At 38.2% G+C, this 144,179-nt stretch overlaps 11 protein-coding genes and 2 non-coding genes across 16 annotated transcripts in view; 6 read left to right on the forward strand and 7 right to left on the reverse strand.

The window, feature by feature from the left end:
- Positions 1 to 7,526: 7,526 nt before the first annotated feature.
- LOC126804289 (small nucleolar RNA R71) lies at positions 7,527 to 7,633 on the reverse strand. The gene has a single exon (XR_007673242.1). It is a non-coding gene; the product is annotated as a small nucleolar RNA R71 (small nucleolar RNA).
- A 14,790-nt stretch (positions 7,634 to 22,423) lies between these two features.
- On the forward strand, positions 22,424 to 24,982 carry LOC126802083 (uncharacterized). Its single transcript, XM_050529624.1, has 2 exons — positions 22,424 to 22,783; positions 24,700 to 24,982. Exons 1-2 carry the CDS (start codon positions 22,508 to 22,510, stop codon positions 24,820 to 24,822), a joined length of 399 nt encoding a protein of 132 aa, XP_050385581.1. The 5' UTR covers positions 22,424 to 22,507; the 3' UTR covers positions 24,823 to 24,982.
- A 16,199-nt stretch (positions 24,983 to 41,181) lies between these two features.
- On the reverse strand, positions 41,182 to 41,290 carry LOC126804177 (small nucleolar RNA R71). The gene has a single exon (XR_007673137.1). It is a non-coding gene; the product is annotated as a small nucleolar RNA R71 (small nucleolar RNA).
- Positions 41,291 to 52,670: 11,380 nt separating this feature from the next.
- LOC126802068 (serine/threonine-protein kinase rio2) lies at positions 52,671 to 58,009 on the forward strand. The gene is made up of 14 exons (XM_050529601.1): positions 52,671 to 52,757; positions 53,122 to 53,255; positions 53,350 to 53,396; positions 53,493 to 53,563; positions 53,652 to 53,765; positions 53,847 to 54,022; positions 54,128 to 54,216; positions 54,382 to 54,499; positions 54,744 to 54,817; positions 54,939 to 54,986; positions 56,302 to 56,470; positions 56,752 to 56,877; positions 57,151 to 57,240; positions 57,437 to 58,009. Exons 2-14 carry the CDS (start codon positions 53,172 to 53,174, stop codon positions 57,626 to 57,628), a joined length of 1,398 nt encoding a protein of 465 aa, XP_050385558.1. The 5' UTR covers positions 52,671 to 52,757; positions 53,122 to 53,171; the 3' UTR covers positions 57,629 to 58,009.
- A 7,711-nt stretch (positions 58,010 to 65,720) lies between these two features.
- Positions 65,721 to 81,084, forward strand: LOC126802061 (phosphatidylinositol-3-phosphatase myotubularin-1). Its single transcript, XM_050529592.1, has 19 exons — positions 65,721 to 65,899; positions 65,995 to 66,075; positions 66,223 to 66,297; positions 66,825 to 66,896; positions 67,933 to 67,999; positions 69,599 to 69,648; positions 70,553 to 70,839; positions 70,934 to 71,007; positions 71,087 to 71,150; positions 71,728 to 71,787; positions 74,115 to 74,214; positions 74,322 to 74,435; positions 75,343 to 75,512; positions 75,632 to 75,716; positions 75,821 to 76,045; positions 77,383 to 77,442; positions 77,532 to 77,596; positions 79,825 to 80,104; positions 80,306 to 81,084. Exons 1-19 carry the CDS (start codon positions 65,783 to 65,785, stop codon positions 80,822 to 80,824), a joined length of 2,565 nt encoding a protein of 854 aa, XP_050385549.1. The 5' UTR covers positions 65,721 to 65,782; the 3' UTR covers positions 80,825 to 81,084.
- A 4,188-nt stretch (positions 81,085 to 85,272) lies between these two features.
- LOC126802064 (T-complex protein 1 subunit delta) lies at positions 85,273 to 87,101 on the reverse strand. Its single transcript, XM_050529595.1, has one exon. The coding sequence runs from the start codon at positions 87,027 to 87,029 to the stop codon at positions 85,428 to 85,430; it is 1,602 nt and encodes a 533-aa protein (XP_050385552.1). The 5' UTR covers positions 87,030 to 87,101; the 3' UTR covers positions 85,273 to 85,427.
- Positions 87,102 to 88,639: 1,538 nt separating this feature from the next.
- LOC126802062 (protein PSK SIMULATOR 1) lies at positions 88,640 to 92,482 on the reverse strand. Of its 3 annotated transcripts, none has more exons than XR_007672894.1 (3): positions 92,322 to 92,482; positions 89,468 to 91,497; positions 88,640 to 88,915 (listed from the first exon to the last, which is right to left on the reverse strand). XR_007672894.1 is itself a non-coding variant. In XM_050529593.1 (2 exons), the coding sequence occupies exon 2, from the start codon at positions 91,434 to 91,436 to the stop codon at positions 89,643 to 89,645; it is 1,794 nt and encodes a 597-aa protein (XP_050385550.1). In that variant the 5' UTR covers positions 91,437 to 91,497; positions 92,322 to 92,482; the 3' UTR covers positions 89,169 to 89,642. The 3 variants fall into 3 exon arrangements, 1 of the variants encoding a protein (XP_050385550.1); XR_007672895.1 differs by having other exon boundaries at positions 88,640 to 88,918; XM_050529593.1 differs by lacking the exon at positions 88,640 to 88,915 and having other exon boundaries at positions 89,169 to 91,497.
- A 6,170-nt stretch (positions 92,483 to 98,652) lies between these two features.
- Positions 98,653 to 101,581, reverse strand: LOC126802067 (GABA transporter 1-like). The gene is made up of 7 exons (XM_050529598.1): positions 101,362 to 101,581; positions 100,702 to 100,932; positions 100,516 to 100,613; positions 100,171 to 100,366; positions 99,776 to 99,906; positions 99,267 to 99,500; positions 98,653 to 99,148 (listed from the first exon to the last, which is right to left on the reverse strand). Exons 1-7 carry the CDS (start codon positions 101,492 to 101,494, stop codon positions 98,768 to 98,770), a joined length of 1,404 nt encoding a protein of 467 aa, XP_050385555.1. The 5' UTR covers positions 101,495 to 101,581; the 3' UTR covers positions 98,653 to 98,767.
- Positions 101,582 to 111,485: 9,904 nt separating this feature from the next.
- Positions 111,486 to 112,745, reverse strand: LOC126803479 (rab GTPase-activating protein 22-like). Its single transcript, XM_050531282.1, has one exon. The coding sequence runs from the start codon at positions 112,743 to 112,745 to the stop codon at positions 111,486 to 111,488; it is 1,260 nt and encodes a 419-aa protein (XP_050387239.1).
- Positions 112,746 to 113,106: 361 nt separating this feature from the next.
- On the reverse strand, positions 113,107 to 115,294 carry LOC126802072 (GABA transporter 1-like). Its single transcript, XM_050529610.1, has 7 exons — positions 115,093 to 115,294; positions 114,779 to 115,009; positions 114,588 to 114,685; positions 114,177 to 114,369; positions 113,956 to 114,086; positions 113,624 to 113,857; positions 113,107 to 113,552 (listed from the first exon to the last, which is right to left on the reverse strand). Exons 1-7 carry the CDS (start codon positions 115,181 to 115,183, stop codon positions 113,172 to 113,174), a joined length of 1,359 nt encoding a protein of 452 aa, XP_050385567.1. The 5' UTR covers positions 115,184 to 115,294; the 3' UTR covers positions 113,107 to 113,171.
- A 20,476-nt stretch (positions 115,295 to 135,770) lies between these two features.
- On the forward strand, positions 135,771 to 138,761 carry LOC126802073 (uncharacterized). The gene is made up of 5 exons (XM_050529611.1): positions 135,771 to 136,001; positions 136,302 to 136,922; positions 137,191 to 137,279; positions 137,906 to 138,005; positions 138,371 to 138,761. Exons 1-5 carry the CDS (start codon positions 135,843 to 135,845, stop codon positions 138,599 to 138,601), a joined length of 1,200 nt encoding a protein of 399 aa, XP_050385568.1. The 5' UTR covers positions 135,771 to 135,842; the 3' UTR covers positions 138,602 to 138,761.
- A 2,572-nt stretch (positions 138,762 to 141,333) lies between these two features.
- LOC126802084 (cytochrome c oxidase copper chaperone 1-like) lies at positions 141,334 to 142,725 on the forward strand. Of its 2 annotated transcripts, none has more exons than XM_050529627.1 (2): positions 141,334 to 141,465; positions 142,378 to 142,725. In XM_050529627.1, the coding sequence occupies exon 2, from the start codon at positions 142,404 to 142,406 to the stop codon at positions 142,644 to 142,646; it is 243 nt and encodes an 80-aa protein (XP_050385584.1). In that variant the 5' UTR covers positions 141,334 to 141,465; positions 142,378 to 142,403; the 3' UTR covers positions 142,647 to 142,725. The 2 variants fall into 2 exon arrangements, with proteins under 2 accessions (XP_050385584.1, XP_050385583.1); XM_050529626.1 differs by having other exon boundaries at positions 141,346 to 141,493.
- A 773-nt stretch (positions 142,726 to 143,498) lies between these two features.
- The window catches only part of LOC126802076 (pyrroline-5-carboxylate reductase), a 3,305-nt gene continuing 2,624 nt past the window's right edge, over positions 143,499 to 144,179 (forward strand). The window contains exons 1-3 of the mRNA XM_050529618.1: positions 143,499 to 143,789; positions 143,896 to 143,944; positions 144,046 to 144,137. Of these exons, the coding sequence (XP_050385575.1) occupies positions 143,592 to 143,789; positions 143,896 to 143,944; positions 144,046 to 144,137 (339 nt within the window). The 5' untranslated portion in view covers positions 143,499 to 143,591. The remainder of the gene's footprint in view (positions 143,790 to 143,895; positions 143,945 to 144,045; positions 144,138 to 144,179) is intronic.

Consider the following 144,179-nt stretch of genomic DNA (forward strand, 5'->3'; position numbering starts at 1 on the left):
GCTCAACACAAGTGGTCACTGACCTCATGCGAGTATTCCAGCAGTGAGGCCGGTGGCATTGGATTCCTAACACCCATGTTTACTTGATCCGACAATTTCGTAGCGTTCGGGATTTGGAAAGTTAGTGAACTATTCACGGAAGTGTAAAATAAAGGTTCGGTATTGGTTGTTGATGTGCCTAGGCTTCTAACGAACCAACAATTCGAACCATAAGCTACGGCTTGTAGCGTATCTTATTTGAAGGTATCTATCTATACCACCATCATTGAAGTTTCAGTTGTAACGATTCACATGTTAGTGTTTCATGTCTAATAATATGCATGTTTGTTAATGGATTATGTTAACGGTTTATCGTCCACATATTTATGTGCCAAAATGTGCCTCCACAAGTGCATAATAATGGGTTATTTGATGTTGAATTTTGTCTTTGAATAAGACATGAACTTCCAATCTATGTCCGCTTATATAAAGACCTTAATATGCGATCTCGTTTAGTCACTTTTGATAAGCCAATCTCCCGGTCGTTAGGGGGAGAGAAGAACAAGTTTGTTCAAGTTCAACGACTTGGTTTTGTCGTGGTTTGTCCATTGTGCCTCATCATGTCCCTATTAGTCCTACACATGGAAGTGATGAGATTAGACATACATGGTGCAACTATGCCTGTAAGGATTGATGTCCGACAGATGGACATGTAGTCACTCTTTGTTGGTGACGTGGTGACTTCACAAATGTGGTAGTTGGTGTCATTAGGTCGTGGCTCTTACGAAAGGTTAGAGAGACCACTTGGTTTGATAATACTTGCTAAATGCGAGTTATGGCACAACTTGATATATGATCAATGATATTCACTTGTATGTTTTCTTAGATGATGGTTATTATTGGGGGACGCCTCAATATCAATACTAATTAAATGAGAGATCTCGAAGAATGACGATGATGAATGAGTTTGATGTCGAACTATATATAGCATGTTGAAGCAAAATTCTAACATTGAAGATTGGCGTACATGGAAAGTGTTATCCGGTAGAATTAATGGTGATGAACAACCCATATCACCGCCACAGCCTCCAGGAAAGCCGTATGATCCAGTTTTAACAAAGAGATACGTCAATTGTCAAGTAATGCCAACACTGCACATGTAAATCCTATCGGTTATACCTTTGTTAAGCATAGTGAAAAAGAGGCGTAAACTCTCTAGCAAAATGCCCTGGAATCAAATATGAAACGGCTTTTCCTCATAATACCTTGTGATTTAGGTGGTTTCCAAAACAACTGAATTTACAGTTTGTGGTCATATATAATCTCTGTTGGGACTAAGTTAAGAGATGTAGATAACAATCTTGAATGGATTGGTTTTAACCTAATTCAATTGCCTCCAGACTACGGAGTGCGATAACTTGATTAAGGTAGGGATATTAAAATAAAGTGGGATGGACTCTTGATGAACTAAGGGCCAAATGCTGCTTTCCAAAGCTCCTTGCTCAAAACTCATGGCTCATCACCCTGATAATGCAGGATAATTCAATTCGAAAACTTTTTATTACATAGCCGGGATTGGACATCCTCGTAACCCCATGTTCATTCTACATAAATGGATGAGCAAGAGTGACAATTAAGCAGTTAAAGCTTATAGCTAGGGCCCTCGTTGCACATAAGTAATTTACCCATAACTGTCTGGGGATATGCAATATTGCATGCAGCTGTACTAAGAATGAAAGGATCTTGAGAATACTAGGTCTCGAAAGTGATGACCGTTATTGATGATGTTATTCATCGGTTAGTTAAAGGCAATAAGGACATTAAACCAAAGCCTATAAGTATTCCATGAATCAGTCGAAGTCAGAAGAAGACGTGTTTCTGCCATTTGAGCCATGATAAGTCTTAGGAGATGAAACTCTCTATTTAAGTACGATATGTGTATGCATGTACTTGTTGTAATATACATGACTCGACATCTCATTCGGTTTAAACTCATAAGGCCAAGATGATGGTTGAGTGTACCCACACATATGTGAATGCTTGATCACAACACGTTATGACATCAAATCATAAATCCCAACACAAAAGACACTTTAATGAAGCGATTTCAGAATCTGCCCAGATTCATAAGTTAACTTCCACGGGACCTAAATCGCAGTTCACTTATTGAAAAATGGTGAATTTAGTACCATTAGAAATCTCTAAGTGTCTACTTTCTGGGAACACCAACCATTTGACAATATCTATTATATTGAGTAAGTTATAGCTGGTTTAGTAAAATAGGACAGATCTATCCGGAAACTGCAGCTGAGTCAACTTCGACTGAGCTTTGTGATCAGGTCAGAACGAATTAGATTGTAAACCATATATCACTGGAAAGTTACGGGTATCTACATTTCATAATTGTTTACGGTTCATCTATACCTATTGTATCAGTAAATTTATGATTGTTTAAGTATGTGAAAGTCATACCACGTGTGAATCTATTTTTCATTGCAAACTCTTGTTTTGAGTTGTTATGCAATTCTCTTTCTTTTGTTTCATGAACGGATAACTGTACATGTCGGATTTAAGAATGTTTGGCAAGATTTGATATTCAAATCATTGACCCATTGCTACTTTTGAAGAATGTGAAGAGCGTTCGTATACGCTATGTATCTAAACTCTGAGTTTGAGTTACCGATCAGGGAGAGTTGTTTTGTAGACTTCAGGAGGAGTCGATACCACATGTTATCTTCAATTGTAGTTGGTGTGTTGTGTTTACTTTCCCTTCGACCAAGCTTTTTATTTTACCGAAGAAGTTTTTGTTTTGCTTGGCAAGGTTTTTACCGAGGCAACAATATTGCACCATAATACATTAGGATGGCGATACAAGGGGAAGTGTTGTAGGAGAATGACTCTCCATAATCTTCTGGTGTATCTTGTCCTAATTAATATAGGTTAGTCTAGATAAGAAATGATATATAATCCCTTATTCAACGGGATACTCAATATAATACATATATATAAGGTCTCCTTATCAATGAATAAAGATGATGTTTCTCCATATTTTATGCATATGACATTCTTCTTAACAAAATATAATTTTTCTTTCTTTCTCTTCCAAAATTTCTTTCTAATGATTGATTATATACTACTTTTTAATTGAAATAATAGAATGAATTCAAGAGAACAACAGTAATTTTATTGATAAGATATGGAGCCTTATATATGTGCATTACATCCAAGATCCCAATGAATCTGCGATAATATACCATTTATGAAATAGCTAGGCTATACTAATTAGGACAAGATACACCAAGAATATATAGGAGATGTGTGAGCCCCTGAAAAATTCATTTATCTTTCCGGCATTGTTGTAATGCAAACGGACATTTTTCTGAGATGTCAAAAATGTACTTTAATATTTTTATATTAAACTACGCATCATCACGAGTTTTCAAACGTTTGTTTATATTTCTACGAATTTTTAAAGTTCTGCTTTGTTTGAAATAGTGTTTCGGAAAATACATCTGGGTTTTCTTTTGGTTTTGGGTCTAGAAGAGGCACAAACCCAAATCCGGGCCCGAGCCCATCCTTTTTTTCTTATCTTCTACTTCTCCTTTTTCTTCCTCTCTCTCCTTCCTTTACCTTTCTTTCCCTTTTTTCTTTCTTCTCTCTTCCCTCTCTGTTTCTCTCTCTTCTCTGCCGAAACAGAGACTCACCACCGCCGTCACCTTCTCCGGTGTGTAGCGCCGCCGTTCGACCACCTATGGCCGGCACACCAGCACCATTTTCTTCCTCTCGACGAGCTCTTCAAGACCTAGTCCTTACATGTCGAATTCGAGCGAGTTCTGGTGAATCCGAATCTTGGTGTCGTGATGACCGCCGTCGATTACCGCCAGCTCCGGCGACGTCGTGGATCTTTCCTCGATAAAACTCTCTTATTTCTTCATTTCCTAGTCGATTTGGTGGTTTGAAACGAGATTGGTGTTCAAAGATTTAACTTTTATTTTTTTTCATGTCACCGGTCCGTTTAAGAACTTTGGCGGCCTCATCCTTCGATTACGGCGATGGGTTCGAAATCCTGGGTAGTTAGAAAAGCTTGCAGAGGCATCAGAGGTATTTGGGAGTCAACGGCGACGCCGCAACAGCTCGGACGAAGGCACAACAGTGTTGGAGCCGACGAGATCTTTCCAGTGCATCGTTGAGGTATCAATTGAACTCCGATTCCTTTGGTTTTGGTGTCGTTGTGATCGTATTGTTGTTTGGTATAATTGCATGTTGATTTTGGTTGGTTTTTCATCAGAGTTTTGGCCGGATTTGTGAATAGGAGTCGATCGGAGGTCAAAGGGTTAACATTTTCCTATTTTATTTCTCATGTGAAATGACCAAAATAGCCCTGTTGAGTTTCAATAATTATGATATTACCCCTTGCAGTAAATAAGTTGGAAAGTTACTATTTTACCCAAACAGTAATTAATTTACTTTTTACTTAAATCTCATTTCAACCTTTTTACATTTAAGTTTCTCAATTTTAAATCGGATTAAGGAAAATTAGTAACATTTCACTAAAACGTAATTTTAACTTTACGGTTAAATCTTACACTCGATTTCTGCCCGGATCGGAAATTGAGGAACTCTTAAGCGTGAGAGATTTAAATGACGGAAGGATAAATTTAAGATTTGGATTTGTCGATCATTCACGTCTTAAATCTACGATACGAATATCTTTAAAACAAATTCACACTCACCTTTCGAAAAATCAACCAATCATCCTGAGACCTCGACTCGAGTAGTCAAACTAGTCAAACTGACGTTTAATTACTAAACCGACTAAAAACGTCATGGACCTTACTTATCCCGTTTCATTATTTGTTTAGCTATGAGACTTGCTTGCGGGACGCAATTCTACGCGGAGCACGAGAAGCGTGACTTGGGGCGCGGAATTTGACATTGCTATATTAGGTAGGGTGAGCCACCCGCTAGGGTGAGTCGGTATCTTCCGGGTTAGTGGTTTTCTATATAAAAAATATATATGCTATACATTTTTATCCCATGTTGCATTCATTGGCACTTTACTCTGGTCATATTGTCTCGAGACTGACCCTTTTATTTTATGCATGATTATAAATCGGTAATTCCGTGTAGAGATGTCTGGCACCGCATGTTTTATTATTATATGGTGAATCCCGCATCCTGATGTGCGGGAACCATCATGGTGATTCTGTTGTCCTGATATCCGGCACCGTGTGACTTATACTACTGTGATAACCGTATCCTGATGTCTCCTACCGTAGAACATTATTGGCTCTCGATTCCCCCAAAAGTGTACCATAGAGCCGGTCAGGTTAGATATACCCCATCGACGCATTTGATATTTCGAGGCAAGTCTCATATTTTACATCTGCATGATTTTACTTGACTTGCCCTAAACTTTACAGGACTTGTTACAGTCTCAGTTTGACTTTCGTTACATGTTTTTACCCTAACAGTCTATATATATATATTGTTACATACATATATATATATATAAATGGTTTTCAAACCTACTTTTCAGGTATATGGAAGTCGGTTCACGAGGACTTGGACTAGGTGCTAGTGGCGTCGCATCGCTCATGGTTCACTTTCGATACTGAGGAGTCAGCTTCCGGTGTGACTTCTTATTTATCCGATCTTCGTTTCTACTTTAACAATTGCACGATGCGTACTCTGATACTTTTCATTTCAGTTGTGCAGTTGGCATGATTCTTAAAGGAGAACTGGAATCTGATTTTCGTTGCTTTATATGATTTGTTTTGGTGATGTTTTGTGTAAGTGTTGATCGATCACATGTATATAGTAGTTTATGTTTTATTTTATGTTTTTATACAATCTAATCTTATATCTCTTTGTGAATTCATTGTTGAATGTTTGTGATTCTTTGCCCTGGTTGGATCCCCGGTTTGTGAACAATACTCTCTTGCTTTATACTACTAACGATGCTTACAGGGTTAATATTGATGGCGAGTAATCAAACCGATCAAATGGCGCCATTGTCGGGGATCCATAAAGATTGATGCCTAACTTTTAATTTCGAATTCACTATTCATAGTGTACATTTGTATATTCTTATCTTGTTTTGTTGTACATATAGTAACTTTATCTTAGGTTTTTGTTTTGATGATTGAGTGAATGATTTTTGTAGGTTGTAAATCGAACCGATCAAATGGCACCGTTGTCGGGGATCTATAAAGATTGATCCCTAACTTTTAATTTCGAATTCACTGTTTATAGTGTACATTTGTATATTCTTTTCTTATTTGTTGTACATATAGTAACTTTATCTTAGGTTGTTGTTTTAATGATTGAGTGAATTATTGTTGTAGGTTGTAAATCAAACGGAATAGGTAAAGTCCATTTTGTTAATATTAGCCTAAACTCTTCATGCTAGCTCTCGGGTTTGCATGAGGTTGAGGGAGGCTTTTATTAACACTTGGAGATTTGTTTAACACCTAAGGTTACGTCCAGCTGAGTAAGGGGCACGCTTTTTTATTACCCTGGTACATGTGACCAAAATTGGATCTCAAAGAACTACAGATTGACATACATCTCGGTGATAAAGTCGATAGGGAGTTCGCTCTCCGTAGTTCAACAAATGAGTCATACCATGTTCACTTTCTCTAATTGATATATACGGCCTTTTGAAACAAAGACTTGATATTGTGTCTAGACATTCATACTTAGGTCGCATGTCCACCTTGGTTTATAACTTAGAATCAATCGATGATTCAATCATTGAAACGGCAAAACGAACTTGTGAATTGTATGAACTTTGTAAACGTAAAGAACTAATTCTTTGTAACATGACAACATAGTTGCCGTGCCTCTTCCATAAGTGTGTCGTGTATATTACTAAGGAAGAGCACGTTTCTTGTCTTCATTTTGTATTCTTCAAAGCTAACTTTCTAACTTTCGTGTTTCAAGAACTATGCATGTCTGCTATATCTAAGAAAACACAAGAGCTCAAAAATCGAAGTCAAGCACTTAAAGCAATTCAATCTTAAACTTCTGGCTCGAGTGGACTCTTAGATTTCGAAACTTCTCCAAGCAATTCAATCTTAAACTCTTCACCTAGATCACAAGAAGAGGAAGATCTTTTCTTCCCCTTCATCTTTGATTCGGAGACATACACAATTGCATATCGTACTTTAGTTCCTGCTTGTGCTCCAATGGCACTCAAGAATGCTTTCAACCCCACCACCCCTGAATCACCTTCATGCATTACTTTCACTCCACCTGATGAAGCCAACTTCTCCATTCTGGTTCAATTTCTTGGGCAGCTGCCTAAGTACTCTTGTTCCTTAATGGAAGACCCTAATGTTCACCTTAGGGAGTTCTTTGACATTTGCAAGCTCCAATTGATTCATCATCTGTCTCAAGAAGGATTGAGGTTGCTTTTGTTTCCATTTACCCTTAAAGACGATGCTAAGCGTTGGTTGTACTCTTTGCCTGTTGGAATTATCACCACATGGGATGAAATGACTAGGAGGTTCTTGAAGCAATTCTTCCCTGCTCAACTCATGAAAAGACTAAGGAGGGAGATTCAAAACTTCACTCAAAAGGATGGTGATTCACTCTATGAGGCATGTGAGGAATTTCACGAACTACAAAGGAAGTGCCCTCACCATGGTATTTCGTTGGATGACTTGGTGGAATTCTTCTATGAAGGACTTGACACCACTAACAAGACCATAGTGGATTCAGCATGTGGCTGCACATTCATGAACAAGACCGGTCAAGAAGCCTACACCTTGATTGATGACTTGGCCGACAACAATCGCTAATTTAGTTCCAAAGAGAAAAGAGGAAACAAGAGCCATGGGGTGTATGATGTTGATGCAAGGAATCAAATGGCTACTTTAAATAGAAAGCTTGACGTTCTAGTCAAGGCATTCAATGGTTCGAGCATCAACACTCAAGCATGTGCCATTTTTTCTTTCAAAGACCACACCACTGAGAATTGACAAATGGTGCAATGACTCAAGAGGAGTTGAACTTCATGGGGCAACAAAGGCCTAGGTATGATCCTTATTCAAACACATACAATCTTGGACTTAGAGATCATCCCAACTTTTGTTGGAGGAACAATGCTCAACCACCCAATGCTCAAGGTAAAGGACCTCGCCCTTCAGGTTTGTTTGTGAGGCCTCAGGTACCTCAAGGTTCTGTTCCCTTTAACATCAATGTTCATTCGAATAATGCATCTACACCTAACTATGATGAACTTTTGAAGTCCCTTGCTCAAGGGCAACAAAATTTAAACCCTGCTACTCAAGCTTTAGTTACAGGTCAACAAGCTCATTCTAAGGACATAACTGAGCTTAAAAAGCATATGGGACAAGTGATCGACTTCATGGGCAAGATCCATGAAGAAGGTAGGTTGCCGAGCCAAACTGAGCCAAATCCCAATGTGAAGGCCATGATGACAAGAAGTGGGAGGATCTTGGATGCTCCATTGCAGCCAATCAAGAAGGCCGTGCCTTCTAAAGATAACGAGGATGAAAGTTTCAATGAAAATGACTTAGAGAAGGACCCTGCCTCCTCTAAGGCTAATGATGTCGTGACTCTACCCCAAGGTGATCATGCCGTGCATGACACAGGTACGAATCCTAACTCTAGTGTTTTGGTTTCAACTAATGTTCTTCCTCGTGTTCCCTTCCCCAATATATTTGCAAAGCAAAAGAAGGATGACTCTGATCAAGCCATGCTCGACATATTTAAGAAGGTGGAAGTGAACATGCCTTTTATTGAATGCATTCAATAGAATCCTAGGTATGCTAAGTTTTTGAAAGAATTGTGTACCAATAAGAGGATGACTCGAGACGAGGAGGTTGTCACAATGAGTGAGACGGTTTCTACCGTGCTCCAAAGAAAGCTACCACCAAAGGTTAAGGATCCGGGGAGTTTTTCTATCTCTTGTACAATTAGAAACATGACATTTGAAAAAATAATGTTAGACTTAGGCACATCGATCAATGTAATGCCTTATTATATTTATGCAGATCTAGGTCTAGGGGATTTGAAAAGAGATAATGTTGTGATTCGATTGGCAGATTGTTCCAACAAAATCCCTTTGGGCTATGTTAAAGACATTCTTGTGCATGTTTGAAGCTTAATTTTCCCTGCGGACTTCATTGACATGGAACCAACTGAAATAGATGACAAGGAGGTTCCTATCTTGTTGGCTTATCCATTCATGAGGACTGCAAGAACGAAAATTGATGTGTTTAGTGGATCACTCACCTTTGAGTTCGACGGTGAAGTGATTAGCTTCAACATCTTTGAGGCCATGAGGTATCCCTTTTCGGAATTGAGTGATTATTTTTCAATTGACATTCTTGATTCCCTTGTAAATAACTAGCTAGATACGTTGGCACATGACGAGTTGGCACTATTACCCGAGGGGCCGGATTTACAAGTGATAGCTCCAACGTTCTGAGTTGGAAGCCAATGATGTCGTGCCATCTTATGTTCTAGAGAACGTGAGGTTGCACGTGAGGTAAGTTATGTCTCTCCTAGTCCCATTCTCTTAACCACTAACAAGAATCTTCCTTCTGTGGTGCAAGCCCCAAGCTTGACCTAAGGTTCTTCCGGACCACTTGAAGTATGCGTTTTTGGGAGATGAGGATACATTGCCAATGATCATTTCATCTACACTCGACAAGGAACAAGATGAGAGGTTGATTGAGGTGTTGAAAAGACATAAGACGACCATAGGATGGACCCTAGCCGACATCAAAGAAATCAGCCCTACCATGTGTGTGCACTAAATTTTGCTTGAAGATGGTGCCAAACCGACCAAGGAAGTCAGAGACGTTTTCACCCACCAATGATGCAAGTTGTTAAGGACGAGATCACGAGTTCCATGATTGTGACTTCAACTACTTTATTTCAGACAGTAGTTGGATCTCTCTCATTCAAATTGTGCCAAAGATGTCCGGAATCACGGTGGTGAAGAACAAAGATAACAAGTTAGTGCCTCAAAGGACAGTGACTGGTCACCGTGTGTGTATTGATTATAAAACCTCAATGGTACGACAAAAAAAGATCACATGCCATTGCCATTCGTTGATCAAATGCTTGAGAGGTTAGCCGGTCAATCTTTCTATTGTTTCCCTGATGGATATAGTGGATACAATCAGATTAGTGTTGGGGAGGAAGATCAAGAAAAGACGACGTTCACATGCCCTTTTGGTACGTTTGCTTATCGTCGCATGTCTTTTGGTTTATGCAACACTCTAGGTACGTTTCAATGTTGTCAGTATCACATTTTCTCTGAGTATATTGGTTCTAAAATTGAAGTTTTCATGGATGACTTTTCTATTAACGGTGAGAATTTTGATGCATGTTTAGAGAATGTGGAACTTGTGCTTAAACGTTCTGAAGAAACTAACTTGGTTTTGAATTGGGGAAAATGTCATTTCATGGTTACGCAAGGCATTGTCTTAGGCCATATTGTTTCATCTAAAGGAATTGAGGATGATAAGTCTAAAATAGATCTTAGGCGTCACTTACCCCTCCAAACAAATGTGAGGGATGTTCAATCGTTTCTTGGACATGCATGTTTCTATCGTAGGTTTATCAAGGGTTTTTCCAAGATTGCGAGACCATTGAGTTCATTGCTTCAAAAGGACGTTCCCTTTCACTTTGATGATGTTTGCAAGCATGCATTTGAGACCTTGAAGAAGCTCTTGACGTCGGCACCGATCATGGCATCGCCAGATTGGTCTTTGCCTTTTGAGTTAATGTGTGATGTCTCCGACTATGCAGTTGGAGGGCAGAGGAAGGACAAGCAGCCCTATGACATTTACTATGCCTCACGAATGCTCAATGATGCTCAACAGAACTACACCACAACCAAGAAAGAACTTCTTGTCATGATCTTTGCTTTAGATAAGTTTCGTTCTTACTTACTTCAATCCAAAGTTATTGTTTACACTGACCATGCAGCTTTGAAGTACTTAATGATGAAGAAGGATGTCAAACCAAGATTGATTCGATGGATTCTCTTACTCCAAGAGTTTGATCTCGAAATCAAGGACAAGAAGGGAAGTGACAACGTTGTGGCAGACCATTTGAGCCATTTGGTGAGAGATGTCGAGCCCTTTGCCATTCAAGAGAGTTTCCGGATGAACAACTCTTTCGAGTTGAGGTACGTGAGCTATGGTATTAGATATTGTGAACTATCTTGTTTCTAAGCAATTTCCAGATACTTTATCGCATGCTCAAAAGATTAGACTCAAGGCTTTAGCTAAGTATTATATTTGGGATGAACTATACTTGTGGAAACATTGTGTTGATCAAATCATTAGGAGGTGTGTCCCTCAATCTGAACAGTATTTTATACTTACTTTTTGCCATTCTGAGTCTTGTGGAGAACATTTTGGTTCGCGTAGAACTGCTCTTAAGGTGTTTGAATGTGGTTTATTTTGGCCTACGATCTTTAAAGATGCATATCATTTTTGCATGATTTGTGATAGATGGTTTCTTGTACATAATCGTTTGTGTTGAAAATGTTTCGAAATGGGTGGAAGCAAAAGCCACCCGGACTAATGATTCTTGAGTTGCAGATTTCCTTTGTTCTAACATTTTCTTTACGTTTGGTATGCCGAGAGTTATCATTAGTGATGGAGGATCTCACTTTGTCAACCGGACCATTGAGGAGTTGTTAAAGAAGTATGGTATCAAGCATAAGGTTGCTACGCCTTATCACACCCAAACAAGTGGACAAGTTGAGTTATCTAATCGTGAGATCAAGAGAATTTCAGAGAAATCAGTTGGACCATCACGCAAGGATTGGTTTCAACGATTAGATGATAGTCTTTGGTCCTATAAGACTTCATACAAGACCCCTCTTGGCATGTCACTCTTTTGGTTAGTCTATGGCAAGGCGTGCCATCTTCCCGTGGAGCTTGAACATCGTGCATGGTGGGCTGTGAAGAATTTTAACATAGACATTGATCAGGCTGAATTGCATAGGAAGTTGCAAAATTGCATGAGCTTGAGGAGATTCGGAATGAAGCCTATGATTCAACTATGATTTACAATGATAAGACTAAAATGTTCCATGACCGTATGATTAGAAAGAAACATTTTGTCGTTGGGTAGAAATTTCTTTTGTTTAATTCTCAACTTAGGTTGTTTCCGAGCAAGCTCCGTTCTCGGTGGCTTGGCCCATTTTTTATTTTCAACATTTTTCCTTCTAGTGTTATCAAGATTGATAAGGAGTTAACGGTCAATAGACATCGCTTGAAGCCGTACTATGAGAACTTTGTAAACCATATAGTGGAGGAGACTTCTCTCCTTGATCCTACGGCAAGCAAGTGACTTTTTTGGAGATAGTCTAGGCTTTAGACTCTAAACTTAAGCCAATGAAGGAGTCATCAACGAGTGTTTGCGTATTCTTATCCCTTATCTCTTTTTATTTTTTGTTGTTTTTTTATTGTACATTGAGGGCAATATAAGTTTTAAGTGTGGGTGGGGTATACATCATTCGTTGTATTCTATTGTTTGATGCCTATGTGTTTCGATTTGTTGCTTTGATTTCCGATTTGTAGTTTGATTTGTCTTTTTCTTAATCGATTTTTATTTTGTTATGTTGTTTTGTTTTTGTTTTGAGTCCTAGGTATGCCTTAAACTGTCTAGGATAGGTTGATCTTTAAATTTATGGTTGATAGATGATCACAAGATTGAAATGAACTTAATTGTTACTTGATGGTTAATCGATGTATAGAAATTGTACGAACATGTAGTAGATTAGGATTTTGAAACTTAGGTACAAAATAAGCATGTTCATTGTTTGAATTTATGTAACCTATGTGAGTTTCGAGCCATATATGTGTTTTTCTTTGGAGAGTTTTATCTATCGTTTCTTGGCTATTTAACCTCATTACATCTATTTTGATAAAATCATATGCCATAGAATTGCAATGAACTAGAGAATGCTAGAACTTACTCTGTGAAACTTTTTGAAGCTTTATGTCATAATATACTCTGATTTTGAAAAGGATTGTTGGATATTTTTAGGATTTCCACCACTTTATGCTAAAAAGCCGTGTATGCCCTATTTGAACCCTGCTTAAGACACCTTAGTATGAACCTCTTTGAGCCTATGTTAAGTATTTTCTTTCATTACCAATATGTTAATATCCTTGCTTAGTATAGTTATATCTCTACCGTATCTTTGAGGCTTGGCATAGCTGATTTCTTGGGTGTTAATATGGAGTGATGATTTGATTCAAGTGTGGGGTTGTGCTATGTATGTATGTATTCTGTGCGAAAGATATGAAATATATAAAGATGCCGTGAGAAAAAAGGAGAAGAAAAAATACATGATACACGGTTTTAAAAAACGAAAAGAATGAATGAAAGAAGTCACGGCATGCATGTTGTTTTTGTGAATTTAGATTTGTGATGTATGTGTTGAAGTCTCAAGAATGTTATACTTTAGACTTTGTTCGTTTTCACAATGTTTAGAGTGAAGTATGGGTCCAACATGATGATATTTGGCCCTTGTTTTATGGAGTATGGCGACATAAGGTGATTTTTTGTGCTTCGCTAAGTCTAGAGAATGACCTTTGTGATTCATTTTTCCTGAAAAATGATATCCTTGCCGAGCTTAAGCCATTCTTATATATTAAGATCTGCATGATTCTTAAAATGAGTAGCTCTTGGTCTGTGGAGTTTGTTTCATGAGTAAACATATGGTTTGGGTTCATTTGTATATATAATTGGTATTTTTCATGAGGTTTTCAAATTCACTATGTGTTCATAACTCTTGTGTGTAAAAAGCTTTTAAGCATATGGCCTTGTTCTTGAGTGAAAACCTTCAGAGTGCATATCCTTTGTGAGTTGAATTTGAACTTATTTGGACATATCGAGCTTAATATCACCTTTGTTTATGCCATGTCTTACTTGTTAAAACAAAATCTCATGTTTATTAACCATTGAATTCATCCTATCTATTTCGATTGAGTGTTATGCTTGATGCTATGAGTTTGAAGATCTCTGAGACAAAATGTTGAAGGCATTAGAGTGTTTCGTGTATGAGAAGTGTCGTTAGTTTAGATGCATTAATTTTTATTTTGTGTTTTGATTTCCCTTTATAGTTTTGCTAAGGGACTAGCAAAGTCTAAGTGTGAGGTTGTTGATAAGAGCACAAAGTGTTACGTTCTTAATGTATATGTGTCATATTCTTATGCTTAGTTATTTCTTATTTAGTTGTTTTAGGTTCATATTTTTAATTTAGTATGTTACGTAGAGCTATACCGATTATGATAGTTTTGATGATGAAATTGTGCTATGTGTTAGAAATCCTTATTGAGCTATGATTCCTTATTCGACTAGGATTCTACTTTCCTATTTTCATTTTTTTTCATATTCCTTATTTGTCGATTTCTTTTCAGGAAAGACAAATCCTAGATGGACAAGGACTAGTGGAGCCGTGATGCATTCCTAGCTGGACAAGGAGATCATATCCGAGTTGGAAAAGGAGAGGAGAGAGGCCAGCCTAGCATTTCCTAGTTCAAGATGGAGAGTTGCCATGCAGCCCTTGGTTGTCTCCCATTTGGATTTGGTTTCTTACATCAAGTTGGATTTGGAGTTCAAGAATCAAAGTCCATATCAAAGAAGATTTCAGCATCCCAAACCGATTCTATCTCTTTATTGTGTTATGAACATGTTTATCTTTTCGATGTGATTTTCGAAATTGCATGATTGTTGGTTAAGTAGGTGACATGCTTAATGAATTAAATATGTGTGGCTTTGGAGTCGCATGGTAGGATAAGTATATTAGATTTTAATGAAGTCGATTGGCAAGACTTGAATGTATTCAGTGTCTATGCGTTTAGGTTACTGATTTGGAGCTTAGATTGCATGATCCAACCTTAGTTGTTCATGATGGTATCTCGGTATGATTCTTAAAGAAGAACTAGAATCTGATCTTCGTTGCTTTATATGATTTGTTTTAGTGATATTTTGTGTAAGTGTTGATCGATCACATGTATATAGTAGTTTAGGTTTTATTTCTGTTTTTATACAATCTGATCCTATATCTCGAAATCCTTTTATATCTCTTTGTGAATTCGTTATTAAATGTTTGTGATTCTTTGCCCTTGCTGGATTCCCAGTTTGTGAACGATACCCTCTTGCTTTATATTACTAACGATGCTTACATGGTTAATATTGATGTTGAGTAATCGAACCGATCAACAATCTCCTTAGGAGCACAACATTGCTTATGAAAGTGCTTATTTGAACCACACTTGTAGCATGGAAAGTTCGGATTCTGAACCTTTGCCGAGTTGTCGGGTTCGAAGGGTCGAGAGGCACCACGGTGCCATCCCTAATTCAAGTCATGTTGTGACGAGACCCTCTGTTTCCTCTGTTTTGGTATGGTGCAGATCGATCCCTTGATTTCTCTTTTCGACTTTTTTCGTTTTTAAGAATGGTCTCATGGTGACGTTCCTTCTTCTTGAGAAGGTTCATCAAATCTGCAAAACTCTTAATTCTTTTGGCCTCATAATCAAGGCGATATTGGTGAGCTATTTCACTTGAAGATTCTGGGAAAGTCTTTAGGGACTTCTCGATCATGTCATCGTCAGTTTTCTCCTTGCCACATATGCTCAAGTCTACCTGGAGGTTTAGCATTGCCTAATGGTAGTCATGAACCTTGGCATAATCCAGTAGAAGTATAGATCTCCATTCTGCCAACAAAGTTGGTTGTCGTACATCATGTACATTGTCAAACTGTTCCTTGAGGGTATCCCAAAGAACTTTTGGATTTGTGAGCTTTAGGCACTGTTTATTGAGCACCTTGTCCATATGGCGCCTAAGAAATATTAGAGCCTGGGCTTTCACCTCATCGGGCGCTTGGTCCTCTTTTGCTTTTGGAGGTTTGATAGCAACAGTAAATTTCTTTCCAACGAACGTGATTTCCACGTTGGACACCCATCGATGATACTCAGTACCATGAGAATCTAAGATGTCAAAATATGTCCGTGTATATTTAGGCATCTATAAGAAAAATATTGAAAATGTTAGTTTCAAGTTAATGAATCAGGTTTGATTAAATAAAACTATTTCAGAACAATTGTACGGGTCAAATCGATGCGAATTTGCAGCTATGACTGCCACGATCAAAATTTTCTTTTATTGTTCTTCCCTTTTTTTTCATATGTAACTACACATAACGGCTACGAATGGTAATAGTAGCAATCCTAGCCGCTCCTAAAACTCGATATTAATTGAGTAGCGAGTTCCCCTGATATCTACCCGAGAAGCAGAAGAATCGGGTTGACAAGAAAATGGAGTTTAAAAGTCCCCAATGCAAGAGAAAAATCTCATCAAAGTAAATTTCATTGAAAGCATGAACTTTAATTTATAAATTTAGCTTGAATTGCAAAAACAAGTCTTGAATCTTCTTCTTCTTCTCTTCTTTTCCTTTGCTCAACAACAACTTGAAGTTTAATCTTCTTCTTCTCTTGGTGTAGCGGCAAAGGGAGTTAAGACCATCGAGGAGCGGCGGCCGAAGGAGGCAGAGGGTGGTGGCCAGCAGCGCTAGGGAAGGTGCGGCCGATGAATCTGGGATAAGATATTATTACCGAACTAATTAGGTTATACTAATTAGGACAACATACACTAAGAATATATAGGAGATGATTCTCCTACAACATTAATGTGAAGGATCCCGGAGTCCTCTTTCAAATGGTGAAGCTAAGTTTTTGGAAGAATCAAACTATATATAAACATACGCGGAAACCCTTGAATTTCCAAGCCTGGTCTCTCTTTCTCTCTCTTGGATTCAGGAAACCAAGTTAACAAGCAAATTCTCCTCTTTGATTCATCAACCTTTCAAATGCATAAGGAACTGTGTGTTTACAGGTTCTAGACCATAATTGGTATGTAAGTTTGTAACTCCCTATCTCGGAACACCTACTACCTCCCGTGCACCCGTAGATTATATAATTACTTCTTCTACATTCAACATAAATAATGGTTTGGTGTAATGGTTGGGTTCCTTTATCTATTCTTCTTGGCTACTGGTGCACTGGTTCGAATCCATATGACAGCAAGATTTTTTTTTTCATCTCATTTCATGTTTCTTTTATTGAAGATCTTACATAATCAAGTTCGTAACTTTTTTATATTGTTTCATCAGAAAAAAAAACACATTTTGTAAATAAATTACTTCAAGTCTTTTCATAAACATCTTCATTATTACTTTTCTGAAACATTTGTGCACCAATAAACTAAAATTTCTGGCTCCGCCCTTGATTCCTTCTACGTATGGCTCCTAGCTCCTTAGTTCAGCTGAATATGAATTCAAACACTGCATCTAAATTCCCAAGCATTGCAGCATTCGTCGATTTTGGAAATAACACTTGATTTCAGAAATGACATCCCGTGGGTCGATCAAGAAATATTTTGAAGTATGAGAATCCCTATTTGGTAACTTTTTTTAAATAGTTTTCAAATATAAATTTTAAAAACGAAAATAGAGAAAATAAAGAAGTGAAAACGTCAAATTGATGTTTTCACTTTTCCTTTGTAAAAGTTGAAAATATTTTCATTTCTCATTTTTTGCATTTTGAGAAATATTTTAACGAACACATTTTCATTTTTAAAAATAAAAATAAGTGTATGAAAACGTTACCGAATGCCACTTTAAATTTTCAAAAAATTATAGAAATCAAAAACAACCACTATACTTGGGGGTAGAGTACGTGTTAATTTGTAAGTTCTAAATAATATTTGCAACGAAATTTCTATAACATGTCGATACTTTGATTTAATGCAGGATATGTGTTGTATATATTCCACAAGTAAAAGGCCAACCTAAAGAGCCTAAAGAGGCGAATACCTAGCAACAAGACGCCCATTAACTTAAGCAGCAAGTGCCTAGTACGTAGCTGTAGAAACTAGAAACTAGACAGTCCTATCACTCCTATATATGTATGACCCTAAGCAGTATGAAATCGGGTGCAAGTACGTAAAAGCGAAACATTTAGTAACGCGGAAGTGATTTTTTTTTTTTTGGAAGCGGGTACGTATTGGAAATGTTATAATAAAATAATATTGATAGGACCAATTTGTGCGACGTTCTTAACATGTTTTTACCTCCATTTGTACTTTTCTTAGTCTTTATTGTTGTAGTATCGAGTCATTGAGTCGAGTTAGGAGTCTTTGGTGGCGTTAGTTGCATTTTGGTGTTAAAATAGGCTGAAAATACAGAAATTGTCAAGAATCCTATTTAAAGTAGGATTCCCCGTTGAACTAAGAAACCTAGTTGACTTAGAGTCTTCATTATTCGACGTTTCTGTAACATTTGTGATATGTAAGAATCCTATTTGCATTGGGAGTCCTTTTTGGGTTAGGAAACGTACCAATTGAGAAAGTCCTACTTGAACCAAAACTCTAATTCCGTAACTTTACTAATTGAACTTTCATATTCTAGTAACTTACTTGTTCGAGCAAGTTCCCTGTTGATAAATGGAAACTTTCCTAATCTAAATGAGCTTATCTATTTCATACGTGTCTTTTTAAGACAACAATTATCTACATTAGAACAAGTTTATCTTGTCTTTATTCTTTCATTTTCTTTTCAGGTCTTAATGAAGAGATAATGATAAGAGGATAATATGGAGGGATTAATGCAGCTGAATTACCATGAGATAAAAGAGAAGATAAAAGAGGAAATTCGTGCAAAACAAATCAGAATTAAAGGAGGAAGAAGATATGCAATTAAAGTTCAATCCTTATCAGAATCAGAAATCTGCCAGTTATGACGAAAACAATGCACAAAGGTCAGTTATGCCAATTTTCAGAGAAAAGAAAGGAAAAGACTTTGTGTGAAAGAAAAGATCCTTGAGATATTCTTGGGGATATACCTTTGAATTTTCCTCTATATATAGCACATCATTCCCATAGAAAAATGATCACTTCTCCTTTGCAAACAAGAGCCGAAACTCTGCCAAATTCTCTCCATACACACGTACAAAATTCAGCAGCCTTTCCACCACCATCACCACCTATCTATCACCATTCTCACGGCCTTAGCACTGAGCCATAGCCGTGTGACACTCAACCATCTATTGCCGAGCAGTCCTCTTTGCAGCCGAGCCCTCCAAATCCACTCCAAAGTGTGATTCCCGCAACCCTTCACTATAGCTCCATCTGATTTTGTAGTTTTACAACCCTTTGTCTATCAAGGGTGTGAATTTGTGTTTATGATTAGACCTTGGTATTGTATGTTGTTAATAAATTTTCAGATCTTATTTAATAATTAAAAGACAATTTGTAGCCTATTCAAGTGACAATTTAATTGTTTGGATTTCAGTTTCTACGTTCTTCATAGTTCTTTATTTATTTATAGTTAATTTTTAGATTCATGCAAACGAATTTGGTGCATGAATGAAATCCCGGCCATGATTGTTATTTGAGTACTGTTTTCATTAGCCATATCAATATAAATCGAATCATGCACTAAGTAGATTCGGTTTCTGTTGGTACTATGTGGTATAAATAATCTAGAAATTTACATGTATCTCATGGTGAGTGACGCCGCCATGTTAACATGTTTCTGATAAAGACTTTTGTGCTTATATGCTTCTTTGTTTAATTTCTACACTAAGTGTCATTAAACGAATTAGTATAAAGTTTAGGATTTGAAACTGAGTTAGTTCTAAACATTTAAGAAGTCTATAACGATTAGATGACTACTGAGGCTCTAATTAGATCGGAACTAAAAATATGTAATTAATTATGCTAAATGTGTTTCTGAGTTCAAACATGTAATTGTTATGTGCTAGGATTGTTTTGTGTGAAAGTTTTGCTAAGGGAAGTCGATCATGTAAATAGTAGTTTAAGTTTTATTTTAGTAGTTAAGTAATTGAATCTTGACCCCCCCCCCCCTTCGATTCATTCACAAGATGAGTGTTGAGTACCCTTTAATTCCCCGGACTGAACGATCCTTGTTTATCTTGTACTAATATGATCTTTTGCAGGGTTTATTATAGATGTCTTCAGACAGTCTGTCAAATATAAATTTATATCTAAAAAATAATATATAAATAGTAAATTAATAACTAACATTGTAGAAGAACAATATCATAGAAAATGAGCTCGATAAACATTTTACTATGGCCTAGAATAAACAACACAAACACTTCAATAACTAACATGATACAAATAGTGTAGTTAACCACAAATCATGCGCATCACATCTCAGGCAATTTATCATACACTTGGCGATCTCTCCAAACACCCTGACCAAATATATGGAATAAAAAAACATATGTATCTACGTTTTACAATGAGAAGCGCACCCCAAAGCAAAATGACTTTGTGCTCTCTCTCTAGGCTTCATCCTAGTTATTGAAATATACAACACTGAGTTTTCATTCATTTAGTTTCAGTCAGTATCTTGCTCCAAATCAAACTCATCTATAATCTTATATGCCCTTGTTGTCTCACACAAAATTAAAAGCTCAAACAAATCCTCAAATCTCATTCATCATGCTTGAATGAAGCTTCAACTGCATGTTTTCTGGGTTTTCATTCAATTCTAGATTTTGATTTCACTTCATGAATTATTGAGTCATTTGAATATAGAGATTATGAGAGGAATTTATATTAGCTAGAACCGAAAAGAGAGAAGAAAACTAAAAAAAACCCAGCCACCCTCGTGCTTATGCGACGTTCCCAAAACCTTCTTTTCGGGAGTGCACTTCCTCCACTCTTCCGAGCGCTTCCGGGCGCTTCTGATTCCGATTCCAATTCCGATTTCGAAACGGGAATCAGACATCCAGTGGAGCTTCCGTGCATCGGAGGTATGCCATATACTTCCATGCATATAACCCTGTAACATGTAGGAAGAGCATCTATTTTACCGGCGCAAATTCTCAATTTTAATTTGAACCAATAAATTGAAAGCAGAAAGCAAAAGTATGTCACAGTTCCTTTTCTTTTACTTTTTTTATGGACGGACCAACTACTATTTGGTAATCCCTCCACTTCTATTTGAATTCATAGTTGTTAATCTCAAAGGTTCATACCGTCCAATCTCGTTGTTAGATTGATTACATGTTAACTCTCCCAACTTAACGCGATGTCATCAAATTTATGCGTCTAGATTTTATATAAGGTGTGGTTATTCCCACAGTCCATTTTATTCACCCCACATTCTCTTTTCACCTCACGTATATTTTTCTATTTTTAAATTACTTTGTTCACCCAATTATAATACATAAATTACTCATTTTTCAATAATACTTTGTTCACCCAATATAATTCTTTCAATTTTAAGCTTGCTTTGTTGACCATACGTTCTCTTCTTACATTACACAATTTTTTTCAATTCTAAAGTTACTTTGTTTAGATTTTATTTCAAATTTATTTTGACAATCTTTATTAAGAAAAAAGATTGCAATTACGACTACATGTAACTAGATTATATTTACGGATCACGTACTATACTTTTTCCCTTTGTACGTATATCAATAGTATAATTTATTAAGTTGAAAATCAACTAAGAAAACAAATACGATCACATAAAAATCTAAATCTCAATTAAATAACAAGAACACACTCTTCAATTTAACAATATTGCAAAAGTATAACTATTTAATATATAACTATCACAGAAAAGTTTCAATCTTTTCAGTAGTTTCAGTTTAATGTGTTTTGTTAAATATATAAAAATGAATTGTAATTTTTAACAACTTATTATCTATTACAATATTTTTATATTAAGGTATTATAATTTTTCAATAAACTAATAGACTATGAGATGAACAAAGTGGACTGTAAAGTGGGAATAGTCGCACCCTTTACACAATTAGTTAAAATTGCAAAAAATGAAGCCATGATTTGAACCATTTTGCATCAACTAGTTGATAAAAAGGGGGAAAATTGAATTCCGTATACTTTAGTCAATTAATTTGTTTCTTCGATGATATGGAGCTGAGTTGGCAACCCTTGCACCACTACGTCGTCAATCTAACAACCGCGTTAAATGGAGTAAACCTTTGCTATTAACTATTATGAGTTTTTTATACGAAAAAAGATACATTAAATAAAAGAGTTTCTGGTGCATCCACATTGTACAATATCAAATAATAAAACATTAGAAGCCTCATTTGGAACCCTATCTAACCAATTAGTCCCATGGCTATAAGAATGACTAAGGTTTGTTATAAACATCAACAACAAAATTTGCTTCCCTATAAACATGTTTGAAAGAAATTAAATCAAAAGTTGCAACTAGACAATTATGTGACGAGCGCTTAAGCGGAGACTAAATAGATTATTTTATTTTATAGTTTTTATTTTTATTATTTATTTCTATTTTTATTTTTAATAAATCGAGGTACCTCTCTAGAAAACTATATATAACTAAGACAGAACACAGAAAGCGGTCTCTCTTCTACTCTTTATTTTCTCCGCCGTTTGAAACCCAAAACCCAAACCTCCACCAATCTCTCTCTCTCGTCTCTTGCTTCCCGCAACAATGGCCGACAACACTGAAATCGTAACCAGACAAGAAGCCCCTCAAAATCCCATCAACTTGTTCGCTCTCTTCTCCAACTTCAAGCCTCAATTTCCATTCTGGAAGAAGCAGCAGCCGAAACAACAACCAAACCCAGTTCAAGATGAACCTAGTTCCTCTGTTTCTCAGAAACTAGTCACCGTGAGGTTCCCAAAAGCGCAACCTGTCGTTCCCACTGTGGCTTCTGAGGTTGAAGAACCCATGAGCAAGACTTCCAATCCCATTTTAGTCTGGCAGGTATATGGAATTTTAATATTTTTCTTAATACACGCATGGTTTTGTATTAGTGGGTTTTGAATTGGGTGTATTTCATATATGGGTTTGCTGTCATGATGTGTGTGGTTGATTTTCTTGCATCTTCTTGTTTGAACATTTAGATTTTGATATGGGAAGTTGTATCCAAGAAGAACATATCTTTTTGTGAGAAAACATATTAGGGAGGATACTATATATGTTGGTGTAGGTGTTTTTGGACGTGTTATGTTATGGTTATGTTGGCTAAAATATAAACCTTGTGTGGTTTGTTTTTGAACTGATCGAAACAAACCAAAGTTGTATAGGAAGTGGGTCTGGTTAGGATTTTCTTTTTCCGGCATGCTGCGATTGTTTGATTGTCCTTTATCAATTGGTTGCATTGCTTCACTGTGAAAATAATAATTATATAATAGGATTTCTAATTTGTTTTTGTGCAAAAGCTAACATTTCATATTGCTCCTTGTTTGTTCAGAAGGTATGTAATGTAGTTATATGTAGTAATCCTTGACTTCTGGATGGTTTGGTGAGATGATGAGGCTGTAACTTGCATTTAGTAGAGATCTGTATATATATAGTTAGGTGGTCACAAAATAGAAATGGTATGGAATTGTGGAGGAGGGTTGCTTTCACAAGGTTTTAAACTGCAGATAAGAACTGGTGGTCTTTTCATAGGGTAGGTCTGAAAAATTAAAATAAAAATAGCCTACATGTTTGGGTGATTTTTCATGTCATGGCCGTCCAAAAGGGTTACTATTTCAGGCTATATAGCACAGTGGTTTCTATTGAATGTCTTGGTCCGTTAGGATTGGTGGAGGGATTATTCTTCCATAGTTTAGGTTGGGTGCATGAACAATGCGTTGAACTACTTTACAAGAGCATAAATTACATGGGCAAACTACTGAATTTGTTGAATGGCCAGTAGAATTGAGTGATTTTATCAATGCTGAGGTTATTGCACTTTTCTGCTTGTGGACATTATTAATTGACTTATGATGTGTTGTACAAGTGTACAACCCTCCCATTTAACTTTTCAGCATGTCATTGAATGTATTCATTTCAAGTGATGGTTGGTCTGCTGGGTCATAAGGTTGGGCTCCAACCTATAGTTCATACTTGCCTTTCACTAACGTCTGTAAATTAAAGATGGAGAAGGAAAAAAGTGAGAAGAAAGTTGTCAGAGTGAATGGGATATGTAACATGGTTTTGTAGATAGAAATTTTTTCAACTCGAATTAGTTTTATGTATTGGTTTTTCTTTTCTATTTCTCTCAGTCTTACTCTGAAGTCAGGAAATTTTAAAGTTCCTCGAGAATATCTCTTTTTGCTCCCTTGCTTGCTTCATATTTTATAACTGCTTCATGAACTTACCAGAGTTGGCCAACTTCATTGCCATGCGGTTTAAATTTTTATCATTATTTTCAATACATCTTTATATGTTTATATAAATATTATCCCTTCTTTTTATTTTATTATTTGTCAATGTGATCAGAAAATCCCTTCTTCCATTTTTTTTCCAACTGTGTTCTTTTCTCTTAATAGTGTATAGTCATCACATATGAAGTCTAATTTTACCGTACACACATTATGAAGTCTAAAATTACGTTCAGGTAAATGAGTATATATTGGAGGTATGAGTGGGTTGTGAAATCCGTAGCCACACATTTAAAAATTTGGTTTTGTGAATATTTCAACATGACAAGGACAAAATCAGAAATTTTTACTTGCTTGCATTTACTAAGTGATTCTTTGGTGAGGTTTGCTAGATGATTCAGTTCTTTTACATTGTGTGTGGTCTGTGAAATTCTTGGGATAGAGTGGTACATTGGGCTGCGTCTCTCTGAATATCATTCTGATTGAAGTGTAAGTTTTTTAAGGAATTATTTATCTACCCACTTTCAGGTCTACGCTCTTGGAGGGTTTCTGGTTTTGAAGTGGATATGGGGAAAATATCAGGAAAGAAAGGGTCAAAAGGATGACGGAAAAGAATCTTCTGATGATGAACAATCTTCTGTTGATGAATAGGCTTTTCGTATGCAACAGTAAACCTTTCTTGTTACAATGGCATATTCATGATGCAAGTTACTTTCTAGATTCATGATATGGTGGTATTAGTACATCTAAACTCCGTTTGTAAAGAAAGTGGTTTAAGTCTTTTCTAATTTTTACCCACTTCTCTTTTTTTTGCCTCAATATTTTTCTTTTCACCTCTTCCAATTCTTTTATTACAAATAATAGATTGCACAGGGGCTGGCTCAACATCAGAATTTGCATGTCACTTGAAAGTATATAAATACTCCTTGCAACAAATCAAAATTGATCTGTTCATAGTTTCTGCACTAACTGACCTCACAAGAACAAAGTTAACTCGATAGCAATGGCATAAACACATGATTTATGCATTTAAATCGTCAAAAGGAACCAGAAGGTCTGTTCTGGCATGAATTTTCCTTGCATCTGAGAAAAATTCTTTGAATTTGCTTTTCCAGCTTCAGAATCAGTCTTACCAGTTACCATCATGGTTTCTTTCTAGTTTCTACTGGAAGATGTCTGAGTTCATATTTTAGACTTTTAGTAGGACGCGAAGCCTCTTGATAGCAGCTTTAGCTTCAAATCTGGCCTCACCGGACACCATTACAAACTTATAACTGATACAGCAGACTCTGAAACTCGATGTAGATTTGTTTGCATTTGTATCCATCACCTTACAGTTGGGAACCTGTATTACTCTCATGTACATCATACTAGTATTAGTTTTTTGTTGTAGGAGAATTACTCTCCGAAATCTTTCGGTGTATCTTGTCCTAATTAGTATAGGTTAGTCTAGTTAAGGAAGGATATATAATCCCTGAATCTACATGATACTCAATGTAATGCCTATATATAAGGCCTCCTTATCAATGAATAAAAATGATACTTCTCCTTATTCGATGCGTATTATATTCTTTTATAACACGTTATCAGCACGTAGTTCTAATCCTGAGTTCATAGGTCTAAAACCCTAATTTCTGAAGAAAAAAAAATCCTTCTGTAATGAAAGTAATTCGACATAAGATGTCAATTACTTCTGTCATGACAAAAAAAAAATTTGACGGAAGACGAAGAAAAACAAATTATTCTGCTGAAAAATAAAATAAAAATAAACCAGAAATCGGTTTTGTCCCGGGCATCCGAAAATCTTATCTTGGCACCCCAGCCTTCCTCCGACCTGTAGAGGTCGACCCGACGCTGCGTTCCCGGCGCCGCCCTTGCTCTGAACCATCACTCGAGCCTTACGCGCCCCTCCGCGTGCCCAAGAAGCCTCTCAACGTTGCCCTTTGCTTTCGAGGCCGCTTCTGAAATCCGGAGCCCCGACGTCTCTCTAGATCTGCGTTCTCCAACCCCAGTGCCGTCGCAACCAACCCGGACATGCTCTGTCCCTCGCCGACAACCCTGCATATCCCGGGTCACCCTCTTTCCCCTACATCGGTTTGCGACGGAAATTGTCGCTTATACCATTGGTTTGTGACGAAAATTCTCACTTATACCATTGTGACAGAATTTGTCACGGTTTATTGAATTGAGTTACCATAATTTGGGACTTGACCTCCAATTGAAGTTGTGTCGTATATTGATACACAATGAATCTTCCCTCTTGTTTACCACAACATGCGCCTAAAATTTGGCATTTTCATGTTGGATGTGTTTATGCACCTAGTCCAGATTAATTTCTTTTGGTGCAACATCGTTTCATTGAAAGACAGAAACATTATAGTCGAAATATACAAGAGTTAGATATGAGAAGTTCTTGAAACAAGACACTCATTATATGGAAGAACATGAGAATACCTTCTTAGAATTATGGATGTTTAAAGTAATTATACATTGCGGTTATTTAATGAAAATAATGAAGCATAAATGCTTCGGTTAATAGTCTAAATGACTAAAAATCCATTTAATCCCAAGTTTAATGTGTCTAATGTTACTTAGTCTTTACAATTTTAAATTGGTTCATGGTCAAGATCTCAATCCAATTGTTGGCTATAAAATTCTCATGTAGTTCAAGTAAACGAACATACTAGAATGTCTCGATGTATTTATGGTTTCATTACCAAAAATAATATGTTAATGCAATGTAACGCATTACATACTACATGGCACTACCTACATAAGTCCACAGTTTTAATTGTGGCATAAGATTGATGTCCTGTTATGACATGTTTCCACCTTGTTTTGGTGATGATTTGTAGTGTTACATGCCATGTAATGCACTCTATATTTCACCGTTCTAAAATATGGGGATGTTTTCACAAGGTTTTAATTGAACTAACACATAAAACTTAGGGGGAGTGGCAAACTATAACAGGTTCGCGAGCTACGGCCTTGGAAATTCACCAAAATGGTCCGTCCACCTCCCGGTTTACCCCGCAAAACGTTTAAAACTTTTTTGGCCGGAAAAAGTCACCGGAGATGTTGCCGGAAAGTCGCAGGCCCTGCAGACCCCCTGCAGCCCCTCCGCACACCCCCACATGACCCCTGCATGGCACCCTTGCATGCCCCCGCGCACCCTGCAGTCCCCCCTACAACAGCCCCACACGGCCCCTGCATAGCCACCCCGCAGCCCTGCACGGCGACACTGCAGCCCCGCCTAGGCACCCCCGCCCAAGCCCTGCAGCTCCGCCATGGCCATGCGACCCTGCAGTGCTACTTTTTGTCTTTTGCCGATCATAGTTACTTGATCTAATGGCAACATGTTTACTCTTTGGCACACATAAGTTTCTCATATGTTAAAGAGAAATTGAGTGCATAGCTAAATGAAAGCTATTAATGGATTTAGTTTTAATATATTGTGACTATGATGACGAGATCATCACACATAGAATTAAGAGCGGTTTAGGTGCTCAAGTTTAAATGCCTTGCAGCATCATGATTCTAGTCACATGCTTTTATGCATCAAGAGAGCAATTAAACCTATGAAATGGTTTTTGCCATAGTAATTGTCTACGTTGATGAATTTACAATGATACCATATATAAAAATTGGTGAGACGATAAGCTACTTGACGACAATCCTTGTGCCAACTTTATTTATCACTTACAAACTCATTGTGAAAGAGTTCTTATGTTTCGCTTCTAATGACTAGCATCTTATGAGTCGAAATAGTATGAATTGTATTCTTTCACGATACTATGATTCGGAATAATGAATCGATGACTCGTTTAGGCTATTCTTTTGAGCAAAGATGTTTTACGAATCAATAATATTCCTCCAATGTAATGGAGATGTAATATATGCATTAACAAGTGCATAAGCCTCCTCTATGATCCTTCATTGACTATGCTCAATATCCAAGCCTATTCTTTAGCAAACTTTAGGAGTGACATACACCCTCCTACGCTAAAGAGAATGAGACATAAGATGGAAGCCGAAATTGGCTTATCATGATTCATTTGAGGATAAAATATATTGTGGTGATACATATATCATGGTTAAACTCAAACCATAACACTTAGATGTTATGGAGCACCCAACACAATGACAAAAGTTGAAAAAGCCTTAAATTTCAGAATTTACAGATTGCGGACTTGTCATTGTGAGGACCGGTTTACCCACTTTTAGGTGGGCTATTAAGGTGCTACTTGGGAACACTGATTCCTAACATCCAAGGATACATACTCACAAAATGTGAGCCAATTTGGAGACCTGGAACATGGTGAACAGCTCGACACAGGTGGTCACTGACCTCCGGCGAGTATTCTGGCTGGTTCAGTACCTTTCCGACTGGTTACGGCAGTGAGGCTGGTGGAATTAGATTTCTAACACCCATGTTTAATTGCTCCAAAAATTTCTTAGAATTCGGGGTTCAGAAAGTCAGTAAACCATTCACGGAAGTGTAAAACAGAGGTCTGGTATTGGTCATTGATGTGTCTAGGCTTCCAACGAACCAACAATTCGAACCATAAGCTATGGCTTGTAGCGTGTCTGGTTTTATGGTATCCATATATACTACCATCATTGACGTTACGGTTATAACGATTCGCATGTTAGTATTTCAAGTCTAACAATATGCATGTTTGTTAACGGTTTATCGTTCACATATTTTATGTGCCAAATTGCACCTCCACAAGCCCATAATGATGGGTTATTTGATGTTGAATTTTGTCTTTGAATAAGTTTCCACCTATGTCCGCATATATAAAGACCTTAACAAGCGATCTCGTTTAGTCACTTTTGATGAGTTAGTCTCCCCGTCGTTAGGGGGAGAGAAGAACAAGTTTGTTCAAGTTCAACGACTTGGTTTTGTCGTGGTTTGTCTCACTGTGCCTCATCATGTTCCTAATAGTCCTACAAACAGAAGTGACGAGATTAGAGATACATGCTTCAACTATGCCTGTAAGGATTGATGTCCAACAAATGGACATGTAGTCACCCTTTGTTGGTGATGTGGTGACTCCATAGATGTGGTAGATGGTGTCACGAGGCCGTGGCTCTTACGAAAGTGTAGAGAGACCACTTGGTTCGATAATACTTTCTGAATGCGAGTTATGGCACAACTTGATATATGATCAATGATACTCACTCGTCTATTTTCTTGGATGATGGTTATCATTGAGGGACGCCTCAATGTCAATACTAATCCAAATGAGAGATCTCGAAGAATGACGATGTTGAATGAGTTTGATGTCGAATTATACATACTCTGTTGAAGTCTCTGTTGAAGTAAATTCCAACATTTTAAGATTGGCCTACATGGAAAGTGTTATCCGGTATGAATTGATGGTGATGATCGGCCCATGATGATCGGTCCATGTCGCCGCCACAGCCTCCTGGAAAGCAGTAAAATCCAGTTTTAACAACGAGATAGGTCATTGGTCAGGTAATGCCAACACCACAAATGTAAATCCTTTCGGTTGTACCTTTGTTAGGCGTAGTGAGAAAGAGACAAGTTTAGACTCACCTTATGACGCAAACTCTCTAGCAAAATGCCCTGGAATCAAATATGAGACGGCTTGTTGTCATACTATCTTGTCAGTTAGGTGGTTTCCAAAATAACTGAATTTGCAGCTTATGGTCACATATCATCTCTGTTGGGACTAAGTTAAAGAGATGTAGATAAAGATCTTGAATGGATTGGTTTTCACCTAATTCAGGTGCCTCCAGACTACGGAGTGCGATAACTTGATTAAGGTAGGGATAGTAAAATGAAGTGTGATTGACTCTTGATGAACTACGAGCCAAAATGCTGCTTTCCAAAACTGCTTGCTCAAAACGCAAGGCTCACCACCCTGACAATGCAGGACAATTCACTTCGAAGAATTTTTATTGCATAGCCGGGATTAGACATCCCCGTAACCTCATGTTCATTCTGCATGAATGGATGAGCAGGAGCTACAATTAAGCAGTTAAAGCTTATAGTTAGGGCCCTCGTTACACGTAAGTAATTTACCCATAATTGTCTGGGGATATGCAATATTGCATGCAGCTGTACTTAGAATGAAAGGATCTTGAGAATACTAGGTCTCGAAAGTGATGACCGTTATTGATGATGTTATGCATTGGTTGGCTAAAGGCAACAAGGACATTAAACCAATGCCTACAAGTATTCCATGAATGAGTCGAAGTCATAAAAGACGTGTTTCCGCCGTATGTGCGATAATTAGTCTTAAGAGATGAAACTCTCCACATTTAAGTACGATATGTGTATGCATGTACTTGTTGTAATATACATGACTCGACATCTCATTCGATTTAAACTCATAAGGCCAAGATGATGGATGAGTACGCTCACACACATGTCAATGCTTGATCACAGCATGTTATGACATCAAATCATATATCCCAACATAAAAGATACTTTTATGAAGCGATTTCAGAATCTGCCCAGATTCGTATATCAACTTTCCACGGGACCTATAGGGCAGCTCACTTGTTGGAAAATGGTGGATTTGGTACCATTGGAAAGATCTATGTGTCTACTATCAAGGAACACCAACCATTTTACCATATCTCTTATATTGAGTGAGTTATAACTGTTTTAGTGAAATATGACGGATCTGTCCGGAAACTGCAGCTGAGTAAACTTCGACAGAGCTTTGTGATCGGCTCAGAACGAACTAGGTTATGAGCCATATATCACTGGAAATCCACGGGTGTCTACTTTCCAGAAATTTTTACGGTTCATCCATACCTATTGCATCGAAGAAGTTATGACTGTTTAAGTGCGTGAAGGTCATACCACGTGCGAATCTGTTTTTCATTGCAAACTCTTGTTTTGAGTTGTTATGCAATTCTCTTTCTTTTGATCCATGTACGGATAAGTGACATGTTTGATTTAAAAATGTTTAGTGAGATTTGATATTCAAATCATTGACCCATTGCTACTTTTGAAGAATGTGAAGAGCGTTCGTGTACGCTATGTATCTAAACTCCAAGATTGGTGTGTTGTGCTCCTTTTCCCTTCGACCAAGTTTTTATTTTATCCAAGAGGTTTTTGTTTTACTTGACAAGGTTTTTACCGAGGCAACGGTTATGCACCATGACACATTACGATCGCGATACAAGGGAGAGTGTTGTAGGAGAATTACTCTCCGTAATCTTTTGGTGTATCTTGTCCTAATTAGTATATGTTAGTCTAGTTAAGGAATGATATATAATTCTTGAATCTACAGGATACTCAATGCAATGCATATATATAAATTCCTCTTATCAATGAATAAAGATGATACTTCTTCCTATTCGATGCGTATTACATTCTTCTATAACATTTTTTACTTTTTTTGTTAGAATACTTGGTATTACTTATGAGAAAGTAAGATGAAAGATTATTTCCAGGCAAGAAGATAAACTCTCAGACTGATAGATCAAGAGCAAAATCAATATATACCAGTCAACATCTGGTGGCTGTAGAAGTCAACAGCATCCAAGGAGCTCAATGTAGTAGAATTACTGCCAATATACAAGCAGTCGTTCCAGACTTAAAATGAAGAACACGAGTAACTATTAGCGTCAACTGCTTTGGAAGATGGGACTATACTATCTTTTCTGAATGTACACATTATAAGCTGATAAGAACAACCGAACTATATCATAATCTTTAATGATAAAGTCCCGGTTATAGTAAACCCTAAATAAAGAACCTGTCAAGCTTAAATTAACCAAACAAATCAGCAGCATATACTGAACCAGAGCTTCAACATCAACATTGTGACTAGCTGGAAACGAACCACGTAAACAGAGATTGATGAAAATATTCTGCACTTAGCAGATATATATACTGTTGACTCTTACCCATGCACTCCTTCGGGCATAAGGATGTATAATCAGATTATCAGTATTACATAAAATATTATAACATTTAGATGATCAGTGTTCTTTGCATTGCCAATCTCATATGTACCTTAGTGCTGGAGGTGGGACTTGGGCCATCAATTGATGTTGCTTATGCAAGGTATCAAATGTGGCCTCTTTAGTCTGAATTAGGGGTGTTAATTGAAAACCGAAAACCGAAAAAAAACCGAACCATAACCGAACCAAAACCGAAAAAAACCGAAGAAAAAAAAACCGCACCAAACCGCAAAAAAACCGCACCAAACCGAAAGATTTGGTGTGGTTTTGGTTTGGGATGTTTGAAAACCGAAACTGAACCGAAAAACCGAATATATATATATATATATTATAAAGAAATTATATTATTTATAGATATATTTAATATACATGATTAAATATGTTATCGATCGAGACCCAAACTTTATCAAAATTTTTTACCATATCTGTATTTATATATGCTAATCACATCCGACGGTCGAAATTTAATAATTTGAATTTTAGATATTAGAACCACAACATGTTTACTAATGTGGTATAAATTATTTAGTGGTCTTTTTGCAAATGTATGCAGTTGTGAAGCAACTATATCTTATAAATAGAATTTTGCAAATCTGTCCGCATGATGCGTTACGTATAGTGAAATATGGTTATGGTAAAAAAATCACATATTTTCGATAACGTTTGTGTCCCGATCGAGGCGGTCAACCATTTTTACGCTTATTATCACCTATGGGTAGCCTTATCCCTGGAACGTAAAATTTTTGAAAATTTTACACTAGCTGCTTCATCACATATATGTGAGAGTGTGTGTATGAAAAAAACCACCAAAACTAGTCAAGAATGAGGGGGTAAGAACAAATTCACTTAATTAGATGAAATTAAGTTAATGTTGACCACATCGATCGAGACCTAAATATTATCAACATTATATGAATTTTTTACCATATCCTTATTTAAATATGCTGATTACATCTGACGGTAAAAAATTAATATTTTGAATTTTAGACATTGGAACCACAACATGTTTACTAATGTGGTATAACTTGTTTAGTGGTCTTTTTACAAATGTATGCATTTGTGAAGCAACTATATATTATAAATAGAATTTTGCAAATATGTCCGCATGATGCGTTACGTATTGTGAAATATGGTTATGTTAAAAAAATCACATATTTTCGATAACGTTTGTGTCCCGATCGAGGCGGTCAACCCTTTTTACGCTTATTATCCCCTATGGGTAACCTTATCCCTGAAACGTAAAATTTTTGAAAATTTTACACGAGCTGCTACATCACATATATGTGAGAGTGTGTGCATGAAAAAATCCACCAAAACTAGTCAAAAAGGAGGAGGTAAGAACAAATTCACTTAATTAGATGAAATTAAGTTAATGTTGACCACATCGATCGAGACCCAAATATTATCAACATTAGATGAATTTTTTACCATATCCTTATTTAAATATGCTGATCACATCTGACGGTCAAAATTTAATATTTTGAATTTTAGACATTGGAACCACAACATGCCTACTAATGTGGTATAACTTGTTTAGTGGCTTTTTGCAAATGTATGCATTTTTGAAGTAACTATATATTATAAATATAATTTTGCAAATATGTCCGCATGATGCGTTACGTATTGTGAAATATGGTTATGGTAAAAAAATCACATATTTTCGATAACGTTTGTGTCCCGATCGAGGCGGTCAACCCTTTTTATGCTTATTATCCCCTATGGGTAGCCTTATCCTTGGAACGTAAAATTTTTGAAAATTTTACACGAGCTGCTACATCACATATATGTGAGAGTGTGTGCATGAAAAAATCCACCAAAACTAGTCAAGAAGGAGGAGGTAAGAACAAATTCACTTAATTAGATGAAATTAAGTTAATGTTGACCACATGGATCGAGACCCAAATATTATCAATATTAGATGAATTTTTTATCATATCCTTATTTAAATATGCTGATCACATCTGACGGTCAAAATTTAATATTTTGAATTTTAGACATTGGAACCACAACATGCCTACTAATGTGGTATAAGTTGTTTAGTGGCTTTTTGCAATTGTATGCATTTGTGAAGCAACTATATCTTGTAAATAGAATTTTCCAAATCTGTCCGCATGTTCTTTTTATTTCGTTAAGAATCAAGTAGATAGACAAGGAAAGAAACTCCGATTTTCTTTACAAAATAACCGAAAGAAAAACCGATATAAACCAGAGAAAAAACAAACCGAACACAATTGGTTTTTGAAAAAAAAAGTGAAAAACCAAACCGAACCAAACCGAATAAATAGAACGGTTTGGTGTTCGGTATCACCTATAAACCGAACCATTCACACCGATTAACACCCCTAGTCTGAATCACTTCAAGGCAGTCATCACTATCCATGTAATTCAACTTTTCCAGAAAATTAAATTTTAGAACATTACACATTGTCTTCCCATATATACAGAAGTCTTGCAGCTATCAAACTTCAAATTCTTGACTGATCCCAATGGGAACATTGAGTTCCCCAATTAAGATAAGTGATTCTTTACAAGATTTTATATACTCCTTATTCTTTTTATTAGAATGGTGACTCAAGATCATATGGAAAATTGCACTCTAAATTAATTCAGGTACTAGTAACAACAAGACTTCAGACAGCATATGAACAATATAGATGAATACAAGAAGCATACAAACATATAAATAAGCCATCAATAAATAGTGATATTTTGACAGGTTCTAGCCAAGAAGATTATTCCTAATGGATTGCAATTCATATACGACATCAGTTATATACTTTTGGTTTGTTAGGGGTTCAGCAGAACATGCCATTACAATTCCAAATATCAGTGTACAACACTCTTTAATTTTCTGTTGTATTGTGATGGGTGTATTCCAAGCTTCATCAACAATTGTGTTGTTTCCTTCAAGTAGTGAATCTCTCCTCAACACTTATGCTAGTTCATTCGCACAAAACACCTCAAATATTTCTTAAGTCTCTGAAGATTGGATCACAAAGCACGATCGTGTCTATTCCAACAGTGAAGATAGATAAAAGCGGTTTGGGATCTCGATCTGAAGATGTATGTCCAAAAGTTCAACAAAGAGGGGAGAAAGAAGACAACTTAGCCCTCTTTGTTGAAGATTTGGACATAGAGATATTTGGCTTTAAAGAATCCAAGCCGCTTTGCTTTCTCTTAAACTGATGGAATAGACACGATCGTGTGCTTTGAGATCTGATCTTCAAAGTTTTGGAAAAATATATTTTAGGTGTTTTTGCGAATGAACTAGCTGAAGTGGACTGACAGAGAAAACTGCTTATTGTTGCTTGTCTATATGAGCAAAAGCACGGATTGTCTCGTTTATACACGACCAAGTAACGTGGTGACCTCAATGATTCCCTTACTTGCAAGGAAACTAATCTTTATAGCTGGATATATACAGTAATTTTCTAGTAGACAAAGGTACTGTAGTATTTTCCTTAAGAAAAAGGTGTTGTAGTATTTTTCATTAATGCCTATTAATTCATTTTTGATCGAGTACAATAAATACGAGAATAATTCGGAGTATGGATATGTAACTTTATTGAATGATATGGGAGCCTATATATAGGCATTACATAGACCTAAATCCCGTAGGATCCGGAAACCTAATCTATTTCAGAGATGTAAATCTATCTCTAATATGAAACCTAAATAGGTTAAGACACATAATGGTAGAATAATAATTCTCTCCAAACATTCCTCCTCATGTCGTATGCCTAGGTTGCATGGCACACAACGTTGTCTCGGTAAAAACCTTATCAAGCAAAACAAAAACCTTGTGTGCAAAACAAAAACTTGATCGAAGGGGAAAAAAGGACAACGCACCAACTATTAATGATCTTAACATATAATGTAGACTCCCCCTGAAGTCTACCAAACTCTAAAGTTCTGATAAACGCCGCATGCCAATGTTCTTCACATGTTTCACAAAAGTAGATTTAGGGAAAGACTTAGTAAAAAAATCCGCAACATTGGATTCTGAATTCACTTGATTAATCTGAACATTCAAGAACTTCAGATATTGAACATTGTAGAAGAACTTGAGCGAGATATGCTTGGTGTTATCTCCCTTGATGAAACCTAACTTAGTCTACTCTATGCAAGCAGCATTACCTTCATAAATGCATGTAGGTTGATCAGTTGTAGAGACTAATCCACAAAAATCACAAATATGACGAACAAGTGACTGAAGTCAAACAAATTATTTAACTGCTTCATGGAGAGCAATGATTTCTACGTGATTCGAAGAAGTAGTAAAATGAGATTGCTTAGTGGATCTCCAAGATATCGCCATATTCGCAACGGTAAACACATAACCGGTTTGAGAATGAACCTTGTGAGGGTCAGAGAGGTACCATGCATCGGTATAACCAACTAGGATGTGGTTTGGAGTCTTTGCACCGGGGGAAAGAACAAGGAGGGATGGCACCCTGCTCTCGGCACCGTGGACTGCCGCCACGTCGTGGCTTTGCTGGGTACAGTAGTGCTGCCGGGGCTACCTTCAGCGTCGGTGTGGGGTGGCACAGCCATAGTATCCTCTCTGTTGTATGGATAGAATAATCCCATGTCAAGGGAACCTTTCAAGTACCGAAACAAATGCTTGATACCCTTCCAATGACGTAGCGTAGGCACAGAGCTATAGCTAATAACTGGAAAACCAGGTGGTGGCGGCCGGAAAACTACCAGTATGGAGGCTGGAGCAGCAGGTCCGGTAGGGAGTGCCGACAAGAGCCGAATCGGTGGTAGATGGCCGAAAATGGCCGGAGCTGCCGGAAATTGACAGCATGCTAGAATATCTGACCAGATACGGTAGAGACCAAAACGACGTCAATTTTTTATGTTCTGAGTTTCGTTTTCCAAATTTGAAGTGTCAAATTCACAATGTAGTGCTATTGGGGTCCCATGTAACCCAAAAATGTCCAATTTAAAAACCACATCAGTTGCAAACGTTAACCATCATGTTAAGTGTAAGGTGTATAAAATTCTCAAGAGATCGACTTGTAAACAAGAAAATGAGAAATTTTATTGAATGTCAATCTTTAAAATATCACAAACGAACTTCTAACTCCAAAATCAAAAGACTAATACAAAGTCAATGAAAATAACAATAGCGGTCCACCAAAAGAATACTTAAAAATTGTAAAGCTAGAATAAGCTAAATGTGACTAATCAAAGTTAAGGGTATCCATTGTAGGGGCGGAGTCTTAGCCTTGGAAGCAAGGTGCTTGGGCTTCATGGAGATGTGGTGAGTCTCAGTCTCGGGTTCTTCATCCACATGGTTCGATTCGGATTTTAGAAACTTCTTGTAGGCGGAGTACGCCTTGATCATCTCCATGCTAAAGGTGGCAAATGGGCCCAAAAGCCGAGCCTAGATCGGGCCCGGCACACCCCGAGCCCGTTATTGTAATGGGCTGGCTGGGCCGAGATATTTTGGCCCATTGACCCGGCCCGAGCCCGTTTTTAGCCTGGCACGGTCCGGGCCCGATAAACACATAATTTTATGTTATTTATATAAATATTTAAATAATTATCATTATTAGACTTGAATATTAGACTTTTTAAGTTAAAATCTCTTGATTATTTCATTATTTTAGCTACAATATTATTAAAGTAGTGAAAAAAACGTCATTTCTTAACATACGTAACGTTTTAGAAATAAGATTATGAAATATGTTATTGTATTTTATTTATTTTACTATTCTAAACAGTTATATAAAATAAATATTCTAAGTACATAATTTTTTTTTAATTGTGTCATACAATACTAATGGGCCGGGCCGGCCCGCTTCTTGGCCCGACCTAACATGGGTTTGGGCCGTGGGCGTGCGTCGAACCGGGTTTAATATTTAAGCAATTAGCCGGCCCGAGCACGACACGATAAATAAATGGGCAGGCCATCTCGGGTCCAAGTGTTGGACTTGGGCCGAGAATGGCCTTGTTGCCTTGTTGCTACTATGAAGCGTTTCTCGCTTGATTCATTTGCTTTTGAGCTTTCAAATAGTTACATTGTGGCATAGCAATATTTTTAGTGCTAACAGGTCTATTATTATTGTTGATGAGCACAATATATATCATATTATTCTCCCTTATTTATATTTTTAGTGACTTATTTTTATTAGTTTGAGTCATTTAGTTTGATATTCTTTCCTTATAAGTATTTGTCTTACATTTGTAAAATGTTAAAGATATTGAAGCAATTTATCTATTTTCATATGGTAAATTGAGTCATTGATTTAACATGAGTGTTATTCCCTTTTAATAAGAAAATAAGTTCACCACATTCTTCTTGTTCCCATAACATGTGTAGCCTACAATTGATGGAATGCATTCTCATTGCATTAAGTGTATTGTATTGAAAATATTACCTTAGCCATCAATTGTTGAATTTACTTTTGCTTGTTTGACTCATAGGTACGTACATAAAAATGGAAGCTAGCTAGAGCATGAAGGATGCATGAGACAATCTCCCATGAAATAAGGTGGCTAGAAGCAAGCTTGCTTGAAAGAAGGAATTAACTTTTCACTCTTTCAAAGATTGTGTTTTTGGCATTCATCTTTTCCACATGGAAAATGAGAGAGAGAGGGAAAATGGAATATGATGAAGAGATAAGTGAAGTATGAAAGCATTTTAGAGTGAAGACATATTGTCATCAAGCTTGAGAATTTTGAAAGAGGGAAAGTCATATTCACATGGAGATGGAGCTAAAGTGAAGATCTTTGTTTCCCTATAAATAGATGTTGTTTCAGGAGAATAAGATAGGGGGATAGTGAGGAGAATTTGAGAGACACATTGTTGCTCTTTGTTCTTCCATTTCCTTAGCTATTTTCTTATGTTATATTTTATAGTTTTGAGCACGTTTTTAGTTTGTATTATGTATTGCTAAATTTCCTTAACTAAGGTTAAGGAGGAAACCACATTATGAAATAAGTTTTATTCAATTATCTATTAATTCTCATAATCACATATTCCATGCCTATGACTCTTGCTTCAATATGCATTAATAAAATCATTGTTCCTTTCACCTCTAATGTCATGCATTTTTGCTAGTTCTGAAGTCACTTTTATTAATTCATGCTTGGTTTTGTATCATATTAATATGAAATCCTTTAATCTCTTGTCATTCAAATGAGCTTGTTTCACATCTGATGCTAAGCAAACACTTTGATCTTTTGTAGTTTCAGTAAGTTTGTATACATGTGATACTTTGGTGTTCATAATTAAGAAGCCAAGAAGAGTCTACATTAGAGTTTATTCATGTGTGTTTCATTGAAAAATCTTGAGAAAACAGGAGATTGATTTCTAGATTGCTACTCCTAATTGGGAATTAGTAGATAATATATCGAAACTTATTTATTAATGTGGTAGAATCTGATACCTTAGTTACTGCGTCATCAAGGTAATCCTTATCTCTTTATTTTGTCTTTATTTTAGCTATTTCATAACCAAATTTTATTCAACTAGGTTGGTGTTAAATTAATTTAGATTTTATTAGCTTTTTCCTAATATCATACATTCCATGTGGGTTCGACCTCGCTCTTGCATCTTTGTGCTATAATAGATTCATGCACTTGCGAGTAACATTTTAAGACACATCAAGTTTTTGGTGCCGTTGCCGGGGAGTGTAAAACGGAAAGCTAATTTCATTTAATTTGATTTAATTCTTCCACTTGTTATAGCTTAGTTTTTATTCATTTAAAAAAATAAAAATTTGCACCCCATTTGTAGTCATCTCTTTTTTACTTTTGTTACATATATATAATAGTTGCATATCCTTTATATCAAATAGTATATCCAGTCTTTCTTTTTCTTAGACCGAAGTTTTAGCCTCTCCACATTTCCCTATTTTCATTTTTTAATTTAAAATTAGTTGTTGTCGAAGTTTAAAAAAATTGGTAGATTAAGGTCACGTTTCATGGAATAGTACTAGTTAGTTCAATTTGCATCATTTATAGGCTACTATTTTCCCTACATCAATTACTATTCTCATAATAGTTTCTTTTATAAGAATTTTCCTGGAGTCAAAGAAAATGAGCTAGTTGAAATTGGAGTTTGAGGAATAAGTACGCAGAACTTCTGTTGCCAGCACAAATTTGTTCTCTTTTCCGAGTGTGTCCTTTCTTATTTACTCATTTATTCATTTCTCTTGTAGCTTACTTTCTTTTGTCCATTATTGTATATAATTCTTTTCTAGCCTTTTTCTTTTTAATTAATTAATTCTATATCAAACTTAAACTCAAGCCAAATTTTAATCATAAAATTCATAAGACATTAGCTTAGGTTTAACAAAGTTCTTAGGTCATTCCAGTAAATATCTTCTAAAAAGTGTGGTATAGCAATGTTCTTTAAGGCAACATCTTCGGTGTTTAAGAGGATTTGGGTTTTAAGTGGGACCACTATGACCCCTCCAATCTTCCCGAAACACACTAGCCACATTTCTGGAAGCACTCACTGGTAATCCTCTAATATCTTTATCAGACAGTAGAGACGTCATTAGGTAGATTTTAGTGTGCAAATTTTTTTTTTAAATTTAAAATTAAAAAAAATAGTGTTAGAGTTTTATGTTTGGTCGTCGTTCACTTAGTTTAGAGTTGTTGCCCTACGACCCTGAGATCAAGAGAACTGTTAGGAAACAAATTGAGCTAGTAGATCCTATCATCACAATGGTAGAAAATTTAGAGCCCAAAACTCTAAGGGAGTATTTCGCTCCCATCACCACAAATTCCCCATCATGCATAGTATTGTCAAACACTACTGCAGCTCATTTCGAGTTGAAGCCTCAAATTCTTCAACAGTTGCCCAAATTTCATGGCTTAGATCGTGAGGACCCGTACATGCATGTCAAAGAATTTCTAGACATTTGTTGGACCTTCAAGTTCCAGAACTTTTTAGATGAGTCTGTCCACTTGCGTATGTTTCCCTTTTCCTTAAAAGATAAGGCGAAAGGTTGGTTGAATTCCCAACCACCAAGTTCCATCGCTTCTTGGGAAGAATTAGTCAGAAAAGTTTGTCTAAATTTTTTCCCATGTCCAGAACCAATTCCATTAGGAGAAACATTTACGACTTTAGGCAAAAAGATGATGAACAGATCTATGAATCTTGGGAAAGATTCAAGGATTTGATTCTGAAGTGTCCCCACCATGGTTTTGAAACATGGAGACTAGTACAATATTTCTATAACGGTTTGACACAGCCGAACCGTCATATGATAGAGTTAATGAAAGGAGGAGCATTTTTTAGCCTTAGAGATGATGAAGCCTATGAATTTCTAGAGAACTTGTCTGAAAATTCTCAACAGTGGGATTTTTCTAATCAATATGATAGGCATGTGAAGGAACCCAAGAGAGGTGGTTTGTATGAGGTCAAAATTGATTCTGATTTAGAACTAAAAATCGAGAGTTTGTCAAGAACGGTTGAGGCGTTAGCTTTAAGTAAAACCATGAGTTCAGTCAACCAAGTCCAGTCTGAGGTCTGTTCTTTTTGTGAAAGCCCAATGCTGTCACGACCCCAAAATTTCGAGTATGAAACTCGAGTTTGAAGCCATGAAAAAAATTCTAAAACAATCTCAATAAATCGAAATCATTTTAACGTCACAGTGGATCATTACTGAGTTCATGGTACAACTCAGTTAAATTGATTATTACCAACCAAATTTATAATTCAAGCATTATATCAAATGAAAATGTAAAAATCCTCTCAATCCTCACCACAAGATAGAATAAAACAACTTCAAGTCTTCAGAGTTGTCCGTCGATTCCGCAAATCCACACCTGCGAAACTATCCCCTACACCATCGAATAGGTGCACCGGGATTGTGAACACAAACCCGGTAAGCTTTGCAGCTCGTATGAGTAAAACAATAATAAAACTCGCATATAAATACATAAGAAAATACATAAAGCATTAATCATAAATGCACTCATAAGTCATTGGACGGCCCATCTGGTTGTCTAATAATATCATAAAATATATGAGCTCATGAGAATTCGGGAAACCCCTCTGTTTACCCAAATACATTTATAATACGGGTACTCATGAGCGCTGGTACACCTCTGTTACCCCCCATGTTAGTACGCCGCCCGACATTGGACAACCACTTGCTACCCAATATCCAATATATGGGTACTCATAAGCCGATAACCCATATGTTACCTCTCATGCAGTACATCGGCAGACAGACTAGAGCTCTAACTGTTTCGTAACTGTCGCCCGGCCAAGGCTAGGTTCCGACATGCCAACACGGCCGAAGACAGGTTCACAAACCACAAAACGTTTTAACATATCTCAAGTTAAAACCACGTACAAACAACCATCACATATTATTGTACAAATCCAAGAGACATGCTCAAATAAATAAATATCAACACTGTAATGAACTAATTCGCAAATGGAAATTATGACAGTATATATTATAGCAAACCATATATATATACCTATTTTACCAATTATACACATACACAATCCACTATATCATATACATATCATAGTTCATTCTTTTTAATTAAGCGTAATTATGAATCTTCGCAAGGGTAGATTCGTCACTGTGAGATTTTTACTCACCTTATATTCCTGAGCATAAATTCCACAATTCCGAAATCGAATCCTTTACTTGTTGTGTCGATCACCTAGAATAGATAAGAAGTGAATTTAGAAGCATTACGTAAAACCTTACATGCCGAAACAGTAATCATGTTTTACTGTTCAACAATTTCTGGTTTTTACGAAATTACAGTTCATGAACTTACTATTCACATATTACTGTACAAATACATATTATTTACGTATTCATGTATGAGTACATACTATTTACGTATTTCTGTATGAGTACATATTATTTACGTCTTCTTGTACATCCATGTACTATTTCATCGTATATACTGTTTCAGTAAATATAAATTACTGATTTTACCCTTCAGAAAATATTTTTACAATTACTGTACGTAAAATAATTTTACATTCACCGTACGTAAAATAATTTTACATTTACTGTACGTAAATTAGTTTTTACATTCACCGTGTGTAAAATAATTTTACAAAAATACTGTTTGAAAATTACTGTTCACACGCCTCCTCCGGTGATAGCGCGTGGCGCTCACACGCCTCCTCACAGTGGCAGTGTGTGGAACTCACACGCCGCTCAAACCGGCGCGCGTGGCTTGCCCACTGCCGCCCAAAACCCTTCCTTTCTTCTTCTCCTCCCCTTCCACGGCCCAAGGCCTCCTCCTGCAGTCCTCACCCTCCCTCACCCGCCACCCTAGGCGGCGGTACAACCCTCACATTCTCCTCCTCTGATACTCCCTCAAATCGATCCAAAACAATCACAAACAACCACAATAATCACGTTAAACTAACCCTCACCTCGATTGAACCTTGAAACCGTCGGATTATCGTCGGAGAAGGTCGAGATGCCGGCGGTGTTAACTTTTCGGAGGGAATCTACTACAGCTCGGATTGGGTTCCAATTCGATCGTAGAAGGCGCCGAAGGATGAGGCGCGGTGGAGTGGAGAGATCGCTGAGTGCTTGCGTCGCTGGAGGAGAAGCTCGGACGGCGGAGGAAATCGCAGGCCTCAGGTTGTCGCGCGAGAGCTCACGGCGACGAGAAGAGACGTGTCGAGCTCGGGGTCTAATGTGGAGGGTCTTGCGAAGATTTGGGCGAGGCGGTGAAGGCCACAGAGGTCTGGTCGGCGAGATCCCCGGTGAAGTTTTCTGAGGGAGGGAGAGATCGGGGAGAGAGAGAGAGAGAGAAGAGAGAGAAAAGAGAGGCGGGTGAGAGGGGTTACCGAAAATAGAAACCCTAATCTCTAAAATTCCCTTTTATAGCCACTTCCAAAATCAGAAACTAACTTCTGTCATTAATAACTTTCACGTGACATGCCCACAAACTCGTATCGACGAGCCCTACAACTTTCGTGGAGGAAGTTTTTGAAAACGAGCGACGGAGTAAAAGTCGACTCCCGCGTCATGGAAACGTAACGTTTTTCTGATTTAGATTTTCGAAGACGGTTTCATTTTCGATTTTACAACGTCGCGAAGCGAAACAAATGCGGTTTAATAATTTTACAAACTTAATAACTTCTAAAAAATCAAATAATTGGTTTCCAAAAAAATCGGGTCATTACAAATGCATTCTGCTCAAACTTGTCCATCCATGTGCGGCTACTCTGACAGCCACGCTGAGCAAGCCAATGCCGTGAACAATTTTAGGAAACCATTAGGTACTAGATTTTCTGAGACCTACAATCCAAATTGGCGGAACCACCCCAATTTTTCTTGGAGAAATAACCAACCTCAAGTGTTTGGTGCGAACCAAAATTCACTGAATAATCAATTTCGCTCTCCTAATCAGCCATATCATTCATCTCCTCAATCCAATCCACAATTTGTGGCACCACATCCACAACAATCATCTTTGAAGGATTCCCTTCAAAAGTTCATGCAAATCACTGGTCAAGCCATTTCAAAGTTAAAACAACAAATAGGCCAGTTAGCAACTATTGTTGGGGAGAGAGAGAAAGGAAAATTTTCAAGTCAACCATTGTCCAACCCAAAAGGGCAATTTTCAGATTAGTGAGCCTTCAAGTTCTTTGAACTCTCATGAGCAAGTCCAATCTATCTCCACTCTTAGGTCAGGCAAACAAGTTGATAAAAGGTTTAGACGCCTTACCCAGATGATGAAGCTACCCAAGAAAAATCCAAAGATGGAGAGACACCAATCTCTCATGACACCCAATCATCGGGTGTCCGCAAAATCCAAACTCATCTTGTAGTTGATCAGCCTGTTTGGAGTTTTGTCCTGAAAGCTCCATTTCCTTAGAGACTAATGAATCCCAAGAAAGGTGCCCAATTTCATGAGATCTTAGAGGTTTTTAAGAGAGTCAATATAAATATCTCATTCTTAGATGCCATTCAACAGGTACCCTCATATGCTAAGTTTATGAAAGACCTTTGCACCCTTAAGCGAAATACCAATGTTCCAAAGAAAGCTTTTCTAACAGAACAAATAAGTTCAATCATTCAGCAAAAATCTCCTGTCAAGTACAAGGACCCTAGTAATCTCACTATTTCATGTACCATAGGAGAGAACCATTTCAAGAGAGCTTTGCTAGATTTAAGGGCGAGTGTGAATCTATTGACATATTATATATATGCGCAAATGGGTTTGGGGGGAATGAAACCGACTCCTGTGATTCTACAATTGGCAGATCGGTCGGTAAAATATCCTAGAGGTATTTTTGAAGATGTCCTCGTTCAAGTTGACAAATTTTACTTCCTTATCGACTTCATAATCTTAGATACCCAGCTAGTCTCAAACCTAAGTGATGAAATTCTTGTCATTCTAGGTTGTTCGTTTCTAGCTACTTGTGATGCCAATATTAGTTATCAGAGTGGTATGATGACAATTTCCTTTGGTAACATGACTCTAGATCTCAACATTTTCAGTATAAGCAAGTAGCCAGTTGCGAATGACGACGTTGGTGAGGTCAATTTGATTGAAAACTTAGTGTCAGATACTTTCCACCAATCTCACATTATGGACCCTTTTGAGACATGCCTAGCTCATTTTGGTACTGACTTTGATTTTGACAAATCTATTAAAAGGTCAATGCTTTGTTAGATTTTGTTCCACTCATAGATACTGCCAATTGGAAATCGAAGGTAGAGCCACTTCCTTTGTCTTTGTCCCCTCCTATCACTTCCATTGTCAAGCCTCTAAAGTTAGACTTGAAACAACTGCATGATACTCTCACGTATGCATTTTAGGACAGCGAATCAATAAACTTCCCCATGTCATATACTACTCTAGTAAGACTCTCACTGATGCACAACTCAATTACTCCACCACTGAAAAAGAGTTATTGGCAGTTGTTTTTGCCCTAGACAAGTTTAGGTCTTATCTCTTAGGATCTAAAGTCATTGTTTTTTCTGATCATGTTGCATTGAAGTATCTTTTGTATTAAAAGGATGCAAAACCTCGTCTAATATGATGGATTATGTTGCTACAAGAGTTTGACATTGAGATCAAAGATAAAAATGGTTCTGAGAATGTTGTAGCTGATCATTTGTCTAGATTGATTATCGAGTCTAGTGAGGATTCTTCCCCAATCACTGAGACTTTTCCTGATGAGCAACTTATGCATTTTTCTCATTTGGCATGGTATGCCAATATTTTCAATTATCTTGTAACTTGTGAGATGTCATCTCATTTAGCATGGTATGTCGATATTGTCAATTATCTTGTAACTGGTGAGATGTCATCTCATTGGAGCAAACAAGATAAATCAAAATTCTTAGCCTTGGTAAAACACTTCTTTTGGGATGACCCTTACTTGTTTAAGTATTGTGTCGATCAGATAATTAGGAGATGTGTCCCTGAAAATGAACAAACCAACATCCTCTCCTTTTGTCATGATCATGCATGTGGTGGCTATTTTAGTTCCAAAAAGACTGTTGCCAAAATCCTACAATGTGGATTCACTGGCCATCCATTTTCCGCGATACACATGAGTATTGCAAAGCATGTGACCGTTGTCAAAAGCTAGGAAGTCTTTCTAGGAGAAACATAATGCCCTTAAACCTAATCCTTATTATTGAACTCTTTGATGTTTGGGGTATTGATTTTATGGGACTATTTCCTAACTCTTTTGGTAACTTGTACATCCTTGTTGCGGTTGGTGTCTAAGTGGGTAGAAGCTTTAGCATGCAAAACAAATGATCACAAGGTTGTGATAGGATTTTTAAAAGAGAATATATTTTCTCGTTTTGGTACCCCTCGTGCCATCATTAGTGATGGAGGAAAACACTTTTGTAATAGGCCATTTGAGAACTTGATGAAACAATATGGTATTACACATAGAGTTGTAACCCCATATCACCCACAGACAAGCAGTCAAGTTGAAGTCTCTAATAGGGAAATTAAGCACATTCTTGAGAAGACGGTTAACCCCACTAAGAAAGATTGGTCTTTGAAACTCACTGATGCATTGTGGGCATACCGTACTGCTTTCAAAACCCCTATAGGAATGTCACATTTTCGACTTGTCTATGGTAAGGCATGTCATCTCCCTATTGAGTTAGAACATAGAGCTTAATGAAGTGGGATCTCACACGAAGCTCCAACTCAATGAATTGGAAGAAATTCAGAATGATGCTTATGACTCTGCAAAATTGTACAAGGATCGAATGAAGGTGTTTCATGACAAGAACATTTTGAGGAAAACGTTTCACCTGGTCAGAAAGTCCTCTTGTATAACTCTCATTTGCATATGTTCCCTGGTAAGTTGAAATCTCGGTGGACCGGTCATTTTCTTGTTCGTATTGTTTATTCTCATGGAGCTGTTGAAATTAAAAATCCAAAAAATGGTGATGTGTTCAAAGTTAATGGTCAAATGTTGAAACCATTTTTGGAGTTGAAAACTCAACATTGAAGAAGTGCTCCTCATTGATCATGTCTATCAGGATTGATACTTCTGGTGATTTGTGTTCTTATAGTTATAATTTTGTTTTATTTTTATCAGTGTCTTTTGTTAGTCATGTGTTATTTTCGTAATTTCTATCGAACTGTGAATTAAAAAATGATCAATTATATTTCACTGTTGGATTCATTTAAAGAGAAATTGAAAAAGCGCCAATAAGGTACTATCTTTCTTAACCTTCCACCATCTTATTTAATGTTGTCATGCTTTACTTATGTAACATTGAGGACAATGTTAGATTTAGGTTTGGGGGTAGGATTTTGAGAGTTTGGTTGTCTTTCTTTGTTGTTTAAAAAAAATAGTGTATGTTCTTCCTTGTGAGTTATAAAATAGTATGTTAACAATTAAAGATTAGAATCAATTTGGTAAGTTCTTGCACTTGGGGTATATTTTCATATGAGCCACATGGTACATCTTGACGTTGATGAGTAAGATTTGAGTTAAAAATCTAGATGAATATCAGTAGAGACTTATAACCATTGTAAGATTTGAGCTTGTCCCATTTTTCTGAGGGTTATACACTATTCTGATCCTTTCTTGTGCATATTTTTGTCAATGATCTCATTATTCATTTCATTTGATCAGTTGCCGAGAAAAACATTTATTGTGGGTCACTACTCCTTAGTGATTTTGAGAGACTTAATGAACACATGAATCCAGAGATACGATCAAGGCCATGTTTGTTACATACGCTTGAGCCGTTCTAGCCATCCCATTCAATATTAATACCGCTAGAAAGCCCATTGAGCCTAAATATAGTATTTTCTTTGTTTACCACATTTACCATTCCCTACTCCAATTGAGGAGTACCATATACTAATAAATAAACATTTATCACCCTGTTTTCTGAGAACTTGTGACACAGTGGAGATAGTTTTGTGGCATTTGTTGTATTCCAATTAGCTGGAAAAAAAACGAGAAAAGAAAAAAAAATCGTATTCTTACAAACCATATGAAAAAAAAACATTAAAAAAAAAGAGAAAAAGAAAAAAAAGTATCTATTTTATTTACATAAAGTTTGGGAAATAAAAGTCAGTGTCATGTTCATGTGTGAAGACCTCTGCATAGTTCTCATAAATTTTTGAAATCCCTTCCCTTTCTTTGTTAGCCATAATCTTAGCCTTATATTACAACCTTAAATAAAGTCCTTGCGATCTTGGGAGACATGTGGTCAAAATGTGGAAAGTGCATTAAGGAACTCTGGTGTATGAGATCCGACACTCTCAATAGTAACTGGTATCATTTCATGAGATCAATTTTACATATTTTTCAGAAAGAGCAATTTCTTTTGATACACATATGTGAGACCTTTGCATTCCTTTACAATTATTCTCCTTACATATGAACTGAGTGAAATACATACCCATATCTCTGAGCGTTTCAATTTTGAGTGAATATCATTTTGTGAGATTTGAAGTCGAAGTAAATTTTCAAAAGGAAATTTGATTTGAGTTTAACTTTGAGATGAAAGGTTGTATTTGTGTTGGCTTCATTGATACAAACCCTAGGTTAAGATACATTCTGAATAAATTCTAACCTATGTCTTAACATACTATGTAGCTTAGTGAATAAGTTGTTAGTTGTGTTCTGTTTCTTTGTTTTGCTCGAGGACTAGCAAAATATAGGTTCGGGGGTATTTGATGAGCACATTATATATCATATTATTATCCCTTATTTATATTTGTTAGTGACTTATTTTTATTAGTTTGAGTCATTTAGTTTGATATTGTGTCCTTATAAGTATTTGTCTTACATTAATAAAATGTTAAAGATATTGAAACAATTTATCTATTTTCATATGGTAAATTGAGTCATTGATTTAACATGAGTGTTTTTCCCTTTTAATAAGCAAATAAGTTCACTATATTCTTCTTGTTCCCATAACATGTGTAGCCTACAATTGATGGAATGCATTCTCATTGCATTAAGTGTGTTGTATTGAAAATATTACTTTAGCCATCAATTGTTGAATTTATTTTTGCTTGTTTCATTCATAGGTACGTACATAAAAATGGAAGCTAGCTAGAGCATGAAGGATGTATGAGACAATCTCTCATGAAATAAGGTGGCTAGAAGCAAGCTTGCTTGAAAGAAGGAATTAACTTTTCACTCTTTCAAAGATTGTGTTCTTGGCATTCATCTTTTCCACATGGAAAATGAGAGAGATGGCAAATGGAATATGATGAAGACATGAGTGAAGTATGAAAGCATTTTAGAGTGAAGACATATTGTCATCAAGCTTGAGAATTTTGAAAGAGAGAAAGTCATATTCACATGGAGATGGAGCTAGAGTGAAGACATATTGTCATCAATCTTGAGAATTTGAAAGAGGGAAAGTCATATTCACATGGAGATGGAGCTAGAGTGAAGACATATTGTCATCAAGCTTGAGAATTTTGAAAGAGGAAAAGTCATATTCACATGGAGATGGAGCTAGAGTGAAGACATATGCCATCAAGCTTGAGAATTTTGAAAGAGGGAAAGTCATATTCACATGGAGATGGAGTGAAGATCTTTGTTTCCCTATAAATAGATGTTGTTTCAAGAGAATAAGAAAGGGGGAGAGTTAGGAGAATTTGAGAGACACATTGTTGCTCTTTGTTCTTCCATTTCCTTAGCTATTTTCTTATGTTGTATTTTATAGTTTTGAGCACATTTTTAGTTTGTATTATGTATTGCTAAATTTCCTTAACTAAGGTTAAGGAGGAAACCACATTATGAAATAAGTTTTAGTCAATTATCTATTGATTCTCATAATCACATATTCCATGCCTATGACTCTTGCTTCAATATGCATTATTAAAATCATTGTTCCTTTCACCTCTAATGTCATGCAGTTTTGGTAGTTCGGAAGTCACTTTTATTAATCCATGCTTGGTTTTGTATTATATTAATATGAAATCATTTGATCTCTTGTCATTCAAATGAGCTTGTTTCACATCTGATGCTTAGCAAACACTTTGATCTTTTGTAGTTTTAATAAATTTGTATACATATGATACTTTGGTGTTCATAATTAAGAAGCGAAGAAGAGTCTACATTAGAGTTTATTCATGTGTGCTTCATTGAAAAATTCTGAGAAAGCAATAGATTGATTTCTAGATTGCTACTCATAATTGGGAATTAGTAGATTAATATGGTGGAATCTGATACCTTAGTTACTTCGTCATCAAGGTAATCTTTATCTCTTTATTTTGTCTTTATTTTAGCTACTTCATAACCAAATTTTATTCAACTAGGTTAGTGTTAAAATTAATTTAAATTTGATTAGCTTTTTCCTAATATCATACATTCCATGTGGGTTCAACCTCGCTCTTGCATCTCGGTGCTACAATAGATTTGTGCACTTGCGAGTAACATTTTAAGACACATAAATTGTTGATGAGTATCTCAAAGTGCCTCTCTTTCTTTGCCAAGAGCGCCATTAAGTCAGTGAAAATCCGGATCTTCCCTTCCTCTACATGAGTGCGGTACGTATGAGCTTAAACCTCATAGTTGATTGGAAATGTGTCCAACGTCTTATAGAGAAGATCTAGGTCGGTCTAGATGACACCAACGGTGCCAAGGTCGGATTGTAGACATAGCATATCCTGATTGAAATCATCCACTCTCTTATAGTCTAATAGACAGATGTTATCCCATCTAACAGACAATTCAGGGAGAAGCTTGTCATGAACGTTGTTGTACCCCAAGCAAAGTTTTCCACATAGTTCTTTAGTTTCTTTTATGTTCAAGTATTTCTTCCTAAGAGTAGCATGGATGTGACGTCTAATAAAGATGAGAGCTTGAGTCTTGGTCATTTGGGGAAAAATAATAGAAGGGTCGGTAAACTTGCCTTGAATCCCTCGACCAGCAAAAGTGAGCTCCATGTTGGAAACACAACCTTGGTATTTCTTTCCTTCAAGATCAAGAAGGTTAAATTCCGGTCGCGATGGCGACATCATCTACAAAACAAACACGGAATCGATTAGATTCAAGTATGATAGGAATTAGAAGGGGTGACGTATATGGTAACAATAATCGATGCAAACAGCGATATTCACGATCGCACCCAAAAAAGCGGTGCACTCAAGCAACCACACGAAAATCGATTAACTTCTATTTCAAAACAATCGTGACTCCCCCAGGACCGTCACACAAAAAACATTGACCAAGAGGGGAATCATATCCCTCGTTGGTCTCATCCGCGGTATAAGAACGGCGGGAAAATAGACATGAAGAAGGCTAATAGCGCCCGATATAATATATCTATATGTTCAAAAGTGGGAACGTTAATTAAAAGTTACCTTTGAAAGATTAGAGAAGGTGAAAGTGGCTTCTCTTGAGCAAAGTTGTTGCTTTTGAAGTTCCCATTGCTTGCGTGAATATGCCAGATGAGCAATTTTGAACGCTTTGATGCGGAGTCTTGTGAGGTAAAAAGTCGATTTTGCGGGGAGGATGCGGAGGGGGCCCATCGGGGCTGTGGGGACAGAGGCTGCATAGTCAGTAGGGATTGCAAGGGTTTGTCGGAGGGGCTACGGTTAGAGGTTAGGAAGCCGTGCAAGGATGTCGCCGACGAGGAGTGTTGATGGAAAAAGTCGCCGGAAACGGGAAAACGCAGGCGGCCAGCGAAGAAAATGAGAAAAATATGGATTTTTCTATTGGTTTTTCCAGGGCTCTAAGAGTTCAGAGTTTTAGGATAAAATGCGTGATAACGTGATCGAGTATGATAAATACGAGAATAATTCAGAGAATAACTGTAATTTTATTAAATGATGTGAGAGCCTATATATAAGCATTATATAGATCTAAATCTCGTAGGATCTAGAAACCTAATTTATTACAAAGGTGCACATAAGGGTAGAATAATAATTCTCTCGGAACAATTGTCAATTTGGAGAACTAAGTAAGTCCAATTAATTATTCTTTGTTGGCTCACAATGGACAATTAATCATATGGGAAAAATCCACGTCGAAACGGTGTCGTTTCGGAGGGGGTTCCCAAGTCAAACGACGTCGTTCTGAGTAAAACCTATTGAAAACCAAAAGATTTAGAACTCAGGAACAACAAACTCAGAACGTCACTGTCGTTGGTTTCGGCTGCTCTGTTTCTGTTTCTGTTTCTGTTTCTGTTTTGCCGCCGCACCCAAGAATCTACAAGGTAAGAGTCTCAATCCCCAGTCGGGTCTCTTCATATTATCTGAAATTGGTTTGTTTGCAGTTTAGCTTAGTTTCCTAGTTTACATAGATGGTGGCTTTGGTTTCTTCTAGTCAATAACACAAAATTTGAGTTGGGAATAATTGCGTGGCACCATTCGTGGGAAAGCCCTTTGATTTTTTTCTTCACATCGCTTTGGGCATCAGTTTGGAAATTACTTTAGTCCAGGCTATTGTTCCTGATTTTTGCAATGCTGTTTTTTTTATCACTTTTGCTTCTATCTTGCGTTGTAAGCTCATGCATTGAGCTTGTAAATTCACTTTAACATTGGAATGCTGCTGAGAGATGTTTTTTTTTGTGTGTGTAGACTGATACCCATATTGGAGGAATCAGCGGCGGTAAAGTAAGTAGGGAGAGATGAAGCTGGATGTGGATGTGCTGAGATACCTCACAAAGGAGGATTTTAGGGTGTTGACCGCTGTCGAAATGGGAATGAGAAATGTAAACTGCCCCTCCTATTTTACTTGTTTGAAGCTTTTTCAAGTGTGTGCTAAACCCCTGTATTGAGTGTCTAAACCCTTCTGTTTTCGTTCAGCATGAAATCGTACCCGCTGAACTGGTGGAGCGTATTGCTGCGCTCAAGTATGTATCTTGATTTCGGGTTTTCTTTCTTTTCACTTGTTGAATTTGAGATTGTCGGCCTTTTATCTAATTTTCGGGTAATTGTTAAATGTGTAGGCATGGTGGCACATATAAAGTTATGAAAAATCTGCTCAAGCATAAGCTCTTGCATCACGACGCCTCCAAATGTAAGTTTAATATTCTTTGTCCACGTATAAATAATTATTGACTTTGATATTTTTCTCATTTTTTTTCTTGGTCATTGTGTGCATCCAGATGATGGGTTTCGGCTGACGTATCTCGGTTATGATTTTCTCGCAATTAAGACTTTGGTCAACCGTGGAGTCTTTGCAGCCGTTGGTCGTCAACTTGGTGTTGGAAAAGAGTCAGGTAGCAATTCTTTCCTGCTTATTGTATGTTATAGATGCTGGTGTGAGGTTCTGGTACTTATAGCATTTTCTCTTCTTGAAGATATTTTTGAGGTGGCCACCGAAGATGGTACAGTGATGGCAATGAAATTGCACAGGCTTGGTAGAACTTCTTTCAGGGCTGTCAAGTCTAAGCGTGATTATTTAAAACATCGCAGCAGTTTCAATTGGCTATACTTGTCCCGACTAGCTGCACTCAGGGAATTTTCTTTTATGAAGGTCATTTATCTCTATCTAATGTCATTTTTAGGTTTGTTTGTTTGGTCTGTCCGATTCTGTGTTTTATGATGATGTTGACTATACACTTTTCTTCCTCTTGGGCAGGCTTTAGAAGAGCACGGTTTTCCTGTTCCAAATGCTATAGATTGTAATAGGCATTGTGTGATTATGTCACTAGTACCAGGCTACCCACTGTAAGCTTCTTCTTTACAAATTAGGAACAGCAATTATTACCATTTGTACTTGGAGATGTAACGTTGCCTTATTATGTTTGCTTTAGAGCTAGCTTGCTTAAGAAAAAAGAAAAATTTATCATGTACATCCTTGGATATTTGGAGCTAATATTCTGTTCGATATAGTGTGCAGGTGAAGCAATTGGCAAATCCTGAGGTAGTTTTCAATACTATCATTGGGCTCGTTGTTCGTCTGGCAGAACATGGTTTGATTCACTGTGACTTCAATGAGTTTAACATTATGGTATGCAGTTTGAAACAATCCAACATTTTAATGTTTGCATCATTAGGTTGCATTGACCTCTATTATCCTTATTTTGAAAAATTTAATTAACTTGAATCTTGTGATTGTTCAAAGCATGGATATGCCTTTTGACTATCATTTGGAAATTATAAAAGTGATCATGAGTGATATACATGGATCAAAACGTCCGTTTGACTTCCTTTTCCAGCGCATTGGAATAATTTTGTAATTTCTCTTCTCTTAGATTGATGATGATGAGAAGATCACCATGATTGATTTTCCACAGATGGTCTCTGTATCACATCGTAATGCTCAAATGTAAGAAGCAATTTCGAAAAACTACCAGTCTTATTCTTGCACATCTTATTGAATTTCTGTATGTTGGCTTTAGTGATATAACTTATGAGCATATCTCATTTAAGAAAGTTTGACATGTCAGGTACTTTGACCGTGATGTGGAATGTGTCTTCAAGTTTTTCAGCAAGAGGTGAGTAATTTATTTTTTCATTGTCATTCTCCATTTTATAAGGCAGATGCAGTTGTGAACTTGTAGATTAGCGAATATAAGTAACAATGTTATAGATGGATACTTGGATAGTAAGAAACCACATTGTTAGTTGAATGCGAGTAATAACTTGTGAATTTGTTTAAGTGATAATTTATGTCAAAGACTCAAATTAATCTTTCTTCTTCTTTTTTTGCTTCTTATTGGCTTTTAAGATCATGGGTGTAGGTGGTAATGGTTTACTTTTACATAGGTCTTTATAATCCTTGAGGTTTATGCTGAAGATTATTGAAACCCAGCAAATATTTTAGTGCACCCAACACTTGGAAAATTATCATATAATTCCAACTTTACCGTGATGTACACCCAGCACCACATTTTTAGTATACAGACCTCAATCTTTCAGTTATGTAATCTCTTTTTCAAGTTGATCATCTCATTATTTTGTGAAAACAATAAATTGCAGTGTCTTTTGATCGTGGGTGCAATTAAATTAGGTGTACCTGTATTCTCTTCATCTTAAAATTATACCTAGTTTACTGTGGACATGCTCATAAAGCATTGGTCTCTCCATATATGTATTCATGGTCTTTTCAAATATCTTCTCTCTCCTGCCCTTGTCCCTCCCTTTCTCTACCCTTCCTTGCAACCACCACAAACCTTTGTATCCTCACCCTTCTTTTGTCCTCAGCCACCAGCATTGCCTACTCTCTTCTATCTCTTTACCTTCTTGAAAGCTTTGTCATTTTGTTCTGGCCTAAGTTTTCAATTTCTTATTATTGTGACTCTGCTCAGTCAAACACTATTAACAGCTTTTTCTTCTTAAAAGCTGAGGCTGACTTGTGTTGTAGATTGGGGTTATGGTATGCCTTTAGACCATCAAAGCACAGGTCTTTGTGGTTTTGGTACAATCTTTTTATCTGCAGTACAAAATGTAATGGTAGTATGTCCAAATAATGTTTTAATCGTGCTCGAGATTAAAAGGCGAAATCACAACTAAAGAATAAAAATGGAAGATGAGCAATGGATAAAAAACGTTGGTCCCATGTGAAAAGAGATCAGATGAAGATCATTTAAGATAGAAAAAGACCAATCCTCTTTTGTTTGATGTCAAATCTCAACTTTGATGCTGAGGGATGACTTTGGTTGCTGGGTTTGTATTTATGAGTATATATTGGGAAAACATGAGATAATTTATCAATGCTGGGTGCAATCAGTTTTCTGCTGGGTTCAAATAGCAACACTCCAAAGTGGATCAGCCTATTTATGATTCTGAATTTATTTATCATTTTTTCAGGTTCAACATGTCTTTCCATGAATGCACAGCTGATATTGATGGCACAGCTGTGGACACAGATGACAGTGGCAGGCCTTCTTTTACTTCAATAGCAAAGGATACTGGTTTTCTGGACAAGGAACTTTCTGCCAGTGGGTTTACTAAGAAGGATCAGGACGAAATTGCTAAGGTATTGTGTTGAATGAAGCTTCGTACATTCAATTGTCGCATTCTTTTGGCAAAGTTCTGGAGCATTGTCGTTATTTTACCCAAATATAATGCCCTACCCTGTTGGATCCTTTCATACTCTAATACTGCTAAAAAAGGAACAAATGCGTGCTTACTTCTGCATGTTATAGCCTCATAGGTTCCAAGCTTTTGGATAAATATCTGATCGGATAATTACTGTTATTTGACTAAATTCTTGTCATCTGTGACTAATGATGTTCAAGCTCATGTCATCACATGCAGTTTATTGAAGGAGGAATCAAGAACGATGCTAGTTCTGATGATGAATCTATTGAAGATGACGAACAAACCTCTGTGTTAAATGAAGCAGACACAATGGGTGTTGACTCACTGCATCTGGTAGATCAGGTGCATTTTCCTCTTTTTAATTTTTTTCTTCAACAAACTCTTTTGCATTCTGTTGATGCCCTGAAAAAAAAATTAATTCTGAGTCACAAGTTGAGTTCTCATGAAGATCAGCGAATTCATAACTGATTGTATTTGCAGAGTGAACTTGCATTTCTTGTTAATATTAACTGTCTGGTAACTAATTCCGAGACAGAGTTTGTTGTGGGTGCTAGTTGTATCATTGAATGTATGCGTGTACTTATTCTTCTTATGTAATTGGATCACATGTTGCAGAATGATGAGCAAATTGAACTAGAGAGAAATGTGAGAACATGTGAAGCAGGTCCAAGCAGTGAACCCGAAAATGACGATGGGAGTACCGAGGTAGATATTGAACTTATTTGGCTTCCTACAAAAAAATTAATATAGGACTTTGTCAGTTTGCTATCAATTATGGCATGTTACATTCCAGGGTAGCAACTGTAACCCCAGTATAATTAGTTGCATGTGGAATCATTTGTAAAGATTACTGTGACTTTATCCCTTACTCAACATCCTTTCCTCCTTTTTCTTTTCTCAGGATGGAGATAATGAGACAGTTAATAATGACAATGATGCTGAGTTGGAAAAACGCTTAAACAAGGTAAGGCGACGTGCTGTAACAGCAGCCCGTGGAGGACGGAAGACTTTTGCATCCAGAAATACCTACAAAGACAAGGGTGGTAAATCCTCGAACAGTTCCAAGATCCAGAGACATTTAAGTAGCTGGTAGAACTTGTGAAGTGCGGCTGAAAAATCTGAAATGCCCGCACAACTTACATCCGTTGTATACCAAGTGGAACTTGCACACAGAGCTGGGATCTCCTGCTTGTGTCATATGTATGCCTTTCCTTATAATGATCATAAGAGTCTATCAGTGACAAACAGGGGAGAATAATTATTTATGAAAGGGATCCAAGGTACTAAAATAGAGGTTGGTACTTCGTAACCTTGCCTTTGTTCATCTTAATCAGTGTCAGTCTTTGTTAATCGAGTTTTTAACTTGTCAGTTGAATTCTCTGTATCTGTATGATCCACTTGTGTCTTGAACTTGGCCAGATCGTCATCTTTCAGGCGGTTTAGAATTAAATGAATGACAATGGAACTTTCAAGATGCCAATCTTAAATCATTAATGCCTTAATGGTATTCTGCATCACTTGGTGTCCAAGGGTTTATATATCTTATTCTTGATAGTAAATAGCGTTACTCATAGTACTGCATCTAATAAGTGGTTGATAAGAGACAGGCCTTTGACATAATTAATCTTCAGGTGCATTTTTTGTCATGTCGGTTATTTTTTGTCGTTTGATGCTGAGAGCCAACACTCTTCACAGCATAGGGAATTTCATCTGCATTCTTCATTTGTTTCCCAATTAGCTTATGATCTTTGCTTGGTCAATTTGGAAATGGTGAGCTTTCAAACCTCTGGGAAAACTTGTCTAGGAGAACTTTTATCGGATGCAGAGGGAACTCAACTGGCTGAAGTGCTTTGGTATGAATTGGAGCTGGTAATTCTATCGAAGCAGAGGGGATTATGTTTGCCATCTGTGGGTTGTGTTGGAGTATATGGTTTTAACCACATTTTGGGACTTATGGTAATTCTATTGGTAACGGTTTCGGGAAAGCAACTGCGTTGCCCCGGCAAGATGTGTGGAAACCCGGCCATTTACTCTTTTCATCTTGATAGTCATAGGAGCTATTTTTGAGCTGTCTGGATAGGTAGAGAGTTCTGCTTGCAGTGAATTCCAGTTTGAGTTGGAGTCTTGACTACCTTACTAGTTACTACCGGCCACCCTCGTAGTTTGCTTGCAAGCATTTGGGATGAGATTTATGCCATAAAGTGTACTTCAACTGGTGCTATGATTGTTGAAGGGTTCACTGTTAATATTGGCCTGGTTACTGAGGCTGAGACATGGGGAGTTGACTCTTTTGCCTGTAATCTCAATATTTACTAGTTATTCCAAGAACCTGCTTAAACGGTGAAGGACATTATGACCTGATCTCAAAAGTGATGTTAGCTCGATATTTGCCTACACTTATATGACGAGCTACTCTTTTACAATTTCGAGATTGTGCATACCTATTGGAAATTGAACATGGTTGCTGATGATCACACAGTTTTGGCATTGAAGTTGGAGTCACTCGCCTACTAAGGACTCTTTAACTTAGTGGCTCACTGGCTAGTGGCTACTGTGGCCCTAGCTTATTGAATTGTTAGCCAATAAGGTTAGGTTGGCTACTTGATCGCCGCAATTTTTCCTGCATTCAAATTCTGGTTATTAGCCAGAAGAATCTGCATATCGCAGTATGTTCAACAAAGTCATCTTGTTTTTTTTTTAACTAGGTGAAATGGTTGACGACCTTTAATATGCACAATATATAATGGATCAAAATATAAATTGACTTGAAAACATATTCATCAGGAGACATTGTAGATGTGTAACTAATCATTGATTACAAGCTGGCCGGAGGCCTCTCATGGATTACAAAGAAGGCATGGCACTGCAACAAACCAAACCAATTTCACTTTTATACTGATCAATTACATGACTTCAACATCACAAGAGTCCCGACACTTAAATTAGCATACATGCATATAAATCTCAAGTGAGATATTGTGTATCCCTTATCACCCATTCCACCTTGATAGCCAGTATTGAGGACAAATGTTTTTCTAGTTTAGAAGTGCCAATGTTGGAGATGAGAGATCATGCATATGAAAAAATGACAAATAAAATAGAATTTATAAGTGGGTGGATAATACCCAATTGTATTGAGGTATTTTATGATTAAAAGTTTAAAACCCAACATTTGTGAGGTGCGTAAGTTGGAACAGTATCGGTACATTTTATCCACAAATCATGTTTGTCGCAGTTTAACTTATAAGTAGGTGGATAATTTCTAATTATACTGAGACATTTTGTGATTAGAACTCAATATCTGTGTGGTGACTAAGTTTGGACAATATTGGTACAGTTGGTACACGAACCAAACTTTTATTGTTTAACAATTTTAAGCGAGCTCAAGAACTCAATGCTTGCTAAGGGGAAAACTCTTAAACACACTACGTTATGTATGTGAGAGCTTGTTGAACTTTGTATCTAGAATGGAACTGAAAAGGTTAAGGCAAATTTAATTGGATGACTTGGAAAATTATAGCTAACATACATACATTAATGAAAATTTAGTGTTGTCTATCCTTCAATCATGTTCAGAGGGTCAGGGATACAAATTTCTATTCTTATATACACCAGTCCTTCATTTTTTTCGTCTATATACTCCAATACACTAGTCCAATGTGTTCCCAAACATACTGTATCTTATTTTCTTAAACAAACAACACCATGACATGACACGCCTTTGATAAAGACAAAAATGTGGATTAACGGACATGAGCCAAAGAAAAACAAAAAATTTGTTGTTCCCGCAAAAAATATTAGCAATCTACACCTTATCATAGAGAAAAATTGTACTTAATTAGTTGCATCTGAGTAATTGTATTTAGTATTGGTTTCTTAAAATTATTATTTTTGAGTAGGCAGAGGCACAAGCTAATATTAATAAGTTTTCACCACCTACTGATGATGATGATGTTGCAATGTAAGAGGATATTTTGACTCAAGTCTTTGGTAAAGACCGCATTGGTTCTGTTAGAGGTCTTGGGAAGTTATTCAAAACAAAATTAGGTGTTGATTCACAAAGTGACTCCATATATAGATGATGATTTGAGACATGCACTAAAGGTCTAAATTGTGTAAAAACATTTACTAATAGTGTTAAAAGAAAATGTACTTTTGCAACAAAACAAGCTTCCTTATACTAGATCACAAGAGAGCAAGGCTCTTTCGAATGGTTTAAGGGTGTGATGAATGAAGTAGCCGAAAATTTACCTAGATGGTGTGATCGAGTTTCACACCTACTGCACTAGTGTTTATGAAGAAGGAGATGCTAGATCAGCCTTGATTACTATACTTCAATCTATAACCATGCAAAAAATGGTGTGGATTTAGTTTAAGGAACGAGGGTGAAGGCGCATTATACTAGCAAAATTGACGTAATGTTTTTAAGCATGTGGTAGTGAAGTGTTAAGAGTATAATAGGTAGTGGGTAGGTTTGGTCATTTTGGAATAATATGTAAAGCTTTTCACTCTGTAATTTTCATTAAGTGAGTAACAATGTAACCCCTCAATTATTAACGTGTTCTCTCTCCCTTTCTCTCAATTTTCTTCCTTCATCTTTGATTCCCTGGTTTTAGCTTTGCTTTCAATAACCCATGAATTTCTAACATGAAGCACCCTTATCAAAGAATTGGCAAGAACTACTACATACTCTAAGTTTTTATCTTATAGGTATTATATCCCGAAATATATACTTTCCCTACTATCTTTGTTTTTACTTGCTTTATTTTGTAAATCGAGGAATATACATGATCTCACATGTACATAGTTATTAGATACAAGTTTTACTCATATAATTTTTTATTTATAATAAACGATACGACTAGGATTAAAAGTTAAGTAAAAGGATGTAAAAAACACTCAACAATCTATCTAATTCGTCTTAAATATTAAAGTTGTGAGTGAAAATATCTAGACTTCATGTCATAATTGATTGTGTGTCCGAAAAATGTGAATAACGAATTTCCTCCTTATTTGTCAAATATTTAGCACCTTTTTTTCTTTTATAATGACTATGATGTATATGGAGTTGTTTATTCTTGTACTTTTGATGCAATAGTGTTTTATTGTGGTGTACATTGATTAGTTTGGGATTTAAAGAGGTTAGCTTAAGACTTTTCTAGAAAAATTGAGACCAATTTTATTTTTGCAAAGAGAACTTTTAGTTCCACCCTAACCATATATCTTTTAATATATTTAGGGTATATAGATATAATTTGTATGTAATGTGGATATCATTCCTCTGCTCTCTCATAACCCTTGTTATTCCGTTGTTGAAGATGAACTTATAGATGGTGAAGTTTCATCACTTTTATATCTGGGTATTGTTAAATCTATTAAAAGTTTTCAACTTTAACTCAAATCTTGCACTGCCTATTTATGGTTGATATGATGGGTTATCATTTATCAATCTTTTTTAGTATGATCATGTGTTCAATTACTGTTCCTAATTGTTTTTATGGTGTGTTTTCAGGGGTTTACATTACTCAGATCGACTTTTTATAGGTTAAAGTGACAGTTATAGGTAATGTGAAGGCTGAAACCATGATCGAGATCCTAACCAAGAAGACTACGTTGAGTTGTTGTGGCCTGACCTAAAAGCCAATTCTAAAGACGAGAATCATAATGGGGTGTCGGTGGCGTCGTGATAGAAACACTTTGTGCTACGTTCTTAATATGTTTTTACCTCCATTTGTACTTTGCTTAACCCTTATTGTTGTAATATCGAGTCATTGAGTCACAATAGGAGTCTTGGATGGTTATGGATGTGTTTTTGTGCTTAAACGAGTTAAAAACGAAGAATTGGTCTAGAGTCCTAGTTTGAGTAGGAATCCTTATAGGACTAGGAAACCTAGTTGAATTAGGAGTCTTCATCTTTCTACGTTTTGGTCGCATTGGCGATATCTTGAGAGTCATGTTTGCATTAGGAATCCTTGTTAGACTAGGAAACGTACCATTTTGGAAAGTCCTACTTGAACTCAAACTCTTATTACGAAACTTTCCTAAATGAACTTGCATGTTCTAGTAACTTACTTATTCTAGTAAGTTTCTTTTTTGCAAATTAGAAACTTTCCTAATCTAGTTGAGCTCATCTATTACATATGTCTTTTTAAGACAACAAATGTCTAGATTAAGACATAAGTTTCGAAATAGATTATCTCTTCTTATTAATTTCGGTTTTTATTTTTAGATTTGAAGAGATAATTCAAGGAAGAAAAGAGGAGAAGCCGTGCATGATCTTTGAGGAAATTAAGGAGTCTTGCCGAGCTATCCAATTCAGCTTGTGAAAGAAGTCTTGCCGTGCTATCCAAATCAGCCCATGAGAAGGAGAGTCCAGCCCATGCCGTGTAACCCTAGAAGAAATAGGAGATAAGAGCTTCTTCTACAAGGAAAGCAAGGGCAGCTATTCGATCCAATTAAAAAAGAAGAAATCACAGCCGTGCATACATGGATCAGCCCATCCTAAACCCTAGCAGCCCCTCCTCTCCTCCTTCCTCTATATATAGCTCGGCCTCCCTTCATAAAATTCATCACCATTCTCTCACAAACAAAGCCGAAATTCTGCCAAAATCCATCCAGGAAATTCAAGCCAAAAACCTTCATCCATCACCACAAAACCATGCTCATCTTCCTCCTCTTCCAAATCCGAATCATCCTTGCTTCATCCTAGAAGGTTTCTAATTTGTGATTCACCCATGGCTTGTAATTTTTCTTTTGGTTTTCTGCAAATTTCGAATTCATTGTATGAATCATTGGATGTAATTTTCGGTTTTATATATGAAGAACATAAATTCAGGCTTATTTGGTTTTATGTTTTGATTGTATGAACTCATGAGATTTGTATGTTTGCCATGTATAATGACTTAGGGCAGTAGGGTTTCGAAATTAATTCAGGTTTTATTTCAATTTATTCTTTGAATTTGTACATCTAAATCAATGCTTGAGGAAGCCAAGGCCATGGTTCTCCTAAGGTTGCGATTTCATTCACCAAAGTGTTCTTTGATTGAGTATGCGCTTCGTGTTTCAATTATTGATACTTGTTTAGGGTTGTGATAGTTATAGGAATTTGCATGTTTAATCAAGATGAGTGACGCCATGCTTGTGTAATATGTTTCCAATTCGACTTATTGTGCTTATGTGCTACTTTGTGGTTTAATTTGTACGCTTCGTTATGTTGAACTCTCTTTAGCATATGTTTAGGATTGAACGCTTCGTTGATTCTAAATAACTAAGAAATCTTAACGATTAGATGAACCGCTTCGGGCTCTAATTAGAATTGGAATTGAAATGGACTTAAGAAAAATCGAAAATACTTGCTGCATATATGTTGTTCTATACGTGTTATACATGTTTCTTGAGAAGAATTCGTGTTTTGGTTATGTGATGAGTGGTTGATCAATTGTATATAAGTAATTTATGATTTATTTTACGTTGTAGTTTTAGAATCCAAATCAAATCCCCCAATAACATGATAAGTGTTGAGGCCCTTTTGATTCCCCGGACTGAACGATCCCTGCTTATTCTATACTAACGATGATGTTTTTCAGGATATTTTATAGACGTTCTAACAAAACGCTCTATCACGTCGGTATAAAGTAGAAGGGTAACAGGCAAAATAAGAATGATAACGTTAATATTCGTGAGGGTGAACTAGGTGGTGATGCAACAAGCGTTGCTGCGCTGGTTCACCCCGATCTCAATCGCAGCCTCAAGAGTAGCCTAATGTGTCAAATCCAATGCCTAATGTCCAGAGGCCTATTCTTAGTCTACCCTATCATGATTCGCCAAATAACAGCAGGTGTATGGAAACATGTACCCAAGGCAACAACATTACTTGGTTTATATGCATGCAACAAACTATCATGCAGCACACCCCATCATTAGCTACGTTGCGGCTAACTATGCTTCACAACCTGCTTATTCTCAGTCTCACACATGCACATTGGGGTTTGGGGAATGAGGTTGATCCACCGTCTTATCATTTGGATAATCATCGACAGTCGTTGATGTCTCATCCTCCTCAACCCTATCCACTACATCCCTACTATTACGGAATGAGAAGGGAGGACGACATCTGTTCTTCCCAGATCGACCTAGAAATCAGATATAAATTTGCCAACCACTCTTAATTTGACCACCCAAATGTTGCCGTACGGCTTTCTTTTTTACCATGGTTAAACATTTAATATTTATTAAATTTTATAATACTAAACTAATTAAATGATATAGCATAACTTTTTTTTTCTCTTTAAATAAATATGTCTTTCTCCATCCCTACAAACTCTACCTCTCCCTTTAGGAAATCTCCCAAATCTTGCACATAAGATTTCAGGTAGAACTTGCTATCAATAATTCATAATCATCCAATATAATATAAGATGATAATGATAAACACATTAAAGAAGTTTTCAATTTTGATTTCAATTTTTTTCATTCATGGGTTCATAGTTTCAAACCAAAGGAAAAACAATTCGCTCCTAGCAAAGCCATCGAAAAAACAAAAAAGAAGATATTAATTCCGGTGTATAACGAAAAATAAAGAAAAACAAGCTCATATGATGAAAATTTAAATAAAAAAGAAAAAAAAAATCTTTTGAAGTCATCAAAGAAGTCCAACTCGTAATGAAAAGAGTTTTATTTTTACAATGAAGTATTGCTGAGTTAGGTAATGTCTAGAGGAACAAGAATGTAATCACTGATTTTATAATTAATTACTGTAAATTTATATTATTAATTATGGTTAAAGAAAAAACACATGTCAACATTGAAAGAGGTGGGCATTGGTACGCAAACTAAACGCAGTCGGTAAATTTGTATTCGCTAAAAATCTTAATTCAACTATAAAATATGCGGGATTTACAACTGGGATATCAAAATATAAAATTTTCATTTGGAGCTAGTGACATTAAAAATATGCTGATGTGTCGGATTGTGGTTGGCTGGCCTCAAGATCGACGTGGTGGGTTTGACTCAGCCAAGAATTTCTCTTGCCCGGCACTTCGGGTTAGAAAAACGAATAAAAGAAGTTTTGAGGGGTAGAGTTGGGAGCATAAATAAATAAATAAATAATATGGCGTGCGAACCGCTAATTCCTTTGAAAGGCAGGTAAAGCCAATTCAGGCACCAACAAACTACACCACCCCAAAACAGTCTCTCTCTCTCTCTCTCTCTCTCTGTGTCAAACTCGGAGTAGGTGTCGCTCCGCCGCATGGCCTCCGCGCCGCAGTCACGCTCCGGCGGCCGATCAACGCGTCTCCGGGATTCCCATGACTCCGACAAGATGGAGGCCACTGGTCTCTGGGACGCCCTCGAATGGACCATTGAGGTTCGCTAGGGTTCCTCTCACTCTTTCTCACTTTTCGATTCCTCTGTGTTTTTCGTTTCCGCTCTAAATTCTTGAATTCCTTGATTCCGTTGCAGCCGGTCTCACGCGCCGCTCCACGCGCCGCTTCGCATTTGAATTTGGATTGCTTGCTTGAAGCTGAGCAAGTTGATGTTGAGGTACATGACGCTTTTTATTATATATTTATTATTGGATGCTTGAGGTTCTAAGCAGAATTGGTTAGTTCGAATCTATATAATTGTTGTTGAATCAAGCAATGCTCTATGCGTAAATGTTTTACTGATTTTCGGAAACTTTTCGGTTAGGGATATGGCGTTGTTCTGATTAATACTGATGAGGCAGGGACATTGATAGTCACCAATTTTCGTCTTCTTTTTCTGGTAAGTGGTTCCTACCTGTTCAACTTCAATGCGCATCATTCTGGCTTTCGTGTGCGTTTGTGAGACTTAATTTGTAGTTAAGATACTGTTTTTAAATCTGTGTAACACTAACATCTGAAATTGATGCTATAAGTTTGAAGCATAAGCTGCTTTTATGTATTTCATTTTTTTTTAATCTCTAGAGCTGTAACTTAGTTAAGGCTGAATATTACTGACTTTAGATGTTTATGATTAGAAAAAGAAGAATTTCCAGAAGAGATTGAGATCTTTTTCTTTTGTCCTATGGTATGAACATGATATGTCAAATCTTGCAATATGATCTGCTAATTATGAGAATAAGATCCGTGTTTTTGCTTGAGAGAACTGTTTGCCATTGGAAGGTCTATGGTTAGGTAGAATGCAGATTATGTAAATTTATATACATATAAAATTATTAAATCTTGATTATGATGACAACTGGTGGTTGTGGGGCACGTTACTTTTGTAAATTTTGCAATTTTGTCAACTTAGTTTGTTCTGGGTTTCAGAGTGAGGGAACTAGGAATGTTATTCCACTTGGCACGATACCTTTGGCAACAATTGAGAAGTTCAACAAAATTGTAAGTTCTACTGTCTTTACTATGTACGCTGAACTGTGTTCTTGAGAATATATCATTTGGTTCTCCAGTATTAAATAAGTTATGCATGAATGTGACATACTAGAAAACGACAAACCTAATGCTTAGAAACACTATTAATATTTACTTTCAAGGTACCATATTGTATATCTGAAACTAAATTCAATTTCAAAGCTTTGTGATATCCTGACATACTATTTAAAAAACCTTCTGTTTCTCTCCATCCAAATAAGTGAAATAACCCAAACCTGTCAACATCCTGCATCCCCAAAGAGGTTTGGCCTTCTTGCCTTTTTCAACACACCTATAGTGCACCCTTATTCCCATAGGCACATCACTTGCTTGAAAATTGTGAACCAGATTTGTGGTGTGAATGGACAATTAAGGAATAAATGGTCAAGATTTTCTTCCTTATCTCGCAGACAATCCAACATTGAGGATTATGATGAAGCTTTTGCATTTGAATGTTTTTATAAGAATTCAATTTCCCTTGAGCCACCGACCAAGTAAGCACTTGAACCTTGGTAGGGACATTTTTTTTTCTATATCTGGTCAGCTGGATGAAAGCATGAGAACTCAAGTTTATTGAAAGATTACTTCTATGAGAGTCACAAAATAATGGTTATTGCATTATTAGGAAGGAAAGCTATTTATTAGGATTTCTTTAGCTTTCCTAATCCAAGTCTCCAACAATTTCAAGTATTGCCCCTGTCTTGTCCAATTTCATCTCACTTTTTGGTGAACACCAACCATACATCTACCATTTTAAAGATCTTTTTTTTTTCCTCATGCACAATTTCTCTCCACCCCTTTTCATTTTAAAGAGACGACAGGGTATTAAGAGTTAAGAAATAACTTCTGTAAGATAGCACACTGAGAGAAAAAAAAAGACAAATTTATGCATGTTTTTTTATTATACCCCTTTTGTTATTACATGTATCATCTTATCTTGCATTCTTTGTCATGGTTTTTAGTATGTTGCATGGACAGTAAATAGTATTTTTTTCCGTGTTTGTAGGTTGCAAAGAATCAATCAACCCCTCGTCAATCGGACAAGACTCCAACAAGATTGCTTCAGGTCATTGGTACGATTTCAAATGAAATCTGTGCTTAATTTTTAAGTCTTTTCCTTTTAACTGATTGTTCAAGATCATTTGAAGACAGGCCTGGATAAATAAAGTGGGGTTAGGATGGATATCAGGTTAATGGAATGTATTTTATATGGTCCTTTGGTTCAATTCCCTAATGATACCCTGTAGGGTTGGACATGCTTATTTAGAGCGCAGTACTGCAAAGTGGGTGTGGACTGCATCGGTTGTCTGGGTTTAAAAAGAGAATATTCAAAACAAATAAGAAGCCTGGATTAAAATCCACTTATTCCAGGAATTATACACCATGCATATAGAGTCAATAATTAACCTACCATGCTCAGACCATGTAGTTTGGCAATTGATGCGGCAATTAAACATTAGGCAGTGCTGTAGACCACGTGATTCTAGACTAATTGAATGCCACATAATTGCTACATCAGGTTAGTTTAAAATGGTACAAACTTTTTGGGCTCGTAAGCATCTCCTGCTATCACCAATATATATATTGTCATATTTAGGGTGTAGCTGAAGTTCTTCAGCAGTGCTTAAGCATGGGTCTGTCTCTAACTTTGTAATTAGGCCAAGGATTATGTGAGTAATTGTTGTAGACACTGGACGGGGCTAATTTACAAATACCCGTCTCCCTCTCTCTCTGGTGCTTATGCTTGCTATAAAACATTTTTTTCACCCACTCAACTAAGCCTCCACCTCTTAAGTTTTTGAAGAAACAAAAAAAAAACAAAAAATATTATGTCCACTCACTAAGCTTACGATTGATGGTCAGCTGGAATGTGCTCTGTTGAAATTGGGGCACTGATTAGAGCATAGTCTAGTGATGAATGTTGCTGTTAAGTTTTGGATTATTGGTACTCGGTAGAAGTAAACTGGCGGAATCAATTGCTCTGGTGAGTTATAGCAGTGTCTCTGGTTTTGGGCAGTTGACAGCGCTGATGTTGATGGTAAACTGGTGATGGTGGTTTACGTGTCTTAGTTTATTGGCTTGTTGCTGTGTCTGCTTTATCATTTTTTTTCCTCTGAGTAACCATTTATGTGATTAACAAAGTGTGCTGGCTCACTATTGTTTTCTTTCTTGATACCATGACATCTCCCATACTCAAATTGTACTAATTGTTGGCCTGGGTTCAAAATTGTGTCCTGCCAAATAACTACAATCTTATGAGACATGGAACTAGAGCAAATAGCTACATATATTATACTCACATGATAGGCCTGACAATTTTGTGTGTCCTGCCAAATACTACAATCTTTAAGAGACATGAAACTAGAGCAAATAGGTACTTAGAGGGGTGTTCAAGCCCCAGCAAGCAAATCCGGGGGTGAAAGTTTGTACTAACCCCTTCATTGGCATTGTGCTAGTTCATTTAGGCCTTCTGTGAGTAAAATTTGTGCAAATTAAGGTTCATTTATTGGATTTTCGTCAATATTTGTGAAATGAAATTTTCTCTCTCAATTACAGAAATACTAAAGGATTTTGAACTTCTTGCATTCCATTATTTGTAGGTTTAGTCAAATATACTAACAGTGAAATGACAAGTCATTTTAGAGGGCTAATGGTTCCGTCTTACAATGCAGGTAAAGATATGAGGATAATAATCTTTGGGTTTCGTCCTAAAACTAGGCAGGTAATTTATTTTCTATGAATACATTTTGGGTTCTTTTGCATTATGGTCCGGCATATGTTTGCTTTGGCTTCTATATGCTCATTCCCATGTGTGATACTCTTTCATTTGTCTAGCTCACTTCTTATCAGATTTGAAACAGGATTGTTCGAGGCTGTATACATAGCACATACATAGAAGAGAAAATAGATAATACATGTTTCAATGTGGGAAGAAGAAATAATAATAATACAGAGGCAATATGGTTTCAATTTTTTACGTTCATGTTACATCCAATGAGTCACTACTCACTACACATCCTAATTATTTACTAGTTTAAAAGTAAAGTCCCTAAAACATTAAACCACCATGAATTATAATCATCAGTCAACTCATTAATTAGCTCCCCCATCTGAAATTGTTTTTTTTTAAACCATTTATTCTTATTAAATGCCTAAAACTAATTTTCCTGTCATTATGCGGTTTGAAAAATTCAAATATATTTGATTTCAAGTTTTCTAATGGCATTATGCCCCTTGGCTTCTTGTGGAGAAAGGAACTAAGACCTTGATCTCACGAAGCTTTTACCCTTTTTTGTAAGTTATTGCTGACTCTTGGTGAGGCAGATGCAGATTTTTGTTGGATATCCTTTAATGATGAATTGGTGTAATTGTTTTTTTTTAAGAAAAGAATGATGAATTGGCTTAGAAGACAGGAGGTGAATTCAAGAAAGTAATAATTATTTATTCAATAATTATATTTCTTGCTTCCTTGTATTTGCTCGTTCATTTAAACTAGCTCACAAAATTTTGTGGTGTTATGTATCAAACAACTTTTGTTCAGCATAAGTCTTGGATTTTTAAATTGCGTTTTTCATATGAAATGCTTACTAATATGGTATCATTTTTCCTCTTGATCTTTTTGACAGAGACAGGCAGTGTTTGAAGCATTATTAAACTGTACAAAACCAGCGAGCCTATGGGATCTTTATGCTTTTGTTTCTGGACCTTCCAAATATAGTAACACTAATCCAAAGGTGCGGTTATTAAATGAGTATTTTCGGCTTCTTGGAAAAGGCTCCTCTGCGTCTATGAATATGATTGAAGATGGGTCATTCACTTTGTCAAATGATTTGTGGAGAATAAGTAGTATAAATTCTAGCTATTCATTGTGCCAGACTTACCCATTTGCCTTGATAGTTCCGAAATCCATTACGTAAGATTTTTAAATCCACTTTAGATTCATTCTTTCATAAATACGACTTTAGAAATATATTTGACTAATAACTTCAAATGCACACTGAGGTTAGTGATGAAGAAGTGCTTCAAGCTTCCAGTTTCCGTGCAAGATGTCGATTGCCTGTAGTTACATGGTGTCATCCAAGTATGTAATAAACCTTGTGTTGTGTTTTTTTGAGGTTTTCTTCACACTTATGTCTTGATATTGATGATATTACTTGCAGGAACCGGAGCCGTTCTGGCACGTTCATCCCAACCCTTAGTTGGTATCATGATGAACATGAGGAGGTAATTTGAAATACCAACTGTCTTTTCTTATTGAAATCCCCCAGCCTTATCATGCCATAGAAAATACAGACTTGATTGCACAAACAAGCAGATGTAGATATGCATACACATGTTACTCATATGTGGTGTATATATTAGGCGTAAGATTGAAGGCATAATTGCCAATTTGCTACCTTAGTGTCAATTTGCTACCCTAGGTTCTTTTCAGCGAATTTTGTACCTAAGTTTATCATAGTTAGTATTTGCTACCCTTATGTCAACTTTGCTACTGTAGGCTTTTAAGATTAACCAATTTGCTTTCCTGAATTTTAAATTTAGCCAATATGTGACCCTATAGTTTCAAAAGTCATCAATGCTTTGTGGGAATTAGATAAATTGATATGACAGAATGTTAGCAAATTGGCTATTCTGAAAACATAAGGTAGCAAATTGACAAAATTAATACCTAAGGGTAGCAAATTGGCTAATATGTAATTGTTTGCTTAATAAAAACCTAGGATAGCAAATTGGCATTATGTTTCTTTGAATGTGTTATAATGAGATTCTGCTCATCCGCATCTCCATGATTTGTGCGCAGTAACACAGATGAAAAGCTCGTTGCTGCCCTTTGCTCTGAACTTACTGGTGGTAAAAGAAGGTAAAGAAAAGTTTTCTTCACTATTATTTTTCTTCTGAATGACTTACTATTGCTAGTGTTGCAATGAGAAACTTACCACTATTGAAGACCACATGAATAAAAAATAAAAACAAGTGTCCTTTATTAGAGGCTTACTTAGTTAATTCTTAATATGCATGTTGTTGAGTTTCCAGCCCATATGTTTTTTCTAAGATGGTTTCTTAGAGTATGGTGTTCCCGTAAGGATAGGGAATCCTTATTGATGATGGTTTACCTGTAATCCTTGTTGATTACAGAGAAGGGGGGGGCCTACCACTATTAAGAATATGATTCCTATTTGGTGAGGAAATATGTTTGTCCTTATGGCTATATAAGAAGGGGTTCTGCTCTAGGTTTAGGCATTGCACAAACAAAGAGCAAAGTGTTTCATTCTCGGTTAGAGGGTGAGAGAGGGCTGAGAGGAGAGAGATAGGAAGAGAAGAGAGAGTCCTTATTTTCTTAGTCTCTTGTGTACCCATTATCAATATAGTGGAAGAGTGTTTTCTGTCCGGTGGATGTAGGTAAAGCTTTTGTTGAACCACCTTAAATATGTGTTCTTGTGTTCTTTTCTTTGTGGTTGTTTCTCTTGGTTTGTTGTGCTTATTCTGGTTCTCTGACACTTGTTGACCGATTCACAAGTGGTATCAGAGTTTGGTTCTGATCCAAGGGTTCTAGGTTGGGTTCGGTAGGAATTGGTGTTGTCAGAATGGATGATGATATGAAAGACACAATGATCATACTCACCCACACAAGAATAGAGTGATGTGGAAGCCAAGTATGGAGGATATCTTGTATTGTAGGGATATGCATGAGCCCATAGAGGGTGTGGCTGCAAGGTCAACCAATATGGATGATGAAATGTGGCGAGAGAAGGGCCACATGAAGTGGATGTGTCGAAAGTGGAAACAAAACCAAAGTAAAGCAAGTACCAAGATGATGAAGATAATTGCTATACTGCTTGTGTTTTGGATGAGCTTCTTACCTTACAAGAATGTCAATATGTGGGTGACAAGGGTCATGATTGGTTCGTGGATATGGGTGCAAGTTGTCATGTTAGTTCCAACTTGGAGCTCTTTTCTACATACAAGGCAGACAACTTTGGGATGTTAAAGATGGGCAATACAAGCTACTCTAAGATTTCGGGAATAGGAGATATATGCATTGAGACTAATATGGGTTACCATATGACATTGAAAGATGTGAGGCACGTTTCTGATCTATGTGTCAACATACTGTCTCAAGTGCTCTTGACAGGCAAGGCTTTCACCAGTTTATTGGTGATGGGAAGTGGAAGTTTAAGAATCGATCGTTGGACATTGCTAGTGGAGAGTTTAGTCGTTCCTTGTACAAGACACATAGCTTGGTGTATAAAGATGACTTGAGTGTAATGGGTGATACTTCTTTGGACATGTAGCATCAGGGTGATAGTCATATAAGGAAGAAAGGTGTTCTGGAAAAGTGGTCCCAAATGTCCTTTTCCAATGGGTTTTCTGACTAGGAAGATGGTCAAGTGTTGTTCCACCAACGGGGGCATGGTGATGAGTTGTTCGATCAGGGGGGAGCTGCATGCTCCAACCACGTAGTTCTGCATCAAGTCAGCTTGGACGGACTCCCGGTGATGGAGTCGCGCCGGTATACCTCCCTCATGGTTTAGAGGGGGAGATTGTTGGGTTTCTAGCCCATGTGTTTTTCCTAAGATGGTTTCTTAGAGTATGATATTCCGATAGGATAAGAAATCTTTATTGATTATGGTTTACCTGTAATCCTTGTTGATTACAGAGAAGGAGGCTTTACAACCTATCACTATTAGGAATATGATTCTTATTTGGTGAGGAAATATGTTTGTCTTTATGACTTATATAAGATGGGATTCTGCTCTAGGTTTAGGCATCACAGAGACAAAAGCAAAGTGTGTTTCATTCTCGGTTAGAGGGTGAGAGAGGACATAGAGGGGAGAGATATGAAGAGAAGAGAGTCCTTGTTCTCTTAGTTTCTCTTGTGTACCCATTATCAATATAGTGGAAGTGTTTTTTGTCCGGTGGATGTAGGCAAAGCTTTTGCTGAACCACCTTAAATTTGTATTCTTGTGTTTTTTCCGTTGTGGTTGTTTCTCTTGGTTTGCTGTGCTTATTTTGGTTCTCTGACATGCTTGTTGACCAATTCACAACAAGACTCGCCCTTCCAGTATCTTTAATACTTGGGATTCAATGAATTGATGTGGTAGACGATTTGGCCTCAATCCAAAGTTCTTTTATGCTTATCTTTTATACTTATAGGTCAAAAGTATGTAATTTTCTTTTTGTTTCCAGGAAGCTATATATAGCTGATGCAAGACCACGAAAAAATGCTTTAGCTAATGGTGCAATGGGAGGCGGTTCTGAGTCATCTTCAAATTACTTTCAGTCTGAGGTCTGCTTAAATTTTATGTCTTGTATATGTATACTCTGGTCCATTATATATTTTCAGCACTGTGACTAATATCTGAAAGTATAAGACTCACCTTTGATTTGTGCCAGATTGTTTTCTTTGGGATAGACAACATCCATGCGATGAGAGACAGTTTTGCTCGGCTCAGAGATTATTTAGATACTCATGGTACAGCTTCATCGGATGGAATGTCATCTTTCCTGGTTAGTCCTCAGACAGTATTTGATGTATGTTATAAATATGTTGAATTTGTTTATTAGAACCATTTTGATTGATCAGTTTTAGAGCTTGGTGCTTGTCAAAAACCTGATTGTGGTTGTAGGCATTTTATATGACCAATTGATCTTGTATGTTACACCTGTAAAGTTATTAGTATGACAAACATAAACAAAAAAATATCTTTGAGAAAATCATATTAAGTTTGAAGTATGGGAAAAACTATTCAATCACAACACTCTTCTTCACACAAACCTTGGATAATTATCAGCATCCTCGTATTTGGCTTCATCCGCATAGCCCAGAAGATCCCTTTAGCCTTCTTGCCTCCTGTGAGACATTTAAACTGAATATAGAACAACCCATGATGCCCTTTTGGGAATAGCCCATTTTACATCAGATTCCTTGAGGTCTGTCCACTAGATTTGCATTGAAAAATGGTTAATGTAGACTTGGTTTTCACCAGCTTCCAAAGGATTTACATCTGAGGATTATGATAATGGAATGATCTTAGCTTTAGAATAACTATTAATACTCTTCCCCAGCCTGCAAAAGATTTACCTCTGAGGATTATGATAATGGAATGATCTTAGTGTCCGAATACTGTAACAAGTATCTATACTTAGCATGAGCCAACGTTCAACCAAGCACCTGGAGAAGGTGATAAACCTGAGAAGTTTAATCAAGTAGTTTGGAGACCCAAGAGATATTGCTGTCCCCAGTAGTCAAGACATGTGCAATTTCAATAATACTGATTAATTGATATATTTATATTGATAATAGTGAGAGAAAGAGGAGGCGGGAGAGGGGGATATGTATGGTCTTTGTTCTTAAGTTAGTGACTGTTCTTTGAATTAGGTAAAAATATCTGTTTATACTGGTTGCTATTGACAGAGGCATGGTGGATGGACTTGGGGTGGAGGAAACCTTAGTAGTATGTCTGCTTCAGTGTCAACTCTTGGGGACAGTGGTTGGTTAATACATGTTCAAAGTGTTTTGGCTGGTTCAGCCTGGATTGCTGCACGTGTTGCTCTGGAATCGGCATCGGTGCTTGTACATTGCAGGTAAAGGTGCATTGTTGTTGTACTTTTTATGGGGTCTATTATTGTGGTATTTTATCAAACTGGCTGCTTCACTTCGTTTTGATCTTTTGACCCATAAGTTTTACCTTTGTTTTGTTTAGTGATGGATGGGATAGAACTACTCAGCTGGTTTCACTTGCAATTTTGTTGCTTGATCCATACTACCGGACTTTAAATGGGTTCCAGGTATCTGCTAGATAAAATTAGATTGTTGGAGTCACATGTATGGGTAGCATGCTCTTCAGTTGATTATTTTCTCCCTAAATATCTTAATTATTTGGTTAATACAGGCACTTGTTGAGAAAGACTGGCTAGCCTTTGGTCATCCCTTTGCTGATCGTGTTGGCATGCCAGCTATTACAGGAAGTACAAACGTACCTTCTGAGTTACCGAGGCAGTCTTCTACTGGGAGTATCCAATCATCACCCAATCGCCAGACAGCCGGATCCTTCACATCTCAAGCTCCTGCATCTCATGCCCAGACTTCAAACAACTATTCTCCCATATTTTTGCAGGTGTGTATCACGAAGTGGGTCCAGTAAGGCTTGTCTTACTATTTTTACTTGATATTTGCTTCAAACACAAGGGTCCTGGTGCAATTAGTAGCTGTTGCATGATCTTAAATATAATTAGATGTTAGACACATAAAAGGACAGTGCTTTTGTCATATTGACGGGATTCACCTCATGTTTGGCCTTCCAGAAAAAATTTAAAAACCATTTCAACTTGATTCTCTTACCCTTTGAATAGAACAAATCCATTTATTACTTGTGTTAATATCTTTAGACTTTGGTGGTGATGACACCCGTTTAAGTAATTCAAGCAGTTGGTCATATTTTTTGTATGAAATATCTTAGCATGCTTGTTTGAGTAAGTCCAAAGACGAGTTTTTTGGTTAAAACTTTACGAGGTAGGGGGGAAGAGTACTATAAAGCCTGTCATCAGTTTCAGAAAGAGGGTTCTGTGAGTTTATGCCTGGGACATTATACAAAGAGCAGGCTAAGACTCTTAATTATTACTCTTTTATTCGATGAGAAACACAAAATCTCAGAATATTGATACAAGCAAATTGACTAAGCTTTTGCACAAGGGTGTATGTTATTATTTTTAACCTTCTTAACTCCAAACTCATTAAAAAAAAACCAAACATATGTCAAAGCAGCAATACAGCATCACAACTTCATTATGATGCTGAGCTAACTCGCTTCAAGTAGAATCGCTGATCCATCAATCTTACAAAATTTAGATTTGCACCCGTCTTCCACCAGTACACTTGGCTAATAAGGAATAGTTCTGTACCCGTTTTCCACCAGTACACTTGGTTAACAGGGAATAGTTCATGTCTTTCAAGTCTATTTTCAGGGTTTCCGAGGCACATCTCTGCTCTTGATGTCAGATATCAATAGAGAATATTCTCCATCACCAACTGCTGCATTTACTGACATGAAGTGCCAGTGAATTTCTATTTTCTAAGTTGGCCATCCCCAATTACTGGTGCAGATGACAATATAGGTTAATGTATTGAGTGTTTGTTGTTCTTCATGCTACTGTTAGGAAAGAAATAACAGTGTCAGAGGCACCCGTCATTTTTTTTAATTTTTATCGTGATGTGCTGAGGCTGTAGTTTTATTGTTTAAGAAGAGCATTCCCCTCTAGGAGATCCTCTAGTTTACTGTTGAGCTTTCGTTTCCACTGTTAATCTTATTTGCTAGACTTTGTGTTTGCTTCTTGAAATGATTTGTAGTGTAAGTATTAGTGAACATGTATTCAGAAAGTTGTTTATGATATCAAATCGGGTGTTTTTTTTTTCAGCTTGTTTGCAACATTTAATCTATAATTTATTTCATTGCAGTGGGTAGATTGTGTTTCACAATTAATGCGGATGTATCCGTTTGCTTTTGAGTTCTCCTCGGTATGATTTTTCTTTCATATGTGCAATTTCAATCTCCCTTTTGGTCAAGGATTATAATTTCATTGACTTTGACTTGTATTTGAGCATAGGTTTTCCTGGTGGATCTATTGGATTGTGTCCTATCATCCCGCTTTGGGAACTTCTTTTGCAATAGGTATGTTCCTTTATGAGTCTTTCGCTTTATACCCTCAGTCAGTTGTAGTTTTCGTACGTGTCAGACTGCATGCCATGCAACCAGACCTAGTTATCATAAGGTCGTGGATTCTCTGTTTTGCTTATATTTGTCTGCGTTCTGCAATACTCTGAGATCAAATTACCATGTAGGCATATACTGATGGGCAATATCATTTATTTATGATAAGATAAAATTGGCAAACTTAAGCTCTCAAAGATAATTGAAAAAGATTTTTGTCTTGGCACGTATAATTTCATGTCTACCTATTTGAGGGAAATCCTAGAGCTACTAAATGTTGGAAGATAGATGGTGAGGAAAGTGACAATACTGCAAAGTTGGAAAATTAACTTATTTATAGTGGTGAGAGCAAGCATTCCTTGTACTGTTTAGGATTCCTGTGGAGTTGCTAGAAAGTTGGAGATATGGATGATGTATTTCCAATGAAGTAGAATTGAAGTAGGAAACAAGGATCATATAGTTAAAGTGGAAGCTGTTTGCAGAATTAATTCCAAGGGAAATGGGAAATTTCTTTAGAAATTATGCCTTTGGAAGATGATGCTTTATGCCATCTGATTGTCGGTATAATTGGGATTGATCAAAAGGGAGATAACGGTGTTGTGAAGATGGAAGCAAACTGAAATCGATAGATTTATAGTTGTCAAGGATTGTGGTCCACTTTTTCATGTCATGAATCTCACTCAAAAAAAATTGTCAGGAATCTGCTCTCGGTAACAGGTAGAATAAGATTCTTCTTTGGGTAGGGGAGATAATATTGATAAACCTGTTTGCAAATTTATTTGCTCTGTCAAGTCACAGAGAATTAAATGTGTGCAGTATTATAATTTTGTTACTTTTCCATATTGTTGGGACATTGATTTCAGGAGTTTTTTTTTTTTGCCTTAAAAAAATCCTTTCTGGAAAAGAAAAAGATCTCAACAAGGCGGATAAGGAGTCCATGATTGATAAAGCTAGACAACGAACCTACACAAAGATCCTAAACTGTGGACAATATATATATACAAAAGTTCTCAGCTACGGACGTCCGCACCGGCGACGCGCAACGACGGAACCGACCAGCACAGCCGCACTCCCCCCTCCCAGCGGTGCTGTCTGTGCCGGCCGGAGCTGCAGCGCTGGCCTACGGCGGCCGGACTCTCGAAATCTCCGCAGTGTCCAGAAATTTGAAATTTCGAGATTCCGGCCGGCCCACGCCGGCGCTGCAGCTCCGGCCGGCACAGACAGGAGTGCCAGGAGTAGGGGAGTGCGGCTGTGCTGGTCGGCGCCGTCGTTGCGCGTCGCCGGTGGCCGGAATTTCGAATCCGCACTGTGCGGACGTCTGCAGCCGAGAAGCTCTATATATATATAATTGATTGTGTGAGATGTAAGCTAGGAACTGGTGGAGAAAAATTCTCAGAACGTCAAATCATGTATAGCTTTTGTTGTGACAAGCTAGAAGTTCCTTCCTTTCACCCTCATGGGAAAATCTTTTTTTTTAGAAAAAAATAAATATAGATTATATTGTGTGACAATAGCCAGTAAGCAAATTACATCAGAATACCGACATCTATCACAATTCGATAGAACGCAACAAGGGGAAAATATTGATAGCGAATGTCCTGTTTATATTGCAAAAGTTGATATACAGTGTTTAGGGCTAGAGGAATGAACAGAATGTGAAGCATTAAAATTGGATGGAGGCAGCTGGTTGTCAACTTGTCATCCTATTTGCTTCCACCGATTGAGTTTTTCTTGTGTTATTGATTGAACTGGGATGTAGCAAAGTAAAAAAATTTGGAGTAAGAAATCCTTGGAAAACATGATATAGCACTGTGCTTTCATGTACTTGTAGACATACGGACAAGTCATTACAGGGTTGATATACTTGTATAATTCGATAAGAAATAATTTATTACTGGTTTCAAATAATTCTTTTTTAAATTTTTTGGTTACAAGCGAGGCTCAAAGAGCCTAACAAAAGTTTCAAATAATTCTGTGTTGCAATTAAAGCCAGATTTTAAAGAATAAAATATTGAATGCTGCTTTTCCCGCTCCTTGTCATTTTACAACCCTTCTTTGTCGTCATCAGTGAATATGTACTCAATATATTGTGTTACAATTGAGACAATTATTAAAATTGAGATTGATGTTTGTGATGAGAACTGTTGCTCGGTACTAAAGTATTATGTCCTGGTTTTCTGTCAATTTAGTGAAAAAGAGAGGCAACAGTGGGGGGTACCCGAAGCTTGTGGATGCATGTGGGCATATTTGGCTGATTTGCGCTCTTCAGAAGGAACTTCTCATGTTCACTATAATTATTTCTACGATCCACTGAAATACAATGGTCCACTTTTACCTCCAGCAGCTGCTTTAGCACCAACTCTATGGCCACAATTCCATTTGCGATGGGCTTGTCCCTCAGAGGCTCAAGCTGGAGAGCTCGAAGCTCATTTTAGGAAGATGGATGTTAAATTCTTGGAACTGCAGAAGGTAATAATCTTATGGTTATTTCACTTTACCTCCTTTCAGAGCTCAATATAATGAAGATGGATGTAAACTTTCTAAGCATATAAACTGTCGTTTTTTCTTCCGTTAGCTGGTGCTTTCTTGTTTGTGTATTATGTTTGTGGATGTGACATCTCTGAGCTGTTTCCGGATGTGACCTGACAGTTATGTTTAAACTTCTTACAGGCAAAGGAAGTGGCAGAAGGGAAAGCTAAAGAAATCACTACTCTCATGGAAAGCTTAAGAGCAGATGTGAGACATGAAAAGCAAGTCAGCAGCTCTGCTATGAAGTTGGTCAAGAGGGCAAACAAGGAAACTGAGGCCATGAAGCGAGCTATTCAGTCACTGGGGTGCAAGGTACATTTTTCAAGCAGCGGAGATTGCACTGTTGATATCGAAAGTAGCGTAATTGAAGCTCCACAAAAATTACTTGGTTCTTCGAAAAGACAGTTAGATGGCAGTCTGCAGAATGTTGAGAAATCAGACCTATCTGTTTCCATTACAGTCGTGGCAGATGATGTCGACGGCAGCAATCCAATTGGTCGAGTTTGTGAAACTTTATGCCCAGTACGCATGCGAGATGGAGGCTGCAGATGGCCAGATGCTGGCTGTGCTCAAATGAGTAGCCAATTTGTTGGACTGAAGGCCAACTTTGAAGCATTTGATCAACTTTCAATCTACGATAGTTATTTCCAGCCTAAATGAAACTACCATATAGTTTCTGAGATTCTCAGAAGGTTATAGCACCAACTCCTTACGCAGAGACCCAAGATTTTATGTAGAGTTCGCTTCTTGGAATCCTTCCAAGATTTTGTTTATAGTATCTGATCAGATGAACATTTGAGGCAACTAAACTGCAGACCCCATAATTTGGGAGGGTCTCAGCATTTTCTGTACAGTGACGAGTTTATTGAGGACCACTTCAACATGTTCGGGGTAGGGGTGGCAATGGTATAGAAAACCATTCCAACCAATTCGTATACCAACCGTACCAAATATGTTGGTATACCAAATACTTGGTACATGGTATATGGTACAGTATACCGTACCAATATTAAAAATACGGTAGGTAGGTGGTATAGATTTTCCATATATCATGGTATATCGTACCTACCAATTTATATTATATTAAATTATTTAATTAAAAAATATATATATCTTTAAATTTCAATTGTAGATTTATTGAAAAATAAATCCAAACCATATATATCTACTAACCTTAATCTAATCTCTCTGAGTTTCTTTCTCAAGTACACTATTTTTCTCGTCTTCAATTTCTTTATTTAATTATGAATGAATCGATTCAATCGAATTTCCAAGTACAAATGCTTAGACCTATCAGTAGCACCATCACTGCTTACAACATGTCAACATATATCGCATTTAAACCTATCATTTATTTTTTCAATTGTTTTGAGAATTCATAAGTACTTTAACAGTTTGACTATTTGGACTTTGACTTTCTATTTATGACTTTGTATTTGGTAATTTGGTTGAAGTTATATAAGACTTTGGAATTCTATTGTTATTTCACTTATTTATTATTATTTATTTGGGTTGGGCCTTAAAATTTTTGGGCCTTAAATATGTTGGTACAAGCCCATTACCAACCGTACCAACCGAGTACCAACCATACCACTTAATTGGTATACCAATGTTATTGGTTGGTATAAATTGTGGATTTTTCATACCAAATATATATTGGTTGGTATATGGTATTGGAAAATTAAGACTGGTATACCAACCAATCCAGCCCTAGTTCAGGGCTGGTGTAGTGGAAGAAAATCTCGAGCCTGCACACACTATCTGGCGTAGTCGGTTTATCTCTTAAATGAGATTAGCATTTAGCAATCTAGTAATATTTTAGGCAATTTTTGCACCTTTTCTTCTAGCTTTTTTTTTTACCATTAATTTCACTAGATTGGGATTCAATAAGTTTTGCTTATAGTAACAAATTAAGTATATTTCTGTAGACTGTTGTACTTATACCAATTTAGACTCACCTATATGTGTATTCTAATTCTTCCGGATATATTACTTACACCTTTATAGAATATTCATATTACAGGAATGAGGTTATCAACTTGTTCAAAAAAAAAAAAGCTCAAGTTTAGATTCAAAAAATAACAGACTACTGCTACATTTTGGCAAGACAGAGGGGGTGTGACAAATCTTTAATTTTTTTTTTTGGACAAACAAAAAAAAATCTTTAATTTGGATATTAGATATTTCATCGTATAACCTTCCCCCCAAATAAGTGTTTGTTCTAGCTTGAGTAGAAACGTGTCCTTGCACCAGAGATGACTTAGATGAGTTTCAGTAAAAAATTCCATCCTATTGTGCTCCAAAGCTGAAGTTACTGCAGCTTTTTGCGGCATGTCCACCTGAGACTAGCCCCTTCAGCGATTAATTTTTCAGTCCTCCCGAATAGAATAATTATGTGTAATGTCAAGTAGTACTCTATTCTAATTACCATCTAATTAAAAAAAATCACATTTAAGCTATTTTATCAAATATTATTTTGAGTTTTCTTCTAAATCCCTAAATCATATACCATAAACCTTAAACCATATACCCTAAACTCTAAACTCTAAATTATACTCTAAACCCGAAATTCTGGTTTAAAATCATCAATACCCATGAATGTCATTTCACAAATAATAACATTATGTAAAATTATAATTTAGTGTAATAAATCCATGTGTCAAAATATAATTGGTGAGGAGAACTCACGTGGTTCTCCGGGAGCACTGAATTTTTTTCCCCTTGAGCAATCATAGTTCCTGAATTCTAGACCGTCGTTGTTACCATGATGATGAAAAGAACCATCTGTATTAACTCTAAAACACCAAATAGAGATATTGCATCTTTCCAGCTCTACAACGGTGAATCCGAAGCAACATCACATGCCGCAGATGACCTATTTTGTTCCTCTCTTTCCAAATGCCCCAGCATTAAATCCTTGAAATCTTGTTTGCGTTAATGCACGGCACCGAACTAGAGCTATTTGTTCATCCCACCAGTTTGCACAACAAAGCATTTGTCAATAATCCATTTATTTGTTTGCGACGCAAATTCACATAACACGTACACAAACTGGGGAGTCCACTACATGCTTAGAAGCTAAACCGTCTAAAAATGGCAAGATATCATTACACACTTGCATCTTGGCATAAGACGAGATTGCAAATTCCAAATGTACCTCCAGAAGATGATATAATTTCAAACATGCTTTTGGAAAATCAAGAACTTAAAAGAGTTTTATGTTCGTGATGCAGTCTTGTCTTTCTACAGCCACACCTGTTTCACTTCCAGTTCTAACGTGTCATCTCCAATTTATTGATTCAACTGGGAAAATACAATTAGAGGCCTAACGGAACGCAGCAAACTAGAACATTGAGATGTTCCGTTGATTACCTAATAACACAGTCGTCAACAAAGAAGACCAGTGACAGAACCCAGGCGTCCCAGTATGCAGAACCAATACATGAATAAGAAAACCAAGTGAGGAAATGTTGCATTCCTTGAAGACGCAAGGCTTGATGATTTTCTAGATCAAAACTCTGGAGTGTTAATCTGTTGTACCGTTATTTAGTCCCCGTCAGAAAGAAAAGCAGAGTTTATATAACTTTCATGGCAAACTGAACAACTCCACTGTAAAAAGAGTAAAATTACTAGCTATACAAACACAACAGCAGAAGGTGACACCCCTAACTGTCACCAAAAACTTTTCTAGTGTGATCCCTAGAGGATGGATTTTGAAAAGTCCCCATCTGGTTCTTCAACCCCCAAATCAATGAAAGTCACTCTTTTCTCAACACATCTGTTGGCATTTAAGTTCTAATCTGGGGCATCAATATTGATTCAACTAGGGAGTAGGGGCAATGAAAACCAGAGACCAAAACGATTGCAGCAGACTAATACTAGACTGGTGACAGGGAAAATGTTCTATTGTTAGCTGCAATAACACATGTAAACAGGAAATTCAGACTGGTGACCACTGACCACCCAGGCTCTACACTACGGCAGAAGAAATCTAATGCTCCACAAATTCCTACACCCAAGACTGGAGTGCCTGAGATGGCTATTTATCCCCAGTCCAGAAAGAAAAGCAACATATCTACACAGCAATATTGGACAGAGTAATGGTTACTAGTTGCACGGTACGATGCCTTCTACGTTTTCAATAATTTAACTAATGACAACGTTTTTAATGATTAACTAATGACGCAAATGTCAACAGGGATGACCAGACACAGCACACGCATCCAATAAGGGAAAGACGAAATGAACAAAAAACCAAGTGATAAAGTGCAAGGATCCACAATTTCCTAAACCCTGGAAGACCTTTTAAAGCTATTTAGCCCCAGTCCAGAAAGATAGTTAGTATACATAACTCCAAGACTACTGGACAAGTAACTCCACTTTGGAAAAGAGTAAAGGTTACTGGCTATACAACTTGGATGCCTCTGGTTGTAGCCTGGTACAACTAGACACTCTTCGTTGGACCTTCAAACTATTAACAGCTTTCCTATATATACAGAATAACCCTCATCTGATTTTCCAACTATAATCTTGATGAAGAATAAGGGCAGACTTGGGTTAATAATAAACTTTTGAGAGCTTTTGCTTTTTTTTCCAGGTTTGTGTGATGCAACCTAACCTTCGAGTGTGATGCCTGGAAACTCTACTGGTGTGATGCTAGTAGTCCTATCCTTTTCTCAATACCCATATTCTAATTCTCCTTTCTATATGAGTACTATCTACTACGAACTCAATCCCTACCTCCCCAAAAACACCATTACAACCACAGGAACTGTGAAACTCGCACTCCACGGCTTGTCAACACATTTCGAACTATAACTATGCAAACTCAATCAGAAAAGTAACGCAAAGTTTCATAAAAATCCCAACACAATCACTCTGTCACCAATACCACGTGAATATCAAACCTATGGTAAAACCCAGTTCCTCAAAAACTCCAACACCATGAAATGCAATTCAGATACAATGACAGCAATAGTGCAATATGTTCCAAAGACTAGTAGTACATTGGTGTCTAAACAGCTAAACTTTCCTGATGCAAAATGATAAGATCAATGTTTTTCATCCAACACAAAATAACATCTCCATTCCAACACAGGCACCACGGAAGCAACACAAACTGACTAAGAACATGCATATAAATGGACAAAAGTCCCATAATATCTCTTACAAAACACTAACAAGAGTTCCAATCCAAATCCAGAACCGAAATTTATAACAGAAGGCAACCACAAATGATAAAAGCTACAATCAAAGAACAGAACTATCTTACTGTTACTATGTCATCGATCTTCAGAATCATCCGCACACACTCTGTGGCCAATGTGATAGCACTTGTGCTCACTAGCAGGGGCTGCACCACATTCTCGTCCCAGATGTTGGTAATCTGCCCCTTCCTCACATTAATGCCAGTGTTGATCTCGCCATCATTGTGGCGGTTCCTCAGCTCAGTGACAATGGTCATTGGGTTCAACCCTGCATTCTCAGCCAATGTATAGGGAATAACCTCAAGTGCCTGTGCAAAGTACTTGACACAATGACTCTCCATCCCCTGCAACACCTTGGCCCAAGCACCCAGCTGCCTGGAGAGCTCAATCTCCGGGGCACCACCACCAGCAATCAAAAACCTCTTGCTCACCAAACACCTAACCACACACAGAGCATCGTGCAAGCTCCTCTCAGCCTCATCAAGCACCAACTGGTTCGAGCCACGAACCAGCACAGATGTAGTCCTCCCCATGTTCTGAATCCCAGTGATCTTCACAATCTTGCCGTCACCAAGCGAAGACTCCTCCACCAGGTCAGCATACCCAAGCTTCTCCTCACGGAAATGCTCGATATTCGCAATGGGCAAGCAGTTGAGAGTCTTGGTAATGAACTCGATCTCATCCCTCTCCACATCCTTAATCACCAAAATCTTGGCTTTGGCCAAGTAATGCAACGACAGATCAGTCACGGCATCCCTCAATATACTCTTCTGAATCAGCAGCACATTGCACCCCGTCGACTTGATCTTCTTAATCATGCTCAGAATGTAGTTCCTCTCCTCCTTCAGAATCCTATCCATCTGAGTGTAGTCAGAAACCACAATGCTCTGCTCGATATCGGTTTTCGGAGGCGAAATCTGGAACTGGATCACAGCAATCTTCGCCTTCTCCATCCTCGTCGGGCCGCCGGCTGCGTGGCTCGTCTTCTTATCGAAAACCAGCCCCTTCACGGTCTCCGTATCGTCGACCGTTCCGCCGAGCTTCTTCACGATCTTGATGTCCCTCAGGTCGACGATCTCCGGCTTCGCGGGGTCCACCACAGAGAGCACGGCGTCGACGGCGAGCGGCGCCAGGAGCGTCGAGTACTGGCTTACGACCTTGCTGTTGAGGGCGGTGCTGGCGGATTTGACCAGCGATTCGCGGTCGGAGAGCTCGACCGGGCGGGCCATGGCGGTGAGGACGTCGACGGCCTTGACGGCGACCTTGTGGAGGGAGTCGGAGATGACGGTGGGGTGGATGCCGTGGGAGAGGAGGACGAGGCACTGCTTGAGGAGGGAGCCGGCGATGACGACGACGGTGGTGGTGCCGTCGCCGGCGGCGGAGTCCTGGGACTTGGAGAGCTCGACGAGCATCTTGGCGGCGGGCTGGAGGACCTCCATCTTGTTGAGGATGGTGGCGCCGTCGTTGGTGATGATGACGTCGCCGGAGGCGGTGGAGATCATCTTGTCCATGCCTTTGGGGCCGAGGGAGGTGCGGACGGCGTCGGCGACGGTGCGGGCGGCGAGGATGTTGGACTGGCGGACGTCCTCCTTGCGCTTGTTGTCGACGTAGGACTCAGTCTTGGAAGACCGGGGGGCGGCGACGGCTGTGGAAGCCATGAGATCGGAACCCTAAGCCGGACTTTGATTTGATCTGAAGCAAAGAGAGAGGTCCAATTTCGAAATGAGGGAAGAGAATAGAGTGAGTGAACGAACCCTAAACTATTTAACTAGACGTTTAGCGCGTGCGGTGGAATTTACATTTCTGCCCTGTTGCGAACTTCTCTTGGGCTCTTTCTTGGCAACATGGAATTTTCATGGGATTTTTTCATTTCATTTTCAATTCAGAATGAAAAAAAAAAAGGAATTATTATTATTATTATTTTCTATATACATTTTGGGTGTAGACAATTTTGTGTTGATTGTTGGCTTTGTTGATGGAAGATTATGGGTTTGTTCAGAAGAGTAAGATACTAACGAGTAACGAATTATGAATTAGATTGGTGAAATGTTGGCGTTTATGTATTACATTAGTGGTGCGTTTTTATGGATATATTGTTGAAACGATTTGAGACGAGTATGTTATGGGTTTATATCCCGGTGGTAGAACCAAAAACTGACTCAAACCGAGTCTCATTTTGGTTTTAGACTTTTAGACTTCTAGTCCTTGTTCGCTATAAAAACCAATCGACAATGATGACGAATGAAGTTAAACCAAATTCATATAAGCTTATAATTCTCGAATGGTATGGCAGATTTTCAAGTCATATAAGGGATCTTTAGGAAGGCATAGGTTAAAATGTTGAATAATGACTTCCTAAGTCCCTGGTTGGATGTCATTGTAGACATCAGAAATGGTCTAAACGAGTCAGTAGAAGGCGTTCAGAGCTCCAAGAAAACCGACCAGTGTGTCAATCCATCTACATGAAGTGGTTAGAACGACGTTGCCCTTTGTTGTGAGGTGAGCGTATGAACCTCTCTTACAGCACGATCTTGTCTGATGCCCAACTGTTGAAGACATTGCGAGCAGTGTAAGAGGTGGTGCCTAATTCAGCGGGGCATCACTCGTCGCATTATTCACTCCGATCGTCCCTATGAGCTGTGAGGCATCCTGCATTTTTGGGACATTTTTGTTGATGAGCATTGGTACTTGGCATCAGAGAAGAACCCCATTATAATTATGACCTATCAACCAAGAACTGTTGTGCAGTGCAGGGGAAAGCTCGATGTTCTCATAGAGACATAAGCAGTGTTCGAAATATCGGATATATCGGCCGATATTTCGAATCCAATACGATAAGGGCATATCGGTCAAAATTTATCGGTCAACGGTCAAACTTTGATTTAAACTTTGATTTTTTTCACTTTTCAATTTTTGTTTAATTTTTTAATATTTATTTTCTCTTTTTTAAAAAAAACTTATATTTTTTTTTTCATTTTTCATATATATTTTAAATTTATATATATTTTAAAAAAATTTATGATAAATTTTAAGTCTAAATAATCATTCTTAAATACATATTTATATTATTAGATGTTGTTCGTGTATTTTAATTGTCACAAAATCAAGTATTTATTTATTTTTAGTTTACTTAATAACGTTTTTTTAGTTTATTTGGTATATATTGAAGTATAATTTTATAAATTTTATTGAAAATAAACAAATCCAATAAAACCGATATATATCGATATATCTCCGATATATCGTTTTACCCCTCGACCGATACGATACCGTTAAGCGATATTTAGACCATTGGACATGAGCAACAAAAATCATCATGTCCTGTGCAGGGGAAAGCTCAAAGTTCTCGCAGAGACTCGAGCAACAAAAACCATGATGCGCAATGCAAGGGGAAAGCACGAAGCTCGCAGTCATAAGCAACAAAAACCATGGGATTTGGATCCCCACACGGTTGAAACTAACGACTTTCTACCTCCAAAGGTGTAATGGAGACCTGCATCTTGGTCTCAATCCAAGAATCTAACCTCCTAGGATGCCCTCTGAGCTGCTGACATCCACATCAAGAAATTATGACTTTAAATGAGCAATCTTTCACGTTCAAAAGAGGATGAGTATAGACATGCTTTTGTGGGTTCACAGGGGAACAATATACAGGCAAATTCACAAATTCCTGAAAATGGCCAGGATTTCTAACAAAAACAATTTAAAGAATTCTAAAGATGGGTGAATATGCCCGGTAACACCACATGATACTGTATAACATGGAAAACCTCCAGTATCAAATCTAACATGCAACATAACACTTATATGCGCTAGTTATAATGCAGCCTAAAGGCCACAATTACAATAGTCACTTACAAAAGAAAACGCATGACCATATTACTGATATGAGGCGTTTTGATATTATGGAGAGAAGCTTTTATACCACAGATTTACAACCATTGAAAATGAAACAAGTATAGCTGATGAAATATACAGGGTACACAGATTAATTAACTATGGCATGCCATGCTAGTAAGAGAAAAAGAAGACTGGCTCATATTCCGGTGGCTAGAAATCCACCAAAAGAAAGAATGTTTGAAAGCTCGGTCTATACCTTTTTGAATTTCCGAGGACGCCTGCTAATGCAGAGTTATTGAAATTAGCTGATTGTCTCTCCTGGACCATGCAATTATCAATCTGTCCAGTAGCATTCAGCAATCTCATCGACAAGCCAGGTGCGAGCATTGGCTCAATGTGGTTAGTCTTGAGATCTGCACGCTGAAACTCTACTACCCTTCCATATCCAAAAATTCATCATAGGTTCTATTGCTATCACAATCTAACAGAGCTTTTGCATTTTCTCTGCCAAACCTCCAGATGTAATTCAAACCAACAAGAAGCTCTGTAATTGTTGCTTCTGTCTTCTGTTGATTTGCAAAGTAGAGGGTTTGTACCAGCAGAACATGAGTCCTGGAAACCAAGGTTTGCTGTTCAAAGCTCCTCTCGGATTGCCATCTTATCATGTTATGAGCAAGTGGTGCCAACCACTCTAAAATTCCTGCCATTGCCTCATTCCACTCTCCTGCAAGTTCTGTATCATAAACTGCTGAATTTAAGCTCTTGCTGTATGGCTTTAGCCTTGCCCTTAGTGTAGCTCTTACACTTGCAGGCAACATATTGTACAGGTCATCTCTTGCATCAAGACCAATTAAATGAGGAGAAGCTACTAACTTCTCAATTACAATAACAACATTTGCATAGTGCAGTGCTAAGGCAGCAGCACCAAGTGTTTCTGGTGGAGCATCCAACAACTTATGCTTGGAATCGAAGATTGATGGAGTAGGATGCGGTTTGCTGCTAGAAGCTAAAATTTCACCGTTAGTGTCTCTGGCTACATTATGAATTGCTGAACGAACACCATCCGAGTTCACATAGCAATTGGTGACAGGTGAATTGTTTGCAGTTATCATGCATCCTTTAAAAGGCCCAACTTGAGTCATCCTATTGGGCTTTGTAGGTAGCTTCTTCTCATGATTATTGCCTGAGTGATCATGCGACTTCCACAACTTCCTGATGGTTCTATTTGTTGCAGCAATTGGACCTGATTTTGTTGACTTCACAAGAGGACCTGAAAAGAAGCTGACATCTTTCTTTTTTGCTGAAAGAGGGCCTGATTTTGTACTTGAGCCACCAAGAGGGCCTGAAAAAAAATTGTTGGTTTTGGTTTTTCTCGACGCTGGCCCCGATGTAGAAGAAAATTTCCCAAGGGGACCTGAGGCAAATCTTGGGAGACCGTTGTCAGATGGTCGGACTGAAGGCTGTAATATTGCAGAGACAGATTGACCACGACTAACGTGATCAGAATCTTTGGATTCACCATCTGCCATCTGTTGAATTCCAAATACATGCTTGATCCTACCAAATATTGTGAAGAGAGTTCTTGCTAAAAGGAGGACTGTATAATCATAAGTCCTGTTCCACAGAGAGGCATCTTTCAAATTCTTCACCTCCTGCCGCTTCCACACTACCTTTTTTTGAAACTCAAGCAAATTAACACCATCTAAGTCATCACTGCCTTTCATTCTCATTACCGTCTGTTCAAGATCTGAAAGAACTTCCATCTCTTCATACAAATGTGCATTTATCGAAATAAACCTCTCCATCTTTTTGGCCTTCCTCTCCATCTTTCTCCATGAAAATTGCCATCCATAAGGGTCAGCACCATTATTGATCAAATCACTAATAGCAAACTCAAAACCCTTCAAACTAGGATCAGTACAATTAGTCCCAAGCCTGGCCACAGATTTTGCCACACGGACCATATTCTCGAACAACTCAATGCAGATTAAACCTACAATGTAATCATCATCGTCTGACACAAGCTTTCTTACACCCACGGAATTTGAAATTTCCTCTCTGAGCTTATTCACATTTTTATCACCCAGTAGTTGCCATAACTGCACCAGCTTGGACATCAAGCTTGCTACTTCAAAGGCCAAAACTCCAATTACTGCTTTCTCAGGACCCTCATGCTTCTTTTTAGTCCTCCAGAGACTGCGAAACCACGACTCTGCCGCCACCATCTCTTACACGGAGAAAATAATTCCAATGTCACAGCGAAATTCTACATCATATTTCCTGATCCTGTATCAAATACAAAAACCACAATCAAACTATGGAACTACACACCTACAAAAAGTAAAGAAAATTCAATTTCGTGACACAAAATCAAGCACTCAGCAAACAAATTTCTAACCACAAAGCAAAGTAATTTCTACAAAACAAAGATCTCACTAGTGTTCTGTTTCCAGATACCACAATTCAAGAACCACAAAAAGTATTTAGAAGACAAAAGCAACACATCTCTAACCAAAACCCTGCAATTCCAACACACTATGATTAAAAGGCTGCTGAGGGCTAATGGATAACTCCATACTCTTTATTCTGGACAAGAATTTTTTTTAAAATTAAATAAAAATTCCCAAATTGAAGGAATAATAATCTTTTAGCAAACAATTCAGCAGAATATATGCCAAGTTTAGACATGAAAATGACCGTTACTAAAAACCCCAAATTATCAACACCCCAAGTTCCATTACCTCAATGACTACCAAATTCCAAGATCCAATTTTTACTAATATTTCATATAGTTCTACCACAACTCCCACCGACCATATTCCTCTTTCTTCTTCCAGAACTAAACACACAACATGAAAAACACAGCCAGATTCAAACAGAAGCACCCACTCTTGTGTCTTTGGGCTTTAAATAAAGTAAAATTCAGACAAGACATCAAACGTTTGATCCTAGGGAAAAGACAGAGAAGAGTCTCAAAACCCCAGATTCGGACAACAACGTTTTATTTTTTAAACTGTGCGATGAAGATAAAAACCCAAAACAAAAAAAAGAGAGTTACGATCATTTCCAGGGAAAATAATTGATAAAAGGTTTGGAATAATAAGACTCACCCGATGAGTTAGAGGAACAAGAAGTGGCCCGCGAATGGTTCTGGTCAGAAATGGAGGGGATTAGGGGAGAGGAGGAGGAGGAGGAGGAAGTGGCGAGGAAGGTGCAGTGGAAGCTTGGAGCTGCAGAGAGAGAGAGAGAGAGAGAGAGAGAGCACATGGAATAGCGCAGCAGGAATTGTGGCAGAGACAAAAAAACGAGTAGACTATTTTATTGAAGAGATACGGAACTACTGATTGCTAATCTTCTTATCTTTATTTGCAATTGCTAAGCCCCCTGTCTCTTCTATATATACCTTCACGACCACGATTACACACTTCGGTTTTTTTTTAATGGTTTTCATTTTCATTTTTTTGTTTTTGAATGTTCAAATAATAGGGTATTTTCTCAAAAAAGAAAAATAGGATAGATTTAAATGTGCTTCACGGCAGATCCAACGTCTCAAGTAAGAATGATTTATGGAGAATTTGGGTTTTTGTGAAAGAGAATCATTATAGCTAGCTCAATCATTTTGTAATATATGAGTATTTTATATATAAGTTTAGGTTGTCCGTTTCGGTTTGGATTGAAATTTAAATCACTCATAAAAAAGGTAAGTTTTCACTAAAATATTATATTTACATTTGAATCTTATAATAATTAAATAATTACAAATTAAATTAATAAAAATCTGCAGCTATAATAACAATTTAAACTATATTTTCAATGAGTGACATGTATTTTATATACAAGCCGACTCTCTCCTTTACCTCGTTGAAATTTTAGAATACAACATAAAGTATTTAGTATTGAAAGACGATTTATTTTATATGAAAATATCATTTGCCCACAAATTATGTGCTAAAAATACACTTTAAACACAAATTATAAAACTAACCTATGTGAACTAACTCAAAACTATCAAGTTAGATTCACTTTAGATGCAGAGCTTGACCGTCCCAAACTGTCGTATTTGCAAAGCTAATCCAAAGTATTAAGTACTTGACCAAATCTGTGATTCTGATTTACCGGTGGTTGTGAGATGGATTATGTAAAATTCAAACTGATGATCTCATTAAAAAAAAATATATCACTTACTGAAAAAAGATTGAGATTATATATACTTTGCTTAAGTGTCATAGCATGGTACCCATTCGTCTACTGTTTGATTCACAACTCTCACCATTTTCGTAGTTAATAGGTTTTTAGAGTATTTGCGTCCATGCGCATACAACAGATAGTCAATCTTGATTTATTGCAATACCCTCGTAGACATTTGTACACCTGGTCAACCTGTTAATAACTCACTAATATAAACAAGATGACTCGCTCCCTGAGTAAGACATATTAGAAAAGCATACAATTTAGTAAAAATTCCAGACTAATACATTACAATTAAAATTCTCATTTATTGCTTGTAAAAGTCTCCTCAGCCATTTGATTTGATCGCTTTGGTAAACTTTTATTTTGGTAGGCCGTTTGGTGGCAAGTAGCTGTCATCATAGGTAAATTATTAGATTTATCCAGACAAGCTAATGAATTTTCTGGTAAAACTAAAACTAGCTGAATCCAAATAAAGAAAGTAAGAAACTTCTTGTCATTTCGGGCTTATAATGTATTAACTTGAAAATGCAATGGCTAATTTATAAATATTAGCAACATGAAAGACTGAAGTCTAAAGTTTGAGATAAAAGAAAGATCCATCACAATCAGTAAATGGCGACCACGCGGAAACAACTCTACATTACCATTTAACCCCAATAGTTTATTATATTACTATTCTGGCCCGAGCCCAACAGTATGGAGGGACCAACTTGCACAAAAAAACGGAAATGGTCAAAACGGCCCGACCGAGGAATCGCCGGAATCATACCAGACTTTTCAAATAAATTAATCACAAATATTATGTTAATATTATCTAGCTAGCTAGACTTCAGTTTAGAGTCTAAGCACAACATAATTAACGACCTTGATCTAATTTGACTCACCAACCTTTGTTTTTGGTTTACATCTAAAAAAAGAAAAACTCACTATTATATTTTTGTTTTGTTGATCTTGGACAAATGTTTTGAAATATTGACACGTAAATATAAGACATTACGAAAAGTGTTGTTAAACTCTTACGCTTATATGCATGAAAATGAAACTTCACTGTATAAATGAGTCACGTAACTCAAGAAAATCATGTCTAAGTCATGTGTTTCGTGGGGAAGTCATATAGTAAACCAATAAGCTAAGAAGTAATGAAACATTGGACCAAAAAAAAAATAAAGAAATGAAACACGTAATGTTCAAATGTGAAACATCAATGGTTCAACCACCATGAGATAGCCATCTTCTTTTTTAAACTTAAAATAAAGGGACAAAAGAAAGTTGATGGCCTTGATCCATTGAACAGAAGCAAGAACAAATTAGCCATCCATCACCTCACTCCCCTCTTTTGCCCACTACTGGTATTTCTTCCCTATTAATAATTTACAAATGCATAATTAGATAGAGAGATTCTCCACTTATGAATATGGTCGACCCCTCTCCCCCTTTATAATAAGTTCAGTGAGCTTGATCAATGTCTAATTCTAATTCCAATCATCCTGAGTAGAGTGGATTCGTATTTTTCTTGCTAACATTTCATTGCTACTTATAAGTTTATAAGCCTTCAACAAAGATACCAATCACCCCAGGACAATTTTGTTTGCAACTCTTCATTCTACTCTATAATCATGTTCCAGTTCAATCAGTTTATGTATGACTGTAGTAAATTATGCTTGCGAAATATTATTTTTAGCATAACAATCTCCACTTCTCCAGGGTAACTTGCGATTTTGAGATCGTTGCAATAGAAACATTGTTATTTAAAATTTAGCTAAGTTTAAAATAACTTACTGATATTAATGCATATAACGAGCACACACGTGAACACTACAACACCTAGAAATTAAGCAAGCTCACCTCGTTGGGTAAGTTTGCTATCTTGTACATGTATGGGAAATCATCTATTACGAACATACAATATGCACGTTTGAAGGTATTGTAAATTCTACATGTCTTCAAACACCGAACTTATTAGAGAAGTACTTAACACATGAAATCAAGAACAAGTGAACAACTGCTCCATAGAGGAGTACGTATTTTGTTCATTTATATAGAAGTAATGCATAAGCACCCAATCCAAAATGATTTGATGGACAACCAATTGAAAATGGTAGAGGTGCCCAAATCCATCATAAAGATGATCATTTGGGAAGTGAAATCTTGAAGATGAATTTATAAACCAAGTGGCCATATGAGTTAAAATATGTTTGCAACTTTGCATAATTGCAATTTCCCTTAGCGTACTTCAACTTTTCAGTACCTCCTACGATCGAAAGCTCACTAGGTTCTTTGGAAGCTCTGTCGAATGTTCCTTGTATATGTAAGGTACTTCCATTATACTCGCCGCTTGTAGTTTAAACTTTATACACCAAACTCTACGAACATTTTTTCACAAAAAAAAAGTTACAATTGGATAAAAGAAGCTAAGTTGGTTCTATCTGAAGTAAGAGTCTATTGCGGGTAGCTATTGAAGACACGAAGCAAGGACATTAGTATACGTACTCTCAACGCATTAGTTCTGTATTGACACATCAAAATGTGTGAAACTCTCAACACATCAATTTAGATATTGACGTATCAAAATGTGCCACTTGGATGGCTTATTCTTTGCAAATTTATAATTACAAAGATTTACGTCCTGTAGTAATCCAAGTGTGACTCCAATAACTGAGTGGTTAGTTGTCACGTTTTATAAGTATGAAGGGTGACAATTCATTTAGGCTTCTTAAACTTTCTACTACCTCTTACGATTGAAAGCTCGCTAGGTTCTTTGAAATTAACCTTGTCGAATGTTGCTTGTTTGTTAGTGTTCAGCCATTTTCACTTGCCGCTTGTGAAAATAGTAAAGGTGGATCATATTCGTACCTTTTATCTTTTGAAGCTAATACAACCAAGCCGTGACTGTGTCCAACTCTTTAATTATGAGTATAGGCTTGGGTCTTCAACCGCTGGGTTATCACTAAATGATGATTGTTCTGGGATTCAAAGCTCTCTAGCAAGTAGCAACATCTGCAGCATGTATCACTATGGCATTGGGAATGAACCGAGTGATCATGATATAATTAACACTTCAAATCAAATTCCTTTTCAGGCCTGGAGTTACTACTAAGTGAAACATGAGCTAAAAATACAAATATGAGTAGAACGAGAAGAAACACTAAGCTGAATAGAGAGAGATGAGTTGCGAGCAAGCCATTTGGAATAGAAATATATTATTAGGACTACGAATATTTTCATGATAGAGCTTGCATTGTTTACTTAACTAATGTTTTGTGAATTTTCAAGTGGGAGGTGGTTCTCTTATAGATTGATAGTACTAGCGGTGTATGTGAATGTGTATGTATATGATAAACGAAGAGTAGTTTAAATATCAAAGTCTGAGAACAACTTTTATCACGAAAATCAACAATAGGATAAAAGAATTCCATGTAACGCCCACTATAAACAACAGTCTGACACAAGTTGCTAGCGAAGACAAGAAGCAAGAGTACTGGTAAATTTTAATTACATTAATTTCGATTGTGACATCAAAATATGACACTTTCTTAAAATTTATTGAGAAAAATGAATAACTTCATTCAGCTATATGCAATCACGACCAACTATTGCTAGTATGAGCAGCAATACAGAGTAGAAAACAAAGATGACTTGCATGCATACTCATTAATAACTTAATAAGAACTTCTCTAGATCTTGGATTTTTCTCCTTTTCAGGTAATCTTTTGTCATCAATATATTGTTTGAACTTAGATACATGGATTTACTTTACTTTTAATAATAAAGTTCTTCCAGAAACACATTAGTTCTTTAAAAAAAATCAAAATAAGAAAGAAGAAGAAGAAAAGTATGAATTGATACAATTTGTTTTCTTCCACTTGAAGAGTTTTAAAATTACATTCTAGTGTAACGTCATATCATCTCTCATTGACCAATTTCTCAAGCTTTTGTAATTTGTATAGAAGAAGTAAAAGCTAAGACGAACCATATTGGCACTGGTTTGGTCGAGCATAAAGGATGTCGAGGTCGGTTAAACAAAAAATTTTGCCATTAGTCAAACATGTGCACTGAATAAGTTCTAAAATACCTACTTTTTAACATGTTTTTCACGTTTGATTAATCAGATCACTATATATTCACTCAAATTACCAAATATAATTTGGTTTTGTGACATAAGTCTCTTTTCATAATAAAAAAAAACTGTAGTTCGACTCACAACAAACTCACAGTAACATATTAATTATTGTATTTAATAAAAAATGATTCTAATAATTGATTTGAGATTAAATATCAAACAAAATAGAGACTACAATGAGGGGGAAATAACTTCGAGTGTACAGTGCTAGGTAGCAGAACGTGAGATTCATTTATTACTAGTTTACTACTTATTCTCTCTTACCTCAACGTGAAACATGCTACGTTAAATTACCACACTTTCCTTGTTGATCTTCAATGTGGTTAGAAAGGACAGGGGGATGAAAGAAGTAGTTGAGGGTTGTGACTTGTGAATATAATTAGCTCGATCTGTGTCATTCTGTCAATCCTTGAATGAAGCTGAAGCAAAGTCACACACAAAGCTTCATGCAGGAGAGGTTTAAACAATACTGAACCATTGTCAGCGATGATCTAGCTACGTTTGCTTCCATGAAACTAAACCATCACCAAACTCATTCATTTCAACTCTATATATCCTCGAGTATATGCCACATATAGCAAGTGCCTAAGTTACTGTTGGGTTCCACTCCCAGTTCAAAGGCACCGAGAATTTCAATCAATTTTCTCACAGGCTGTCAAAATTATTTTTTCTACTAATTAGGACCGTTAAAGTTAGGGCCGCCGTTCAATCGATTTTACGGTATAGACGCTTATGACCTCCCCCTCTATGTCCTGGTAATGATTCTTCTGGCTTTACGACCTGAGATTGGATCTAGCCGTAAGAAAAATGTTTGGCTGATAAATAACTCACCTGAATAATCATCTAAAACGTTTATCACTTGAATATAACGAAATCACATATTGTAACGTAAATTTTGAAAATGAGGGAGAAGAAATCCCAACTTAGATAGGTATACCAGACACATGGCTTCGTTAGGAAAATCATACTCTGAAAGTTGAGTACCGGCAATGAAGTCGAGTCTAGTGAGTCTGAAGAGTGATTGCTATTACTCTATTAGAGGCGCTGCTTGTAACTCTAGAAAACGAGTGGGAGTTATGTGCTTTGTTGTGATCTTCTCTCTAAATTGAAATGCAGGAAACAAAAGTGCGTGTGTCCAAAATATATTACATATGCAAAACAATATGTAATATGTGATTACAACAGCAAATTGTTTACAATAGCATGTTGACGGTCAATAATATATCTGAGTGGTTTTTTTTTCTTTCACATATTAGCAAATAGGCGATATGTTTTAGCATCAAGAACTATTTGTCTAACAGATGCCACAGCCCCTACTCCGACTAACAAGAACGATACTCCTGCTATTAGTGTGTTAACCCAAAAGATGAGACTCTGCTTTGAGGGCTTGAAACTCACATTGTACAATATCATTGGCAAAATGAAATCTAGAGGAATGCATCCAAACGCCCCAAACAAAGCCATAATATCTCCGAAAAATGGTAACATCGCAGCGAAAAATGTAGCAACCACGACAGTAAGCGACCGCAGAATCAATCGTGGTACAACATTACGGCCGGAGAATTGATTCATTTTTGGATCTGCAAATTTCTTCTCAAACACTTCATTTGTTGGTTGCAAGTAAACCTGCGTTTACAACCATGTAAATTAGTTAGTCCTATATATAAGTTGGATTTCATCACTGCACCTCAACCTACGTACAAATCCAAAGAAATTAGTAATTAATCTAGGACTGGCTTGTTACCAATGTGACAGCCAAGACTTGGAGAAGAGTGAAGACATTGGTCATTAGCAAAAACCAGGTAGGAAGTAGAGGCTTCTTAACACCCATGAAGTTGGAAAGAACTGTTCCCATAACTTGGTTGCCAAACGCCCAATATCCAGACATTGCCACACTGAAATAGGTTGTTACTATAACACTATAGCACACACATAGCCCTTTGAACATCTTGCCTTTTACTGGAGGTGCTAAAGTTGCCTGCAATGATTTTAATGCTTGCTCATATATGTAATCACTTAAATTTCTTGTCAAGCAAACATAACATAAATATTTTTGATGAGAGAAAGCTACAGAAACGTCTGATAATTTTGGAAACTCATATCTTGTTCCCTCATTTCATAGACCAAAACTTATAAGACTAACTTTTTGAACAAAAAACAACATATTATCTACGTTAGGCTGAATCTAAAGAATAATTTTTATTCGGTAAGTTATTAGTAAATTTCAAATTCATAGCCATGTTAATTAACTACCTGTATTTCTGGAATTATTCCACTTGCGTATGTTGTAGCAATGATTGAGATGCCATTGAAGATACCAAAATACTGATCTTTTGTGCTTCCTTTTATGGAATAGTCCTGTATAGGAGCATTCTTTGTATGTCCTGGGAAACAAAGGCGGGCATATATAAATGAATTACATTGTCGAGTAGAGTTCTAGTCACATATATGGGAAGAATATATGTGCATGCATGCTAACTGTAATCCAATCATACATTCATACATGTATCCAATGTTGAGATACTAAGAGACGTTAAATAATCGTAACAATTGATATCAACAACTTAGAACATGGGTGATCGATCGTAATTTCTTCGCACCAAATGATCGTAAACATGACAAAAAGTATGCTAGTTAACGATAGTTACCAATGTATATGCAACCAGCAGTGACGCAGGAGCTGTATGCAAGACAAAGGATAAGAGAAACGAGGTTAATGTGCCGTAAGGAATGGAAGGATGGCATTTGAGCCAAAAAGAGTGTGACGCCTCCGAACATAATTATAAACTGGTACAACTTCATTGTACCATGACTTCCATCTGGATTAGAGAGCAAGTAAATGAACTGCCAACAAACATATGAAGATTCAATCAGAGGCTTCATGATCCTAATTAGTTCACTGTGAAATGATGATGAGTACTTCTTTGTCTTCAAGTTTTTGTATACTATTGGAGCATTGGAACGTATAACGCCTAGAGTTCAGGCGCACTGACCTTTAGGCTCTGGCCTCCAAGTAATGTGCAAGCAATGACTGCACCATAGCATATCCAAAACTGCAGAGGACCAATCAAATATTTGCCCCACGCAGGACCTATATATATATGCATGCAATCACTTTAATATGTAAATAATGCACATAGATAGATAAACACCCGCGAGTAAGAATAACATAGACGTACCTAAGATGTCTCTGGCCATGTCTCGGAATCGAAGTTGTCGATTGCCAAGCTTTTCTTGGTGCTCAAGAACTAAAGAGAGAAGATTGTAGGAGTAGAAGGTGACCAAACCTGCCAAAGCTACCCAAATGACTCCTCCAACCCAGCCGAGCAACGCCATCGCAAATGAAAGACTTAGAAGCACCGGAGCCACTATTGATGTCGTCAAGTGGTACCCAACATGCAGCCATGAACCTAACGTACCAGAAAGATTAATTTGCCCATCAAAGATTAAGGAGGTTAGAAAGCAAAATGTACCCCTTAAATTTGAAGAAAAATATAAAGCAATATGTACCAAAACAAATATCCATATAAATTATAAAGACTGCCAATTTCACACAGTAGAGTACTGTAGAGTTTCCGGTATTCTATTACTATAAACTATATAGTCATTAGATTTTCCTACACGTATCTGCTGCAAATCTCTGTACGTTTTTTTTGTTCTTGAACAAAGGTGCTCGATCAATGCCTCAATGATATTATCTAAGCTTGATGGAGTTTAACTTGATCGAAGACGTAAATAAATGGGTATTCATGATGATCATATTGAATTAACCGACCAAACATCATATACATATATAACTCGTCATCGAGTACAAGCTAGCTAGCGGGCCGGCCACTAACCTTGCGATTTGAGGACGAAGAGAGCTCCAGCGTCGAGCTCTTTCGGAGGACTGCTGGCCACGACACCATTTTGTTTCTGATGATCACCTTCAGATGCTAATTCTAACATGTATGGAGCAGCCGCAGTTCCCATCTCTCTCTCTCTCTCGTTGTGTTCTTGGAAGATCGACGATATACGAACTAGAGAGTTGTAGAAATTCACTAGTGTCAACAGATTATATATGAGGATAAGGCAGTAAGGGTTTGATCTATTAAGTCAACCACAGACGACTATAGCTTCTTCTGTTATATATAAATCGATCGATATATATAACAAAAACATGCACAACCACAAACATACTATATGATCAAAAAGCTAGCAAAACCTCATAAATTGAAGAATGAGCAACTTTGGTTGAATACTGTTTTGGACTACTCCACATAGAGGGCCCCTCTCAAATATATACAAGTCACCCTTGATATACAGTTACAATTTTACAACTCCCGACTTCACACTCATGTAAAGTCCAAACTTTCTGTACAGATTTCAACCCAGAATCATATTACAATTAACATATGAATCTTTTACGTAGAAAAATGGGTCTCTAGAAGCAGTCGAGTCTGACCGAGTCGTAGTTCAACTTCGCCGCCCCTTTTCTTAATTAGAGGGCCAAGGCTAGCTGTCATGCGGCTCATGCCTTAATCACTTGAATCCCGGTCATTTCGATCGATTTAGATTCAGGTTAATTTGTAAGCGAAGTGAAAAATCTTGAAGAAATAAGACTCGGTCCAACAGTTTAGGATAGTTTGGATGAATATTTCCAGCTGGTTCTTTATTTATTCTTCTTCTTTCATTTTCAAGTTCAAATTCTCAAATTATTGTTGGAAAATGGTTGGAAAAACCATTTTAAACCAAATTTTAATTGATTAATTAAATTAAGTTAAATTTATAATTAATCAAAGATGAATATAGATTTGAGTTCTCCATAATGAGGGCTACAAGATCATATGTTTGTTTGTGTAATTTGGTATGTGGGTGAATAAGAAATTGTCACTCAAAGATGGATACTTAGAATGAGGGCAATGTATTTGTCCCACATTAGAAAAGAGAAGTGTTGAAAAGACTTTATATAGAATCCATTGTGTATGGATTGTAAAGTGTGTAAGCCCCTAGATTCTTTTTGCATTTTCGAAAATTCGGTTTTGATTTTTCAAATTCTCTAGTGATAGAAAGAGGTACCTTTCGAGTTCGTTGAAGGTTCTAGTTAGTAGTGCAACTTCCTAGAATCGTTTAGTCGTTATATCCTGGGAAACAAGCGCCAAGCATCCTTGCACCGGTAGAGGAGGCGTAAACGTCTTAAGGACAGTGTGGTATCACACACGTCTCGACTAGTTCTTCCATCATCAATCGTTCGGTATTTTGGTTGAATTCCTTTTCGTGTTCTTCGTTTCTGATTTATAATTATTTATAATTCAGCTTATTAAATTATATATGCAATATATCACTGTTTTTATAACAATCTTAAGACGTTTAGTTTTGATATTGCTTATATAATTTGTATTCGATATTTATCTACAATTTTTCAAGTAAACTTACACTTTGTGTGTGTGTTTCAGTTTCTAAAAATGACTAACGGAGAAAATTCTGGAAATGGCAAGGGACCTTTGGTGCCAACTGTGCCTACTGCTCCCGTTGTACCTGTCTCAGTATCCCATGGGGAAAAACTTGAGAAGTTCAACGGTTTGCATTTCAAGAGGTGGCAACAAAAGATGATGTTTTATCTGACTACTCTGAATCTGGCAAGATTTTTGACGGAGAATGCTCCTGAGTTCAAGGAAGATGACCATGACGATCAAGCAAAGATTGCTGTTGTGAATGCATGGAATAATTCTGACTACTTATGTAGGAATTATATCATGAATGGTCTAGCCGACTCATTGTACAATGTGTACATTAGTATGGGAACGACAAAGGAGCTATGGGAATCCTTGGAGAAAAAATATAAGACCGAGGATGCCGGCGCCAAGAAGTTTATCGTGGGCCGCTTCTTTGATTATAAAATGGTGGATTCAAAGACCGTGATGAGTCAATTCTCTGAAATTCAGCTAATCCTGCATGAGATTCACGCTGAAGGAATGCAACTAGGTGAAAGTTTTCAAGTGGCATGTGCTATTGAAAAGTTACCACCTGCTTGGAAGGACTTCAAGAATTATTTGAAGCACAAGCGAAAGGAAATGACCATGGAGGATCTAGAGGTTAGACTTCGCATTGAGGAAGACAACCGAGGATCCGAAAAGAAAGCATGGATCAATGATGTCTCTGCCTAGGCAAACATGATGGAACATGGTCAAGGTTCCAAAAACAAGAAAGGCAAGTATCATGGGTCTAAGCTGGGGCCGAAAGGAGGCATCTCCAAGAAGCCAAGGTTTGAAGGCAAGTGTTACAACTGTGACAAGACTGGTCACAAGTCTGTCGACTGCAACAAACCGAAGAGGAACAAAAGGAAGGAGGCAAACCTGATTGAAGCCGTCACTCAGGAGGTTGCTGACATGAACCTCTGTTGTATGATATCGAATGATAGCATGGAAAAAGTCAGTGATTATGACTGGGGACTAAATGACTTAGAGCTATGGTATGACCAAACCAAGTTTTTGGATTAATCTGTAGAACATAACTGAAATTATCGAATAAATTGATGTATGTTCTTAAGGGTTTTATGAGTATAAAACTCAGTGTTGACAAATGTGTTTTGTCTGAAATTGACATAGAGCCATGGGTGGTGGATTGTTTATTATCAAAAACTAGTTATTACACCTATATGAGTCTTCCTAATTTATGGTAGTGAAGAATATAATATATGTCAATTAACATGCACAAGTATGAACTTGTGTAGAGACAAAACTGACTAGATCATCTTCCAAAGTGTTGAAAGAAACAATGAACCCCTTGATTTGATTCATACAGATGTGAGTGATCTAAAATCAACGTTATCTAGAGGGAATAATAAATACTTTATTACCTTCATAGATGATATCACGAAATATTGCTATGTGTATTTGCTAAAATGCAAAAGTGAGGCCATAGAGAAGTTCATTCTCTATAAAAATGAGGTTGAGAACCAACTCAACAAGAAAATTAAGGCACTAAGAAGTGACCGAGGGGGTGAGTATGAATCGCCATTTGCTGAGATTTGTGCTCAGAATGGGATTATACATCAAAGGACTGCTCCATACTCACCACAATCCAATGGTGTAACAGAACGCAAAAATCGTACTCTAAAGGATATGATGAATGCTATGCTACTCAGTTCTGGGATGCCACCCAACATGTGGGGAGACGCGATTCTCACGGCAAATTACCTTTTAAATATGGTGCCCAAAAAGAAAGAAGAGAAAACTCCATATGAGTTATGGAAAGGGAGAAAACCATCCTACAAATACTTAAAAGTTTGGGGATGTTTGGCAAAAATGGAAATTCCTAAACCTAAAAAGGTGAATAATGGGCCTAAAACGGTTGATTGCATCTTTATTGGATAAGCACATAACAGTTCGGCTTATCGATTCATAGTCCACGATTCAAATATTCCTGAAATCCATGAGGATACGATAATGGAATCGAGAAATGCATCTTTCTTTGAAAATGTATTTCCACGGAAGTCTAGAGAGGAATTTAATTCTTCTAAATGGGCACGTGAGGACAACCGAGCCGAAACTGATGATGCTCATGATCAAGAATCTGAGTCGGAGTCCGAATCTGAGTCTGAGGTTGAACCTAGACGAAGTAAAAGGGCAAGGACCGCAAAGTCCTATGGACCTGACTTCCTGTCATATATGGTTGAAGGTGATCCCCGTACCTTCAAAGAGGCAGTTAGCTCTACTGATGGTCCTCTGTGGAAAGAAGCAATCAAAAGTGAGGTTGACTCCATCATGCAAAATCACACTTGGGAATTAGTGGATTTGCCACCTGGGTGTAAGCCTTTGACTTCTAAGTGGATTTTCAAAAAGAAATTAAAAGCTGATGAGTCAATAGACAAGTACAAGGCTAGACTTGTTATTAAAGGCTATAGGCAAAAGGAGAGTTTGGATTATTTTGACACTTATTCTCCTGTGACGAGAATAACCTCCATACGGATGGTACTTGCAATTGCAGCGTTGCGCAAACTTGAAGTACACCAAATGGATGTAAAGACGGCTTTCCTAAATGGATATGTAGAAGAAGAAATCTACATGGAACAGCCAGAAGGTTTTTCTGCTCCTTCTCAGAGTAAGAAGGTGTGCAGATTGGTTAAGTCAATATATGGCTTAAAACAAGCACCAAAACAATGGCATGAGAAATTTGATAATGCCATGATCACCAGTGGATTTAGAATAAATGAAGGTGATAAGTGTGTATATGTCAAAGACACTGAAAATGGATATATCATTCTATGTCTGTATGTGGATGATATGCTTATCGTTGGGAGCAACGATAAGATGATCAAGTCTACTAAAGACATGTTGAATTCTAAATTTGACATGAAAGACTTGGGACTTGCTGATGTCATTTTAGGAATTAAAATTACGAGCACATCAGAAGGGCTTGTGTTGAGTCAAACGCACTATGTGGACAATATTCTTGGGAAATTTAACAAGGAAGGTTCTGGAATTGTCAGAACTCCTGTAGATTTGAATCTACATTTGTCCAAGAATAAAGGTGAAAGTGTTTCTCAATTAGAGTATTCAAGAATAATTGGGAGTCTAATGTACTTAACAAGTTGTACGAGACCAGATTTAGTTTATGCGGTTCATAACCTAAGTAGGTACACGAGTAATGTTGGAGCTATGCATTGGCAAGCTATTGGAAGAGTACTCAAATACCTAAGGTATACTCGTACCTATGGGTTGCACTATACATCATACCCAACTGTTATAGAAGGGTTCACTGATGCGAACTGAATATCTGACATGAAAGACTCAAAGTCTACTAGCGGATATGTATTTACGCTAGGGGGTGCAGCCGTGTCCTGGAAGTCCTCAAAACAAAGTTATAACTAGATCCACAATGGAGTCTGAGTTTGTAGCACTAGACAAATGTGGGGAGGAAGCAGAATGGTTACGCCAGTTCATAGAAGACATTCCTAGATGGACAAAACATGTGCCTGCGATTGGTATATATTGTGATCGTCAATCTGCAATTAGCAGGGCACAGATCAAGATGTATAATGGTAAGTCTAGACACATTCGTCGAAGACATAATACCATTAGACAACTACTCTCAACTGGAGTTATCTCTATAAACTATGTAAAGTCTAACGATAATATTGCTGATCCTTTAACCAAAGGGTTAAACAGAGAGTTAGTTGAAAAAATCATCGAAGGGAATGGGACTAAAGCCCATTGGAAATTTACAATCACTATAGTGGATACCCAACCTAGCTGACTGGAGATCCCAAGATCTATGTTCAAAAGGGAAAACCAAATTGTAGAGATTAGTTCGGATCACTGTGGGGAGTTCCCCAAGTCCATTCCTATGATAAAAAACAGTGATACCCGTATGGATGAGGTTAAGCTAAAAACTTTTAATGATTCTTATGCGTCGAGAAATCGAGCAGATTAATGCAGGTTACTCTTAATTAAGAGATCACCTATGCAAGAGAGAAGTGGGGCCGCTTCTAGGAGAGTTAATGAGGGCATAACTCTTATCAAACTACTTGCAAAACTAGGCGTGTGTTCCATGGCCAAAATGGGCACAAAAATGAGAACCGAAGTGTACCAGGGAGACTCCTGTGTAAAGTATGTCATCATTTACACAAATGACGAATAGTTCAGAGACATCGCGTCTACTATTTAGTTAGTAAAGTAAACATACTTTTATAAGGGAAGGTTCAAAGGGTCAAACCTACCTATCCTATGCAGGTTTCAACCGTAGAAATCTATCACCAAATTCTATCGAGTCTTTGGTGGCCAATTTCATTCATGTGGGGAATTGTTGGAAAATGGTTGGAAAAACCATTTAAAACCAAATTTTAATTGATTAATTAAATTAAGTTAAACTTATAATTAATCAAAGATGAACATAGATTTGAGTTCTCCATAATGAGGGCTATAAGATCATATGTTTGTTTGTGTAATTTGGTTTGTGGGTGAATAAGAAATTGTCACTCAAAGATGGCTACTTAGAATGAGGGAAATGTATTTGTCCCACATTGGAAAAGAGAAGTGTTGAAAAGACTTTATATAGAATCCATTGTGTATGGATTGTAAAGTGTGTAAGCCCCCTTATACCCTCTCGCGCACGCGCATGGGGGGGTGCAAATCCTAGGTCACAAGGAAAACTCGTGTATGCCCGTGCGACCTGCGGACACGAATGCAACACCGAATTGAGGGTCGGAACGTAGATTCTTTTTGCATTTTCGAAAATTCGGTTTTGACTTTTCAAATTCTCTTGACTGTTCAAATTCTTCTTTTGTAACAACTGAGTTATTGTGTGTTATGGAGAATTATAACAGAATTGAAATCAATATTTGTAACATATGTAACTCATATATCTTATGATCTTTTGATTTCTATAACAACCATCTTATTAGTTGCTAATTGCAAATCCTCACAGTATAAATAGCCACCATCCTTTCATTGTAAATTCATTCCATTCGAAACACAATCCTCTACCACTCGCAAAATTCTTAGCTTTTCTCTAGTGATAGAAAGAGGTACATTTCGAGTTCGTTGAAGGTTCTAGTTAGTAGTGCAACTTCCTAGAATCGTTTAGTCGTTATATCCTGGGAGATAAGTGCCTAGCATCCTTGCACCGGTAGAGGAAGCGTAAACGTCTTAAGGACAGTGTGGTATCACACACGTCTCGACTAGTTCTTCCATCATCAATCGTACGGTATTTTGGTTGAATTCCTTTTCGTGTTCTTCGTTTTTGATTTATAATTATTTATAATTCAGCTTATTAAATTATATATGCAATATATCACTGTTTTTATAACAATAATATATGATGCTAATAATCTTTATTTGTTATTCCCAGATGATGGGAGGCTTGAAAGTTACACATAAATAAAATCACACACTGACACACACGTACATGCTTGTGTGCGTGTGTGAAAGGCCAGGTACGCATGAGTTAGGTGATTTCATTGCAGGGAGTGTCAAACCTTGCTAGCAATTAACATCACCTTTCCATTCAGAATTATTGGATCTCTTTGAAGGTATGAAACTAGCAGAAACTTTAAAATTTTCCAAAGTCATCTTTGAGACAGATTGTTTGCAGCTCGTACAAGCTATGAGTCAAGCCTCAGTTGATCTATCAAGCCTGGGCCTTATAAAGAGATTATGAATACAAATAACAAAGTACAAACTAAATTATCACAAACCAAGTTTTGAACCTCAGTTGATCTATCAAGCCTGGGCCTTATAAAGAGATTATGAATACTAATAACAAAGTACAAACTAAATTATTACAAACCAAGTTTTGAAGGCACAAATCTTCGATAATATTACAAACTAAATAAGAAAACAAAGCAAAGTAAAAGTACTGAGCTTGAGAGAGAGAGAGAGAGAGAGAGAGAGAGAGAGAGATTATAATAGGAGGCTTGCAACTAAGAGATAAGTCTCTAAGGGTTTGGACTTTGGACTATAAATTACCATATATACCATGTTAGGGTTAAATGAATAAGGATAAATAAGTTTTTAGTTTTTATTAATAAAACGGTGCGGTGTGATTTGTATCTGGTTTGAAAAATCTCTAAACTTAATCCAGTCCGTTTACAAGTGAATTGATAATCTCACGATCCTAATCCAGTTCGTATAAACTAGTGCAGTTCGTTATCTGGTTTGAACCGGTGCGGTAAGAAATGCACACCCCTAACTTTATCATTAGCTACTAGCTAGCTAGTTTCATTCCATCCTTCAATTCTTAGGGGACCCTTCTTGATTGATGGTTTATTATGCGCGCCTTCAAACAGAGTAGTGGCAAAGCTATGAAGTTACAAGTCTATGGTTTTACACGTGTGGATTTGTACACATACCAGAATGAATTTTTGTTTATTCTCTTCTGATAGAGTTTTGGACGATTTAGGCGGAAATATTTTTGTTGTCCTACTCATTTGTTGAGAAATTATTATATATGCTTGCCACATGAGATATGTGGCGTACCCCCTTAATGTTATTGGTCTATTTTGAAACAGAGAAAGAGAAGCCACAAATCCCTAATTTGATCTAGGGAGCAAGCCCAGTAGTGCCGCGCAACCGCACTTGAATCGTCGACGGACGACGGTGGTATTGTGGTGGAGCGTGGAGCTAAGGCCCAAGATCCCAAGTGGAATTAGTTAATCTAATTTAGGGATTTGGTTTAGGAATTAGGGCCAGTCTTTGAGGTCCGGAAAGAAGACGAAGAGAAAATAGAATTTGGTTAAAGAATATTATGTGCACGTGTGAAAAGATTAAGTGCGGGGTGCGGAAATTGAATGTGGGTGGGTGTAGGGGATGATTCCACTTAAAAAAATGTATATTACTTGCATATTTTGTTTTTGTGTGATTAGTTGTGGATGCTTAAGTATCCCCTTGTTATGAAGAGGATCCGCCAGTGTTGTGTGTGAACTCTTGGCCTCTCACTTACAAACAAAGAGAGATTTATATTACTAGACGAAATAGTACCGGTATCATCACTCCGTTTTAATTTACCCACTTCTCATCAGCTTTGGACCTAATCCTAGCATAATTACAGAAAGAATTAGCGCGGGAAGATAAAGGGCCCTAAAATGAAGGCCAATTAGTCGCCACCTCATTTCGTCTTCACCTCCCAACAGTTAAAAGCACAGAGAGAGAAGGGAAATTTGATTACAACAATGGATTCTGTTCATTAAATTGGTATGATGTCAGAAACAATGTAAATTAAGAGTCTTCTGGTGGAAGAAGATAGTATTCTGAGTCTTAGAGCAGAAACATTAGTACTCTACTTGTTGTCACTGCGCATTGTCTTAATTTTATGGATTCGTTGCTTGCTTGACTAGAGAAGAGTTTCAGAACGGAAGTTATTGATGTATTGCTATATAACTGAGGTTATTTCTTGCCTTCTTGGTGGCTCTGAGTGTGATACATCTGACTCTTTTCTGTGTATGAAGTATGAACAATTTAGAGTTCTCACTTTTGTTTTTTCTGTAACGATATGACCTTTTAGATTTGTCTCAATTGTCTTTATGGCAGGTATTGTTCTAATGATTTTTCTACTCATTCATATTGTAGCTATATATACAGTAATTAGAATACACCAGGAATGATAAATACTTCATGTGTGACTATTTGCATTTTGCAACAGCCAAGCTTGAGAAAAGATATGGTTCTTGAAGTTGCCTGCAGAACCAGATATATTTGTCAGTATAGGATCTAAAATTGTTTGATATGATTCGTAAAGTTACAGTGAGCAATGATGGGAGTCAATGAGACTAGCGGACATAAAACTTCAGTTAGTTTTCTGAAATTGAGGGCTTGTGAGGCTACCCTCGAAAAATTCAGTTAGTTTTCTTGTTTCATATATGTATGCAAATTATGTACGTTTGCTATTTGGGTCTTGGATTTGTTTGTTAATACTGGACCTGCATTTTTGGAGTTGGGAGATTTAAGTTTGAAACTGGAAGTAGTGTATCATAAGTTTCGCCAGATAGTAGGTTACATTTGACATGTTGGTATCTCAATCGAAAATAAGTTCTAATATATTCCCTTGTCATTCTGTTCTTACCATTCTTGGATTTATGAGCAGACTCTTGCTAAATATTAGTGCTATTCATTCCATTGACCATTTGAACAATCCTTCTGCAGAGCGCGGGTATCTCACTAGTTCCATAAAAAGCAAATCCAGAATGCAAAGTCAGAGTTATTGTGTTCACTGTTAACACCACTCAGAAGAGCCCCAGTCAGAATGCTAGGAGTTACTAAATCTGCCTTCACAGCCGTAATCACTCCGATGAGCATCCGACTGCGGGCAACACATTATAAATCCCATAATTCAGTGCAATACAGGAATTGCTTATTTTAAGCAGTGTGAAAATGGCCTTGAGATCCCTTAATTAAGTAGTTTGAAAGGAAACCTCAACTGGTGCAGCAACAACTAAAAAAAAAAGGAATGGAGAATCTGGGAACTAATGAGCGAGAAAGCAAAGAAACTAAATCTTGTCATGAAGGGTCACCAGACTCACCACCAAATCATGAGCATCATCTAAAAGCTTCCAAACATCCAGACGGCCAGCCATGCTATTGAACTCGCTTATGATGTCTTCCATGCTGCTGCATTCAAGTATGCTGTCCCTTTGCTGCAGCACACAAGCTGCTATTGCATACAGAAAGAGATCGTCAACAGGCGGAGATCTCCCCCAATCAGACTCTGCAATTCCCTCCCTGATTGCTGCCTGATCTGCCCACATTACCTCCCAGAGGCAAAGTGTCTGCTCAAAGCTCAACACCCGCCTCAAGAGAACCATTAGCATTTTGTACACAAAATGGCAATCCGCTGCTTGAAGCTTCTCTAGGTGTCTATATAAAGTAACATCTTTGCCCCTGATAATCCTGGAAATAATGCTAAGCTGCCTTTCAATCCCAGTCCCATCCCGCCGGAAGTTATCCCTAGCCATTTTCATGAAACCCACAAAGCACCAGAAGGCTTCATCATCCTTCTCCATCACTGTAATGATAGGCGCAAGTAGATCGCTCATACCTTGACAGTAACCAATTTCAGGATCGTACATAGCATAGGCTTCCAGGATAGCAACAAGTCTAGCAGCATGAAATATCCTTCTCGGCTCCAAGTCTTCATAATCCACCGTAATATGCAGCTTCAGCCCTACACTCTCAGCTTCTTTATGTGCCTTCGTCTTTGAGACAAGAGCAGCCTGAGAGGGTGAATATGTAGCCCATTCATCATCTGCGCGCACAGCATCGAGGCGAATGGTTCTCTGCGAATCGGCGTAATCTGCTGCTGCATTGGTGAAGAGCTTTAAGAGATCGAACCATTTACCTTGTGTTAAAAGACTCTGGCATTGTTTCCGCAACATCTCATATTCTTTTCTCTTTTTTTTCCTGACAGATTCTCGTTCTTTCTCGGAACTGTCCAGGTCATATACTCCGAGGAGGAAAGGCCATACTTCAGCTCGTATACTCGGATCAACACCTCCACTGCGAACTTTTTCTAACAACTTGGAACCACCATCTTCGGACCAGAAAAAGACGCCACCATCAGTTAGTATCCCTTCCTCTGTAAACAAACTTTTCCATTGTCTAGGTCGAAGTGCATGTTTATTTTTCCTTCTCGACATAAGTAATTCATGACTACCCCTGTAGACGGCCAAGTAGATTACGCCCACGGCCGTGACGGCAACTGCTAATTCGATCCATTGCCGACGATCATCACCGCCGGAGAGCCCCCTCATAGTTCTCACCAACTCTCAAGACCTAACTTGCTCTCTCTCTCTCTCTCTCTCTCTCTCTCTCAACTCTTAAGACTCTTGTTCTTCTAAGTAGTACGTACGAACTTATGCCCTATTCATAGATATCTAAGTACGGTAGTAAACCTGAAGCTTTAAGGATTCCCGCAACCATTACAGAGTAGGAAACAATCGAAGCTTTCTTCTTTGACCAAGGATTACCAAGTGGATTAAGGACTACCACTCAGCAATGGTCCCTGACCACCTAATGATTTCTTATCATTAAAGTTAACTTGCTACCTCACGTTCTGGAAAAGAAATCAAATGGAGTAGAGATTAGATCGATTCTATAAATCAACTTTTGTATAAATTTTCATATCGAGTAGACTTCACACTCAGAGTTCATGTTCTGGAAATTACTAGTGCTTTACACTATACATTTGCAAACAGACTGTACGTGTTAGCATCAAGAATTATTTGACGGATTGAAGATATTGCCCCCAACACTCCTAATGCTGAAAAGATTGAAGCAATTATTGTGTTTCCCCAGAAAAGAATGCTGTACTTGGATGGCTTGAATACAACATTATAGAACACCATCGGCAAAATGAAGTCAAGAGGAATGCAACCAAATGCTCCGATTAATGCATTGATGTCTCCAAAGAAAGGAAACATAGCTGCAACGGTTGTGGCTATCATGACAGACAGTGATCGATAAACCAACCTTGGCACTACATTTCGAACAGAGAACTGATCAATCTTCGCATCAATAAACCTCCGTTCGAGTACTTCATTTGTTGGTTGCAAGTAAACCTGCATGTGTAGATCAACTATCAAGTTCCAGTTACCTCAAATCAAAACATGCATTCAGTTAGTCTACATACCACACTAACAGCTGCTACTTGCAAGAAGGTGAAGACATTGGTCATCAGGAGAACCCAAGTTGGCAACAGAGGCTTCTCATCAACTAGAAAATTGAGTAAAATTGTACCTTTGGCCTGATTACCAAATGCCCAATATCCTGATATAGCAACACTGAAAAATGTCGAAATTACAACAGCATAACAAACACATAATCCCTTGAACATTTTCCCTTTGACCGGAGGTGCTATAGTTGCCTGCAAACAAAAATGGAAATATGCATCTTGTTTGTCTCTATCCAGTTAAAAAAAATATATATCCAAGCTGAATCCAGTAAGTAAGAAATTTCAAAAACCTGTATTTCAGGAATAATACCATTGCCGTAAGTGGTAGCAATGATCGATATAGCATTGAAGGATCCAAAAACACGATTCTGTTTGCTTCCATTTAAGGAATAGTCCTTCCTAGGAGCATTCATGGAATTTCCTGCAATCACATATAGATAATAATCAACTAATCGGATCCGGACTGGTGGTGACAATATGGACATACCTTACTTGTTCTTCAATTTCTTACCAACGTATATTGCACCGGCTGTGGCACAGGCGCTATAGGCAAGACAAAGGATCAGAGAGACAAGATTGATATGCCTTAAGGAGTGGAAGGATGGAATTTGTGCCAATACCAGCATTAGGACACCAAATATGATAACAAATTGGTAGAGTTTCATGGTCTCTGGCCTTGAATTAGAAGAGAGCAGATATATATACTTGCACAAGAGGAATCAGGAGGGAAAGAAAAACAAAAGAGAACAGTTAGAAACCTTCAGATTTTGACATAATATTTGAATTTTGAGGGCTTTTTTCTCTGGGAGACATAATTAAGCAGATCAATACATATAGTCTCCAGCATGAACTGCTTCACAATATAAATTAAGAAAGAAAAAACATGCAGGTTAGAGAGCCTTAATGGAATTAGAGAACTGACCTTAAGGCTCTGTCCTCCTAAAAGAATGCAAGCTATAACTGCACCATAACATAGGCCAAACTGAATTGGACCTACAAAATATCTTCCCCATCTTGGTCCTGTACAATCAGACCATAAACCCTTTCATATTTCTGTATTAATCTATGAAATCAACAGGGAAGGCTCAAGAAACTACTAGTGAAATTACTCACCCAGAATATCCCTGGCCATGTCGCGAAAACGAAGCTGGCGCTGACCAAGTTGAGCATGGTGCTCTAAAACCAAGGACAGAAGGTTGTAGGAATAGAAAGTTACCAGAGCCGAAACAGTGAGGCATACAACGCCGGCAAACCAACCCATCAAAGAAAGTGCATAGGGAAGACTCAAGAGTGCAGGAGCTACAATTGAGGTTGTCAGGTGATATCCACAGTGCAACCATGACCCTATCACCAAATCAGTACGTGTTAATGAGTTAATCAAAAGTTGTCATAAACATATTGATGGATCCATCAAATTCAACTAGTACCTCTGGACTCGAGCACAAATAGAGCTCCAGCATCAAGTTTCTTTGGACTGTTGGCTTCATCTTCCCCTGTTGTCACTACTACTGGCTCCATGAATCTGTTTGGATATGTTTGCTTAATTGCCTATGCAGTTTTGAGCGACAGTTCTGTTATGACTAACAACCACAGGTTCCTACCCAGCGACAAGGAGGTAAATTAAAACTGAGAGTATGACTGATTACATATGACTGATTACTGTATAGTGAGGAAGCAGAACCAACATCTATATAATCGCTCGTGCACACGAGTAAATGAATCTCCTTTTTTTGTTTGACCTAAATTAAATTAAGTAAAAGTTGTTTTTGGCATTAGGAAACTCTCATTCATGAACCCTTGGGTTTGCAGAAGTGGTGAGGACTGAGGAGGGAGTGAGAATTAGGTCTAGGAATAAGTTCGACTCAATGATATCAACTAAAAGTATGGCACCTTATCATGGAGTAATTTGGTTAGTGATGCGGCTACTGACACCTCACTAATTTATTTATTTACTCAACAAAAATTTCTGAAAGATTATATTAATTAAGTGTAAAATAACTATTAAGTACACAAGGTTTTTAAAAATAGATAATAAATTAAATAAATTAATTATATATATACAAAAAATACTTAATTTGTCATGAAATATTAATCTTTTCCACCTGATCTAAAAATATTCCTCTCTAAGCTAAGGTAGTCTAAAAAGAGATGGGTGCTTTGCTAGGGTTTTTCCATAGTTTTGGCCAAAGGTGGTGGTTTTTCTACTCCTCTTGGCTCTCCTTTTGAGATTGGCGACGATAGAGAGATTTATTGGCCTCAAAATCATGCAATCGAAGTTCAATCTTCATTCTATGGTTTCATTCATTGGGGCTCTATCAGAGGAGCCATGGCAAGTCGGGCGAGAACGGTGGCCTCTTCTAGGCTTCGGCAGATTGCTAAATCGAAGTGGTGCAATGGAGAAGGATGCGCTACATACTTGTTTTTTTTCAAAACAATGTCACGGCCTTGGACGAGGATGGAGTTTTGATTGGTGTCAACTAGTTCGCAATCTTGGTAGGTCGTCACTTGATTGCAGCGATGGTGGTCTGATGCAGGCTGGTGGCGCAATGTTTCAACAAGTCTTGGGCTTTGGATTTGTAGTCCATATTGAGGCTGAAGCCATGGATTTGGACCTTGGGTCTAGTGCGTTTGGGTTGGACTGCAATTTTGGGCTCCGTGTCCGTTTTGGGTCCTCTTGATCTGGGTGGTCTGCTTGGGGCAGCTAAGGACCCAGGGGATGATGGGGAGGCCTCCTAGGCTTAGGGTGGTTCTCTGTGGATCTTGTCGGGTGATCTCCTCTGAGCAGGATAGTCCTAATGGGAAAATAAGTGAGGTTCTCACATATGGTTGATGTGGTACTTGGTTCTTGGTTACTTTGTGTTTTCTCATTGATGGTCTGGTAGCATAGAGTTAGATAGGAGTTCTTCTTTGACTCGCATGGTTTGGTTATTTTGAATAGCTAGAGGGTGTTCCATGTTCATGTTACGTTCCTACATTAATATATGACTCAATCGTCGTTTCTCAAAAAACAAATTCCTCTCTTATTGATTGCATTTTTTTATTTTTTCTATTTGATATTCATATGTAATTCGTTATTCAAATCATAAATCATTACTGTTAACTTAATAACATCTTTATAATACCTGATAAACATCCCAAACAAAAATTCTAACATCAAAATCAATCTGTTTTTCATTACTCAAAGTTGATAATCTACGATTTTTTCCATAACTCAAAATTGTTAATCTATGATTTTTTTGGTATTTATATTAGATAACGTCATGACCCCGAAATTCAAGTATGAAACTCAAAAATTAAAGCCATGAAAACTCAAAAACAATCTCAATAATTCGAAATCATCTTATCGTCAGAGTGTATCATTACTGAGTTCATAGTACAACTCAGTCAAATGGATTATTACAAAACCAATTTAAAATTCAAGCATTATTTCAAATAGAAATGTATAATCCTCACAATCCTCACCACAAGATAAAATAAAACAACTTCGAAGTCTTCAGAGTTGTCCGTCGATTCTGCTAATCCACACATGCAGTCCCTTACACCATCAAATAGGTGCACCGGGATTGTAAACACAAACACGGTAAGCTTTGCAGCTCGTATGAGTAAAACAACATTTTAGCTCGTATATAAATACAAAAGAGAAATCACGAAATCATTTAATTATAAATGTACTTATTAGTCATTGGACAACCCATATGGTTGTTCAATAATATCTGAAATCGGGCATCCCATCTGTTTACCCAAATACATTTATAATACAGGTACTCATGAGCGCTAGTACTCATCTGTTACCCCTCATGCTAGTACGCCGCCAGACATTGGGCAACCACTTGCTACCCAATATCCAAAAATATGGGTACTCATAAGTCGGTAACCCATCTATTACCTCTCATGCCAGTACACCGGTAGACAGACTAGAGCTCTAACTGTATCGTAACTGTCGCCCGGCCAAGGCTAGGTTCCGACATGCCAACATGTCCGAAGACAGGTCCGAAGACAACAAAAACGTTTTAACATAACTCAAGTTAAAACCACGTACAAAAAATCCTCACATATTGTCGTACAAAACCAAATGACATGCTTAATAAATAAATATCAATGCCATAAATGAACTTATTTGAAAAAATGGGGATATGGCAGTAAATAATATAACAACCCATATATATGTAACGATTTTACCAATTATACACATACACACACCCACTATATCATATACTTATCATAGTTCGATCTTTTAAAAATAAGTGTAATTATGAATCTCCGCAAAGGGTAGATTCGTCACTGTGAGATTTTACTCACCTTATAATCCTGAGCGTAATTTCCATAATTCCGCAAGTGAATTCTTTACTTGTTGTGTCGATCACCTAGAATAGATAAGAAGTCAATTTAGAAGCGTTCGTAAAACCGTAAATGCCGAAACAGTAATAATGTTTTACTGTTCAACAATTTCTGATTTTTACGAAATTACTATTCACATATCACTATTCAAATATGTACTATCTATGTATTACTCTTCGTATACATACTATTTACGTATTACTTTTCATAGTAAATACTGTCAGTAAATACAAATCACTGATTTACCTTTTAGAAATTACTTTTACAATTACTATACGTAAATTAGATTTACATTTACTGTACGTGTTGGCTTAGGCTTATGCCCGCCATAATCAACACAATTATCAGCGCATTAAGGCTAATAAATAGCCTAGTCTTACAATAGTAACAGTGAATCAGCCGCACTAGCTATGCAATGGGCCTCCCCACGGCCCAAACTAACTACAGACGCACCCTCACGCACATCTCAAAGAAGAGACCAGAGAACACCTTAATCGGACCTCGTCCCACACCGGAAGATATGTAAATGATCTACCTCAACTCAACAATAAAAGGTCAAACACTTGACCTCATAAAGTAAGTACACTACATCCTCTACTGGTACTCTGCATAAATCACCACTAGCCTAACTTGAGCGTCGGAGAGTTGAAGACCACGCCCCCGTGGTCTCTACTTTGACGACGTGTGCCATTTGTGATAGGAAAAAGACAGGGAGTATGACATACCTCACCTGCAAAGAATATAGCGTATCACATCGGTATAACTCACAACGTTAACATTGGCGCCGTATGTGGGAAACCGCGACAAAAAGTTACCAAAAATCACATGCAGCACTTAGTAAAGCAACTACACTTCGACATGAGTACTGTCAATCCCTCCCCTCCACTCCGGCAGACGGTCATATCGAAGACATCACAGACCTTAGCCTCAACCATCCCCTACCTTTCGCCAATGACCCTATCATCCTCACCCTTACACCCAGAACGGTCGTCAGCACCAACGCGACTCCGGATCCGGCGACCGCCGCAAGAATGGAAAACATGGCCAAAGACCTAGCCGAGTGCCAGCAGCGCGAAGCACTTGAGCGCGAGAAGGCAGCAGCTCTGCAAGCCGAGCTCGACAGGATACGAGCGCAGCTCAAGCGGGCTGAAGGCAGTCATCAACACGGCGAATCACAACGCGAAGGCAGCGCGCAAACGAAAGGACGGGAACAAGTTCACTTGAGCATCAGCTTGACTCCCTCCGAACTCGCCAAGAAGCGGCCACCATCACCACGGCGTATTCGCAACCATGAGGAAGGGAGCACGAGCGTCACTTCCCGCTCTAGACCCCACACAACTGCTCGCAGCATGGATCTCACACTAGCTCTGATATTGCAGCGACTAACCGCAATAAAGCTGCGGGACACCAATCAGCGGCACCAACCAAGAAAGCATGGAGACGTTGGGTGCCTTTGTCATGCGATGGCAGACGGCAGCATCCAAATGTCGAAACTTGAACAAAACACTCGCCTTGGCTACATTCAAGGAAGGACTGCGGTCAGAGAACTTCATGTTCCATATCAACGTGGACCCTCAAATGCGCGGCGCCAAATATGATGACATCATGACTGAGGCAGTAAGATATTCTCAGGCAGAATACGTCATATACGGGGAAAAGCAAACCCCGGTACCATCAGACAAAAGCACTGCGCCGCAAGCATCTGTGCACACAAACACCATCCCCCTCCAGCGCGAGCTCTTCCCTGGCACATAAGACCATGGTAAAGGAAGGAAAAGAGAGTGGCATCAGGCCAATCACTGTGACGCACGCAACGACGATCGACACAGAGGCCGGGACAAGAACATGAGACTTGGCGGTGAGCGTCGCGACAACAGAGATCCTCGCCAAGTTAACGCGATGGGACACCGTAGTGATCACACCGCCTAGGGAAGAAACCCTAGATGACTTTTTTCATAAGCATAAGGGGACGTTAAGGAAACCAGCAAGGCCACTACGCCCTCAAACCGAAGTAGAAACTGGTAAGTGGTCCAGGTTTCATGAAAATGGAAGCCACAACACGAATGATTGCCGAACCCTCCGCACACTAAGAGCCATGGCGACACAGGGGTTCGCCCGGCGCAGCAAAGGGCACAACAGAACGTGGTTGCCGTAGTAGAGAACCTGCGCCGCATCAATGTAATAGAGGGATGAGCACCGATGACAAACATGTCCAACCGAGCAAAAAAGCGCTTCGGCCGCAGCAGCCACCGAAGGCAAGTGTACGCTATCACAGGAGGAAACGCCAAGAGACAGAAAGAAGGGTGGCAGCAGATCACCATCACCGAGGAGGAGAAAATTGGCATTTCCTTACCCAACGACGACGCCTTCCTCATCGACGCAGTCTTGGGTAGACAGTGGGACGTAGGGAAGATGATAATCGATACGGAATCCGCAGTCAACGTCTTATTCAAGGGATGCTACGAGAAGATGGAGCGTAGTGGCAAGAAGTTAGTGCAAGACCACGAACCGTTGATCAGCTTCTCTGGCGACGTAACCCAACCTTTAGGCTCGGACTATATGACGGTACGCATTGTAGTTGACACCTACAGTTCCTACAACGGGATCATTGGTCGGCCTACACTCAACCGGATGCAAACTTTCATTGTTGGATACATGATACTCATCAAATTCCCAACTCCGCACGGGACAGGACAGGTTCGGGGTCCACAGTCTGTAGCAAAGGATTGCCAAACACGCGCGCTTAGTTGCACGCGCAACCGACACGAAATCTCGGCAGTACATGCCGCAACAAATTTGACTGACAAGGTTGTCGACGCGCGAGACGGCGAAACACCACAAAGTAAGAATAAGCAAAAGGCTACGCCCTACGAAGCCAAAAACCCGGCGAATCCCGAGTCTTTCTTTAAAAGCATCACACCGTTCCCGCACCACCCGGAACGAAAGATCAAGGTCGAAACAACTCTTAGCCCCGCAGTAGAGAGAGACTTAACAAGCTTCTTGGGTGACAAGGATATGCCCGGCATTTCGCCCGACATCATCATGCATGAGCTGCACATCAAACCTTCCGCACACCCGATTAAACAAAAGCGTCGAAGCTTCGACGACAAAAAAAGCATGGCAATACGCCAGGAGGTTGACAAATTGAAAGGCATGAAGTTCGTTCGGGAAGTCCAGTACCCTGAGTGGATTTCAAACTGTGTCATGGTCCGTAAAGCCAATGGAAAATGGCGAATGTGTGTGGATTACAAGAATGTAAACAAGGCATGCCTCAAAGACAGTTTCCCCCTACCTAGAATCGACCAACTAATCGATGCAACGGCAGGTCATGAGTTGCTAAGCATGATGGACGCCTACTCCGGGTACAATCAGATACGCATGAGCCCTGCTGATCAAGAAGCTACGACCTTCGTTACTGATAGAGGCCTGTACTGTTATAACGTCATGCCCTTCGGGTTAGAGAATGCAGGCGCTACGTATGTGCGTTGCGTCACACAAATGTTTGACCAGCACATCGATCGGGAAATTGAGGTATACGTCGATGACATGTTGGCCAAGAGTATAAAGGCCGAAGACCACGTAGCCAATCTCCGAACCATCTTCAATGTGCTCAAAAAATACAAGATGCGATTGAACCCGGAAAAATGTTTTTTCGGTGTTACAACAAGTAAGTTCCTGTGCTACATCGTCAGTCAACGTGGCATAGAGGCAAACCCAGAAAAGATACAAGCCATCCTAGATATGGCGCAGCCGGTACTTAAGAAGGATGTAGAAGCCCTTTAAGGCACACTCGTGGCATTATCTCGATTCATCTCGAGACTGACCGACAAGTATGAGCCATTCTTCAAACTGATATGGCGCTCCAAGAGCAAACTGATCGAATGGACACCTGACTGCCAAGAAGCCTTTCAGGGATTAAAAGACTACCTCGCTGCAGTACCATTACTGTGACCCCACAACCAAGAGAACCTATGTACCTTTACCTCGCAGTATCTACAACCGCAGTCAGCAGTGCCTTAGTTCGCCGCGATGGAACTAAAGAATTGCCAGTCTTCTACGCAGGCAGGGCCATGAACGGTCCAGAAACAAGATATCCAACATTGGAACAGTTACCCCTCGCGCTCATCGTAGCAGCTAGACGACTGCGCCACTACTTCCAAGCTCACAGCATCCATGTACTTACAAACCAGAACACTCCGGGCGACTCAGCAAGTGGGCTATTGAACTGACAGAATTCAACATCGAATACAAGCCACGACCCGCCATAAAGGGACAAGCTGTAGCTGATTTTATTGCAGAAATGATCCCACAAGATACGGCGGAAAATGGCACCAGATGACGTCATTAACCACACCACAATTTCGCCATGAAACTTGCACGTAGACGGTTCCAGCTGCGCCAAATCTAGAGAGCAGGGATCATCTTGAGCGGACCGCGGGGACTCGAGCTCGAGTATGCTCTCAAATTCAACTTTGCTGCCTCCAACAATGTAGCGGTGTACGAGGCATTGATTGCAGGACTACAGTTCTCCCTCAGCACTGGTGCCACTAGTATCAACGTATTTAGTGACTCTCATCTCGTAGTCAATCAAATCATCGGGTCCTTCACTGCCAAAGATGAGAAATTAGCAGCCTACCTGGCATACGCCACAACACTGTTGAAACGATTTGAATTCTACCATATCACTCAAATACCGAGGGCCTGTAACGCAAGGGCGGACTCCTTAGCAAGACACGCCATGGCGCAGCCACACCAATGCTATAAAGACACCAGGGTTGAAATTCTCCACCATCCCTCTATCTCCCAGACTTTACAGCAGATATGCCAGATAGAGCGCGACCAAGCCTCATGGATGGATGAGATCATAGCATTCAAGCGTAACGGCGAGCTACCCGAAGACAAGGATGCGACAAGGCAACTAAAGAGACGCGCGGTATGATACTATTTGCGGAACGGCACACTCTACCACCAAATCTGCTGAACGCCGGTCTAAGATGCGTTACAACTGAAGAATGCAAGCAGATCTTGAACGAAATCCACAGCGGTGATTGCGGCAACCATTACGGCAGCCGCACACTAGCTGGTAAAACACTGCGAACCGGATATTATTGGCCCACACTAGCCGCCGACGCATAAGAGCTAGCCAGATCTTACCATAAATGTCAAATTCACGGGCCCATACCTCACCAACGCTCAGAGCCGCTAGCCTACATAGTCAGCCCATGGATCAACTGCCTTTGGGGAATGGATCTGATAGGCCTGCTTCCCGTCGGAAAATGCCAATTCCAGTGGGTCATTGTGTGCATCGATTATCCCTCCAAATGGATCGAGGCTGCGCCCCTGACCGCCATCACAACCGAGAAGGTCCAAAACTTTCTGCAACGCAACATCTTCTACCGCCACGGTACGCCGGAGTCTATCATCACAGATAACGGCACACAATTCAATAACGACCACCTCATCACATGGTGTAGAGCAAGAGGGACTAAGCTCAAATTCACATCCATGGCGCACCCCAAAACTAACGGGCAAGTGGAAGCCACCAACAAGTTAATCAAGGGCCTCCTTACAAAAAAACTGGATGAAGCCAAAGGGCTTTGACCCGAGAAACTCGACGAAGTACTATGGGCAATCCGTACCACACTAACAGAAGCCACGGACGAGACTCCTTTTTGCCTAATGTACGGCACGGAAGTAGTCATTCCCATCGAAGTAATCCAGCCAACACAATGGGTTTCGCTGTTTGACCTCGAGACCAATTCGGAAAATATGCAACTTGATAAAGATCTCTTGGAAGAGAAACGCATCGCAGCGCACTGTCACAACATTCTAAACAAACAGCGCGTGTCACGTTTCTATAACTCCAGAGTCAAGAGCAGGACACATCAGCTAGGCGACTAGGTCCTAAAGAAGGTCTAAACAAAGGTCACTGGGCTACGCCCGAGATGGGACGGACCATACAAAGTCATCGAAGTCGTGACACCAATCACGTACTGCCTAGAGGACAAGTACGGAGAGAGACTAGCCCACCCTTGGAACATGGAACAGCTTAAGTACTACTACAAGTAGGGGTCCGCGCATAGCGCAACACATAGGGACTTGGACTGTTTAAGTACTTATGGCACATTACCAAAGCTATCTTTGTACAAAATGGCTACGGCCAGGCTATCAATGAAATGAGGAATTTTTCAAACCATTGATCCCTACTACGCCAATACACTAGCGTACTACGGCAATTAAATTCTTTCGACAGACTATTTCATTGTGCGCAAAACAAAGATAGTATTAGGCATGTAGCCACAAGTATACAATAACAATCACATAACGTTGTTGCGGCAATAACATAGAAGAAATCACTAGACGTACCCAAAATAGCTTCTATTCATTAAAGATAGCAAGTTCGGCACAACGGCCATTACAAAAGGGAAAATCTAAAAAATACAAGGAAATGGAAAGCAGATGATAAAGCACTACATGAACGAGGGATGCTCTTTAGTTATGTGCTGTCTTTATACACACCCCATCCCACTCCTCCCTCGCAGCTCGATACGCTGGCATTCCTCAGGCCGCATCACCGGTACCCGCAGCATCTAGTTCCGCCGCTTGCCCCGATTCGCCTTACGGCGGTTATGCATCCTGATGCTCTGAGAAGGAGAAGTAGGAGAATGAGTCTCTGGCTTAGAATTAGACCTGTCATATCATAAGATAAATCAGAAGAAGAAGAAGAGTCAGAAATTTTCTTACCATCTTCCCTCTGCACTTCGGTTTCCTCAGCAGAAGAATGCTGTGAGAAAGGCGGAATCACCTCGTGCGGCATCGGCGGCGCCTCTAAGCCTTTCTCCCTTAGCCGACCTTCGTAGTCCGCGGGATCCAGCATTTCCAGCTTCTGGAACTGCGTGATCATATCACCCACGACAGTGACGTAGTACCCTTCCAGGTACTCAGTCATTTCCGCGGATGATTTGAACGCAGCTACAGCGTTAGCTGCAGCTCCCTTCGCTACGCAGGCCTTTTTCATCTCCGCTTCCTCCTTCACCCGTCTGACAAGCTCCTCGGCCTCAACAAGGGCAGACTGCGCTGCATCTCTCTCCGAGGCCATTTGCTACGCTAGCGACTCGACCACCTCTCGACGGGCAACCTATTGCCGAAGATCCTCCTAGAGGTTCGCCGTGTTCTCTAACTTGGCCCGGGCATTGTCCAAGTCATTTTCCAAACACAAGACCTTTGCCTCGCGGTTGCTATCCCGCTCAGTCACTTCGGCGAGAAGCCACTCAGCTTCGAGGGCATCCCGCTCCGCGTCGAGCAGGTTGAAAACCATCTTGCAGCTCTCGTCATAGCCAGACCGAGCGGGCTACGTAATTCCAGGCCGGACCCCTCAGGCCGTCGCAATCCTCCAAGCCCGGCACACTGGCTGAGCAAGACCAGCTTCTCCAACTCCGCGGCTCCGTGTTGGCTTAACGGACTACGGTCCAGCACCGACAGATCCTCATAGACCAGGGAGTCTGTAAATGTGATGGGCCCCTTCTGCGTAGTTTTCTGCTTTTTAGGCGGCGGAGCTTCTACCCCCAAGGGGTTACGGGTTTTTTCTACCAATATCCTCCACGTCTTCGGGAACAGCAGAGGACTTCGCTTTCCTTAAAGAGGCGCCCGCCCTCTGCACATTCTTCCTCTTCCCGGCCTCTTGGGACTCCGCTGGATTAGCCAACTGCGAATCGGCATCGATGCGGCCTACTCCTTCCGCATCACTCCGGCGCGGCAACCCTTGCTCATTCGGCAGGCTCGTGTGAGAGGAAACAGGCAGGTCCACGACCTGCGGGGAATCCTTGACCCACTTCGCGGGTGCATTCACTTTCTTAGTGGATGCCGCCACTTTCTTTGACATCACGCGTCACAGCATTGTGACAACTAGCCCTTCGGTGTCCTGTTTTACGCTGGGATCTTCTTACAGCAGAAACCTCGCGTAGCAGATACGCTCCGACTTCTCGAAGTTCCTATTCACCGAGAGCGTCGTAGCTGTACACGCAATAACAGATCAGTACGCTATAAACAAAGAAAATATAGAAACTGAGAGTGTAGCGCTTTTACTTACGATGGCGGCGGAGTAGTCCTTGCTCAAACAGAAGATACGGGTTCGTCAATACCTTCAAATCATGGACTAGGTGTCACCTTGACACCTCCAAAGGTATGTCACACGATTCACGCGATCAACCTCCCATTCTGACAGCACCAACCTCCTTCCCGCTGCGCAAAAAAAAAGAGAGAGTCAGCAAGTAGTTATTTCGTAGCAAAAAATTTAGTAAAACGTTAAGACCTACAGTTAATGGCTTAAAACTGTGAGGGAATACGCTTCGCTGGGAGATACTCTACCCCGTTAATACGCCCGTATTCCCATTCCCTCTCTACTATGAAGCTATTTTTCCTCCAGTTAGCTTCCGAGGAGGGCCAGTTCTCCAAGACTTGGAACTCACTACGCTCGTCTCGCCTAACGAACCGTGCAGTACCCCCGTTACCATTCCGCTGGTTATAATCTATCTTGAAGAAATGGAGTACCTCTACCGCAGTAGGAAACCAACACCCCGAGAGGTGGAAGAGAGAGCAGAGGCCGAGAATGACTCGCCACATATTGTAGCTAACTTGACCAAAGGCCAAGCCGAACTCTGCCACAAGACATTGCAGGCGCGGATCCAACGACAACTCTACCCCAAGCCGTAGTACGGAAGAACTAACCAGCGCGTATCCATCAGGTAGCATCGAGCCAAACTCATCAAGCCCAATTGCCTGAGCAACGATCGTGGCAGGCAACTTGAACTCCTCCACGTAGCCATCCACCACGGTGGAGTCAGCTCCATGCGGTTCCTCTACCTCTGACCTCTGCACTCTGCCGTCTAGCCAACGCCTTACAGGCGCTGGACTCAGTGTTGGGCCTGAAGTACTAGTCCCCGAGGCGCTCGCAAGACGCTCACGTACGCCCTGGTCTTGGCCCGGAGCGAGATTCACCTCACTTTCTCCAACCTCCTCATGTCTTGACTCCATGGTGCGTGACGATTCACTCGTTTCCCAATTCGCTAGCACCCTTGCAAAGACAGAACCACGATTTTCACAGTGCGAGTCGTTTCCACCGCTTCGCCGCACTAAGTTCAAATAGTTGGCCTCCAATTCACTCGTCCACGACTCAGAAGATGACGACGTGAACCAACTTCCATCTGCAGGCGCGGAATCGCTGTCAGTTAGTATATTTATACTAGGCATTACGCTGCAGCAAGCAACACTGAAGTCAAAGACGAACAACCTAAAACTAGAAGTCGGAAAGTTAATTAGATCTATCCTACGAACTTTGCAAGAAAGAGTATGAAAAACATGAAGAACATCAAGAACACCAGGAACACCAAACCCAGTTACCGGCCAAAACTCATCAACACCGCCAGCACAAACACCCCACCTAGCCGGAAAACACCCGTCCAAAGATTAAACAGACCCAAAACCTACCAATTGACGGAAAAACCCAAACCCAAAACCATTATAACCACAAAGCCACCAACAAACAACCAAAACCACAGGACGTATAAATGAGATTTCGATCAGAAACATACCTCAAAAAGCCGATTTACACAAAGATCCTGACAAGTTTCCGTCCAAAGCTCGAAGAAAAGGAGACGAGAGCAAAGGAGGGGGAACGAGAGAGTTTTTCGAATTCAAAAACTTAGAACTGTCGATAATGACAGCTCTCCTATCCCTTTCACCCTTTTATAGTAAACTTCATACCACATCTCGCCCGTTAATCTCTCAAAAACGCTCCTTAACCGTCAGATACAGAAAACCGTTACTCACATCCTAGCCGTCGATCCTAATGACATCACTCCAGATCCTGCCATGTGGCATGCATTACCAAGGCAACGCCTCGGTTACACGCATTAACTGCATGCAATAACTGTCCCATCGGATAACGTCACCACCCACGAAATTGAATCGTCCACGGCATGTCCGCCCAATGCATGTATGACACGTGATGCCCACAGCGCGAATTACGCTGCTCTCAGCCTACAACACTGCGCTCAAAGATAGCGTTAAAAGACGTCCTATGTGTAAGAATCAACTACGCTATGACGGACGCACTACGCTCAAAGATAGCGTTAAAAGACGTCCTATGCGTAAGAATCAACTACGCTATGACGGACGCACTACGCTAAAAGATAGCGTTAAAAGACGTCCTATGCGTAAGAATCAACTACGCTATGACGGACGCACTACGCTAAAAGATAGCGTTAAAAGACGTCCTATGCGAAAGAATCAACTACGCTATGACGGAGTCACTACGCTCAAAGATAGCGTTAAAATGCGTAAGAATCAACTACGCTATGACAGACGCACTACGCTCAAAGATAGCGTTAAAAGACGTCCTATGCGTAAGAATCAACTAGGCTATGACGGACGCACTACGCTCAAAGATAGCGTTAAAAGACGTCATATGCATAAGAATCAACTACGCTATGACGGACGCACTACGCTCAAAGATAGCGTTAAAAGACGTCCTATGCGTAAGATCAACTACGCTATGACGGACGCACTACGCTCAAAGATAGCGTTAAAAGAAGTCATATGTGTAAGAATCAACTACGCTATGACGGACGCACTATGCTCAAAGATAGCGTTAAAAGACGTTCTATGCGTCAGAGTCAACTACGCTATGACGGACGCGCTACGCTCAAAGATAGCGATAAAAGACATCCTATGCGTAAGAATCAACTACGCTATGACGGACGCACTACGCTCAAAGATAGCGATAAAAGACGTCATACGCGTAAGAATTTACTACGTTATGACGGACGCACTACGGTCATAGATAGCGATAAGACGTCTTACGCGTAAGAATTTACTACGCTATGACGGACGCACTACACTTAAAGATAGCGATCAAACGTCCTACGCATAAAGATTTACTCTGCTACGACGGAAGCACTAAGACCAACCAACACCCAAAGAGGCTCGACACAGCCCATTACACCATCACCAACTCGGCATTCCTTAACCGAGGAGTGGGGGGACTCCGAGAGGGTCTGTGGGACCCACCACTGATTATGGTGAAATGCTTAAATATTAACTCCCCAGTCAAGAAATTACCTTCCTAGACTGGGAATTTGGGGGGACTTGTTGGCATAGGCTTATACCCGCCATAATCAGCACAACTATCAGCGCATTAAGGCTAATAAATAGCCCAATCTTACAATAGTAACAGTGAATCAGCCGCACTAACTATGCAATGAGCCTCCCCGCGGTCCAAACTTACTACGGACGCGCCCTCACGCGCATCTCAAAGAAGAATCCAGAGAACACCTTAATCGGACCTCGTCCCACACCGGAAGATAGGTAAATGATCTACCTCAACTCAATAATAAAAGGTCAAACCCTTGACCTCATAAGGTAAGTACACAACATCCTCTACTGTTACTCTGCATAAATCACCACTAGCCTAACTTGAGCGTCGGAGAGTTGAAGACCACGCCCCCGTGGTTTCTACTTTGACGACGTGTGCCATTTGTGACAGGAAGGAGACAGGGAGTATGGCATACCTCACCCGCAAAGAATACATCGTATCACATCGGTATAACTCACAACGTTAACAGTACGTAATTTACTTTTTACATTTACCGTACCTAAATCATTTTTTACAAAAATTTACTGTTTCGAAAAAAATCATTGTTCACGCGCCACCTCCGGCGACAGCGCGTGGCGCTCACGCGCCTCCCACAGTGGCAGCGCGTGGAACTCACACGCCGCTCAAACCAGCGCACGTGGCTTGCCCACCGCCACCCAAATCCCATCATTTCCTTCTCTTCTTCCCCTCCAAGGCCCAAGGCCGCCTCCTGCACCTCTCACCCTCCCTCACGCGCCGCCGAAGGCGGTGGTACTCTCTCCACCTCCTCCTCCGATTCACTCCAAATATCCACCAATTCACAATCAATCAATCCCAACTATCACAATGCATAAACCCTTACCTAAATCACGTCTTGGAACCACCGGAACATCGCCAGAGAAGCTAGAACCAGGCTGCGGTGGAGTTTGGGCAGAGGGTGAGGCGGTGACGTGATTTGAGCTTCAATCGCTTCGTATGTGGCGCCAGATATGAGGAGCAGCGATGGTGAGCTAGTCCCCGTGCCCTAGCCTCCCCGGCGAGGAAGTAGACGGCGGAGAGGATCGCAGGAGGGCTCGAGATGTCTCGCGGCTTCACGGCGGTGAGCCGAGGTGTGTCGAGCAGTGGACCGCGCGAAGCTCCTTGGGCAGGCGGTGATGGCCACGGTGGCTTGGGTCGGGAGATCGCCGGAGGCGTTCTCTGTGAGAGAGAGATCGGGGAGAGAGAGAGAGAGGGATTGGCTTCGGGGGTGAGGTGTTTCCGAAAATGGAAACCCCAATCCCTAAAATTCTCTTTTTATACCCACTTCCAAAATCGGAAACTAATTTCCGTCGTTAATAACTTTCACGCACGACGTTCGATTAAGACACGTGATGTGTCCACGAACTCGTATCGACGAGCTCTACAACTTTCGTGAAGAAAGTTTTCAGAAACGAGTGACGGAGCAAAAATCGACTCCCGCGTCGCGGATACGTAACGTTTTTCAAATTGAGATTTCCGACGACGATTCCGTTTTCGATTTGACAATGTTGCGAAGTGAAACCAATGCGGTTTATTAATTTTTCAAATTGTAGCACTTCTTTTATATTGCTGTAAATTAATTGAAACATTGTCTGTAAAAATTATATTTTTCAATTTGATATGTTATCTAAGGACAGTTTTGGAAAAAGAAGTTGGTGAAATAAGTAAATTTAATGTTACATTTAAAATGTGGGGTGAAATGAGTAGGGAGTGAACAAATTAGGTAGTTGGGTGGCAATAGCTGCACACTTTGATTAATCGGATTTAAATGACACTATATTTTACACAAATTTTGACATATCGTATGAGTAATTAGATATTAAAATGTTCAATGGTTAATTTTATTATTTGAATGATGTCAACACAAAGAGGCATGAAAATTACATAAAATTATATTTTCTTTGATATATCTGTTTAAGGATGAACGAAACGAAAATAATAACAATTTAATAGAACAGAACGTGACCGTTTATTGATTGATAATTGGGACTATATATAGGCATTTCATAACCACAATCTCGTAGGATTCAGAGTCCTAATCTATTATAGAGATGCGAATCTATCTCTAACAGGAAACCTAATAAGGCTAAGACACACACAAGGGTAGAATAGTAATTCTCCAGGAACACTACCCTTTGTGTCGCATGCAATGGTCTAAATAGCGGTTTCGGCATCGTATCGGTTTTATAAAATAAGGATATAACGGGGATATATCGAGATATATCGGATTTATCGTTTTTGCTAAATAAACTTGAGAAATTAAAACGTATAGAAGTAAATGTGCTAAATAAACTTCATAAAAAAATATTTGATTGTTTTGACGATTAAAATACATAAATAGTATTAATTAATAAAAATAAATGTGATCATTCATCATAAACTCTCTCGTCATTGAATGCTATCAACAAAACTTTCAATTTCTTTAAATTATTTTTTCAAAACGACGTGGTTTTAAAAAAAATTTAAAAAAAGGCACTGATATATCGGGTCAAACCGAGTTTGACTTGATATATTGCCATTTGACTTGATTTTTCGGGTTGACCGATATAATAGACCGATAAGCAACTTATCGTATCATTTTCTTAATATGAAGGATATATCGAGGATATATCGGGATATTTAGAACATTGGTCGCATGCCTAGGTTGCATGGTGAACACATCGTTGCTTCGGTAAAAACCTTGTTAAGCAAAATAAAAACCTCTTGGGTGAAAAACAAAAGCTTCATCAAAGGGAAAAAGAGCACAACGCACCATCTACATTTGATAGCATCATGTGAGGTAGACTCCCCTGAAGTCTACGAAACAATTCCCCCTGATTAGTGCCATAATCAGGGAATATAAAGAACAACATATACAAAGTTCATTACATGCTTCTCAAAAGTAGTCTTGCGCTAATGATTAATCATTAATCTCACCAAACATCCTTAGATCATACATGATATACTTAGCCAAACTAAGATCTTAGGAAACAAGATTGCATAACAACTCAAAATAAGAGTTTGCAATGAAAATCAGATTCTTGGGATAGAGTGATCTTCACTCACTTAAACGGCCATAATGTCTTCGTCATAATAGGTATCAGTGAACCGTAATATGTTCTGAAAAGTAGACACCCGTGGCTTTCCAGTGACATAAAGCTCACAATCTAATTCGACCGGAGTACTTCACAGTGCTCTATCGAAGTTGACTGACTTGCAAATTCCCGAACATAATTTTCCTACTTTTCTAACACGGTCATAACTCAGTCAATACAATAGCTATGAACAAATGGTTGGTGTCCCTAGAAAGTAGACACATAGACCTTTCAAACGGTACCAAATTCACCATATTTTATTAAGCGAGCTATCATGTAAACCTCGTTGAAGTTGACATACGAAATTGAATATATTCTGATTTGTCACATTCAATGTGTTTTTCACAAAGGAATTGGGGAATGGACCAATGAATGACTGATTTTGGACCAAGACAGAATCATACGCATCATCTATGCTACCAGTGTCAACCTCAACACTAACGCGTACGCTAGTGTGTATGAGCTACTGGCGGCGTTGGTGTGGGAGGAATTTATTGATTCGCTAAATGTAGAACTAGACTCATGTCAATGGAACAATTCAAGTCCAATGACGATGCATAGGTGTATAGTTGATCACATCATAATGAAAGCAATAGTGTCCCAACAACACTAACATATATGAATCTATAACTCATTAAATCTCTTCATCATCTTTACTTAGATGGAATATAGAGTCCAAAATTGGCTTTCATATGAACACATATGGGTATACGTTCTTGCAACCGATTGTACTACGTTCTTTCGAATGTCGCAATCTGACTGCACAAGCTTTCTGTGGTCTAGTGGCATTTAAAGTCCCTCGGGCACTCTCATATCTGCGTCAAGATCCCTTTACAGATATGCTATGACCACTATCATATGCTACAAATCAGTTTTCATGGACGCTTCTACTGATCAAGTAGCGGGAATCAATTATGTCAATTATGAGATAATATAACTCATCGTAGTCAATACTAGGATAATGAGACAATCTTTGCGCCATAAGTCTTGCAAATATCGCATGACTTTCATCATTATCATTACACTTACGAACAATGACTAATATAACAAGTCTAGTTCAGTATGTATTGATTCTTTCCACTTTGGTCAAGTTGCTCATCGTTGATATTTTACAACAGAATAAGAGCATAAGCGAATACATCATCAATCATAGGAGATCAATCCATTAAACATACGCGCGCACTTTATACGATAAATTTGAGAGATTTCTATTCTTCTCTAACATCAACAAAAGGAGTCTGTAGCGTCCCACAGAAACTTAGTTGATACACATGTTTAGAGAATATCTCTTGATGATGGGTGAAATACTTGTGCCTACGTATCTCGCTTCTTTCTTGTTTTGATTCCAGATAATTTGATGGTCTCCCCCTCATCTAGGTAGGAGCCAAGACCGAAGCTATGAGCCTTACTAGTCTATCTTTGCGTTTGCCGCCCATATGATGTATATGGTCACAAAATAATCGATGTATATTGACGATTCTCATGATCGCATCCAAAACAGCGGTGCACTCAGGCGACCATATAAAATTGATTTCTTCCCTTTAAATAATAACGTGACTCCCTAAGACCGGCACACGAAAAACGTCGACCAAGAGGGGAATCATATCCCTCTTTGGTCTCATCGACATTATAAGAAAGGCCGGAAAAGAGATATGAAGAAGGCTAATAGCGGTCGATAATTTATATATATATATATATATATGTATTCAAAAGCAACAACTTTAAGAAAAACATACTTGTTGGTCTGCCAAAAAGACCGCATATAATTAAATTGCTCTGCAAGTCGATCGTCATGTAGGAAGCTGCTTGATGAATTCATTTTCGATCGTTGTACGGATGACAAAAAAATGCTCTTGAGTAACGTCCATATCGACATGCATATCATCACAATAGTATGACAATTGATTTTTTTTCCTATATGAGCACGTGAACATAGTTAGAAACTAAACGTGCAAACAAACGATTTAATAAATCAATAGGAAAAACGAAAAGGAAAAAATAGAGTTAAAGGGTTATTGGGCTCGGCAGGCAAGAGGCCCAATTCCAAGGCGGGTCGGCTTTTGTTGAAACCGGGGAAAACCGGTTCGGATCCGGGTCGGCGTCTCTTAGAGATCGAACGCTCATCGGAGTGCCGGGGAGACCGGACTAGGGTCGACGACAGTCGGAGGATGCAAGCGATGCCGGAATGGACCGGGGTGGTCGATCTTGACGTTTGGATGTCTTCACCGAAATTTGGCAGCGTCAGGTCTAGCAAAACTAGACGTCGGATCTGCAACCATGGGGCCTCGGTCGGGTGGATGGATGGGGCAAGAGTGGCGATGCCAGGCGGGGGCGACACAGAGGTCGGGAAGATGTCGGATGAACGTCGTCTATGCTGGACAGACACAGGTCTATAGAGATGTCCCGCCGGGACTGGGTGTCGTCGGAGTGAGACGCCGGATGAGGGAGGCGCCGACAACGCTTTGGGTTTCTCTGGGCTACGTCGACGTTGGTTGTTTGTCTGGGCAGCGTTGCGTAGGTCGGAGCGGCATGGCAGTAGATCGCTGGCGCGGGGACGACCGACGCAAGTCGATGGAGAAGATGGGGTGCCTAGAAAAAATACATGGGTGCCCTTAGCATATCGATTTGGATTTTCTGGTTTCTTCCATGCTTTCCGACGACAATTTTGTCGGTAATTGTCAACTTTTCTGGCTATGCTAAAAGAGAAGGTTGCCGGACATAGGAGGTTAGGGCTAGGGTTAATTTTTCTGCGGCCTCGTCGCTCAGACATTTTAGAACAAAGTGCATGATAACGTGTTTAAGGAGGAACGAAACGAGAATAATAACAACGTAATGAAACAGGACGTAATAGTTTATTGATTGATAATGAGACCTAAATATAGGCATTACATAACCACAGTCCCGTAGGATTCTGAGTCCTAATCTATTACAGAGATGCAAATCTATCTCTAACATGAAACTTAATAAGGCTAAGACACACACAAGTGTAGAATAGTAATTCTCCCGGAATAATATCATAATTATTTAACAATTTTCATTATTAACAAAAACAATTTGTAAATCGATCTGAAACTTAACACGTTGTTATTTGGTCTTCAAAAGCTAAAGAACAATTAGAGTATCGAAATGTCACAAGTTCACTAGATCGTCAACATCCATGAAATTGGAGTAGATTGTTAACAAAAGCATCACCGTGCTTCAAAACATTTTTTGTTTGTTGTTTCTCTTTAATTACAACAACAATTAAACATTGCAACGACTATTTTGTGATCCGTGGTCTAGTTAGTTAAGTAGTTTAATTGACAACATTGAATTCATGAATTCAATAATAATGGTCACATAACTTAGCGCCCCTTCCATTATGTATGGTCCTGAGCTCACAAACGATACCGTCCTGCTTTCTCATAGAGTAGTCCAGAGTGGGTGTCCAAAAAGAAACCGGGGTGTCGATATATAAAAAAAAGCGCACCAGCAGAACCTAATATGACCAAACTACCCTCCACCTCTAAAACCCCAAGAAAAGCACAAACCAACTATAAACGCCGACCTCTTTACCCAGCTACTAGTGAAGACGAAGAAGAAGCTCAAAGCCTCAAAACCCCTGTGAGCGTTTCAAATGGCGAAAGGTGACGACGCGATCAGGAAGAAGCTGAACAAGGCCAACCGCAAAAAGCTCCGCAAGGACGACCGCTCTTCCTCCTCCGTCACCGCTCGCGTCGCCTCCATTATCGCCGCCAAGAAGCGCCGCCAGTCCGGCAAACGCCGCAAATGCCAGGTACTACCTGTACTAGCACCTCTATCCGACGTCGTTTTATCTCAACTTGATTCTATGTTATTGCAAAAGAACAATTAAGTATGATTTTGTTTGGATAGTTTAGTATCAATCAGTCTTAGGTTTCTTTGAATTGGTTTCTTATTTGTTATTTTTTTAAATCATTTATTTCTGTTGTTAATTTGGTTAGTTTGTTAGTAAAGGTGAAGAATGCACATTGTTACAGTGAATCATTGATAATTTAGGAATGTGTTGATCTTAGCCGATCCGATTTCCGACTTAAATCCTATTGTGGCATTACAGGGTATGTGCTTTAGCCTCCCTACACTGGAGGATCCCTACAATGACAGGAGTGGTAAGAAGGAATTTGAAAAACTTAGCAAGAAAGTCATCCTTCCGCACAAGGATGAGACCGAGTTTCTCAGGGAGAAATGTAGAGAGATTATGAGAAAGAATGACAAGGCGAAGAATCCAGGGCTGAAAAATATCAAGGTCACGAGTTTGAAGAATGAGCAGAAGAAATCGCTCTCGTTTGCCTCTATTGGTAGTGCAGAACAGAGAGGCGGAATTGGCGCAGTGAAGACAAATACTCAGCGGGAACAGGCCCGCGGAGACTTGGATTGTCCGTCCAAGTATCTGATTCGGTGTTTGAATGAAATTGAGAATTCACTGCGATGTGATGGTACCTATTGTCATGAGGAGGATAAGCCTTTATTTGTTAGTACTTGGGGAGTTGAGTTTTGGAAATCTTATTCAGCTGGGAAGGATATATTAGAGAGTGGTGGAAGTTCTTCAACAATAGAGCAAATTGCATGGATTGTTTCCAGTGCTGCTGATTCGATTTCTAGAAAGGACGAAGAAAGTCCATCAGCCACCGGTCCATTTCTTTTATTCCTTGTTGCATCTCAGGAGAAAGCGGCCAAGGTTTGTATCATTTAGAAGCTTCACAATCATGAGTCTTTATTTTGCACAAATTGATTGCCTATAGAAGTGACTTCCCTGAAATGAAGACATGAAAAAGAAAACAAATTAGTTACGGATATCCTCTAATAGTTGATATCATTTGCATAGGTTCACCTATCTTTGTGGTGTCCTATTCCATCAAAACAAGGAAAAATGTATGTCTTAATCCTTTGTGGTGTGTGTTCAAGTGTTTGATTACTTTTTTGTCGTCTTTGATTATGGTCATCAGGTACGGTCAGTGTGCAAACCTTTGAAGGTTCTCGGAATACATACAGTGAGTATACACCCGGGTGCTTCCTTAGATCACCAGATTCAAGGGTAAAGTGCGACTCTGCTATTCTAAACTAGGCACCTACGTGGAATTCATTTTGGTGGTATAATCTGTATAGTGATTCACATTTTATAGATATTTTCATTACCTTTAGCCAATAGTTACTTTTTTTAGTTAACACACTCAAGGATAGTTCCTTTCATCTTCTCGCCTTATGAAATAACTTTTCTCATGAGTGATGATTATAATAAACCCTTGCAAAATTTTATGTGTTTGAAGACCCAATCATTGATTATCTTTTGGAGGCAGGTCAGGTTTAGTTGTAAATTTTTAACTAGATTATAAATGCACCATATATGGGCGATTGTTACTTTCCAATTCCTCTATCATTCATCTTTTTCTCACTGGTAGTGGTAACATAATTCATCTTTCGAATATTTTGATCCTTGACCTATATATGCTTACGCCCCCCTAAACCCTATATGCTTACGCCCCCCCCTCTCTCTCTCTCTCTCTCTCTCTCTCTCTCTCTCTCTCTCTGCACAATAGTACTGCATTTTCACGTACTTGCTTGCACAGAGTCATCGTCTTTCTCTATGCATTACAGTTGTAAGATTTGATTTTTCACTTTACTTTTATTTGTTTCCTCATTGAATATTTGTTTTGTAAACAGTCTGAAGAGTTCGGAGCCTGAGTTTATGATCTCAACACCTGAAAGGCTCCTGGAGCTTCTTTCCTTGAAGGCTATTGATCTATCAGGGGTGTCCTGGCTGGTAATGTGTTGACCGTATTTAGTATGCTATATCAATTACACATTTTTATATCTTAACCTTGTAGTTTTCCTATTAAATTGATTACTTTATGGAATATTGGAACTCAATCCTTCTCTAGCTTCACATGATTATTATTATTATTATTATTATGTAACTTGTGTCTCATTTCACATGTGATACTTTTAGCAGAATGTTTCATTAGTGATATGCATATATAATTATAGGGCGTTTTACTGTGTTTGACCGTCAGATGCACAATATTTCATCAGGGTCTATTCAAGTGTTATCATCATAAGCATACCGAATCTATTTTAATGTATTTATTGTATCACAACTTATAATTTTGTCAAATTGTTGTTGAACAGATTGTTGATGGACTGGAATCTTTTCAAGAACAAGGTTATTTTGATAAATTAAATTCCATCCGGAATTATGTAACCAAAACAACCCGTGCGGTTGTTTTTGACGATTGTCTTCGACACGAGTGTGTACCAGTGGTGCAAAGTCTTCTGACCGGCTCCGTCTGTAAATTATCGCGTAATGATTCTGTCACCAGTGAAAGTGAATGCATCGTTCAGTCAGTAAACATGACTTGATTAAAAGACAAATGATCAAATGTTTCTCAAATAACTAGTTTATGTATGAGTTGAAACGAATGTATTTCAGGTCAGCTCCTTTTTTTTTTTCACGAGGCCACTATAGACTGCTTTATTTTATAAAAATGTTTTTTTTGTATATAATGTTTTTTAATCTTAGAGCGAATTTGAGAAGAATTACTATAGAGGTGAAATATGAAACTAATGTGTATTGCTCTTATCTTAAAGAAGTCAAATATTATTGCCAAGTCTGCTCTGGATTAATACCGAGACACCTCTCTGATACTATTGCTGTCTAGAATACTAGTCTCCTCAAGAACACAAATTATCTTTTTCTTGTTAGATGTCAACCCTTCTAGCAGAATCCTTCATGCTTACTAAAACAAAAGATAGGGTTGGTAATGATTTGCCTAATGGAGAAGCTTGGGAGAGGAAAGGTTAATATATACTGGTAGGGTTGTAAGGTCTTCCACGAGTTAAAGAGAAGAGATGGATAAGATCTAGGTCTTCATTTATAATAAGAGCCCAAACTCACCGTATCATTTGTGAGGTCTTCATTTATATTTCATCGAACGGTCTATAATTGTTGGCACAATTTTGTACAATCAAACAATTATAGAATTAGTTGGTTTTTAGTAGACATCATTCTTGATGATCACCTAGTAGTGTTGAATAAGAAAAATCCTCAAATTTGATCTTCCCTTTAAGGCTCTATACATGTATTGATAATTGATGTGTATATATATATATATATATATACGGAGCTTTTCAGGTGCGGAGGTCCGTACCTTAAGCTAAGGTACGGATTTTCATTTTTTATCAACTTTTCGATCGATACTTCACATCCTCACCGTCCAATATCTAGGCTATAACGTATAGATCATCTCTTCAAACTTTCAGCCGATTTCATAATCGTTAAGGTATCGAACTAATCAAAACTAATGGATGTATTGAATTTGCTGAACCTGAACCGTTCATATTTTGAGTAGAAAATCGAAGTTGTGAGTACCTTAACAGTGATGGAATCGGTTGACATTTTGTGGAGATGATCTATACGTTATAACATAGATATTGAACGGTGGAGATGTGAAAAATCGATCGAAAAGTTGGTCAAAAATGAAAATCCGTACCTTAAGCAAAGATAAGGAGCTCCTTACCTGAAAAGCCATATATATATATATATATATATAGTCTCTATCCAGAGTGAAGCTTCACTCTGAAATTACAGAGTGAAGTTCCAATTTTGGCACACTTTTCAGTCAATTTTTTTCACCATAAGCGATTCAATATTTAGGTATGCTATTCAAGATCATCTCTACAAAGTTTCATCCAATTTGACAATGGTTTGAGCTTTCAAAATTGAGATTTACACGAACGGTTCACGTTGAACAGTTTTAATTCATTCATTGATTGAATCTAATTTCAATACCTTAACGATATCCAAATTAGATGAAATTTTATAGAGATGATCTTGAATAGCATACCTAAATATTGAATCGCTTATGGAGAAAAAATTTGACTGAAAAGTGTGCCAAAATTAGAATTTCACACAGAGTGAAGTTATAATTTTGGCACACTTTTCGGTCAAATATTTTCACCATAAGCGATTCAATATTGAGGTATGCTATTCAAGATTATCTCTATAAAATTTCATCTAATTCGGACATCGTTAAGGTATTGAAATTATATTAAATTAATGAATGAATTAAAACTGTTCAACGTGAACCGTTCATGTAAACCTCAATTTTGAAAGCTCAAACCATTGTCAAATTAGATGAAACTTTGTAAAGATAATCTTGAATACCATACCTAAATATTGAATCACTTATAGTGAAAAAGTTTGACAAAAAAGTGTGCCAAAATTGGAACTTCACTCTAGATAGAGACTGTATATATATATATATATATTATAACTATTTGCTTTTGCCAAGACTCTGAATGAAGCTCTTAAGCCATCTCAAACCTATGGGCTATTATGCTACAATTCTCAAATTGTAGCACACTTCGTCTCCAACCGATAGACTAGTGTACTAGAAGTATAGAAGTAGTCCGAAAGGGCCAGAAATAGCCGTTTTGGGCTACTTCTGACACACTTTTCTAGCACACTAGCACACGTGAGTTCCGCTTCAAATTTATTTTTTATTGTTGTTTTGGTGAATAATTTCCTAAATACATAACAACATTACTTAGTGAATATATATTTCATTATTTGAAAAATAAATTATATTTTTCTTTGTTGAAATAATATATTATAACACTAAACTCAAATTAATCTTGTATTTTATAAATAAAAGTGACAAATAATAATCATGTTAAAATAGAACAAATAATTTCTAACTTTACTTCTGGAAATAATTATAATTAAATATACATGTAAATGATTATTATTCGTATATATCAACTGATACACCGAATAATCATGAGTGCTAGTATTTTTTAACCATTAAATATAATCTATGAAATTTAAATTAGCTAAATTGTTATGTAATTTTAAGTTTAATTTTAATTTTTATAAAATAAGATAAAAGTTAATCGTTCAATATAAGATCATTTTTATTTTAATTAGTTAATTTAATGTAATTGTTTTATTTTATTTAGTTAAATTTCATGTAATTTTAAGTTTTAATATTTCATAATACATTTTTTAATTTATAATTTATAAAAGTAAAGTTTTAATTTACATGATAAATTTAAAAAATTAAAAGACTAATAGCCCAATGGTTTGGATTGGAGATGGCTTAGGCCCACATCACGGGGTCATTGTTGAGACAAGTCCAGACTTCTTAAGTCGAAAGCGGTCAATTTCACGCTTCAAGAAAACACGACATACCTTTGAACCTCCTCAGAAGCTTGAGCTTTGTCAGGTTGGTTGATCTTCTGTTATTTTCAGCGGTCATGTTGTTTTACATTACTTCGATTAGTCTTTGTTTCAAGAGCTTCTTGTCTCCACAATCTGTTTGGTTATGGCGATTTTTAAAGGCTCTGCTTTGCTTTTGTTTTAGGGTTTACAGTTTTTGATTTCGGGTTTGAATTTACATAGTGGGGGATTAATCTAGTTGTATGTATATGTGGGGAAGTAGTATAACTAAACGCCCACCATGTGTTTGATGAAATGCCCCAATGGGTGTTTGCCCAAAATAAATCTTAATTTACCTCCTGTGAAAGTGGTTGTTTGGTCATCTGTGTTTTCTGCTTCTTGGGCAGCTCTTGGTTATTGCTAGTTTAGAGTAGTATCCAAATTCATTAGCTGAAAAAAGAAAGAGTGGAGGTGGCAATTCAAGATAGTGAGAGAGGTAAACATGATTACACTGTGGATGATGAAATTGCTTATAGTCTTAAATTTGGCAGGACTAGTTCTGCTTCTCCTGAAGATTGGTCAGTAACAAAACTGTTTTATTTTTTGGTACATCATTGTGGACTTTTGGATTAGTCTTTTTGGTCTTCCTATGAATTCCTTCAGGTTGTGAGACATTAAATTTCGACATATGGTTGTATCTGAATGTCATTATGAGTCAGTTTCAAAGGTTATGGATTTCACTGACTTAAAATGAGGCTTAGCCGTTTAGAACATCTAAACACAGTGCTTAGTTAAACACAGTTTTCTTTTGTGGTGAAGGGCTCTCATTTTTCACATGATGTAGGCTATTCATTATATGAACGAATTTAAGAATTTAGTGGACTTTGTTTTGCTCTTCCATTCTCCCTGAGCTGAAAATCTGAATTTGTTTTCCTATTTTCTTCAAATTTCTTACTTTTCTGCATATTCTGTTGGGTAGTTTTTATTCATCAAGGGCATCAAGAAATGGGTGGGCTGGCTACAGAAAATACTTCCTCTGCCTTGGCTTTGCCAGCCTTGCAGCCAAATCAAGGGTCGGCCGTCACAAACACCAGCTTGGACACTAAGCCAAAGAAGAAGATATGCTGTGCTTGCCCTGATACAAAGAAGCTGCGAGATGAATGCATTGTGCAGCATGGTGAAGATGCTTGCACAAAATGGATCGAGGCTCATAAGATGTGTCTCCGTGCAGAAGGCTTCAACATTTGAGACTGCCAGACATGTTTAGGATAATAAAATGATCACTAAACAGTTTTGAAATGAACCATTCTTTACGGGTTTACACATACATGATGATATCTTGAATGTTCAAAAATAATGCAAGGAAATGGAACTTTTGTTAAACTGTTCTTGTATTCTTTCTCAATCTATGTACCCTTTAAATTTATTCTGTTAGGGTAAACATTGATTGATGATTGACAATCAAAGATCTTAGTTGGGTATATCAGTTACATTCTAGCGCATCATGCAGCCACATAGAAGCATGCATAGCCTCTAATCCAATTGTGTCTATATGATGGGCAACTGCATTGCAGCTTCGAGCCTTTGAGGATTATGAATAATTTGAACCCCGGTCGATTGTGACCGGGTTCGCTTTGCATCATCAATAATGCCTCCATTTGCCATCAGACTGGTCTGCAGCATGTCATTCTGCTTCTGCCTCCATACAGTCACTTTGTATTTCTACATTCTGCATTTGAAGAGACAAAAAAAAAAAGCATGTCTAGCCCTTCCTGCATTTGAGATTTTGGACTCGACTCTTCTTAAATCAAACATGAGTATGGTCTTGTGACCAAGTCATGGATTTTTTATATAATTTATGAGTCACATTTGTCTCTATAGGTCATTTTTCCCAACACTTGCATATTTTTTTTTAATAAACACTTACATAGGAGGGATTAAAATTGGTAATTTTTTACAAACTTAGGAGGTAAATTAATCCAATTACAAGTTTTGGGATGCAATTTTGCCCGTATTATGTCACATTACGTTATTTACTTATATAGTATATATACTGTGTATATAAATATAAGGAAAAAAAAACACGTACTCGTTTGTTCTTTGAAAACACAACACTTGCGTACTAGAGTTTGTATCAAACGAAGACCCGATACAAGTACCTCAGTGGCTGACTGACTGATCCATATTCCGGCAATGGAGGCGCTACCGATCCCGACAGAGACGTACAAGCTTGGCTTCATCGGAGCAGGTAAAATGGCGGAGAGCATTTCCAGAGGAGTCGTCCGATCTGGCTTACTCCCCCCAAATCGCATCACCACCTCCCACTCTAGCCCCATTCGACGTCAAGCCTTTGAGTCCTTTGGGGTCCACGTCCTACCTACCAACGATGACGTTTGCCCCTCTCTTTCTCTCTTATCATCATCTCTGCAATCTCCATCTATCTATACTTTTCTTTGAGATGTGTTGATGAATGTTTATATGTGCTTGATGATACCAGGTGGTTAATGAGAGTGATGTGGTCATTTTCTCTGTCAAGCCTCAAGTTGGTAATGCCCTTTTACGTTCCTGATTCTTCTTGACACAATGAGTTTGTTGTGTTTTTTAATTTCTAGTGTGAATTTATGATCATGTTGTATCATACCTGCAGTTAAAGATGTAATTTTGCAACTGAGGCCGTTGCTTTCCACAAACAAGCTGCTTGTTTCAGTTGCTGCTGGACTCAAATTGAAGGATCTGCAGGTTTTTCATTTACTCTTAAAAATACAAACAGAAGACTAGTGA

This window comes from Argentina anserina, chromosome 7, assembly GCF_933775445.1.
Source record: "Argentina anserina chromosome 7, drPotAnse1.1, whole genome shotgun sequence".
Classification (NCBI taxonomy): domain Eukaryota; kingdom Viridiplantae; phylum Streptophyta; class Magnoliopsida; order Rosales; family Rosaceae; genus Argentina; species Argentina anserina.

Coding starts and splice junctions, on each gene's coding strand:
- LOC126802083 (XM_050529624.1), top strand. CDS start 22,508: ATGGCCGACAACACTGAAATCGTAACCAGACAAGAAGCCCCTCAAAAT. Junction 22,784..24,699: donor ATCCCATTTTAGTCTGGCAG/GTATATGGAATT, acceptor ACCCACTTTCAG/GTCTACGCTCTTGGAGGGTT.
- LOC126802068 (XM_050529601.1), top strand. CDS start 53,172: ATGAAGCTGGATGTGGATGTGCTGAGATACCTCACAAAGGAGGATTTT. Junction 53,564..53,651: donor GCATCACGACGCCTCCAAAT/GTAAGTTTAATA, acceptor GTGTGCATCCAG/ATGATGGGTTTCGGCTGACG. Junction 53,766..53,846: donor TGGTGTTGGAAAAGAGTCAG/GTAGCAATTCTT, acceptor CTCTTCTTGAAG/ATATTTTTGAGGTGGCCACC.
- LOC126802061 (XM_050529592.1), top strand. CDS start 65,783: ATGGCCTCCGCGCCGCAGTCACGCTCCGGCGGCCGATCAACGCGTCTC. Junction 76,046..77,382: donor ATTCTCCCATATTTTTGCAG/GTGTGTATCACG, acceptor ATTTCATTGCAG/TGGGTAGATTGTGTTTCACA. Junction 77,597..79,824: donor GGGAACTTCTTTTGCAATAG/GTATGTTCCTTT, acceptor CTGTCAATTTAG/TGAAAAAGAGAGGCAACAGT.
- LOC126802064 (XM_050529595.1), bottom strand. CDS start 87,029: ATGGCTTCCACAGCCGTCGCCGCCCCCCGGTCTTCCAAGACTGAGTCC.
- LOC126802062 (XM_050529593.1), bottom strand. CDS start 91,436: ATGGTGGCGGCAGAGTCGTGGTTTCGCAGTCTCTGGAGGACTAAAAAG.
- LOC126802067 (XM_050529598.1), bottom strand. CDS start 101,494: ATGGGAACTGCGGCTGCTCCATACATGTTAGAATTAGCATCTGAAGGT. Junction 100,933..101,361: donor CTTCGTCCTCAAATCGCAAG/GTTAGTGGCCGG, acceptor CTGGTACGTTAG/GTTCATGGCTGCATGTTGGG. Junction 99,907..100,170: donor TGCTGGTTGCATATACATTG/GTAACTATCGTT, acceptor TTTGTTTCCCAG/GACATACAAAGAATGCTCCT.
- LOC126803479 (XM_050531282.1), bottom strand. CDS start 112,745: ATGAGGGGGCTCTCCGGCGGTGATGATCGTCGGCAATGGATCGAATTA.
- LOC126802072 (XM_050529610.1), bottom strand. CDS start 115,183: ATGGAGCCAGTAGTAGTGACAACAGGGGAAGATGAAGCCAACAGTCCA. Junction 114,370..114,587: donor TAGGAGGACAGAGCCTTAAG/GTCAGTTCTCTA, acceptor CTCTTGTGCAAG/TATATATATCTGCTCTCTTC. Junction 114,087..114,176: donor AGCCGGTGCAATATACGTTG/GTAAGAAATTGA, acceptor ATGTGATTGCAG/GAAATTCCATGAATGCTCCT.
- LOC126802073 (XM_050529611.1), top strand. CDS start 135,843: ATGGCGAAAGGTGACGACGCGATCAGGAAGAAGCTGAACAAGGCCAAC. Junction 137,280..137,905: donor TTAGATCACCAGATTCAAGG/GTAAAGTGCGAC, acceptor TTTTGTAAACAG/TCTGAAGAGTTCGGAGCCTG. Junction 138,006..138,370: donor TATCAGGGGTGTCCTGGCTG/GTAATGTGTTGA, acceptor GTTGTTGAACAG/ATTGTTGATGGACTGGAATC.
- LOC126802084 (XM_050529627.1), top strand. CDS start 142,404: ATGGGTGGGCTGGCTACAGAAAATACTTCCTCTGCCTTGGCTTTGCCA.